Below are 142,579 nucleotides of genomic sequence, written 5' to 3'. Positions count from 1 at the left end.
CTGTGCCTCCTCTCTCCCTGCCACCTCCCCCACCCTATCAGACGTGTTCGGCCTTCCCACCCCCCCTCTCAGCCTGGGCACGGGGAGCAGCCGCTCGCCCTCCCCTCTCACCCTCATCCAGGCCGTCTCCAACAAGCCTTTTGCCACCAAGCCGGTTCTGATGTGGAGCAAACACGACGTGGCCGACTGGCTGGAGAGCCTAAACCTGGCTGAGCACAGAGACACCTTCATGGACAACGACATTGAGGGCAGCCACCTGCCTAGCCTGCAGAAGGACGACCTCATAGACCTAGGGGTGACCAGGGTCGGACATCGGATGAACATAGAGAGAGCTTTGAAACTTCTGATGGATAGATGAGAAGTGGAGAGGATGATGAGGTCTCTGAGTTTCCAACGCTACAACTTCACAACAGGCTTCTAAGTTCATTATGAATTATGTCCATAACAATCATTTTTATTTACGTTGACTTATTTAAACTATACTTACTAATTAATTGTTATGATGATGCTTGTTTTGTTGAAACTTAGGAATATCCTCATGTATCCTGAAGAAACTGCAACTTGAAACAACACTGCAGTTTTCTGAATAAGCAAGAAGGTCCCCCAGAGTGGGATAGAGCGGTCACAGGTGAGACAGAGCTGCTCTGTCAGTAGGATGGAAGGAAGGAAGTAGATACACAGGGACCTGGCTGTAATGTGGAAAATACTACACTATCAAACACAACAGCAGCCTAATCGCTATGGGATTTAAGGACTTCTGAAATCAACCTCATTTAAATGCAAAACCAGAACCAGCTTTGCAGGGGTTTCATTTTCTACTGTTTCTCATTTAGAAATTATGCGGTGAATATCTTTGTAGGAAAAAGGGGAAACATTTACAGTTTCGACTGTATCTGCACTTCTGCTTGTGAAATGAAGTTTTCTCTCTCGCCCTTTTCACTGGGTTGTAGGTTGATTTTAGAGACAGTACAGTGTATTCTCTGACACAGACATGTATACCCTGAAAGGAGATCACATCAGATGAATTTCTAAATTGGTACAGTAGCAAAGTTGTTGCCCTTAGTTTTCACTTGCCATGTATTCAATCTTATTTCAATAGCTGGCCTTGTTTACTTGAGGGTTTTAAACACAGTATTGAAAATGTAAATTCAATTGTTCATAAATCATTATACTGTCTTCCACAGGAAGCTGAACTGTGTGCCAACAGCTCCCCCTACTGTAGTCTCCTGAACATGACATGGCACAGTGCTTGGCACTGGCAGTCAGGGCTTTCCAATCGTCAACCATCATGCTTTCTTTCACAGTCTTCTATGTCCTCTGAGAGGAATAACACACATTATCACATTAGTTTATTACTGTATACCCTGAACTAATGTTTAGGGCTTTGGGGTTGAAGACATTCTATCAGGAATGAATGACCCAGAGTTACAGGGTTGGGGTCAATTCCATTTCAATTAAAGGTAGAGTCAGCGATATGACGTAGATGCACAAAGTAAACAGCATAGTGGGTCAATTTTACGCAACGACTTAGAGAGTTAGATTGCGACGCTCAGCTTCTCTGCTGTTTTGGTCCCGTGGCTACCATGTTGTAAGTGCGTGAAGTGAACCCGTGCACATGCACAGATACTGTGTGTGACTGTGTGAGAGTGAAGTCTTGAATCTTGCTCATTTCAATATCTGTGGTGCTGCTCGCTCAACGTCATTTTGCAGACTCTGTGGAAGTAAACTGAATTTCCAATTCTACATGTTTCGCAACGAGAAGCATTGAGTAAAATTGAAATGGAATTTCAATGTATTTCCTGGTTGAAAAGGAATTGACCCCAACACTGCATGTTGTTGAAGACAGATATCAGTCAAGTGTATGCACTATATGGGAAAAAGTAGGTGAACAAACACTAAACCTGGTATCAGAATGAGAAGAGTTCAACTTGTTTGGCAAGCAAAGAGAGACACAGATTCCACTAGGAATCAATTTGGTATGAATGTTTACTTTTTGTGTATGATAATTGAACTATTAGAGATGTATTTAATTTATGGTGGTGTTTTGATGTGTTTTGTTGAAGAGGAAGACATTTGTATGCATCCACAGAGCTAAAAACCCACTGGGCAAAAACTGGTCGAATCAACGTTGTTTCCACGTCATTTCAACCCCAAAATGAAATGTGATGTTGAATCAACGTAGAAATGTGATTTGATTTGAAAAAAGTAATCAACGTAAAGGAATTTAGTCTTTTTTTCACCCACCTTTTAACCTAAATCCAATGACATCGTGATATTTTTGGTTGATTTCACATTGGTTGACAACTCAACCAAATGTAAATCAAAACTTTGCATTTGGTTGAGTTGAGCATAATTTCCCTCCATGTTTTCAAGGCAGGGTCTCCTCGTACTTTCACCAGGAAGTCCAAAAAGGCAGAGATTCACGCATCATAATGTAGATGAGTTTAAAATGTAGTTTATTACTCTCTCCACTGAGTTTGTTTGAAACGGTCTGAAGTTGTATTTTCCACTCAGTTTGCTTTGGGATTATATTCCGGACTTTAACAGTTTAAACTTCTTGATATTTGAATTTCCCGAGTAAAAAAATTAGGGTGCTAGCTAAAATCCCAATGACAGTATTTATGAAAAGTTATTTTGGATCTACATCTCAGAGCACAACAAATGATATGTATGGGTGGATGTGCGTGTGATCTATTGATGTGACGGGGAAAACGGACCTTGATATGTCTGATGACTGTAGTATGACATCACAGCATTAAAGTTCTAGTCCATAAAAATAGACCACAGAAACCATAGAAATATAATTAATTATATTTCTATGGTAGTGACTACGATCGTCTTTGTCAGTATTCACTGTCGACTTGAGGGCACACTTTGAGATGAGATCTTATGTTAAGAACCACAGGAACAGGAAGGAACACCGTATTTTTGATGATGTAGAGCTATTTATCATGAGGGTATATTCCTATCCGTGTTGTCGCCATAACAACCCTGAGGTGTGGTTAAGAAGCAATATAATACACATTCTGTTTCAAATAGTTTTTATTTTTTATTTTCCAGGGGAATAATTATACATGTAACAGGATTTCAAGTCTCTATTGTGTTATAATCCATAGTCCTATAGAGCATATTTGAACTCTTTTAGCAATTGATAGTCACATGTTTTGACTAAGCCTCTGTAATTATTAATTATTAAATTATTAATTATTAAAAGCTGATATAAATTGTTATTTGCATAGTTTGTGCATTGTGTGTATACAATGAAGATACTCAGGCTGTACAGTGAGGGAAAAAAGTATTTGATCCCCTGCTGATTTTGTACGTTTGCCCACTGACAAAGAAATTATCAGTCTATCATTTTAATGGTAGGTTTATTTGAACAGTGAGAGACAGAATAACAACAAAAAAATCCAGAAAACCGCATGTGAAAAACGCGGGTCAAATACTTATATCCCTCATTAAAATGCAAATCAATTTATAACATTTTTGACATGCGTTTTTCTGGATTTTTGTTGTTGTTATTCTGTCTCTCACTGTTCAAATAAACCTACCATTAAAATTATAGACTGATCATGTCTTTGTCAGTGGGCAAACGTACAAAATCAGCAGGGGATCAAATACTTTTTTCCCTCACTGTACGTCTTCACTATTTGCTATAGGAAACGTTACATGACCAAGAGAAAAACACACCACTGAATGTGACTGCTGATGTACAGTAGAGTTGATGGCTGCACATTGCACTGAGGTCATTCACAGACCTATTATAGTGAAGCTGACTAGACCTATTATAGTGAAGCTGACCAGACCTATTATAGTGAAGCTGACCAGACCTATTATAGTGAAGCTGACCAGACCTATTATAGTGACGCTAACTAGACCTATTATATTGAAGCTGACTAGACCTATTATAGTGAAGCTGACTAGACCTATTATAGTGAAGCTGACTAGACCTATTATAGTGAAGCTGACTAGACCTATTATAGTGAAGCTGACCAGACCTATTATAGTGAAGCTGACTAGACCTATTATAGTGAAGCTGACCAGACCTATTATAGTGACGCTAACTAGACCTATTATATTGAAGCTGACTAGACCTATTATAGTGAAGCTGACCAGACCTATTATAGTGAAGCTGACTAGACCTATTATAGTGAAGCTGACTAGACCTATTATAGTGAAGCTGACCAGACCTATTATAGTGAAGCTGACCAGACCTATTATAGTGACGCTAACTAGACCTATTATATTGAAGCTGACTAGACCTATTATAGTGAAGCTGACTAGACCTATTATAGTGAAGCTGACTAGACCTATTATAGTGATGCTGACTAGACCTATTATAGTGAAGCTGACCAGACCTATTATAGTGAAGCTGACTAGACCTATTATAGTGAAGCTGACCAGACCTATTATAGTGACGCTAACTAGACCTATTATATTGAAGCTGACTAGACCTATTATAGTGAAGCTGACCAGACCTATTATAGTGAAGCTGACTAGACCTATTATAGTGAAGCTGACTAGACCTATTATAGTGAAGCCGACCAGACCTATTATAGTGAAGCTGACCAGACCTATTATAGTGACGCTAACTAGACCTAGTAGTGAAGCTGACTAGACCTATTATAGTGAAGCTGACTAGACCTATTATAGTGAAGCTGACTAGACCTATTATATTGAAGCTGACCAGACCTATTATAGTGAAGCTGACCAGACCTATTATAGTGAAGCTGACTAGACCTATTATAGTGAAGCTGACTAGACCTATTATACTGAAGCTGACTATACCTATTATAGTGAAGCTGACCAGACCCATTATAGTGAAGCTGACCAGACCTATTATAGTGAAGCTGACTAGACCTATTATAGTGAAGCTGACTAGACCTATTATATTGAAGCTGACTAGACCTATTATAGTGAAGCTGACCAGACATATTATAGTGAAGCTGACTAGACCTATTATATTGAAGCTGACCAGACCTATTATAGTGAAGCTGACCAGACCTATTATAGTGACGCTAACTAGACCTAGTAGTGAAGCTGACTAGACCTATATAGTGAAGCTGACTAGACCTATTATAGTGAAGCTGACTAGACCTATTCTAGTGAAGCTGACCAGACCTATTATAGTGAAGCTGACCAGACCTATTATAGTGAATTATTATTATTATAGTGAAGCTGACTAGACCTATTATAGTGAAGCTGACCAGACCTATTATAGTGAAACTGACTAGACCTATTATAGTGAAGCTGACCAGACCTATTATAGTGAAGTTGACTAGACCTAGTAATGAAGCTGACTAGACCTATTATAGTGAAGCTGACTAGACCTATTATAGTGAAGCTGACTAGACCTATTATAGTGAAGCTGACCAGACCTATTATAGTGAAGCTGACCAGACCTATTATAGTGACGCTAACTAGACCTAGTAGTGAAGCTGACTAGACCTATTATAGTGAAGCTGACCAGACCTATTATAGTGAAGATGACTAGACCTATTATAGTGAAGCTGACTAGACCTATTATATTGAAGCTGACTAGACCTATTATAGTGAAGCTGACCAGACCTATTATAGTGAAGCTAACTAGACCTATTATATTGAAGCTGACTAGACCTATTATAGTGAAGCTGACCAGACCTATTATAGTGAAGCTGACCAGACCTATTATAGTGACGCTAACTAGACCTAGTAGTGAAGCTGACTAGACCTATTATAGTGAAGCTGACCAGACCTATTATAGTGAAGCTGACTAGACCTATTATAGTGAAGCTGACTAGACCTATTATAGTGAAGCTGACTAGACCTAGTAGTGAAGCTGACTAGACCTATTATAGTGAAGCTGACTAGACCTATATACTAAGGCATCTGAAGTGCAGAGAGTTTGAAGGAAAGTTCATTCAGATTGGACTACGCTACTGTACCGTGGCCCCTAATGGGCAAAGTTTTAAAAGCTACTTTGCCCCGTAGGGCTCCAATGGAACATAGCCTACAAATCCTGGATGAATTCAACTCTATTTCAGGTTTCAGTGTGAAACAATAGTGAACTGTATTATGATGCAGTCTGGAATTCCAGTCTAAATGGGACATGCTAAGATGCAGGAAAGTCCAGTTAACAGGTGTCAGATCCAAACATTATGTCCTCTTGTTTTATTCTTCACAGATAAAGAATCACTCTCCCTTTTTTGTCAGCTTCCTTTTCATGCTTTCTATGTTGCTGTAATTTTGTGCTACGAATCATTTATTTACTTTAGAGGAAAATATTATTATTGAGATCACAGGAAGATAAGTATTTGTAAGTCCACAATACTTGTATGGAAAACAACATTTTATGCAGGTTAATAAATATAATATTACACAATATTTGATGACATTGATGTTGTATTGCCTTTTTGTCTTGTAAAGAGTTTTCCAATGGCGTTCTATGTTTCATTGACAGCTATTGCACCGGGTGTTGCCCAGAGTCCTATAGATGTGTTGAATGTGCCTGGTTCCAGATCTGTTTGTGTTGTCTTGCCAACCCCTACGCGACTCATATGGCCTCTTGCATCTCTCAATGTTTGGCTTGAAAATTATTATGGGAGTTGGCAAGAAAGCACAAACAGATCTGGGACCAGGCTAGTGGTTAATAATTGAGATCTATGGATGTGTCCAATAACGGAGTTCTAGGAATACCAATTATCCATGAATTGATGATGATGCAATCCGCAGGAGGTCTGGACATACGTCATCGTCTCCACTACCCTTACCGCTTGATCAAAGGTGCAACATACAGCACTGATCCAAAGTCCTGTGCCAATAAAGCTGTTCTGAGCTCAGACTGTTATAGCGAGGGCAAGCACCTCCTGGTATTGTTGAGGGTGTCGCAGGGTGGACATTTTACCAGAAGCAACAACCCTAGCAGCCAATGAAAAAGTGGATGCATTTGTAGCAAGGGTTCTGCCAGACAAGACTTTCTCTCCTTTTGAATTATCTCTGGATTACATTCTGAGGCAAACTTGAACTAGAGTTTGGCAGCAAGTGTGTGTGTGTGTGTGTGTGTGTGTTATCTGACATTGTTCAGCTGTAATATACATTTTGGTATATTATTGTGGCATTTGTTGATTTATAGTCATTTTCATTGAACGATAATTACTGTGTGTGAGCACCTGGACAACCATCTGTTGGCAGCCAACATTATAATTAATATCTGAATTCTGTCCTTCTACAATTTGAAGCCCTTCATTCGGAAAGTATTCAGACCCCTTGCCTTTTTCCACATTGTGTTACGTTCCAGCCTTATTCTAAAATTGATTAAATATTTTTTCCCCCTTATCAATCTACACACAATACCCCATAATGACAAAGTGAAAACAGGATTGTAGAGGTTTTTGCAAATGTATTAAAAACAAAAAACAGAAATACCTTATTTACAGAAGTATTCAGACCCTTTGCTATGAGACTTGAAATTGAGCTCAGGTGGATCCTGTTTCCTTTGATCATCCTTGAGATGTTTCTACAACTTGATTGGAGTCCACCTGTGATAAATTGAATTGATTGGACATGATTTGGAAAGGCACACACCTGTCTATATAAGGTCCCACAGTTGACAGTGCATGTCAGAGCAAAAACCACACCATGAGGTTGAAGGAATTGTCCATAGAGCTCCAAGACAGGATTGTGTCGAGGCACAGATCTGGGGAAGGGTACCAAAGCATTTCTGAAGCATTGAAGGGCCCCAAGAATACAGTGGCCTCCATCATTCTTAAATGGAGGAAGTTTGGAACCACCAACACTCTTCCGAGAGCTGGCCGCCCGGCAAAACTGAGCAATCGGGGGAGAAGGGCCTCGGTCAGGGAGGTGACCAAGAACCCGATGGTCCCTCTGACAGAGCTCCTTATTTTTAATAAATTTGCAGACATTTCTAAAAACCTGTTTTTGCTTTGTCATTATGGGCTATTGTGTGTAGATTGATGAGGGGAGAAGATAATGTAATCAATTTTAGAATAAGGCTGTAATGTAACAAAATGTGTAAAAAGTCAAGGGGTCTGAATTCTTTCCGAATGCTCTGTATATGGGGAATGCTGACCTCTAGTGGTTGTCATGTTTCTGAGCAACGGCTCTAAATGTCCTTTTTACATCATTCAATCTTTGCTCAAAATAGGAGAGATTAACTCACTCCTACCGGAAGGTGTCGCCAGTAAGCTACACTGAAGAATTGGAGAACGTATTTCCTCACAAGGTATTTACATAGAAAGTACAATCTAGTAAAATGGTAATTACACTGTTAATAACCTATGAATGTATTTTTGGTTTGAACATCTTTGGCCATTGGAGGGTTCCGAGAACGGTTCCGAGCAGGGTCCTGAGTGTCCTTGGTCAGTGGTGCTGCTGGCTGCAGGCTCCCTCCCTGTAGGCGAGGCAAACACAAACACACCCTACAGGTATCCCTCAGTGGTCCTCAGGCCTCTAAAGACTGCTGCACATCCAGCTGGGGTTCATTAAACTGGACGCCCATTGTGATATGGTGAGAAAGTGCCTTTACATACCCGATGGGTGCACACCCACACAAACACACTGCAGATGAGGAAAGGAAATCTATTAGCAAGGATAATCTGTAATGTGTTTGTACACAAGAGGAGGAAAAGCCCATTAGTGTGGATTGATGTAGGAATTATACTACAGGGTCAAACCTGCATCACACAGCAGTGGTCCAATTTGTGATTTAAAGGAAGCCACTGATGCAGTCTCCACTGGGTTTGAATTCAATAAAGACTGTTTTACTGGTATGTTGTACTCCATGAAAGCAAAGTCTGTTTGACTGTAGGATCCATAGACTGGACAAAAATAGCAGAAAGCATTCAGTTTGTTTTGGTGAGAGAGCTGTAGCCTATCATGTTCTTCGTCCCAAATGGCACCCTATTCCCTACATATGGCACCCTACATGGCACCCTATTCCACCCATAGAGCACTGGTCAAAAGTAGTGCACTATATAGGGAATAGGGTGCCATTTGGGACACAGCCCATGATGTGCGTGAGGAGGTGGTCGCAGAGTCATGCTAGCGTTGGTCATTCTCAGTGACCTTTGACCCTGAGGCTGGGCAGGCGGCCTCTGGAGGCTGGCTGAACTCTGCCAGATCACTCTGTGTGTTCCTGCATCCACATCCAGCTGCTTCAAAGGTCTATCTTCCTCACTAACTCATCCTCCCCAGAGGTCCCCTGGGGACAAGGACAGGAACATACAAGCCTTTAAAAGGCTGAAGGCTGTAAACAGGGAGTTCATTGAGATGTACACTACTTGAGGACTAATATGGCTACATTGATCCAGAAGTCAAAAAATGAATATTATCAGGAAAAGTAATGTGACTAGAGCAACTTCCTTATGATTCAATTTCCTGTTTCTCATATCAGCCCCCAAGACTCCCCCACCCCCACCCCCTTCACACATTCCCACCCACCAACAATAAAGTGTGTAGATATACGTTTGGAACAATCAACATTCGGTCTGTAAAATCAGATTCTGGTTTATTGAGTAAAATTGACAAACATTTAAATATATATTGAACAAAAATGTAAAGTATGAAAAATGTATGCACTCATTAACTGTAAGTCGCTCTGGATAAGAGTGTCTGCTAAATGACCAAAAATGTAAAATGTAAAGCGTTAGTCCCATGTTTCATGATCTGAAATAAAAGATCCCAGAAATTGTCCATACGCACAAAAAGCTTATTTGTCTCAAATTTGTATTTCTGTCTGTAATAAATCCCTTTTGTGAGGGAAAACTAATTCTGATTGTATGGACCTGGCTCCCCAGTGGGTGGGCCTGGCTCCCAAGTGGGTGGGCCTATGCCCTCCCAGGCCCACCCATGGCTGCACCCCTGCCCAGTCATGTGAAATCCATAGATTAGGGCCTAATTTATTTATTTCAATTGACTGATTTCCTTATATGAACTGTAACTCAGTAAAATCTTTTAAATTGTTCCATGTTGCGTTTAAATGTTTGTTCAGTATACTTTACATTGAAATATACATTGAAATATACGGCTCAATATATTCACCTAACTCTAAAACAAACATACTCTACCAGGGGTAAACGTGATCCCACGCCACAAGTTCAGACAACAGATGTTTTTTATTATCTGTAAAAAAGAAAAGGAGTAATTAGTCATTTATGTATAGCATCCTGTGTCTCTATTCCCAGGCAGTGAAATAAAGACTGGTGGTAAACAAACAGACAGGATAAATACTCAATCTTAATGCTCCGCTGATTCAGATGACTCATTCAGCCCTTTCCAGTCTACGTTTTTTCCCAGGAAACGATATTTATAACAATATTGTGAGGTGAATTGAGGAGTTATTCGGACAGATTAAGAAGAATAACGTGTTGGGTAGTATTTTGGTAAGGTGGTATACTTTATTTTGAAACCAGTCCAAAATACACTGCATGAAAAGAGGGCTGTGTGGTTCTTACACTGTTCTTCCTCAACTAAAAGATGAAGGATGATTATGATTAAAGAGAATAACTTCACACACAAGTGCCTGCCTGCTAGTCCCAGCTGGTCTAATTTCACAATTTCTTTAAACTTCAAAGACGAACCCAGCATATTTATTATGAAGCCTATAGTCTTACCAATAAATCATGTATCTAACTTTGACCACAATGATCCAATGATTGCCCTATTGTCTAATTTATTTTACACTACAAAAATGGACGCAGTGTATCTATCACGTAATTAAGTGCCATTCTTATCCATATATCATGTATCTAACTTCCTTACGGCCTTGACTACAATGATCCAATGAGGTGTTGTTGATTAGAAGCAGGAAATGGTCTACAGGCCAATAGGGTCCTTCTGGGAGCTGTTGCTGCTCTGTTGCATGGGGAGCTGTGGTTCTGAACAGCCACAGATATGGATGGGAAACCATCGCCCTGACACCACTTCCCACGATGTCATTCTCCCCTCAGCCTCTGGCCTAGCAGATGCCTTTCTCTCTGTCTCTCTCTGTCTCTCTCTCTCTCTCTCTCTCTCTCTCTCTCTCTCTCTCTCTCTCTCTCTCTCTCTCTCTCTCTCTCTCTCTCTCTCTCTCTCTCTCTCTCTCTCTCTCTCTCTCTCTCTCTCTCTCTCTCTCTCTCTCTCTCTCTCTCTCTCTCTCTCTGTCTCTCTGTGTGTGTCAGTGGCGGTCGGTGCCGTTTAAGATGAGGGAGGATGATAATTTTTTTTAGGAGCATGGCCTTATTTCTATTGCAGCATATTGGATGACTGTCATTCATATTCCATTCACCCAGCTCAATGTAACATCGATAGGTTTAGGCTACTACATGCATTTTTCCCTATACCCATCATGTTCGTCGAGAGACAAATTGGAGTAATCCAGGTGACAGACAGTGACACATTCAATACCACCTTGCACACTCTCTCCAAGCCAAACCTTCATACCATAACTGCTAACCCCGGGCGCCGATGACGTGGATATCGATTAAGGCAGCCCCCCGCACCTCTGATTCAAATGGGTTGGGTTAAATGTGGAAGACACATTTCAGTTGAATGCATTCAGTTGTACAACTGACTAGCTATGCCCCTTTCCCTTTCCCTAACCGCTACACACAGCCTACATCGTTGTCACCATATTAGCTAACGTCATAGTCAACATAGCTACTAGAACTACCGTGTTAGTAAACCCGACACATTCACGCAGTACAGTGTACAGCAAGCAGTTTAGCAGTTACACCAGCGGGCCCCGGTGGCAATAAATTAATGAAACCGAAAGCTTACCTTGACTTGGAAGAGTTCCAGTGTTGGATAGCTTTAACCAGCTAGATTACATAAAGAGCATTAATCTCTGTTTGAGCTGGGTGTTTGAGTAGGCTAAATTAGCTAGCTGCATTAGCTAGCTAAGTAAGTGAAAGTGAAAGTGGAAGAAAAAAAATTGGAAGAAATTATTTTGTTTGAAACTGTTCAACTATTGGCTTTCTCTCTATTTGAGTCAACTACCCACGACATTTTATGCACTGCAGTGCTAGCTAGCTGTAGCTTATGCTTTCAGTACTCCATTCATTCTCTGATCCTTTGATTGGGTGGACAACATGTCAGTTCATGCTGCAAGAGTTCTGATAGGTTGGAGGACGTCCTCCGGAAGTCGTCATAATTACTGTGTAAGTCTATGGAAGGGGCCTCCTAGGTTTTGTATTGAAGTCAATGTACCCAGAGGAGGATGGAAAATAGCTGTCGTTCGGCTAAACCATGGTGCTACCCCAGAAAGTGTTGTTGAGGCTACTGTAGACCTTCATTGTAACAGTGTGTTTTAATCAGTTATTTGGTGACGTGAATATATTTAGTATAGTTTCATCTAAAAAGGATAACTTTTTTAATGTTTCACTGTTTTTATTTTTCTGAAATTCACTGAGTAGGATGGTCATCTGAGGAGCTTCCACTGGTGTGTGTGTCTGTCATAACTCACTCATTAGGTTAAAAGAAGAATTAATGTCAAATAGAATGCTGGATGTGGATGAACTGATGTCATTGCTCTTACTTTCATCTGCTGTGAAACAATCCCCAACTGTGCGACGACTAATTGCGCCTTTTAGACCAATGTCAGTTTTTGCATGACAGAGATGTATCTCAAAGCTGTATTTTTTTACCTTTATTTAACTAGGCAAGTCAGTTAAGAACAAATTCTTATTTACAATGACGGCCTACACCGGCCAAACCCAGACGACGCTGGGCCAATTGTGCGCTGCCCTATGGGACTCCCAATCACGGCCGGTTGTGATACAGCCTGGAATCGAACCAGGAGGTCTGTAGTGACGCCTCAAGCACTGAGATGCAGTGCCTTAGACCGCTGCGCCACTCGGGACCCCATGAGTTACTATAATATTGCAAGACCGTAAATCATGCATCCTCAACATTTACTGAAAAGATCTGCCCTAATAGTTGTCTGTTGCTGGTTGTAGAATGTGTACCATCAAATATTAACCATTTTTCAAGGCCCTGCTATCTGTTTGTTTCCAGAGCAGACTTGGGTTTAAATACTATTTGAAATCATTTCAAATACTTTAGCTGTTCCTAACCGAGCGTACCTTCTCTATGGGACCAATAGAGATGTCCAAAAATATCCCAAAAGTGAAAACCCCATCCACCTGCCATTCCAGGTATGCTAACGCAAACACTCAAAGTATTTGAAAGATTCTAAATAGTATTTGAACACAGGTCTTCTCCGGTGATGTTATCTACAGTAGCACAAGATACTATTGTGTCTTCTGGTGGTTTTCCTGGCAGACAGACAGAGAGAGTCACAACCCCAGTGGATTGCTTCAGATATATCAATGCCATGACATGGACCTTTAAAGACTGTTAGTCTGATGTCCGTTGGCTTCAGTGGATGGACGGTTCATAATGTTTATAGGGGGTGAAAGTAACAGTAAATAACAGGCAATATCAGACTCTTGAACTAGCGTCGATCTTAAACTTTTTTGTTGCACAGAGGTGCATCATGGAGTCACAGGGGAGTCACATATGGGCTGTGTTTATCTCAATGAAACATACCAGTTCAAAAAAGGAAACCTATCTGGAAATCAACTCACAAGAAGCTAGATGGTTAGATAAACCAACCAACCAAACATGTTTTCTGTAATGGAATGAAATGCTCTAAATTCGAAGGCTCTATTGATTTGATAATCACTTATTTAATATTGCACCAAAGAACAAGTGGTCCTCTGTAGCTCAATTGGTAGAGCATGGCGCTTGTAATGCCAGGGTAGTGGGTTTGATCCCCGGGACCACCCATAGGTAAAAATGTATGCACACATGACTGTAAGTCGCTTTAGATAAAAGCGTCTGCTAAATGGCATATTATGTTATTATAAAAACAATGGGTTTGTTTCAGTCTCAAGTATTAAAGTTCCAGTATGGTCTTTAATAACATTGAAGTGGCATGGCCACTGAGTTCTGTTCTAACTGTTCTAATGGCTCACTTGGAATATGTTCTGGGATTCATCTGATAACATTGAGGAGTTTACCACAAGTTATTCGATGACGTCGTCCCAACAGTGACCTTCAAAGGTTTGGGGTCACTTAGAAATGTCCTTGTTTTCCAAAGAAAAGCATTTTTTTGTCCATTAAAATAACATAAAATTGATCAGAAATACAGTGTAGACATTGTTAATGTTGTAAATGGCTATGGTAGCTGGAAACGGCTGATTTTTTATGAAATATCTACATAGGCGTACAGAGGCCCATTATCAGCAACCATCAGTCCTGTGTTCCAATGGCACATTGTGTTTGCTAATCCAGGTTTATCATTTTAAAAGGCTAATTGATCATTAGGAAACCCTTTTGCAATTATGTTAGCACAGCTGAAAACTGTTGTGCTGATTAAAGAAGCAATAAAACTGGCCTTCTTGAGACTAGTTGAGGATCTGGAGCATCAGCAATTGCGGGTTTGATTACAGGATCAAAATGGCCAGAAACAAATAGCTTTCTTCTGAAACTCGTCAGTATATTCTTGTTCTGAGAAATGAAGGCTATTTCATGTGAGAAATTGCCAAGAAACTGAAGATCTCGTACAACGCTGTGTACTACTCCCCTCACAGAACAGCGCTAATTGGCTCTAACCAGAATAGAAAGAGGAGTGGGAGGCCCCGGTGCACAACTGAGCAAGAGGACAAATACATTAGAGTGTCTAGTTTGAGAAACAGACGCCTCTCAGGTCCTCAACTGGCAGCTTCAATAAATAGTACCCGCAAAACACCAGTTTCAACTTCAACAGTGAGGAGGCGACTCCGGGATGCTGACCTTCTAGGCAGAGTTGCAAAGAAAAAGCCATATCTCAGACTGGCCAATAAAAATAAAAGATTAAGATGGGCAGTCTGAGATATGGCTTTTTTTTTGCAACTCGGCCTAGAAGGTCAGCATCCTGGAGTCGCCTCTTCACTGTTGACGTTGAGATAATGGGCCTCTGTACGCCTATGTAGATATTCCATTAAAAATCAGCCGTTTCCAGCTACAATAGCCATTTACAACATTAACAATGTCTACACTGTATTTCTGATCAATTTTATATTATTTTAATGGACAAAAAAATTGCTTTTCTTTCAAAAACAAGGACATTTCTAAGTGACCCAAAACTTTTGAACGGTAGTGTACATACCCCAACCAGAAGCCATGGATTATAGGCAAACATCCGCACTGAGCTAAAGGCTAGAGCTACCACTTTCAAGGAAGGGGACACTTATCCGGATGCGTATAAGAAATACCGCTACGACCTCTGATGAGACATCAAATAGGCAAAGCGTCAATACAGGACTAAGATGGAATCCTACTTCGCCGGCTCTGACGCTCAACGGATATGGCATGCCTTGCAAAATCATGGATTACAAAGGGAAACCCAGCCACAAGCTGCCCAGCGACGTGAGCCTACCAGATGAGCTAAATGCCTTCTTTGCTCGCTTCGAGGCAAGCAACACTGAACCATGCATGAGAGCACCAGCTGTTCCGGACGAATGTGTGATCTCACACTCCATAGCCGATGCGAGTAACACCTTTAAACAGGTTAACATATTTTTTTTGGTGTTATTACATACAGTGGGGAGAACAAGTATTTGATACACTGCCGATTTTGCAGGTTTTCCTACTTACAAAGCATGTAGAGGTCTGTAATTATTATCATAGGTACACTACAACTGTGAGAGATGGCATCTAAAACAAAAATCCAGAAAATCACATTGTATGATTTTTAAGTAATTAATTTGCATTTCATTGCATGACATAAGTATTTGATACATCAGAAAAGCAGAACTTAATATTTGGTACAGAAACCTTTGTTTGCAATTACAGAGATCATACGTTTCCTGTAGGTCTTGACCAGGTTTTCACACACTGCAGCAGGGATTTTGGCCCACTCCTCCATACAGACCTTCTCCAGATCCTTCAGGTTTCGGGGCTGTCGCTGGGCAATACGGACTTTCAGCTCCCTCCAAAGATTTTCTATTGGGTTCAGGTCTGGAGACTGGCTAGGCCACTCCAGGACCTTGAGATGCTTCTTACTCCTTAGTTGCCCTGGCTGTGTGTTTCGGGTCGTTGTCATGCTGGAAGACCCAGCCACGACCCATCTTCAATGCTCTTACTGAGGGAAGGAGGTTGTTGGCCAAGATCTCGCGATACATGGCCCCATCCATCCTCCCCTCAATACGGTGCAGTCGTCCTGTCCCCTTTGCAGAAAAGCATCCCCAAAGAATGATGTTTCCACCTCCAAGCTTCACGATTGGGATGGTGTTCTTGGGGTTGTACTCATCCTTCTTCTTCCTCCAAACACGGCGAGTGGAGTTTAGACCAAAAAGCTCTATTTTTGTCTCATCAGACCACATGACCTTCTCCCATTCCTCCTCTGGATCATCCAGATGGTCATTGGCAAACTTCAGACGGGCCTGGACATGCGCTGGCTTGAGCAGGGGGACCTTGCGTGCGCTGCAGGATTTTAATCCATGATAGCGTAGTGTGTTACTAATGGTTTTCTTTGAGACTGTGGTCCCAGCTCTCTTCAGGTCATTGACCAGGTCCTGCCGTGTAGTTCTGGGCTGATCCCTTACCATCCTCATGATCATTGATGCCCCACGAGGTGAGATCTTGCATGGAGCCCCAAACCGAGGGTGATTGACCGTCATCTTGATTTTTTTCCATTTTCTAATAATTGCGCCAACAGTTGTTGCCTTCTCACCAAGCTGCTTGCCTATTGTCCAGTAGCCCATCCCAGCCTTGTGCAGGTCTACAATTTTATCCCTGATGTCCTTACACAGCTCTCTGGTCTTGGCCATTGTGGAGAGGTTGGAGTCTGTTTGATTGAGTGTGTGGACAGGTGTCTTTTATACAGGTAACGAGTTCAAACAGGTGCAGTTAATACAGGTAATGAGTGGAGAACAGGAGGGCTTCTTAAAGAAAAACTAACAGGTCTGTGAGAGCCGGAATTCTTACTGGTTGGTAGGTGATCAAATACTTTTGTCATGCAATAAAATGCAAATTCATTACTTAAAAATCATACAATGTGATTTTCTGGATTTTCAAATATACTTCTCCCATGGGCAAAGAAACTCAAAAGGGGTAATGATATTAATTAACAGTAATTCTCGATCCGAATGTGCAAATTGTCCAAACAGATCCGCAAGGTAGATGGATGATTTTAAATATGTTATTGAACCATAAACAGATATGGCTCATTAACCTTTACGGACCAAATAATGATGATCCACACTTCTTTGACAATATATATAATAAATTATCAACCCTGCAAACAATTCAAGACTCTATTATTATTGTGGGAGATTATAATACTGTTTTAAATAGCTCAATGGAGCGTAAAGGAAATCACACTACAAATTATCACCCTCATGCTCTTAAGGAAATCATGAATGTCATGGATACAGTAGATATATGGAGGCTTAAATATCCTGACCTAGTGAGATACACGTGGCAGAGACTCAATCAAGCTTCTTTCTTATGTCATTCTCGTTGGCACCAAAAGTCTAAAAAGTGTTGATAGGGGACAGAATGTGTTCGGACCATCATATAATTGGCATATACATTACTCTTACTGAATTTCCACGTGGGCGAGGATATTGGAAATGTAATCAAAGCCTATTGGATGATAACTTGTTTTTAACTAGGACAGAGGAATTTATAACTGTTTTTTTCCGACATAACATAGGTACAGCAAATCCCCTTATTGTAAGGGACACTTTTAAATGTGCCTTTAGAGCCCATGCAATTCAGTACTCATCTCGAAAAACAAATGCAATTTAGGTCAAAAGTTTACCAATAAAATGGTCTGATGGTGATGTGGATATACTCGGAATACATATCCCAAATGAAATAAATGATCTCACTCCAATACATTTTAATAGAAAGTTAGCAAAAATAGATAAGATCTTGCTTCCATGGAAAGGTAAATACATGTCTATTTGTGGAAATATCACCCTGATTAATCTTTAGTATTATTCCTGTTTACCTATTTGCTTACGGTCTTGCCTACGCCTAGCGAACAGTTTTTAAAAATTATATGAGAAAAACATATTCCATTTTATTTGGAACGGCAAGCCAGACAAAATTAAACAGGCCTATTTATATAATGAATATGAATTCGGAGGACAGAAATGATTAAATATGAAAGCATTAGACCTATCACTAAAAGCTTCTGTCACGATCGCTGGAGGAAGTGGACCAATGCGCAGCGTGATGAGTGAACATACTTTATTTTGATTCACCACACGAAACAAAACGATACGTGAAGTCCTAGGTAACAGACACAAACCATACACGGAACAAGATCCCACAAAACACTGTGGAAAACAGGCTGCCTAAGTATGGTTCCCAATCAGAGACAACAAGCAACAGCTGACACTCGTTGCCTCTGATTGAGAACCACCCCGGCCAACACAGAAACACATGAGCTAGATAATGAACCTAGAACACAAATACATAGAAACTACACACCCTGGCTCAACATAACAGAGTCCCAGAGCCAGGGCGTGACAGTACCCCCCCCAAAGGCGAGGACTGCAACCACGCCAAACATAAACCGAACAGGGGAGGGCCGGGTGGGCATTCCTCCTCGGAGGCGGTTCCGGCTCCGGGCTTGACCACCATCCTCCAACAATCCCCCCGTAGCGCCCCTGGTCCGGTCTGGCCCCGCTGGCCGGAGCTGGACTGGACATCGGTGGAGCGGATTGCTTAGGCTCCGATGTGGAGCAGCTGACCGGTACCTGACCAGGCACCGGTGACCCAGGCACGGGCTGTGCCGGACTGACGACGCGCACCACAGGCTTGGTGCGGGGAGCAGGAACGGGCCGGACCGGGCTGACGATGCGCACCACAGGCTTGGTGCGGGGAGCAGGAACAGGCCGGGCCGGGCTGGCGACGCGCACCAGTGGCTTGGTGCGGGGAGCAGGAACAGGCCAGGCCGGGCTGGCGACGCGCACCATTGCCTTGGTGCGGGGGGCAGGAACAGGCCGGGCCGGGCTGGCGACGCGCACCATTGGCTTGGTGCGAGGGGCAGGAACAGGCCGGACCGGGCTGGCGACGGGCATCACAGGCTTGGTGCGAGGGACAGGAACAGGCCGGACCGCACTGGGAACACACACCACTGGCCTTAACCGGGGATCAGGAACGGACCGGACCGGACTGGCAACACACCTCAGTACCTCTCGCCGTGCCTCTACATTTTCCTTCCCTCTACTCGCCAATGGCTCCCGTAACCCGGTGGCCTTCTCTCCTCGTCCACTAACTCGCCCCTTATCTGCCTCCAGCAGTCCCGTCGTCCACGGTGTGAGCCCCCCCCTAAAAATGTATTGGGTTCGTCTCTCCCCCGTGGCTATGGCCTCCATGGCTCTCGCCAGACTCTCCATCTTCTGCTCCCAAGTCCAACCTCTCTCCTCCTCACGCGGCTTGACCCAGTCGAGGTTGATATCCATTAGAGTCACCTCTGGCGTTGGCTCCTGGACACGCTGCTTGACCCAGTCGAGGTGGATATCCGCTAGAGTTACCTCTGGCGTTGGCTCCTGGACACGCTGCTTGGTCCAGTTTTGGTGGGATCTTCTGTCACGATCGCTGGAGGAAGTGGACCAATGCGCAGCGTGATGAGTGAACATACTTTATTTTGATTCACCACACGAAACAAAACGATACGTGAAGTCCTAGGTAACAGACACAAACCATACACGGAACAAGATCCCACAAAACACTGTGGAAAACAGGCTGCCTAAGTATGGTTCCCAATCAGAGACAACAAGCAACAGCTGACACTCGTTGCATCTGATTGAGAACCACCCCGGCCAACACAGAAAGACATGAGCTAGATAACGAACCTAGAACACAAATACATAGAAACTACACACCCTGGCTCAACATAACAGAGTCCCAGAGCCAGGGTGTGACAGCTTCAGTCATACAAAAGTTATAAGTTCAATCCAAACTGGTTCTCTAGCAAATTAGTAAGATTGTCTCACCCCATGTTCAAGAATGGCCTTTTTCCCTTTATTCAGATTACAACCTCTCACTTTCAATTATTTGAAAAGGAAATAATATCCCAAATATCACTATTTCTAAAACAAGCCATAGAATGTTGGTTGCAATTTCTATTTAATCCTCCAGAAACGACAGAACAAATAATGCAACAAATATTGTGGTTAAACTCAAATATACTAACTGAAAAAAAATATTTCTTTTTTTAATAAAAAAAAAAGGTATCATCTTCGTAAATGATATCATAGGTAGGACTGGTGGAGAGAGAGCTTTTGTGAAAGAGCACAGTTAGAAAGATATGGCATGTAGAGGCAGACCGGATGGACATCATGAAGATGATCGGAGGGGTTGAAGGTAGAGGAAGTTCACGAGTAAAAACAAACAAAATTGAATTATTGTAAAATGGACTGTGTCCATAAAATGTATATAGTATGTATAAGCTGGAAGTAGAGGCCTAAGCATTGTTGTTCACTAGTTTACTCCAATTAGGGAAGGGGTTGGAAAGTAATGAAGGGAAATATATATTTTTAAAGGATGTGTATGTATATGTATACATAGTGCCTTGCAAAAGTATTCATCCCCCTTGGCGTTTTTCCTATTTTGTTGCATTACAACCTGTCATTTAAATTGATTTTTATTTGGATTTCATGTAATGGACATACACAAAATAGTCCAAATTGGTGAAGTGAAATGAAAAAAATTACTTGTTTCAAAAAATTCAAAAAAATAAATTACAGAAAAGTGGTGCGTGCACATGTATTCACCCCCTTTGCTATGAAGCCCCTAAATAACATCTGGTGCAACCAATTACCTTCAGAAGTCACATAATTAGTTAAATAAAGTCCACCTGTGTGCAATCTTAGTGTCACATGATCTATCACATGATCTCATTATATATACACACCTGTTCTGTAAGGCCCCAGAGTCTGCAACACCGCTAAGCAAGGGGCACCACCAAGCAAGTGGCACCATGAAGACCAAGGAGCTCTCCAAACAGGTCAGTGACAAAGTTGTGGAGAAGTACAGATCAGGGTTGGGTTATAAAAACATATCTGAAACTTTGAACATCCCACAGACCACCATTACATCCATTATAAAAAAAATGGAAAGAATATGGCACCACAACAAACCTGCCAAGAGAGGGCCACCCACCAAAACTCACGGACCAGCCAAGGAGGGCATTCATCAGAGAGGCAACAAAGAGACCAAAGATAACCCTGAAGGACCTGCAAAGCTCCACAGCGGAGGTTGGAGTATCTGTCCATAGGACCACATCGGCAGGGACTGGGAAACGGATCAGAATTTAAGGAATGATGGATGGTGCTAAATACAGGGAAATTCTTGAGGGAAACCTGTTTCAGTCTTCCAGAGATTTGAGACTGGGATGGAGGTTCACATTCCAGCAGGACAATGACCCTAAGCATACTGCTAAAGCAACACTTGAGTGGTTTAAGGGGAAACATTTAAATGTCTTGGAATGGCCTAGTCAAAGCCCAGACCTCAATCCAATTGATAATCTGTAGTATGACTTAAAGATTGCTGTACACCAGCAGAACCCATCCAACTTGAAGGAGCTGGATCAGTTTTGCCTTGAAGAATGGGCAAAAATCCCAGTGGCTAGATGTGCCAAGCTTATATAGACATACCCCAAGAGACTTGCAGCTGTAATTGCTGCAAAAGGTGGCTCTACAAAGTATTGACTTTGGGGGGGGTGAATAGTTATGCATGCTCAAGTTTTCAGTTTTTTTGTCTTATTTCTTGTTTGTTTCACAATAAAATATATTTTGCATCTTCAAAGTGGTAGGCATGTTGTGTAAATCAAATGATACAAACCCCCCAAAAATCCATTTTAATTCCAGGTTGTAAGGCAACAAAATAGAAAAAATTCCAAGGGGGGTGAATACTTTCGTAAGCCACTGTATATGTATTTATATGTATGTATGTGTATATGTATGTATGTGTATGTAAATATATACAGTGGGGAGAACAAGTATTTGATACACTGCCGATTTTGCAGGTTTTCCTACTTACAAAGCATGTAGAGGTCTGTAATTTTTATCATAGGTACACTTCAACTGTGAGAGACGGAATCTAAAACAAAAATCCAGAAAATCACATTGTATGATTTTTAAGTAATTAATTTGCATTTTATTGCATGACAAAAGTATTTGATCACCTACCAACCAGGAAGAATTCCGGCTCTCACAGACCTGTTAGTTTTTCTTTAAGAAGCCCTCCTGTTCTCCATTCATTACCTGTATTAACTGCACCTGTTTGAACTCGTTACCTGTATAAAAGACACCTGTCCACACACTCAATCAAACAGACTCCAACCTCTCCACAATGGCCAAGACCAGAGAGCTGTGTAAGGACATCAGGGATAAAATTGTAGACCTGCACAAGGCTGGGATGGGCTACAGGACAATAGGCAAGCAGCTTGGTGAGAAGGCAACAACTGTTGGCGCAATTATTAGAAAATGGAAGAAGTTCAAGATGACGGTCAATCACCCTCGGTCTGGGGCTCCTTGCAAGATCTCACCTCGTGGGGCATCAATGATCATGAGGAAGGTGAGGGATCAGCCCAGAACTATACGGCAGGACCTGGTCAATGACCTGAAGAGAGCTGGGACCACAGTCTCAAAGAAAACCATTAGTAACACACTACGCCGTCATGGATTAAAATCCTACAGCGCACGCAAGGTCCCCCTGCTCAAGCCAGCGCATGTCCAGGCCCGTCTGAAGTTTGCCAATGACCATCTGGATGATCCAGAGGAGGAATGGGAGAAGGTCATGTGGTCTGATGAGACAAAAAATTGAGCTTTTTGGTCTAAACTCCACTCGCCGTGTTTGGAGGAAGAAGAAGGATGAGTACAACCCCAAGAACACCATCCCAACCGTGAAGCATGGAGGTGGAAACATAATTCTTTGGGGATGCTTTTCTGCAAAGGGGACAGGACAACTGCACCGTATTGAGGGGAGGATGGATGGGGCCATGTATCGCGAGATCTTGGCCAACAAGCTCCTTCCCTCAGTAAGAGCATTGAAGATGGGTCGTGGCTGGGTCTTCCAGCATGACAACGACCCGAAACACACAGCCAGGGCAACTAAGGAGTAAGAAGCATCTCAAGGTCCTGGAGTGGCCTAGCCAGTCTCCAGACCTGAACCCAATAGAACATCTTTGGAGAGAGCTGAAAGTCCGTATTGCCCAGCGACAGCCCCGAAACCTGAAGGATCTGGAGAAGGTCTGTATGGAGGAGTGGGCCAAAATCCCTGCTGCAGTGTGTGCAAACCTGGTCAAGACCTACAGGAAACGTATGATCTCTGTAATTGCAAACAAAGGTTTCTGTACCAAAATATTAAGTTCAGCTTTTCTGATGTATCAAATACTTAATACTAAATAAACTTCAGTTAGTGCTAAATACGGCTGCTAGAATCCTGACTAGAACCAAGAAATTTGATCATATTACTCCAGTGCTAGCTTCCCTACACTGGCTTCCTGTTAAGGCAAGGGCTGATTTCAAGGTTTTACTGTTAACCTATAAAGCGTTACATGGGCTTGCTCCTACCTATCTTTCCGAGTTGGTCCTGCCGTACATACCAATACGTACGCTACGGTCACAAGACGCAGGCCTCCTAATTGTCCCTAGAATTTCTAAGCAAACAGCGGGAGGCAGGGCTTTCTCCTATAGATCTCCATTTTTATGGAACAGTCTGCCTACCCATGTGAGAGACGCAGACTCGGTCTCAACCTTTAAGTCTTTACTGAAGACTTATCTCTTCAGTAGGTCATATGATTGAGTGTAGTCTGGCCCAGGAGTGTGAAGGTGAACGGAAAGGCTGGAGCAACGAACAGCCCTTGCTGTCTCTGCCGGGCCGGTTCCCCTCTCCACTGGGGTTCTCTGCCTCTAACCCTGTTGCAGGGGCTGAGTCACTGGCTTGCTGGTGCTCTTTCATGCCGTCCCTGGGAGGGGTGCGTCACTTGAGTGGGTTGAGTTACTGACGTGATCTTCCTGTCTGGGTTGGCGCCCCCCCTTGGTTTGTGCTGTGGTGGAGACCTCTGTGGGCTATACTCGGCCTTGTCTCAGGATTGTAAGTTGGTGGTTGGGGATATCCCTCTAGTGGTGCGGGGGCTGTGCTTTGGCGGAGTGGGTGGGGTTATATCCTTCCTGTTTGGCCCTGTCCGGGGGTTTCTTCGGATGGGGCCACAGTGTCTCCGGACCGCTCCTGTCTCAGCCTCCAGTATTTATGCTGCAGTAGTTTATGTGTCGGGGGGCTGGGGTTAGTTGGTTATACCTGGAGTACTTCTCCTGTCTTATCCAGTGTCCTGTGTGAATTTAAGTATGCTCTCTCTAATTCTCTCGTTCTCTCTTTCTCTCTGAGAACCTGAGCCCTAGGACCATACGTCAGGACTACCGGGCATGATGACACCTTGCTGTCCCCAGTCCGCCTGGCCTTGCTGCTATTCCAGTTTCAACTGTTCTGCCTGCGGCTACGAAACCCCTACCTGTCCCAGACCTGCTGTTTTCAACTCTTTAATGATCGGCTATGAAAAGCCAACTGAGAGACCTGAGCCCTAGGACCATACGTCGGGACTACCGGCCGTGGTGACTCCTTGCTGTCCCCAGTCCGCCTGGCCTTGCTGCTATTCCAGTTTCAACTGTTCTGCCTGCGGTTATGGAACCCCTACCTGTCCCAGACCTGCTGTTTTCAACTCTTAATGATCGGCTATGAAAAGCCAACTGAGATTTATTCCTGATTATTATTTGACAATGCTTGTCACTTATGAACATTTTTGAACATCTTGGCATGGTTCTGTTATAATCTCCACCCGGCACAGCCAGAAGAGGACTGGCCACCCCTCATAGCCTGGTTCCTCTCTAGGTTTCTTCCTAGGCTTTCGCCTTTCTAGGGAGTTTTTCCTAGCCACCGTGCTTCTACACCTGCATTACTAGCTGTTTGGGGTTTTAGGCTGGGTTTCTGTACAGCACTTCGAGATATTAGCTGATGTAAGAAGGGCTATATAAAATAAAATTGATTGATTGATTGACTTATGTCATGCAATAAAATGCAAATTAATTACTTAAAAATCATACAATGTGATTTTCTGGATTTTTGTTTTAGATGCCATCTCTCACAGTTGAAGTGTACCTATGATAAAAATTACAGACCTCTACATGCTTTTTAAGTAGGAAAATCGGCAAAATCGGCAGTGTATCAAATACTTGTTCTCCCCACTGTACATGCGAGAGAAAAAAAACATATGGGAGATTGGAAGTGATGCAGACAATTACATTGATGGAAGTTACAATCTATCTGCAATATTGAAGCTGATCTACCCACAAAGAAATATATATATACACTGCTCAAAAAAATAAAGGGAACACTTAAACAACACATCCTAGATCTGAATGAATGAAATAATCTTATTAAATACTTTTTTCTTTACATAGTTGAATGTGCTGACAACAAAATCACACAAAAATTATCAATGGAAATCAAATTTATCAACCCATGGAGGTCTGGATTTGGAGTCACCCTCAAAATTAAAGTAGAAAACCACACTGCAGGCTGATCCAACTTTGATGTAATGTCCTTAAAAAGGGTCAAAATGAGGCTCAGTAGTGTGTGTGGCCTCCATGTGCCTGTATGACCTCCCTACAACGCCTGGGCATGCTCCTGATGAGGTGGCGGATGGTCTCCTGAGGGATCTCCTCCCAGACCTGGACTAAAGCATCCGCCAACTCCTGGACAGTCTGTGGTGCAACGTGGCGTTGGTGGATGGAGCGAGACATGATGTCCCAGATGTGCTCAATTGGATTCAGGTCTGGGGAACGGGCGGGCCAGTCCATAGCATCAATGCCTTCCTTTTGCAGGAACTGCTGACACACTCCAGCCACATGAGGTCTAGCATTGTCTTGCATTAGGAGGAACCCAGGGCCAACCGCACCAGCATATGGTCTCACAAGGGGTCTGAGGATCTCATCTCGGTACCTAATGGCAGTCAGGCTACCTCTGGCGAGCACATGGAGGGCTGTGCGGCCCCCCAAAGAAATGCCACCCCACACCATGACTGACCCACCGCCAAAACCGGTCATGCTGGAGGATGTTGCAGGCAGCAGAACATTCTCCACGGCGTCTCCAGACTCTGTCACGTCTGTCACATGTGCTCAGTGTGAACCTGCTTTCATCTGTGAAGAGCACAGGGCGCCAGTGGCGAATTTGCCAATCTTGGTGTTCTCTGGCAAATGCCAAACGTCCTGCACGGTGTTGGGCTGTAAGCACAACCCCCACCTGTGGATGTCGGGCCCTCATACCACCCTCATGGAGTCTGTTTCTGACCGTTTGAGCAGACACATGCACATTTGTGGCCTGCTGGAGGTAATTTTGCAGGGCTCTGGCAGTGCTCCTCCTGCTCCTCCTTGCACAAAGGCGGAGGTAGCGGTCCTGCTGCTGGGTTGTTGCCCTCCTACGGCCTCCTCCACGTCTCCTGATGTACTGGCCTGTCTCCTGGTAGCGCCTCCATGCTCTGGACACTACGCTGACAGACACAGCAAACCTTCTTGCCACAGCTCGCATTGATGTGCCATCCTGGATGAGCTGCACTACCTGAGCCACTTGTGTGGGTTGTAGACTCCGTCTCATGCTACCACTAGAGTGAAAGCACCGCCAGCATTCAAAAGTGACCAAAACATAAGCCAGGAAGCATAGGAACTGAGAAGTGGTCTGTGGTCACCACCTGCAGAACCACTTTTTTATTGGGGGTGTCTTGCTAATTGCCTATAATTTCCACCTGTTGTCTATTCCATTTGCACAACAGCATGTGAAATGTATTGTCAATCAGTGTTGCTTCCTAAGTGGACAGTTTGATTTCACAGAAGTGTGATTGACTTGGAGTTACATTGTGTTGTTTAAGTGTTCCCTTTATTTTTTTGAGCAGTGTATAAAAAAAAAGAAGAATGCTGTTCATTGACTACAGCTCAGCATTCAACACCATAGTCCTCTCCAAGCTCATCACCAATCTCAGTACCCTGGGACTGAACACCTTCCTCTGAAACTGGATCCTGGACTTCCTGATGGGTCGCCCCCAGGTGGTGAAGGTAGGTAACAACACATTCGCCACGCTGAACATCAACACAGGGGCCCCTGAGGGGTGTGTGCTTAGTCCCCTCCTGTTCTCCCTGTTCACCCACGACTGCGTGGCAGTGCACGACTCCAACACCATCATCAAGTTTGCTGACGACGATGAGGTCGCCTATAGGGAGGAGGTCAGAGACTTGGCAGTGTGGTGCCAGGACAACAACCTCTCCCTCACCGTCAGCAAGACAAAGGAGCTGATCGTAGACTACAGAAAACGAAGGGGCGAGCGCATCCCCCATCCACATCGATGGGGCTGTAGTGGAGCAGGTTGAGAGCTTCAAGTTCCTCGGTGTCCAATTCACTAAGGAATTAACATGGTCAACACACACCCACACATTTGTGAAGAGGGCATGACAGCTCCTCATCCCCCTCAGGAGGCTGAAAGGATTTGGTATGGGCCCTCAGATCCTCAAAATGTTCTACAGCTGCACCATTGAGAGCACCTTGACTGGCTGCAATGCTGCTTGGTACGGCAACTGCAAGGTACCCGACAACAAGGCGCTACAGAGGGTGGTAAATACAGCACAGTATATCACTGCTGTCGAAAATTTTATAATTTTTTTTTGGTGATTTATCAGGAGGTGCTGCAGCACCCTCAGCACCCCTACTTCCTGCGGCTATGGGTATCAGTGCACCAAGTATGGAACCAACAGGACCCTGAACAGCTTCTACCCCCAAGCCATAAGATTGCTAAACAAGGCTGCTAAATAGCTAATGAAATGGCTACCCGGACTAAATACATTCACCCTTTTTTGAACTAGCTTTCTTGCACTGACTTTATGCACACACTGGACTCTACCCACACACACACACTCACACATACACTGACATCCCAACACACACATACACACACACACATAGCATGCGCACACATGCATACTGACGCCACAAACACACTCACACACACACACTTTCACACTCACCATATACGCTGCTGCTACTGCTGCTACAGCTCAGTCTATTATCTATCCTGTTGCCTAGTCACTTTACCCCTACCTACATGTACATAGCTACCTCAATTACCTCATATCCCTGAACATCGACTCAGCACTGGTACTTCCTGTATATAGCCATGTTATTTGTACTTGTTATTGTTATTCGTTATTTGTCTACTTATTCCTGTGTCACTATTTCTATTTTTTATTAGTTTTTTATCTTTAACTCTGCATTGTTTGAAAAGGACCTGTAAGGAAGCATTTCACTGTTAGTCTACACCTGTTGTATACGAAGCATGTGACAAATAAAATGTGATTTTATTTTATTTCACTTGTGACTTGAGTTTGTTGTTTGTCTGCTTGAACTGCGTATGTGATGGCAAATCCTATTATTCAATTGGCATCTAATTGTAAAAATGTTGGCCAACTCTTAAGCCTATAATGTCTTGTGATTCATTCACCTTTGGATGACCTTTTTTTTTAGGAAATCTCCCTTATTTTTCAGCTTGAAGTCATACGAGTTCAACAACAACTAAAATACTCAGGTAGAGTTTTACCTGGTCAGGTAAAGAAAAGCTCTAGCTTAGCATTTGATGTGAACTCACAGCAGTAAACAAGCGAGATTCTCTCCAAACAGGACAACCTTCAAGCCATAGCATTTGGTGATTAGGCTACCATCTGATTGTTATCATAATGCATGACTAAAAAGTGTTTTTGCAAGTAGTTGATTCTATCACAACAAAGGTTGAGGTATCAAAGCCAAAGGTGAGGGTTATGTCAGGGTTCTCTTGTAGGGTGCACCATATTTACTACAGACTAAGATATATTGTATATCTAAATACCACAGGCACTGCTCATATTTGCTTGCAGTGCACCTTTTAAAATGTTACATGGTGGAGTACCTAGCTATTAAGTGGATTGGTTAGGCTATCATAGTTAGTTGCGTTATTCGTGGAACAGATAATAATGCCCGCAAACAGAATCAAGTGAAGTAGGATGTCTCTTGCATATGGATCAAAACCTAGATGGGTTGGCAAATGTATTGGCAAAATCGAATTATTGAGTTGGGCTTGTTTGGCACCTTGATCATATTTGGTCTACACAATTAGAAATAGGGCTGAGACGTCAACGGCACAGGGACTGCCTCAGACATAGATATTCAGGCATACCTCTGCCTGAACACTTTCCGCGCGACTCGAGGAAGGAGGGCTCGTGCGCTTATGACACTGGTTGACAAGAGCGCAGTGCGCTGACTGTCCACGGAACAACGAGAGGATGGCTGCTTAGTCCTTGTGGATTTAAATTACCTGTAAGCAGTATCAGCAGGTTGGACAGGACATCCTTACACTATTTCATCCATTGCAGGTAAAAAGTTGCTGATACATCTCTATATTATGTTGTTCAGTGGACATATCTGTGGTTCGGTGGGGATGTTGAAGCAATGACTAGCCTTGTCACAGCAAACTATTATTTTGAATGTTTAAATGCATATTTCAAAATGATACATGCCATCTCAATTTCTCACGCAGGACAATAACATCCTTTAATATCTATGCGTAATAACGATGTAATAAACATACAACGAGATGTGTATCTATTTCTATAGTTTTGTGAATTAATACGTTTTAAATTAGGATTCTGATATAAAATGCTGTGAACTAGTTCATTACTTTGGTTTCTTGCTTCTTTAACTTAAACTGTAAAGAGAGCAGGTTTACCTGCTGCAGCGATGTGGACGGTCAGACTCGGCAAGATGAGAGGCAGAGAGTGCTGCTGATAACGTTATAGTTTTGAGTCTTGTCGAGCGTTAACAAAGTTTTGTTGTACTGTACAGACATGAAACTAGGCTACACAAATTGTTAAAGGGTTACTGTGAATTAGACAGTAGCTTAAGTTTACAGGCAGCTCGGTGGCAAGTACAATTATGTACACCTACTGTAATATAAATACGATATCAAAGCAAGTACTTTGTAATGACACAGTACAATACCGTTAAATGGACTGAATTATACTGTAATTACAAGGGATTGGTGCAAGCAGGTTGGCTGCTAGGTAAAGTGTTTACTCATTACAGTATATTAATGAATATTTGGTGTTTTATATCACTTGCACATCTAGAGGCCTTAACAAAGGGTTCCAAACTTGCAGCGACTACTGGGCAAAACAGACCAAAAGGACATGGCAAAATGCTCAACCATTAAGGTTTAAGACTTGTCCCTATACACTTTAAATTGACGGGCACTATAACCACATAGGAATGGAATTGGTACAGCATTCTCACTCACGGGTGCAACAAATACAGCCTCTTACAAGGCACGCCTCAAAACATTTATGAGCCAGAAACAACTCACTAATGGTCAAAAGGTTTTCGGCTTTCTAAAGATAGGTACTGTATTCTGTGGGATGGAATTACACAGTACCATTAGAAAGACAGGATTCTTTCCCTGCCCTTAACGTTTTCCCACAATGCACCATAAATGACAGTATTCTGCAGTAAAACGTTTCAGAGTATTTTACTGTTGATAATACCCCAAATTACTGTATAATTTACAGTTTTCCGTTACAGTGCAGCTGTACAAAATGTGAGTATATTATTTGGTCAACATCCCGTTGACAGTTTAAAATAGGGAGCTACAAAGGTCAGTTCTAAGTTACACTGACTGACTCAGAGCGCATTGTTTCCGGCCAAAGCAATGCCTGATAGCAGAGTGACCACAACGTCCCCTTTACTTTTCCTATTGTCTGGATATGATTTAGTAATGATAGCTGAGCTCGAGGAGGGGAACCCATTCTGATTCTAGGGTGTCAGGTGTGCTAATCCAGGAGTGAGAGAAGAGTTTTCCCTGTCGTGGAACCCTCACCTGTCCTTGTCAGTCAGGTCAGTGTGCACTTTGCAAGGCTGTCAGAAGGTCATCTTGTCAATGCTGCATGCATTGTGTGTTCGGTCATCACAGCCTATCAGGTTGTTATTGTAGGCCGAGGCTATCCACCCTGTAAGTGTGAGACTTGCGTAACTGATAAATGTATTTGGTTTATCTCATGACAAGAAGACCCCCTTTTGTGAACTGTTGTTTGATAGCATTTTGATTTGCATTTTGATTTGGTTTTACACTAATTCTTCTTGTTAAGGCAGGGGTTCGCAAGCTTTTTTGTCCCATGACCCCATTTTGATATCTGAAAATTATTGCGATGCCAACCATGTGAAAAATAATTATGTAATAACAGCCAATGTTTACTTTTTTTATTTGGGGCTATGGCAGTCAATTTAAAAACATTTTAACAGTATTTATGATTGTCTTCTCAACTCACCATCACATACTTTTAATGTGGGGCCATGCCAGTCAATTGCAAATTAGTCTGACATAATGTGTCTTAACGCACCACCACTAATGAGATGGGTGTGCTTGACGCATGTCGCGTCAGATGTTCTCAAAGTCAGGGGGCGTGGTCGACAGTGCGCACCTCATCTCTGCTGTCACATCCAACCTGCATCGATATTTGGTTTTAATGCAAATCAAATTTTATTGGTCACATACACGTGTTTAGCAGATGTTATTGCAGGTGTAGCAAAATGCTTGCGCTTCTAGCTCCGACAGTGCAGTAATATCTAACAAGTAATATCTAACAATTTCACAACATATACCCAATACACACAAATCTAAGTAAGGAATTAATTAAGAATGAATTAAGAATATATACATATATGGACGAGAGCACTGATGGTGCTTTCAAGACAACTGTGGACTCTGAAAAATACGAGGTCAAATCATGACGTCAGTGATTTTCAGGTCGCAAAGTCGGAAGCTCAAGAAAGAGGCCCAAGTTCCTGAGTTGGAATTCCGAGTTGGATGACCGTTAAAAAAAAGTCCCAGTCGGAGCTCATTTATTTCAGAGTTCCCAGTTGTCTTGAACGCACTGATGTTGGAAGTCGGAGATTTCCGAGTTCCCAGTTTCAAGTTCCCAGTTGTTTTGAACGCGGCATTAATGCTCAGAGGGAGACTGCAGGGTATTCCCTTTGAGTCAGGAACCAAAACTCCTCAGTAGTGACCCGTGAATGCATTCAGTCACATGACATCTGGATCAGCTGTTCGATTTCACTTACCGGCATGACAATTGAACCAGGGTCACAGTCAAACGGATTGGGAAGTAGGTCCCAAAGTGCTCTTCCAAGCGTTGAAGGTGATCAGTCATCGATCGTGTGGGACATTTACAGATGCTGTCTTCTGTTAGAAACATGCACAGCCAAGGGAAGCGGACATGGTTCGCTTTTGAAAGACTCCAATAAGAATTATTTCCTCTGAATCCACTGATTCGGTCACTCATCTGTAGAATGTTTTTCTATTTCTCCTGCATGCTTGTGTTCAGTTCGTTCAGTTTCCCAAATATGTCTGTTACATAGGCAAGGAGACATTTTATTTTCATTACACAGAAAGTCAACCAAGTTTGTTATTTTTACATCCATTGTGAATGACAACAATTCTTCTCTCAATGCGAAAAATCTTTCCAACACTCCCCCTCGATAACCACCAAACCTTGGTGTGAAATAGAGCATTGTCATGCTCTGATCCCATATCTCCACATAGTTTTGCGAACAGGCGTGCGCACAGTGGATGTGGTTTGATGTAGTTTACAATCAAAGTTACCTGCTGCAGTATATCTCTGAGTTCTGTGCTCAGCTCTTTTGCCGCCAGTTGCTCTCGGTGTATCATACAATGCGTCCATATGGCAGAGGGAGACACATTCATAACCAGAGTGCAGAGGCCTGCCCGCCATCCCACCATAGATGGAGCCCCATCTGTGCAAAAGCCCACTAGTCGATCCCATGGAATCTGTTTTTGGTCAATATAGCCACGCAGCACACTGAACATCCCCATGTGCAGTTGCATGCTCGGGAATCGTGAGACAGAACAATATGTCCTCGTGAATAGCATCCCCCGACATGTATAGCGGACAAAATTCAATGCATGGGCATCTCGGAACTCACAGCTAATGTCCATTTGGATAGCATAAGCTGGGGAGTTTTTTAATCGTTTAGTCAGAGTTTCCTTTTGATTGCTAGCAATAGCATACATTATTCGTTTAACAGTGTTATCTGACAAAGGTATTGATGTGAGTTTCTGTGCCTCTGCCTCCACACACATTGTTTTCATCATATCAATTGTGGCCGGTAATATCAAAGTCTCTGCAATAGTGTGTGGTTTCAAGGCTTAACGGGGCCTAACCATTCACCTTGGGAATGATTCAAGTGCAATGGTCAGGTGCAGCCTTTTACCATGATCTAAGGGCGCTCTCTGGTTGAATTGTATCTTTTAGATTTGAATCATTTTCATGTAGAATTTTAAGGTTAACCACATTACAATAATTTTGATACAACGACGATATTATAATATATATATATATCTTTGTATGTATATTTTTTCTCTCTCCGGATTTAGGTAATTCTTCCGGGACATTATTTTCGTATCAGACGACCCCACATGGGGCTGCGACCCTTGGTTTGTGACCACTGTGTTAATGTTCTGTCCAGTGAAAATCTCATTTTTAAAAGTTAATATTCTGTTAACTCATACCTAAATAATGTTGCTGACTCATCCTATACCTGTATTTGTGGCCAAAGCATAAATTGGAGAAAAAACACCTCAAAAACCCCTCCTAAAAGTTGTATCTTAAACAGACCGTTTCAAAAATGCTTGCTATTTCCTCATAGGGGATAATGTCATACTCATGAGGAGGATGAGCTGGCCAATTATCGGTCAACTCACATGAATTTTTTTAATGACCGTTATATTCCCACACCATTCTGTTGTTGGGGCATGCCCCCACACCATTCCAACACAGATAAAAGCTGCTTTTTAACACTTAAATAAAATGTTGGGAAGGAAAACTATTTCACTCATATTGTAAGTAATTATAGATCATATTTAATAGAAATCTTGAAACACTGGACAGTTACTTTAATAATTACTGTGCAGTTTGGCTAATACTGTATGTGCTCACACATTAGACATTTTCTAAAGCTCAAGGGCCTCCCTAAAATCTGAAGTGTCTCCTGAGTGGCGCAGTGCTAGCTGTGCCACTAGAGATCCTGGTTCGAATCCAGGCTCTGTCGTAGCCGGCCGTGACCAGGAGACCCATGGGGCGGCGCGCAATTGGCCCAGCGTCGTCCAGGGTAGGGGAGGCAGGGCCGGCAGGGAGGGAGCTCAGTTGATAGAGCATGGCGTTTGCAACGCCAGGGTTGTGGGTTCGATTCCCACAGGGGGTATGAAAATAAATAAATAATGTAAGTCGCTCTGGATAAGAGTGTCTGCTAAATGACGTAAATGTCATTAGGTCTGGGCCCTATAGGCATGTGCTGTCAACGTGCATTTTATATATTTTGATTGGTTACACTGCGTAAGTTCATTCAGATTCCTTAAGTCGAAATCTGCTATGGAATTGCTATGTGTTTACGCACATCACATACTAGTTTACCTGTAGGGCCCCTGAAATCTGCAATGTCATTAGCACAGGGTCCCTAGAAGGATTCACTGCTACACCACCCTTCCACTCCCTGCCTTGGGGGCCGTCATGTGGTAGATGCGTTTTGGGATGTAGGATGAAAGACAGTGTCCTTGTAGTGTCAACACACTGGGGTCACTTTCACTTGTAAGGTTGTCCTATGACCTATATGCTGTCCCATCGAGTCAATCAATCAAATTTATAAAACCCTTTTTCCATCAGCAGTTGTCACAAAGTGCTTTTACAGTAACGTAGACCCCAAATACTGTGCTTCCTAGAAGGAAGAAAACTTCTTAGAAGGAAGACACCTAGAGGAACCAGGTTTAGAATCACTTTATTCACCAAGTACATTTGCACATACCCGAAATGTGACTTAGTGAATGGGTGCTGCCAGCAATAGTTAATCACACAGACATCACACAGACAGAATACAGACACAAGGTCAACATACAGCATATACTATATAAATACTTTACCTCTACCCACATGTACATATTACCTCAATTACCTCGACTAACCTGTGCCCCCGCACATTGACTCTGTATCGGTACCCCCTGTATATAGCCTCGCTACTGTTATTTTACTGCTGCTCTTTAATTATTTGTTATCTTTCTATTTTTCTTCTTTTTAAATTTTTTACTTATCTATTTTTTACTTAACATTTATTTTTCTTAAAACTGCATTGTTGGTAAAGGGCTTGTAAGTAAGCATTTCACTGTAAGGTTGTATTCGGCGCATGTGGCAAATAACATTTGATTTGATTTGATTTTATAGGTGATTTAGTGATGGTGTACAATTGATCTATACATTAAGAGGAAGGGATGCTGCCATGACAAATACAGCATATACAGGTACAGTGTTGTACATAGTGTAAATGCAGTATAGTGCCGTTATTAGTATAAAATGTATCGGACAAGGTGCAGTGATAGGACAAGGTGCAGTGATAGGACAAGGTGCAGTGATCGGACAAGGTGCAGTGATAGGACAAGGTGCAGTGATAGGACAAGGTGCAGTGATCGGACAAGGTGCAGTGATCGGACAAGGTGCAGTGATCGGACAAGGTGCAGTGATCGGACAAGGTGCAGTGATCGGACAAGGTGCAGTGATCGGACAAGGTGCAGTGATCGGACAAGGTGCAGTGATAGGACAAGGTGCAGTGATAGGACAAGGTGCAGTGATCGGACAAGGTGCAGTGATCGGACAAGGTGCAGTGATAGGACAAGGTGCAGTGATCGGACAAGGTGCAGTGATCGGACAAGGTGCAGTGATCGGACAAGGTGCAGTGATCGGACAAGGTGCAGTGATAGGACAAGGTGCAGTGATAGGACAAGGTGCAGTGATAGGACAAGGTGCAGTGATCGGACAAGGTGCAGTGATAGGACAAGGTGCAGTGTGGTGGTCTATCAGATTCTGACTGTACTGGATAGAGGTTAACAGTACACTATATCTGACCATCACACATATTTGATGACCCTAAGGGCCGCTGAAATGTCATCTCTAGTCCAATGTAATTGTTCCTATCTCGCCTCCCCGATGTGGCCGGTAGCTAGTTTGGGTTGTGGGAGGAAAGACTTGACTCTGTCCACAAAGATTGTTGTGGTCCGTTGAGTTTGCAAGGTAGTTCTAATTGGATCTGGTCTTGGAGATCTAACACTGCACCTCTTTTGAGTGTAATACTGATTTCTGCTGAATAAGCATGTTTTGGGTTTTGAGCATTTTTTTTAACCTTATTTTATTTATTTTCATCCTTTTTTCTCTCTGAGTAAGTTAGAGTCAAACTTTTACAAAGCAGGTAAAACAGAAAACTGGTGTCCTTTTAGGACTGTGTGAGTTTTAGAACTTTACTTTAGAGTTGAGTAGTTTCAGTTAGAGTTGAAGAGATAGTTCTTAGAGTTCAGGAAGCACGGAATGGATGAGAATGGGACCGGGCACAACAACAAAATAAATAGTAAGAATTAATGATGACAATGAATTTACAAATTTTATTACGAAGAATATTTGTCAACGTAGTCTATTGCTTATGTAAAATCATGTTGAATATTTTTTAGATAACCTATAACATAATTATATTATCAGAACAACACCAACATTTAGCAATATTTAGCCATTTATTAAGTTTACTTGCATACAATGTATACGACAAGTACATTAGATGTGTGTGTGTGTTTGTGGACCCATTATATTTATCATTATATCTCCTTTATACTGATTTATAAATTCAATATTACATGTATTTTATTTTCATTAGGTTATTGAACATATATTGTGAATTCACACTACTTTGGTTTCTCTTTTATGCAACAGTTTAGTGGTATCCTGTGTAGATATATTGACCTATAGACCGTTTTGTAGGATCCTGTGTAGATATATTGACCTATAGACAGTTTTGTAGTATCCTGTGTCAATATATTGACCTATAGACAGTTTTGTTGGATCCTGTGTCGATATATTGACCTATATACAGTTTTGTTGGATCCTGTGTCGATATATTGACCTATAGACAGTTTTGTAGTATCCTGTGTCAATATATTGACCTATAGACAGTTTTGTAGTATCCTGTGTCGATATATTGACCTATAGACAGTTTTGTAGTATCCTGTGTCAATATATTGACCTATATACAGTTTTGTAGTATCCTGTGTCAATATATTGACCTATAGACAGTTTTGTAGTATCCTGTGTCAATATATTGACCTATAGACAGTTTTGTTGGATCCTGTGTCGATATATTGACCTATAGACCGTTTTGTAGTATCCTGTGTCAATATATTGACCTATATACAGTTTTGTAGTATCCTGTGTCGATATATTGACCTATAGACAGTTTTGTAGTATCCTGTGTAGATATATTGACCTATAGACAGTTTTGTAGTATCCTGTGTCGATATATTGACCTATATACAGTTTTGTAGTATCCTGTGTCGATATATTGACCTATAGACAGTTTTGTAGTATCCTGTGTCGATATATTGACCTATATACAGTTTTGTAGTATCCTGTGTAGATATATTGACCTATAGACCGTTTTGTAGTATCCTGTGTAGATATAGTGACCAACAGGCAACTTGATATGAATTGAAGTGTAGTGTGTCCAAATTCCACAGAGACCATTCTAATATTAGAACAAGAGGAAGTTCCTTTTTTTTCTTTTTTTATGATTCCCACGGAGACTCCTTCTAATCCTTGGGTCTGCTTATTTAAACTGCCAAACACACAACTGGATGGAATCCCGATGTTTTAAAGCTAACAGGGAATTCAAGTTGCACAGAAGTGAGCACCGAGTCAGAGATAGTCAGGGACTAGATGGAGACCAGCTGGACAGTAGCTTATGTTAGTGAAGATGCACGCACATTTTCCCTTTGAGTGGAGGATAAGCACCATCCGGGATAAGTTCAACAGAGTCCAAGGAGCAATTCACATAGTGCAGTATGTCTAAAAAATAAACAATTCTCAGTTGCAAACTCTCAGATGTCATCTCCTTATCTCCTTCAGTCCCTGGCCTGCCTGGGCAGCTAGCAGGGAGATCAAGAGGGATGATTTCACAGATATAAATGTTGCTTTTGGAAGCTTTAGTTGGATGACCATGGAAAACAAACACTTTACACTTTTAGATATTCTGTTCTTACATAGATGTGGATTACACAAGCGTAAGGGGGGATGAAAGACCTTTCTTAAAGGTGATGAATGTTTTTCCAGAATTTGTTCATTTATATTATTTTGCCAGTATATCATTATTTGATATTCATGCACATTCATGTACCAGATTATTTCTGTGATATGTTGGCTAAAGGTATTCTCCGACTCCCTCACACAGTAATAATTTAGGTCAACCTTAGCAAAATTATCAAGATCTACATTTTGTGTGATTTTGTATTAGAAATAAATACATTCATTATTTAATATTTTCATATAGGACTTTGCAGTCTGGGGGAAATGCATTATTTTCACATGGTACTTTGCAGTCTGTTCCATAGAAGGGAAATGTAACCACATGTATTACCAGGCATCAATGTTGATTTACTCACGTGAGCTATTTTGATCCATAAGGCCTGAAACCAGAAACTCATGATGGAGAACTTTCTGCAGTCCTTCTCATAGAGATAGCTAGAGGACTCTAGAGCCCAAAAGCCAATTTTAGCGCTTTAAACTTGGTGGGACTTCCTATGGGGAAGGATCACTTAATTCCATCCAGGTCACCAGAAGGGATCAGTCAATGAATTATACTTGTGAGCAAACATTCCACAACTGCAGGTGGCAGTAATTCGCCAACCTTGGCTTTATACCTGTTCAAACAAGACACTCCAGGTGGCAGTATGCACACTTCAGTTTGATTACCAAGTCATAGAAGTAATAGAATAACAAAATTGACTACTTAAAAATGGAGAAGGTCTCAATGGTGCTACCTGTGCTCTCACAGATGCTATAATGGAACAGAGACAATGATGCCATGTCTATCTAAGTCTATGGTCCTCCTAGATCCCCTATGCAAGCTGAGTGTGGGCTAATGGCTTATGTCGAGACGTGACTTTTATTAAAATGGTGACTGTTATTTATTGAATCAACTAACTACGTTTAATTGTCACTCGATTAAATTAATCATGTAACAAATAACTAATTAGGAATTTGGGGCACCACGGAAGAAGTTGTTTAACGAGTTACCATCTCCCGAATTAAACTCTTAGAAGATATATATTATATATCGATAACAGTCACTTATTAAATAATTATCTCTTATCAGTCTCATTCTGAACGTCGCATAATCCTTGAACCTGTAAGAACACTAACCTTATTGATGAATCAGCAATACACAAATTGGCTTAATTATTTATTTACTAGCTAACTAAATAATAACACAGAATACAAACACACACACACATAGGTTATTGATTACTAACGTAATACAATGAGAACAGGTCCCTAGTGGACTGGATGAACAATAGCATGCATGCTTGGGTAGAAGGAGGGTCAGGATGGAAGTGAGAGACAGAGATTCAAACTATTGTTGTTACTTTGTAAACTACACTCACAGAAATACAAATGCTTAGAACCCTAATCATTGCTCATTTGTATTAGAAATGCAACATGTATTTACTTGTAGCTGCCCTCGATAGTTGAGTTTGCCCACCAGAGATCCCAATGTCATTGGTAGAGTTTCTGGTCGTAGTGGTGGTTAGACTGGATACTTCAGCGTACCCTGTAGTTCGTAGAGTTGATCTGTTAGAATAGTACTTTTGTACCAACGGTTGTCTGAGAGGGATTGTCCTTCCCAACTCTTGTCTTTAGTGAAAGTTCTCTAGACGACTATACATGCCAGCTGCAGACTGAGATGATAAGGTCTAGTGCATTGTCTTCTTCTTCACCTCATGTAGAGATTGAGAGTTTCAGAGTTTCGCCATTTTGCCATATTCAGCTCGCGCTGCATGTCGGCTGGTCTGTAGAGTTTAACCATTTTGCCATATTAAGCTCGCGCTGCATGTCGGCTGGTCTGTAGAGTTTAACCATTTTGCCATATTCAGCTCGCGCTGCACGTCGGCTGGTCTGTAGAGTTTAACCATTTTGCCATATTTAGCTCGCGCTGCACGTCGGCTGGTCTGTAGAGTTTAACCATTTTGCCATATTCAGCTCGCGCTGCACGTCGGCTGGTCTGTAGAGTTTAACCATTTTGCCATATTCAGCTCGCGCTGCACATCGGCTGGTCTGTAGAGTTTAACCATTTTGCCATATTCAGCTCGCGCTGCACGTCGGCTGGTCTGTAGAGTTTAACCATTTTGCCATATTCAGCTCGCGCTGCACGTCGGCTGATCTGTAGAGTTTAACCATTTTGCCATATTCAGCTCGCGCTGCATGTCGGCTGGTCTGTAGAGTTTAACCATTTTGCCATATTCAGCTCGCGCTGCATGTCGGCTGGTCTGTAGAGTTTAACCATTTTGCCATATTCAGCTTGCGCTGCATGTCGGCTGGTCTGTAGAGTTTAACAATTTTGCCATATTCAGCTCGCGCTGCATCTCTGCTGGTCTGTAGAGTGTCATCCATTTTAAGCCGTGTAGCTTCAGCTTCACGCTTCCTGGTCTAATAGAAATTCAACCATTTGCAACATCCGGCTTATACCATAATCTGCTTGGTCTGAGGTAAATTTCGTCACGAGGGTTTTATACTTCAGTAGGAAAAGGGGGCATTTCATCATGTTTGTGCTCATCTGGGCGTGGCCACTGACTGAGAACAAGTCAATATGGAAAACGATCATCTCATCTAGAATGCTAAAATCACATTGTTATTAAGTATTATTATACTTAATCATTCATTTAATGCAACAATTAGATGCAAACCTCATAACTGGGAAGTGTACACCCCTAGAGATACAGTTATGTTGTTCCACAGTCTTTAATGACATCACAACATAGTAACGAATTCGACGTGATTGTTCTTTAAGTCCCCACCGACCATTTCCCACATTCTTTGTGGTAGAAATATTGTTTCATTATTCACTTTTGGATGTTGGAGTTTTGGCGGGAAGAATCTCTGTGTTGAATCTCTGTGTTAACAAAGGTGTCCTGTCTCCAAATACTTCATGGCAAGGAAGAGAAAGTCTGCACGGTATTTACGACCGGTCATAAAATTGGCCCCCAGGACAGGGGGTGTTCAAACCTTTGCCTAGCCAGCATCTTTGATCCTCAGCCCATGAGGGCAAGTCATGACACTTAGAACAGTGGTATTCAAAGTCAGGGTCATGACCCCAAGTGCGGTGGCGGGGAAATTGAAGTGGGGTTGCCCAAATTCTTATAATTTTTATTGGGGAACAAGTACAGATTATTTTATGGGGCAATATACAAACGTTTTTGAGAAAGATAATTTGAAAAGTTGAGTAAATGTATTTATTGATTCTCATAATTTTGTTAAGAGAGATGAAAAAATGTAAGGTTATTTGTTGATGTTAAAATCTAAATTTACCCATTTTAAGGTTGTGTGGGGTGGGGTCGCCAGAATTTCTGAAGAAAATAATTAGGTTCTGGCGGAAAAATGGGGTCCCCGCTGAAATAGTTTGAATACCACTGGTTTAAATTTACCACAGTCACAACAGGTTTAAGATATACAATATACAATGTATAAAAGATATGCACTGGAAACATTTACATATATTATATGTACCTATACATTTGAACTCATATAGGCCTATTTTATAGCCTACGGAATAGCTTTTTCATCATCTATGGTACTTTTCAACCAACCCAGAATGGATGTGTTGAGACTTGAGAGGTGCACCTTGCTGTTTGTCTTCCCAGGTAGAGCCCACCTGACCCAGGACCTAAACCCATCGGAAGACCCTCTCCGAGAGCCTGGTCAGCAGTCTGGAGAAGCCATGGAGAGGAATGAGAGGTCCACACCCGTCCCTGGCAAAGAGAAAGAGGTGGATATCATCAATATCAAGGGCATCGAGGACATAGGCTATGTCCAGCCGGATTCCATAGTAAGTCGGTCACCTTTAGTTTTCAGCAACTGGCAAATCAAAGTCCATAGCACATAGCATACTGTAGCAGCATGCAAAACATGTGATTCCTGGAAAGAAAGTAGCAGTACAGTAAAGCCAGTGTTGACAGTGGAAAATACCCTCGGTGGTCCTCTGTAGTTGAGTTGGTAGAGCATGGCGCTGGCAGTGGCAACATCAGCATAGTGGGTTTGATTCCCAGGACAACCCATAAGTAAAAAATGTATGCACGCTTGGCCTCCCGAGTGGCGCAGCGGTCATGGCAGTGTTGCAGCGTCACTACAGCCTGGGGTTTGATCCGGCCGTGACCGGGAGTCCCATAGGGCAGCGCACAATTGGCCCAGCGTCGTCCGGGTTAGGGAAGGGTTTTACTTGGCTCATCGCACTCTAGCGACTCCTTGTGGCAGGCCGGGTGCCTGCAGGCTGACTTCGGTCGTCAGTTGAACGGTGTTTCCTCCAACACATTGGTGCAGCTGGCTTCCGGGTTAAGCGAGCGGGTATAAGAAGCGCGGTTTGGCGGGTCATGTTTCGGGGGATGCATGACTCGACCTACGCCTCTCCTGAGCATGTTGCGGTGATGAGACAAGATCGTAATCCCAAATTTGAAAAAGAAAATAAAGGGTAAAAATATATAAAAATAAATGGCATATATTATATATTATAATTGATTAGTGTGCCCAATCTCAAATTTAGATCACAGTGAGGATACCTCATTGTTTGTTTGCTTTTGTTCTGGGGCCGTATGTATCAAGCATCTCAGAGTAGGAGTGCTGATCTAGGAAATACATTCTGTCTCAGCTGTCTTAGCTATAATCTACATATTTCTCTACTCTGTCTGCATACGTACCACTCTTAACTGACTGATATAACGTGAAACGATGTCTGCTAGGTGTTGGATATTTTGGGTTGATGTAGACATGGAACAGTTCCGTAACAAGCCATTTGGGAAATGCTGGCTGAAGTTAATTAGTTGTTTGGCCTACAGGTAGTTTGGTAGACTTTTTATGGTCATCATTGAGAAAATGTATTGGCAGGGTTGGGGAGTAACCGATTACATGTAATCAGTTACATGTCATCAGATTATAAAAAACTGTAATCAGTTACGTTACCAGCTAAAATATTGTAATCATATTATGTCCTATGCTAGCTGTATACAGTAATGTCTTAGGCTAGCTGTATACAGTAATGTAATACATTTACATTTACATTTTAGTCATTTAGCAGACGCTCTTTTCCAGAGCGACTTACATGAGCAATTAGGGTTAAGTGCCTTGCTTAAGGGCACATCGACAGATTTTTCACCTAGTCAGCTCTGGGATTAGAACCAGCGACCTTTCGGTTACTGGCACAACGCTCTTACCCACTAAGCTACCTGCCGCCCCATTACTGTATACAGTAATGTCCTAGTCTATCAGTATACAGTAATGTCCTAGTCTAGCTGTATACAGTAATGTAATAGTCTAGCTGTATACAGTAATGTAATAGTCTAGCTGTATACAGTAATGTCCTAGGCTAGCAGTATACAGTAATGTCCTAGGCTAGCAGTATACAGTAATGTCCTAGGCTAGCTGTATACAGTAATGTCCTAGGTTAGCAGTATACAGTAATGTCCTAGTCTAGCTGTATACAGTAATGTCCTAGGCTAGCTGTATACAGTAATGTCCTAGGCTAGCAGTATACAGTAATGTCCTAGGCTAGCAGTATACAGTAATGTCCTAGGCTAGCAGTATACAGTAATGTCCTAGTCTAGCAGTATACAGTAATGTCCTAGTCTAGCAGTATACAGTAATGTCATAGGCTAGCAGTATACAGTAATGTCCTAGGCTAGCAGTATACAGTAATGTCCTAGGCTAGCAGTATACAGTAATGTCCTAGGCTAGCAGTATACAGTAATGTCCTAGGCTAGCAGTATACAGTAATGTCCTAGGCTAGCAGTATACAGTAATGTCCTAGGCTAGCAGTATACAGTAATGTCCTAGGCTAGCAGTATACAGTAATGTCCTAGTCTAGCAGTATACAGTAATGTCCTAGGCTAGCAGTATACAGTAATGTCCTAGTCTAGCAGTATACAGTAATGTCCTAGTCTAGCAGTATACAGTAATGTCCTAGTCTAGCAGTATACAGTAATGTCCTAGGCTAGCAGTATACAGTAATGTCCTAGTCTAGCAGTATACAGTAATGTAATAGTCTAGCTGTATACAGTAATGTCCTAGGCTAGCAGTATACAGTAATGTCCTAGGCTAGCAGTATACAGTAATGTCCTAGGCTAGCTGTAAGGACTTTCCTAGCTGTATACAGCACTCAGCTTGGAGTAATGGGGAGTGTCCTGGGATAGCTGTATACAGTAACACTAAACATTGGGGTGATCTGACCACATCCTTATGTTCCCTAGACCTGTGAGAAGTGAACTTTGCCTCAGCTTCCTGCGTGGAGCAGACTGAGACATGTTTTCCTCTGGGACCACTCGCTGGTTTACAAGGCTGCTCTTGTTATGTTTATTAGTTAGCTGTGTATTTGTTTCACGTTTTTAGTAGCTAAAAATAAATCGTCCCTGGATGCTATTTTTCTGAGTTATGCAATGTCACAACATTTTAACATTCAGTCCAGATTTTTTGTTGTTGTTGTGGCTATTAACTAGTAGTTGACAAATATAGTTTTACTTTTGTTGGCTATCTTCTATTACTAACCTTAATTTGTTTTTGTAATAACAAGGCTCATCTGTAAAAGAGACCTTGGTCTCAGCATGACTCCCTGTCAAAATAAAGGTTAAATTAGAAACAAAAAATATATGTTTTAAGTGCGAAGTGGGCGTTGGTCTGAAACTGAAAAATAAAGGACATTCACCAGCACCACAGTGCCTACTTCACCCATGCTCTACCAAGGTTTTCCAGCACACAGCTTTGACCTATTGCAGTAGCTGTGTTGGTCTATTGTATATCCCCCCTCAAGCCGATACCACGACGGCCCTCAAGGAACTTCACTGGACTTTATGCAAACAGGAAACCATATATCCTGAGGCTGCATTTGTTGTAGCTGGGGATTGTAACAAAGCACATTTGAGAAAAAGGCTACCTAAATTCTGTCAGCATATTGACTGTAGCACTCGCGCTGGAAAAACACTAGATCACTGCTACACTAATTTCCACTATGCATACAAGGCCCTTCCCCAACCTCCTTTCGGCAAATCTGACCACGACTACATTTGTTCCTCCCTTCCTATAGGCAGAAACTCAAACAGGAAGCACCCATGCTAAGGACTATTCAATGCTGGTCTGACAAATCGGAATCCACACAAGATTGATTTGATCACACGGACTGGGATATGTTCCGGGTAGCCTCTGAGAATAATATAGACGTATACGCTGATTCAGTGAGTGGGTTTATAAGGAAGTGTATAGGAGATGTCGTACCCACTGTGACTATTAAACCCTACCCTAACCAGAAACTGTGGACAGATGGCAGCCTTCGGGAAAAACTGAAAGCACAAACCACCGCATTTAACCATGGCAAGGTGACGGGGAATATGGCAGAATTCAAATAGAGTGGTCGCCCCTTCGCAAGGCAATCAAACAGGCAAAACGTCAATATCGAGACAAAGTGGAGTTGCAATTCAATGGCTCAGATATGAGACGTATTTGGCAGGGTTTACAAACAATCACGGACTACATTAGGAAAACAAGCCACGTTGCGGTCATCGACGTCTTGCTGTCAGACAAGCTAAACAAGTTCTTTACCCGCTTTGAGGATAACACAGTGCCACCGACGTGGCCAGCTACCAAGAACTGTGGGCTCTCCTTCTCCGTGGCTGACGTGATTAAGACATTTAAACGTGTTAACCCTTGCAAGGCTGCCGGCCCAGGCGGCATTCCTAGCCGCGTCCTCAGAGCATGCGCAGACCAGCTGGCTGGTTTGTTTACGGACATATTCAATCTCTCCCTATCCCAGTCTGCTGTCCCCACATGCTTCAAGATGGCCACCATTGTTCCTGTACCCAAGAATGCAAAGGTAACTGAACTAATGACTATCGCCCCATAGCACTCACTTCTGTCATCATGAAGTGCTTTGAGAGACTAGTCAAGGATCATTTCAGCTCCACCTTACCTGTCACCCTAGACCCAGTTCAATTTGCTTACCGCCCCAATAGGTCCACAGACGATGCAATCGCCATCACACTGCACACTGCCCTATCCCATCTGGACAAGAGGAATACCTATGTAAGAATGCTGTTCATTGACTATAGCTCAGCATTCAACACCATAGTACCATCCAAGCTCATCATTAAGCTTGAGGCCCTGGGTTTCAATCCCGCCCTGTGCAATTGGGTCTTGGACTTCCTGACGGGCCGCCCCCAGGTGGTGAAGGTAGGAAACAACATCTCCACTTCACTGATCCTCAACACTGGGGCCCCACAAGGGTTTGTCCTCAGCCCCCTCCTGTACTCCCTGTTCACCCATGACTGCGTAGCCATGCACGCCTCCAACTCAATCATCAAGTTTGCAGACGACACAACAGTAGTAGGCTTGATTACCAACAAAAATGAGACAGCCTACAGGGAGGAGGTGAGGGCTCTCGGAGTGTGGTGTCAGGAAAATAACCTCTCACTCAACGTCAACAAAACAAAGGAGATGATCGTGGACTTCAGGAAACAGCAGAGGGAGTACCCCCCTATCCACATCGATGGGACAGCAGCGGAGAAGGTGGAAAGTTTTAAGTTCCTCGGCGTACATATCACTGACAAACTGAAATGGTCCACCCACACAGACAGTGTGGTGAAGAAGGCGCAACAGTGTCTCTTCAACCTCAGGAGGCTGAAGAAATTTAGCCTGTCACCTAAAACCCTCACAAACTTTTACAGGTGCGCAATTGAGAGCATCCTGTCGGGCTGTATCACCGCCTGGTACAGCAACTGCACCGCCCACAACCGCAGGGCTCTCCAGAGGGTGGTGCGGTCTGCCCTCCAGGACACCTACAGCACCCGATGTCACAGGAAGGCCAAAAAGATAATCAAGGAAAACTACCACCCGAGCCACTGCCTGTTCACTCCGCTATCATCCAGAAGGCGAGGACAGTACAGGTGGATCAAAGCTGGGACCAAGAGACTGAAAACCAGCTTCTATCTCAAGGCCATCAGACTGTTAAACAGCCATCACTAGCACAGAGGCGCTGCTGCCTACATACAGACTTGAAAATCACTGGCCACTTTAATAAATGGAACACTAGTCACTTTAATAATGCCACTTTAATAATGTTTACATATCTTGCATTACTCGTCTCATATGTATATATTGTATTCTATACTATCGTAATAATGTTTACATATCTTTCATTACCCGTCTGATATGTATATACTGTATTCTATACTATCGTAAAAATGTTTACATATCTTACATTACCCGTCTCATATGTATATACTGTATTCTATACTATCGTAATAATGTTTACATATCTTGCATTACCCGTCTCATATGTATATACTGTATTCTATACTATCTATTGCATCTTAGACTATGCCCCGCTGACAATGACATTGCTCATCCATTTATTTATATATTCTTATTCCATTCCTTTACTTAGATTTGTGTGTATTAGATGTCGTGGAACTGTTAGATATTACTTGCTAGATATTACTGCACTGTCGGAACTAGAAGCACAAGCATTTCGCTACACTCGCAATAACATCTGCTAAGCATGTGTATGTGACCAATACATTTGATTGGATTTGATTTGAGGCAGGTTGCTTAGGATTCAAACCTCCTCAAACAGCCTAATTCATACTCTTCAGAGCAGTGTCGGTCGGTGCCATTTAAAGATGAGGGAGGACAATTTTATTTGAATGAGCATGGCCTTATTTCTATTACAGCATATTGGATGACTGTCATTCATATTCCATTCACCCAGTTCAATGTAACAGCGATAGATTTAGGCTACTACATTATACTCAAATTTTCCCTATAACCATCATGAGATTGCTCCAACCTAGCCTATGAAGGAAAGTTTACAACGTAGGTGCAAACAGGTCTACATTAACATTTGAGGCAACAGACAGTGACATATGGACAGACAGTGACATATGGACAGACAGTGACATATGGACAGACAGTGACATATGGACAGACAGTGACATATGGACAGACAGTGACATATGGACAGACAGTGACACATTCAAAACCGCCTTGCACACTCTTGCCTGCATCTAGCTGATCTTGGGTGTAATCATTAGTCCAACAGTTGCAAACGAGAGTTTCTATTGGACAAATTCAGGTATGTTTATCCCCGTTTCGTTCCGTTTGCTTCCGTTTAATCAACTTTTTTTCAACAGAATCGGCGGAATAAATACACCCCTGATCTTGAAATACAGAAATATCTAATTGACATAAGTATTCACACCCCTGAGTCAATACATGTTAGAATCACCTTCGGCAGAGATTACAGCTGAGAGTCTTTCTGGGTAAGTCTCTAAGAGCTATGCACAACTGGATTGTACAATATTTGCACATTATTTAACTCCTTCAAGCTCTGTCAAATTCGTTGTTGATCATTGCTAGACAACCATTTTCAAGTCTTGCAAAGACATAACACTTTGTATTCAGGACATACAGTTGAAGTCGGAAGTTTACATACACTTAGGTTGGAGTCATTAAAACTCGTTTTTCAACCACTCCACAAATTTCTTGTTAACAAACTATAGTTTTGTCAAGTCGGTTAGGACATCTACTTTGTGCATGACACAAGTAATTTTTCCAACAATTCTTTACAGACAGATTATTTCACTTATAATTCACTGTATCACAATTCCAGTGGGTCAGATGTTTACATACACTAAGTTGACTGTGCCTTTAAACAGCTTGGAAAATTCCAGAAAATTATGTCATGGCTTTAGAAGCTTCTGATAGGCTAATTGACATCATTTGAGTCAATTGGAGGTGTACCTGTGGATGTATTTCAAGGCCTACCTTCAAACTCAGTGCCTCTTTGCTTGACATCATGGTAAAATCAAAAGAAATCAGCCAAGACCTCAGAAAACAAATTGTAGACCTCCACAAGTCTGGTTCATCCTTGGGAGCTATTTCCAAATGCCTGGAGGTACCACGTTCATCTGTACAAACAATAGTATGCAAGTATAAACACCATGGGACCACGCAGCCGTCATACGCTCAGGAAGGAGACGCGTTCAGTCTCCTAGAGATGAACGTACTTTGGTGCAAAAAGTGCAATTCAATCTCAGAACAACAGCAAAGGACCTTGTGAAGATGCTGGAGGAAACAGGTACAACATTTTCTATATCCACAGTAAAACGAGTCCTATATCGACATAACCTGAAAGGCCTCTCAGCAAGGAAGAAGCCACTGCTCCAAAACCACCATAAAAAAGCCAGACTACGGTTTGCAACTGCACATGGGGACAAACATTGTACTTTTTGGAGAAATGTCCTCTGGTCTGATGAAACAAAAATAGAACTGTTTGGCCATAATGACCGTCATTATGTTTGGAGGAAAAAGGGGGACGCTTGCCAGCCGAAGAACACCATCCCAACCGTGAAGCACCGGGGTGGCAGCATCATGCTGTGGGGGTGCTTTGCTGCAGGAGGGACTTGTGCACTTCACTAAATAGATGGCATCATGAGGAAGGAAAATTATGTGGATATATTGAAGCAACATCTCAAGACATCAGTCAGGAAGTTAAAGCTTGGTCACAAATTGGTCTTCCAAATGGACAATGACCCCAAGCATACTTCCAAAGTTGTGGCAAAATGGCTTAAGGACAACAAAGTCAAGGTATGGGAGTGGCCATCACAAAGCCCTGACCTCAATCCTATAGAAAATGTGTGGGCAGAACTGAAAAAGCGTGTGCGAGCAAGGAGGCCTACAAACCTGACTCAGTTACACCAGCTCTGTCAGGAGGAATGGGCCAAAATTCACACAAATTATTGTGGGAAGCTTGTGGAAGGCAACCCGAAACGTTTGACCCAAGTTAAACAATTTAAAGGCAATGCTACCAAATACTAATTGAGTGTATGTAAACTTCTGACCCACTGGGAATGTGATGAAAGAAATAAAAAGCTGAAATAAATCATTGACATTTCACATTCTTAAAATAAAGTGGTGATCCTAACTGACCTAAGACAGGGAATTTTTACTAGGATTAAAAGTCAGGAATTGTGAAAAACTGAGTTTAAATGTATTTGGCTAAGGTGTATGTAAACTTCCGACTTCAACTGTACAGCTGATTTTTTTGCCACATTGTTTTGCAGTTTTACTTTATTGCTTTATTGCAAATAGGATGCATGTTTTGGAATATTTTTAGTATGTACAGGCTTCCTTCTTTTCACTCTGTCATTTAGGTTAGTATTGTGGAGTAACTACAATGTTGTTGATCCATCCTCAGTTTTCTCCTATCACAGCCATTAAACTCTGTAACTGTTTTAAAGTCACTATTGGCCTCATGGTGAAATCCCTGAGTGGTTTCCTTCCTCTCCGGCAACTGAGATAGGAAGGATGCCTGTATCTTAATAGTGACTGGGTGTATTCATACACCATCCAAAGTGTAATTAATAACTTCACCATGTTCAAAGGGATTTTAAGTCTGATACAAAAAAAACATTAATCTACCAATAGGTGCCCTTCTTTGCGAGGCATTGGAAAACCTCCCTGGTCTTTGTGGTTGAATCTGTGTTTGAAATTCCCTGCTTGACTGAGAGACCTTACAGATAATTGATCTGTATGTGTGGGGTACAGAGATGAGGTAGTCATTCAAAAATCATGTTAAACACTATTATTGCACACAGAGTCAGTCTATGCAACTTATTATGTGACTTGTTAAGCACATTTTTACTCCTGAACTTATTTAGGCTTACCATAACAAAGGGGTCGAATACTTATTGACTCAAGATTTTTCAGCTTTTCATTTTTTATTAATTTGTTAACATTTCTAAAAACATTGTAGTGGCTGAAAACCCTTGGGATAAGACAAAATGTATTGGGTTCCCTTGGGTTCTCTAGAACAAGCCTACTACTATCTGGCTACCAGTTGCGCAGCAACCCAAGTACTTTGGACCGTGTTTTAAAACTTGTAGATTAGGCAGAAAAAGATGTTAGCATTGTCAGAAATGCTACAAAAAAGTAGTGCAACGGTGATTCTCTATTGGCACGTGAGAGCGATAAATTATACATTTAATCAAAACTGTTGCACCTACAAACGTATTCATTCCAACAAATGTTAAGTCCGATGGTCACCGTATGGATGCTATAGTCTCGTTTTAATCAGACGTCAAGAATTTGAGCTAGGTGGTCACAATACATTTTATTTTTTCCTAATGCTAACGACCCTGACATAAAATCTGGTATGTGGTTCTCGGTAATGGCTGAACGGATCATGACGAGAGGCGGGGAGTGTGTTGTGTAACTCCAATAAAGGTCATTTGCAAAGTTTAATCGACATTGGTGTCATGTTGGCTTAGATGTGATGGTAGAAAAATTAGAATTTAACATTGAGCATCAATCAATCCCTACTTATTGTGGGGTTGTTGCCCCCACCTGTTGGAATTTACTTAAAATTTCACTTGAAAACACAATAACTAATTGACATCGTTAATCACTGTAATATTTTGTGTAGATGTTTCTATTACTCCAACTGATCTTATGAATATGCATTAGAAGTGTTTAATCCCCCCTTGTTCAATACCGCTTATCCAGTGCCACATCTGAAGTGGTGCACCATCTCTGTGTTGCGATGACACATTCTCTCGCTGAGGACCCTCTCAGGGGAATGTTTGTATTGGTTGGACCAATGTTTACGTTCTAATGAAATGAAACGCAGCTTAACCTTGACCTCTGAATGACTAGCAGACCCTGAAAAAGATGGGAATATCTGCTATAGCTTTGATATGTAATGAGAGATTGGGAAATGAGAGGGCACCTTGTCGCGTTCAGATCAAGTCTAATATTAGCTACTTGGCATCTCAGACTCTTCTCGAGTAACAAGTACTAGGTCTTGTAGCAGCAAGACCTTGGGCTTGGTTCAACCCTGTGGACGGTGACAGAGAGAGCGGGAGAGAGAAAGAGAGACAGGAAAAGCCAGAGAGAGAGAGAGCTCTATTTAATAGCAGTAGTATGTGGCAGCGTTCGCCTAGTGATGGGAAGATGGCAGGAGAAACACCAGAGAGTTCAGGGACTTCACTGCTTCATGACGCAGCAGCTACAGCTAGCAAGCACAGGCACTTCTTAAAGGATGTGATTTTTCACGGCAAATTTCAGGTGAGTGGAATGACGAAGATACAGTATGTATGGATTTATATAATGGGTTTACATACTAGGAGACTGAGACTAAATATCTCAGGGGGAAAGCTTCATCACATAACAGTTTGTTTTTATAGTAAAGATAAGTTTGGCAGTTATTTCACTTGCTTTTAAAGTTTGATTTGTTGGAAAATAATAGGTGGAAGTATGTTTGTTGAGTGTAAATGTAGTTTAAAAACCTACTTACACATCAAGTTGGTTAAGTAATAGCCTGAATACATATATTCTGCCTTTTGTTAATCCATCCTTTATAACTTTTTTGCCAGGTTTTTATCTCAATATAGTTGAGAAATGGCTTGACCTGGTTTGGCAGTTTGTAGAGAGATAATTATCATGTAGGCTAAAAACAGAACAAGTATCTGCTGTAGACGTCTGACACGTTTTACTGTCTTGTTCCAAGGCGCGGAGTTAGTCTCAGCACAGAGGGGGCGGGGTGTTCTCGAGGGGCCCGTCTGACCAAATCATTTACAAAAATGAATAGCTGATATGGCCTATCATAAATGCAAATTGCAAATTAGGCTGTTAGGCAGTCAGCCGCTGAAAATAAATGTGACCAGTCATGATTATCAGTCTATAGGGAATTAAATTGGCTCGTGTGTATTTTCATACAGAGCCTAGTTTGAGCAGAATATCACCTGTTGCGCAGCGAGAGATCACAATCACAGCTCATCAAATCACATTTTATTTGTCACATTGAGGGAGAGGTTGTTGTCCTGGCACCACACTGCCAGGTCTCTGACCTCCTCCCTATAGGATGTCACATTGTTGTCGGTGATCAGGCCTACCACTGTTGTGTCGTCAGCAAACTTAATGATGGTGTTGGAGTCGTGCTTGGCCACGCGGTCGTGGGTGAACAGGGAGTACAGGAGGGGACTAAGCACGCACCCCTGAGGGGTCCCCGTGTTGAGGATCAAACATGTGTTCTTATACGCCCACTCATTGCGCAATATTTCTACATGCAACAGAGTTTTGATGTCCACTGTTAAAAAGAGGAAGATCCTAGTTTTCCATTGCTACTGTAGGCTAATTATTTCTCAACTCTTGATATTAAGCAACAACCAATCGAGTGCAGGCATATGGTAGGCTATCATCAGCAACCTTGCAATCTGAGCTGGAGGCAGTCTGCATGTTGAAAACATATACTGTAGGTAACAAACTAATTTATGACGTGCGGCCCCACCCCACTTCCGGCTAGCTAGCTGCCACAGAGAACTTAACTAATTGATAATAAAAGCAGCGATAGAGGAGAGTGGGGTAATTTAAGTTGAGCCCCGCTTGTTTCTAGGAAACCATACACAAAATCTATTATTTTACCAAATATTTAGGTAGAGGTCATCATTTCATTAAGTACTGTATGTGAAGGAAGATCCACATGAAAAAGGTGGTTTTTTATTTATTTATTTTATTTAACCTTTATTTAACCAGGTAAGCCAGTTGAGAACAAGTTCTCATTTACAACTGGGACCTGGCCAAGATAACGCAAAGCAGTGCGGTAAAAACAACAACAACACAGAGTTACATATGGAATAAACAAAATGTACAGTCAAAAACACAATAGAAAATCTATATACAGTGTGTGCAAATGTAGTAAGTTATGGAGGTAAGGCAATAAATAGGCCATAGTGCAAAATAATTACAATTATAATTTAGTATTAACACTGGAGTGATATATGTGCAGAAGATGATGTGCAAATAGAGATACTGGGGTGCAAATGAGCAAAATAAATAACAATGTAAATAACAATATGGGGATGAGGTAGTTGGGTGGGCTAATTACAGATGGGCTGTGTACAGGTGCAGTGATCGGAAAGCTGCTCTGACAACTGATGCTTAAAAATAGTGAGGGAGTAAAGTGTCTCCAGCTTCAGAGATTTTTGCAGTTCGTTCCAGTCATTGGCAGCAGAGAACTGGAAGGAATGGCGACCAAAGGAGGTGTTGGCTTTGGGGATGACCAGTGAGATATACCTGCTGGAACGCATACTACGGGTGGGTGTTGCTATGGTGACCAATGAGCTAAGATAAGGTGCGGATTTGCCTAGAAGTGATTTATAGATGACCTGGAGCCAGTGGGTTTGGCGACGAATATGTAGTGAGGGCCAGCCAACGAGAGCGTACAGGTCACAATGGTGGGCAGTATATGGGGCTTTGGTGACAAAACGGATGGCACTGTGATAGACTACATCCAATTTTGCTGAGTTGTAAGCAAGTTAGGTCCAAAAAAATGATTTTCACCAAGTCAAATGAATGTATTGTGTTAGAGGTTTCATGATGCTTGTATCTAAACCAAAGTAGACAATTTTAAGATTGTTCTATACTTCCGCTGGAGTCTCTATAACCTTCAATATGAGGTCCTAAACCTAGCATGAATGTGTATCGTTGTAGCTGTGTGGGCTAATATAGTCAAAATGTGTGCCTTTGGGTAAGTTGAGCCAATGGTTGAGCCAATGTCAAGTTGAGCAAATTGAAGTGTTTTCTTCCCAGGCATAATGCAAGGCGTTATCTCTGGGGTATGAGGTAACAACAGGGCCTGGCCTATGTTAAAAGTGTTTTAAAAAGTACAAGTGTTTGTTGGGTGTTAAGCCTCTGTTAAAAGATGCTTAAAATTATTAAAAGACAAAAAAGCGATTGTGATTGTCTTGAATTGTGTTTGGGAAATAAAGATAGACATGGTTTTAAAAAGTTAGTGGTAATATTTCATGCAGTACAGAAATGTGAAGGCAGCTTAACTTTCCCTGTCCTGTGGCTCAACTTACCCCATACCCGGGGTATGTTCTGCCAAGAGACCACTTTTTTTGGACAGCTATGTTTTCAAAACTATAAAGTTTACATGAATTCTGATTATTTCCATGGATACACAACATCCTTAAATATACACTGAGTGTACAAAACATTAGGAACACCTGCTCTGTCCATGACATAGACTGACCAGGTGAATCCAGGTGAAAGCTATGATACCTTATTGATGTCACTTGTTAAATCCACTTCAATCAGTGTAGATGAAGGGGAGGAGACAGGTTAAAGAAGGATTTTTAAGCCTTGAGACAATTGAGACATGGATTGTGTATGTGTACCATTCAGAGGGTGAATGGGCAAGACAAAATATTAAAGTGCCTTTGAACGGGGTATGGTAGTAGGTGCCAGGCACACCGGTTTGAGTGTGTCAAGAACTGCAACACTGCTGGGTTTTTCATGCTCAGTAGTTTCCGTGTGTATCAAGAATGGTCCACCACCTAAAAGACATCCAGCCAACTTGAAACAGTGGGAGGCATTGGAGTCAACATGGGCCAGCATCCCTGTGGAATGCTTTCGACACCTTGTGGAGTCCATGCCCCGACGAATTGAGGCTGTTCTGAGGGCAAAAGGGGGTGCAACTCAACTTGAGGAAGGTGTTCCTAATATTTTCTACTCTCAGTGTATGTACAGTGGGGAAAAAAAGTATTTAGTCAGCCACCAATTGTGCAAGTTCTCCCACTTAAAAAGATGAGAGAGGCCTGTAATTTTCATCATAGGTACACGTCAACTATGACAGACAAAATGAGAAGAAAAAAATCCAGAAAATCACATTGTAGGATTTGTAATGAATTTATTTGCAAATTATGGTGGAAAATAAGTATTTGGTCAATAACAAAAGTTTCTCAATACTTTGTTATATACCCTTTGTTGGCAATGACACAGGTCAAACGTTTTCTGTAAGTCTTCACAAGGTTTTCACACACTGTTGCTGGTATTTTGGCCCATTCCTCCATGTAGATCTCCTCTTGAGCATTGATGTTTTGGGGCTGTCGCTGGGCAACACGGACTTTCAACTCCCTCCAAAGATTTTCTATGGGGTTGAGATCTGGAGACTGGCTAGGCCACTCCAGGACCTTGAAATGCTTCTTACGAAGCCACTCCTTCGTTGCCCGGGCGGTGTGTTTGGGATCATTGTCATGCTGAAAGACCCAGCCACGTTTCATCTTCAATGCCCTTGCTGATGGAAGGAGGTTTTCACTCAAAATCTCACGATACATGGCCCCATTCATTCTTTCCTTTACACGGATCAGTTGTCCTGGTCCCTTTGCAGAAAAACTGCCCCAAAGCATGATGTTTCCACCCCCATGCTTCACAGTAGGTATGGTGTTCTTTGGATGCAACTCAGCATTCTTTGTCCTCCAAACACGACGAGTTGAGTTTTTACCAAAAAGTTCTATTTTGGTTTCATCTGACCATATGACATTCTCCCAATCCTCTTCTGGATCATCCAAATGCACTCTAGCAAACTTCAGACGGGCCTGGACATGTACTGGCTTAAGTAGGGGGACACGTCTGGCACTGCAGGATTTGAGTCTCTGGCGGCGTAGTGTGTTACTGATGGTAGGCTTTGTAACTTTGGTCCCAGCTTTCTGCAGGTTATTCACTAGGTCCCCCCGTGTGGTTCTGGGATTTTTGCTCACCGTTCTTGTGATCATTTTGACCCCACGGGGTGAGATCTTGTGTGGAGCCCCAGATCGAGGGAGATTATCAGTGGTCTTGTATGTCTTCCATTTCCTAAAAATTGCTCCCACAGTTGATTTCTTCAAACCAAGCTGCTTACCTATTGCAGATTCAGTCTTCCCAGCCTGGTGCAGGTCTACAATTTTGTTTCTGGTGTCCTTTGACAGCTCTTTGGTCTTGGCCATAGTGGAGTTTGGAGTGTGACTGTTTGAGGTTGTGGACAGGTGTCTTTTATACTGATAACAAGTTCGAACAGGTGCCATTAATACAGGTAACGAGTGGAGGACAGAGGAGCCTCTTAAAGAAGAAGTTACAGGTCTGTGAGAGCCAGAAATCTTGCTCTCTTGTTTGTAGGTGACCAAATACTTATTTTCCACCATAATTTGCAAATAAATTAATTAAAAATCCTACAATGTGATTTTCTGGATTAGTTTTTCTCAATTTGACGTGTACCTATGATGAAAATTACAGGCCTCTCTCATCTTTTTAAGTGGGAGAACTTGCACAATTGGTGGCTGACTAAATACTTGTTTTCCCCACTGTAGATGTCTTTGTTAGAAAGAATACTATATTTCCCTTGACGGAGTGATGCTGAATGTAAAACATGTCTTAACTTACTCCACTCTCCCCATAACCTCACATAACCCACATTAGTAGTGAGTGCCTCCTAAAATCATCCCAGTCAGTGGTACAAATGGAACAGTGTCTTAGATTTACATAATGTGAGGTAGAGTATGGAATTGGGTGGAATTGTCAAATTAGGTCATTGTATTAAGTGATTGTATTAATGTGGGGCGGGCCACAATCCACTTCTTACATATTGTGATTAAAAATAGAAAACCAGTTGGGTCAGTCAGTGCTATCAAAATAGTCTGCAGGAATATTGGACAATATTATTACAACTGATAAGTCATAAGACCAACCCAGACCGCTAAAGATCACAGTTAGTCAGCTGTGCTCACCCAAACACAAGAAATGCCCGCATGTCAGCACACACACAAACAATCATCAATCATTTTGGCACTCTTACCTGAAATAAGCTACTGTAGCTCAGGAAGGCTTTGACAGTTCTCCATGTAACTGCCATTTGGGTAAATAATACTATATGTTGATAGTGGCACATAGCATTATGTGCAGTTCTTCATCAGCCTACAACACATGAGATCAAATTATTTTTTTCTGTCATTTCGTAGATGATGTTCCAGAGATGAGACTGTTGGATGTATCTAATGATAATACCGACTATTGCTACAATATTAGACCACCAGGTCAGGAATAAGCAAAGAGTGTTGGTCATTCAAACATGAATGGTCAAACAAGCTTGGATTTCAGCATATGTTATATCCCTCTGAAAACTTGCCATATACTGTAAATATCCAACTGAAACCGGATCAACCATGAATATGTCATACATTTTGTTATAATCATGACACACATATCCAAGTGAATATAGCAAACTTAGAAAGAGATACAAAAAATCACAGGAATTTTGATTATTCATATAAACAAATCTAAATGTTATAATGGCCATATAAGACGCCTTCTTTTAAACAGGCCACAGTATAAGGTTGCAATTCTTTGTGAAGAACAGCTTTCTCTCAATGGTTTAATCTTTTCTGGTTTGCAGGGATACAGTAGATGAGAAATCAGGCATATTACATTATTGTCAAAATCCTAAATTTATTTTTTCGATATTTTATTCTCCATTTGTTCTATGATTTGTATGATTATAAACTGTATTTCCACCTTCTCTGTTGTGATATATGTTCAGCAAAGCCTATAGATTTTTTTTTACAATAATAGATTATAACATTATACCTATAGGAAGCAAGCAAGTTTATTTATATAGCACAATTCATACATCGAAGCAATTCAAATTAGCTTTACAAAGATGTTTAGCAAAAATAATGAAAACATAATAATAATAATAAAAATACAATAAAAAAAACATATAAAGATTAAAAATTAAAAATGGGATAAAAACATAGGAAGCTATAAGGCTAAACAGTGTGATTAAGTTTAAGTGCTCAGTCGTAGGCACGTGAAAAGAGAAGTGTTTTTAACCTGGATTTAAAAATGGATACGTTTGGGGCACATCTAAGATCTTCTGGTAGTTTATTCCAGTTGTGTACAGCATCAGTGCTAAACGCAGCTTCTCCATGTTTAGTTTGGGCTCTGGGCTCTACTAGCTGACCTGTGTTCATGGATCTAAGAGCCCTGCTCGGTTTATATTCTTCAAACATATCAGACATGTACTCGGGTCCTAAACCATTCAAAGATTTATAAACTAAAAGCACCACTTTGAAATCAATTCTGTAACTGACTGGAAGCCAATGTAAAGATTTAAGAACCGGAGTGATGTGCTCCGTTCTCTTGGTCCTGGTTAACATTCTAGCAGCTGCATTCTGAATGAGTTGCAGCTTTTTTACAGTCTTTTTCGGGAGTCCTGTTAAGAGGCCATTATAGTATTCAACCCTACTAGAGATAAAAGCATGGATGAGCTTCTCTTGATCTTTTTGGGACACCAAGCCTTTGATTCTGGCTATATTTTTTAGATGATAGAATGCTGTTTTGGTGACCGCTTTGATATGACTGTTAAATGTGAGGTCTGAGTCTATCAGAACACCAAGATTACGCACTTGATCGCTGGTTTTAAGGACCAGAGAATCCAGCTCTATAGACACTATTCATATAAATGAATGATTTATCATAAAATATAGCACCAGGAATATTTGGTTAATCGTTTGTACACATACAGAGTAGCAACACAAGCCTTTTGTTGGATATAAAAATGTAAAATACATGTTTTTAAATAAATAGTTGACCAAATAATTATCAATACTGCTTGCATTGCGAATCAGCATTCGGGTTCAAAGTCACTGAGAGTGATCACTTCGCCAAGGGGAACTCAATTCCTCAGGAGCCCCATTGGGACTAGGGGACTATCCCACCTTGACCCCTGTAGACTGACTGACTCATTAACCCTGCAGTGCCTCTCACGACGAATGGCAAAAGCTGCACAGCACACACACATACACACATGCACATGATTCAGCTAGGCAGCTAGCCCAAGCAGCCCTCTCTAATGCACAGCCCTCCCCTCTCTCCTCAGCTCCTGAACTGCCTGACACCTGAGGAGAACACAGGATGCCAGCACGGTCTGTACTTCCAGGACGGAGAGAGGCGGGTTGACTACATCCTCACCTACCACATCAAAAAGCCCAGCAGCTCCCGCTCCAACCGACAATCCTCCCGCTTCACTGACAATGCCTTCACGCGGAGCCTCCGCCGTGGGACGGCCAGGCTTGGACGTGCGCCACCCCCTCAGCCCAGAGGTGACCCGGAGGTGGCCTCCCAAGACCACAGCATGGACTACCACGAGGACGACAAGCGCCTCCGCCGGGAGGAGTTTGAGGGTAACCTCAGGGATATGGGCCTGGAGCTGGAGAAGGATGAGGATGTGAGTTGCTTGTCTACGGCTTCTCTGTTCTGTTCTTTTTGACCAAACCCACTCAATATTATCAGCAATATCCAGCCAGATCTAGCGTTAGCTAGCGTTAGCTGTGCGTTAGCTTAGTGCAGAGAGGGGAGAGCATTCCACACAACACAACATCGCTGCACCTCTACAGTCTTTGTTTTCCAGCTGGCTGGTGGATCAGGGGTATTTTTGTCTTTGGGCTTACGTCAGCCAGTTTGCCTGGAGCCCCCACCAATAACAGTACACAAAAGATACATTGTACTTTGGTACAGCACCAGCAGAAACTGGCCTATAGAGGGCTAGCAGCAGGGGGATGGGTAACCAGGGTAACCGGGGTAACCAGGGTAACCTTTTAATCTGCCTGGCTACTGTCATTGGTTTGTTTGTTGGATTTATTTTGAAACTGCATTACAGAACCAACCGCATCATTAGTCTGTTATCTGAAGAGGGTTGTGTTTCTCACACCTCACAATTTTGGGGTTTCCTTGAAAATGCCATGATAGGCTTCAATTGAGTCTTTTTAATTAATTAGCGGATTTGGTTGATTTTGTGGTCTCAAACCAGTAGGCTTACTAACATTCTTCATCAAGAATATGGGCAAAATGGATTATTGACAATGGAGAAGGTGGAAATGTTGTTCCCTTGTCATATAAATTGCACATTTACTATCACTATAGCATAAAATAAGCTTTCCAGTTGGCTTTTTTGTTTGTTTTATGATGCGAATATTGGGTTACAACTGAGACAACCTGGTCCAATTTGGGTTCCGAGGCAAAACCAGTTGAGTTTTGACTGGTTTTGACTCAGAGCCTACCCTGCTTACCCCTTCAAAGTAGGAAGATACATATGCAAATGAAAATAGAAGATGACTGGTCATTGGTTACAATAATCAGATCAGATTGTAATGTCATGATCTGGCCCAAAAACTCCATCCCACCTGAACAGGCTGGAATTCCAGGATTTTTTTTTCAAACAGCTCTTACACAAAAAGGGCATCATCCAAATGTTCACAATTACAGAGTGTCATTTCGACCTCATAGTGTGAAAATATCATAAACAAATAGGAAAATCTAGTTTTTAACTGCACTGCCCCTTTAAACATTACATAAGTAATAGCAGTGTTATGCTTTATTTTTCTTATTCAAAGCCTATGCATTTAGAATTCAAAATCACTAATCAGGATCAAAAGATGAATCTCTCGTGAAGAAAAGTTGGGCAGCCATTGAATCAACTTGTTGGATTAGATGTCATGAGAGTGAATGAAAAAGGGAAACCCCTGTGTAGTTCTAGTGGTAGTCTTGTGGTGCGTTGACCAACAGTAATCTGTCATAGACAGGACCTGAGGATGTCATGAGGGTGAAGTCCAGTAATATGAGACTAAGTCAGTCCAAGTGCTGAGGATGGCAAGATGACAGCTGCCATGGTGGCTCTCTTTACCCAGACAGGGACAGACAGGGCAGGGCATGGATGGCTCTGTGGAAGGATCACACCATGCACATACACACACACACACACGTGCGCGCGCACACACACACGCGCCGCACACACACACACACACACACACACACACACACACACAGCACCAGGCAAGCAGCGCACACTCTCACACAATCTCACACATACAAAAGGCATGTTTTCAATGAATGTATGAGAAAGAGAGACATATGTCAAGTGTTTTTGGGGACTTTGTGACAGACAGGGTACACGCAAGATTTGGTTCTGGGTGCCAACACCCACTGTGTTATAAATCACTGGTTATAATTTCCACTTTGTCCCCAAATTTCATTCAAGCCACCATTCTATTAACAAAGTGTTTCCCTTGTGGTTATTGTGTCAGACTGTTCACCGTGGGGGGGAAATATAGAGAATAATCTCTGTCTTATGATTTTAGTAGAGAGGGGAGTAATGTTTAGGTATTTTATAATTTATTGTCATCGCCCGTCCTTTGTGGAGTTAGTTGATTAAAACAGCCGCCCTAAGTATTATAGATCATTAAAGTGCTGTTGGCTATACTAATCTGTCTATAGAGGACACTTAGTGGGACTAATTCACATCTGTATCTAATAGAGGGAGGGACACTGGGATGGGACTGAAGTGGGAAGGAAGGAAGCAGAGGTGGTGATGGGATGTGGAGGAGTGTGAATGTTTGGGATTCAAACAATGATGGGATTCATGGGAACTTTCGCTAGGAAACCCATATTAACTAATCTTGACCTATGTTTCTATAACATTCTAGTTGTCTCTGATTCTCAAACAAGAATGCAATGTCATGTCTGACAGTGCGAGACTACATTATAGTTGACTGGATGTCTTTTAGATCTGCAGGCCTACATTCAATACTTGTTGCAGCATCACTTGTTATTAAGGTGTGTTGGGCCAAAGAAAACTAGTACAAATGAAGTAGGACCTGCACACACGGTTGCTCCACCACATACCTTTATAATAATAATAATAATAATAATATGCCATTTAGCAGACGCTTTTATCCAAAGCGACTTACAGTCATGCGTGCATACATTTTTTTTGTGTATGGGTGGTCCCGGGGATCGAACCCACTACCTTGGCGTTACAAGCGCCGTGCTCTACCAGCTGAGCTGGTTACACAACCACATTTTAATCCAAGACTGGCTCTATCAAAACCTCTAACTGTGTCCATGAGTGGTCTGTGTGTTTTACAATGTGATGGTGGGAACAGGATACATGATCCAGTCTCACAAACGCTGTCGCATTCCTAAATCACTTCTGATTAAATGCTGCTCTGAGTACTCAAACTGATTCAGCCTATAGATACCACTGACGCCGCCACGTCTTGAGCTGTTGAAAATGTCACTCCTCTAATGTTTCAGACATGGTGACATTTGTCGCTTGACATACAGTACACAGTACAGAGGCATGTCAAGTCCGAGGTACTTTGATAAGATGTTATGCAAAGACTGATGATCTGTATCAAAAACAAACATGATGCTGGCTCTGAAAGAGACACACAGAGGCTCTATATTGAAGGAGATATTGAAGATGAGAGATAGTGACAAAGGCTGTTAAGACAGTCGGTTGTTCCAGGGAGATCAAAGTTAGAGACTGTGTTTTGTTTAAGATTCTGCGTCCCCTGTTACTAATGATGCTTGTCTTAGCTCTATTGGAGACAATATAAACTGAGAAAGCCTGTAACAGTTGGTTGTTTAGAATTTGAGATAAAAGTTAGAGGCCATCCCCTGCTAGTGATGCTTGTCTTCTCACAGGAGGAGCTGCACATTGGAACAGATGTTCTGTGCTATACCATCTCAGTGGGGGAATGAGCATCTCAGTAACCACTGATTCCATGTAAACAAACAAACTAACTAACCATGATATCCTGGGGGTCATAACTGGGTAACTGGGTGACAGCAGCATCAAAACCTTCACAGTGAATCCCTCCTGTGTTGATGTTGTTCAACGCACATACAGTATTGTGAAATAATATTTGTGTTGGTACTAGTTTGAACTTTCTTTTGTCATTGTCCTAGATTCAAATATTTACATTATCAAGAGACTTGTTTGTATTGATGAGGATGTGTTTCTATAGAACGGTAGCAGATTTCTCTCATGATTTCCCATGGTGTCTCTTTGTCTCTGTGCCATAAGTAGCCTTCAGTTCCCAGACATTGTTTTGATTGAACTGACTATAGAAGAGGGATTTGTTTGGAGAGACTCCATTGTTTACCCAACTGTCATCCAGATGAATGTATTGCTTTCCTTAATGACGAGATAAACGCATGCATTTCTTTCATTCTTTCAGTTTGTTGCCTTTATACATACCTCTAATGTTTATGCCTTCATGTCATGTACTGTTGTTGGTCTAGCATAGAAAGGGACATATTTGTAACAAACCTTAAACTTCCATTTTATGAAAGTTTATTTTATGAAATTAATCTGTTCTGTGTTTATTTCAGACTAAAACTCCAGGTGTGGGCTTTGTGAAGATTCATGCTCCATGGCATGTGCTCTGTCGAGAGGCAGAGTTTATGAAACTCAAGATGCCCACGAAAAAAGTAAGTTAACTGTCGAATGACGTGTAAAGCTTACTAGCTTCTCCAAGGAGCTTTGAGAGGGAGGCAAGGAACCAGAGGAAACAAGGACGTAGGAAGCAGGGTTTTGACAGCTAGTAACCTTTTCAGACACAGACCTAATGCTAGCCATTCTCATTCTCTCTGACCTGTTTGTGCTCTGGTTAACCTCCTGGTGGTTTTCCAGTACTGTATGTATAAGACCTGAATATATATATCTATATATTGTAGGTACACTATATATACAAAAGTATGAGGACACCCCTTCAAATTAGTGGATTCGGCTATTTCAGCCACACCCGTTGCTGACAGGTGTATAAAATCGAGCACAAAGCCATGCAATCTCCATAGACAAACATTGGCAGTAGAATGGCCTTACTGAAGAGCTCAGTGACTTTCAACGTGGCACCGTCATAGGATGCCACCTTTCCAACAAGTCAGTTCGTCAAAGTTCTGCCCTGCTAGAGCTGCCCCAGTCAAACATCTAGGAGCAACAACGGCTCAGCCGCGAAGTGGTAGGCCACACCAGCTCACAGAAAGGAACCGCGAGTGCTGGAAGCAACATCAGCACAATAACTATTCGTCGGGAGTTTCATGAAATGGGTTTCCATGGCTAAGCAGCCGCACACAAGCCTAAGATCACCATGCGCAATGCCAAGCATTGGCTGGAGTGGTGTAAAGCTTGCTGCCATTGAACTCTGGAGCAGTGGAAACGCGTTCTCTGGAGTGATGAATCACTCTTCACCATCTGGCAGTCCGACGGACGAATCTGGGTTTGGTGGATGCCAGGAGAATGCTACCTGCCCGAATGCATAGTGCCAACTGTAAAGTTTGGTGGAGGTGGGATAATGGTCTGGGGCTGTTTTTCATGGTTCGGGCTAGGTCCCTTAGTTCCAGTGAAGGGAAATCTTAACGCTTCAGCATACAATTACATTCTAGATGATTCTGTGCTTCCTACTTTGTGGCAACAGTTTAGGGAAGGCCCTTTCCTGTTTCAGCATGACAATGCCCCCGTGCACAAAGCGAGGTCCATACAGAAATGGTTTGTCGAGATCGGTGCGGAAGAACTTCACTGGCCTGCACGGAGCCCTGACCTCAACCCCATTGAACACCTTTGGCATGAATTGGAACGCCGACTGCGAGCCAGGCCTAATCGCCCAACATCAGTGCCCGACCTCATTAATGCTCTTGTGGCTGAATGGAATCAAGTCCCTGCAGCAATGTTCCAACATCTAGTGGAAAGCCTTCTCAGAAGAGTGGAGGCTGTTATAGCAGCAAGGGGGGGGACCAACTCCATATTTATGCCCATGATTTTGGAATAAGATGTTCGACAAGCAGGTGTCCACATACTTTTAGTCATGTAGTGTATATCTATATATTGTAGGTATATGAACTGAAAGTACATCTTTATATTGTAGATATACGAACTGAAGGTATATCTATATATTGTAGGTATATGAACTGAAGGTATATCTATATATTGTAGGTATATGAACTGAAGGTATATCTATATATTGTAGGTATATGAACTGAAGGTATATCTATATATTGTAGGGATATGAACTGAAGGTATATCTATATATTGTAGGTATATGAAGTGAAGCAGAGTACGGGTGTTGGGGCGAAGATCAACACATTGGTAAACAAAGCGACAGAACCACTCCATCCCAACGTGGAGGATAACAGGACACAAAACGTTAAGCATCTCTCCTACATGTTCTCCAGAGAAAAACAACACTTGTGAGTAAATACTGTATGATAATATAGGGTATACAGGACTGTATAGACTGTATACATGTACGGTGACATATGGACTTCAATTTCTGCTCCAATCCATCTTGGAATCAAGGACATTTAATGCACTTTAAATGTATATGTCTAGTGGCATACGGCATGGCATGTGGTGGCATATGCCTGTTGGCACACATTGAGGACAGGCAAGAAAAATAGCTGAAGGCATATACGTAATTCTGAAGGCTTGTATACATGACTATATACAGTATGTCTTCCAATTACATATACAAAAATGGTCTCTAAAATTCCATTCCTGCTCCTATCCATCTTTGTTTAGGGGCATTTAATGCACAAAATCTAATTGACAACTGTAGTGGCGTACGGTATAGGATGTGGCATACCCATTGACACCCACTGAAGACAGAACAGAACAATAGCTGAAGGTTTGAGGGTCTGACGGCTTGTACAACGACAGAACATCAATAATAACTGTGAAACAGTTTAGGGGATGTAAACCATTTCCTGGAAATACAGAGGGCCGAGCTGAACCCGTAATCGCGTAAAGCTTCCTGCAGAGACTTACCGGGAAAGACAAACATACCAGCTCACACTGCATGATCGAGCCCAGAAGCAGAAGTCAAATAATCATGATGTTGATGTTGTGTTTAATGTTAAAAAAGAAAGGGCCTATCAGCTTTGAATCTTACTCAAACAACGTATCTGTAAGGGCATGAGCTATAAACAGGGTTATTTCTGCAACAATTTGTTTTGTTGGTTTATTTGGTGTAGAGATTGGATGGCTGTCTATTCTGAGCTATTGGCCTAACACTGGAGGCTATGGTATTCCATCCCTGCTATCTATTAATCTGGTCTGCTGTAACTATGCTTACCATAACAATCCCCCATGGGTTATCTATGACAGGTCTGTAAGACCTTTAAAGACCTTTAGGCCCTCTGGTCTCTGGGCGGGTTAGCCTTTTGTCCCAGATCTGTTTGTGCTGTCTTGCCAACTCCACAGTGACCAGCAGGAACTGATCTGGGACCAGGCTTTGTCCGGGCTGCCTAACCACTGACATCCTCTCTATAATGGGTTTCATTACACCTCTGTGTGTTAAGCAGGAAGGTGTTTATTGTATGCTGATACTTCACTAACAAAGAGTGTCTGTTTATAATGTGGTTAGATGGCTGCAAAGACAGCCTGCCCTTATGTACCCAGTTAATGCTACCGTCTCTCTCTCTCTCTCTCTCTCTCTCTCTCTCTCTCTCTCTCTCTCTCTCTCTCTCTCTCTCTCTCTCTCTCTCTCTCTCTCACTCTATCAATTCAATTTCAATTCAATTTAAGGGGCTTTATTGGCATGGGAAACATATGTTTACATTGCCAAAGCAAGTGAAATAGATGATAAACAAAAATTAATTAAACAATACAAATATGAACAGTAAACATTACACTCACAAAAGTTCCAAAAGAATAAAGACATTTCAAATGTCATATTATGTCTATATACAGTGTTGTAATGATGTGCAAATAGGTAAAGTACAAGAAGGAAAATAAATAAACATAAATATAGGTTGTATTTACAATGGTGTTTGTTCTTCACTGGTTGTGCTTTTCTTGTGGCAACAGGTCACAAATCTTGCTGCTGTGATTGCACACTGTTGTATTTCACCCAGTAGATATGGGAGTTTATCAAAATTGGATTTGTTTTAGAATTCTTTGTGGGTCTGTGTAATATGAGGGAAATATGTGTCTCTAATATGGTCATACATTTGGCAGGAAGTTAGGAAGTACAGCTCAGTTTCCACCTCATTGTGTGGGCAGTGTGCACATAGCCTGTCTTCTCTTGAGAGCCAGGTCTGCCTATGGCGGCCTTTCTTAGTAGCAAGGCTATGCTCACTCACTCTCTCTCTCTCTCTCTCCGTGTCTGTGTGTGTGTGAGTGTGTGTTTCTTCATAACAGGTTCGATTTATCAGACAGAGACTCCTTCTTTGACAGTAAAACAAGAGCTTCAATAGTAAGTGTCATTGTGTCATCCAAATCCCCCATGACAGTAGACTGTAGACTGCTATCATTGCAACCATTAGTCACAGTAGATCATCTCAGTTTATTCATGGGAACCGTAATAGGAATGTACTGTTCTGTATGTACGATTTGTTCAAATGTTTTCTTATTCTTCCCTTATCAGGTTTTTGAAGTATTGAAACGTACAAAATGCACAAAGGCTAAGTATAGTATGGGTAAGTTATAAGAGTCTGCTTTGTTTTATATACTCAGTGTCCAAGAGGGCTTTTCCCTTCTGTGTAGCTTAAGCCTTATGCACTACATGCAGGATGTGTCTTGCAACTAGACTGTGGAACGGTATGCAGTGTGTGTTTTAGTGTGTCTGTATTTTATAACCTATATGCCTGTAAAATGTGTGCTTGTTTGTGTGAAATGTTACAGTAACACAGGAATAGTCACGTAGCCTAAACTCAGATTCTCAAATGTACCTTTAGACTTTTAAAATGGTACCTCTGGGTTGACGCTAGTACCACTGGTACCAACCATAAGTTGATGTACTTTGATGTGCCAAAAGCAGTGACTAAAGACCAACAGAATTACTAGGTATTTCATTTGGATTTAAAACACGGTACAACTTCCCCATGTCTCTGCCTCTAGGGCTCACCAGCCTGCTAGGGAGTGGAGTATACACTGATGCTTATCCACTACATGATGTGAGTACTCATTGCAATCTGCGTAATTGTGTTTACAATAAAATACATCTTTATTGAACAATTTGCATCAGAAATGTATATTTTTGCTGTCTTGTGTTATTCCCAACCCCCTGGACACCACACATACTTCTGTTTGACAACATATGAGACATGGGAGTCAATTCCACTGCTGAGTGCTGACTATACAATACAGTTAACTGCCAACTTGACTGTATATGATTAGTAGACGTTTTAATAGGCATCGTTGAGTCCAGTCGAATAGGTCATGACGAGTCACATTGAGTAGGCATGTTGAAAACTAATCTGGACAAATCACAAGATCTCTGTTTTATTTGTTTTGCAGGGAGATGTGGATGGTGAAAACGTGGAGCCCAATGATAGGAAGGTGAGTGACATGAATATGGGCATTGAACTTATTTATTCCTAAGGAGACTACACTGATGTTAGACTACACTGATGTTAACAGACTACACTGATGTTAGACTACACTGATGTTAACAGACCACAGCGTGATATGCATACATGTTTATTTAAACTTAATAAACACTCGACAAAACAATAAACAAAACAAAACGTGAAATCCAAGGTAGACACAAACAACATACCTTACACGGAACAAGATCTCACAACTCAATAGTGCCCATAGGCTGCCTAAGTATGGTCCCCAATCAGAGACAACAAGCGAGAGCTGCCTCTGATTGGGAACCACACCGGCCAACATAGAAATAGACATACTAGATCTAAACATTGAAAATACAACATAGAAAATCACAACAAGGAATATACACACCCTGACTCAACATATAAGCGTCCTCTGAGTCAGGGCGTGACATGTTAACAGACCACACTGATGTTAACAGACCACACTGATGTTAACAGACCACACTGATGTTAGACTACACTGATGTTAACAGACCACACTGATGTTAACAGACCACACTGATGTTAACAGACCACACTGATGTTAACAGATTACACTTATGTTAACAGACCACACTGATGTTAACAGACCACACTGATGTTAACATATCACACTGATGTTAACAGACTACACTGATGTTAACAGATTACACTGATGTTAACAGACCACACTGATATTAACAGACCACACTGATGTTAACAGACCACACTGATGTTAACAGACCACACTGATGTTAACAGACCACACTGATGTTAACAGACAACACTGATGTTAACAGACCACACTGATGTTAACAGACCACACTGATGTTAACAGACCACACTGATGTTAACAGATGACGCTGATGTTAGATTACACTGATGTTAACAGACCACACTCATGTTAACAGACTACACTGATGTAAACAGACCACACTGATGTTAACAGACCACACTGATGTTAACAGACCACACTGATGTTAACAGACCACACTGATGTTAACAGACCACACTGATGTTAACAGACCACACTGATATTAACAGACCACACTGATGTTAACAGATTACACTGATGTTAACAGACCACACTGATGTTAACAGACCACACTGATGTTAACAGACTACACTGATGTTAACAGACCACACTGATGTTAACAGACCACACTGATGTTAACAGACCACACTGATATTAACATACCACACTGATATTAACAGCCGTGTTTCTGGAGCTGGGTTAATGGATGCGTGCACAGCTGCTTGGTGTGTGAGCAGGGCAGACCCCTCTCCAAGACGATGGGCTGTGCCCTGGGGAGTGTTATTGCTGAGGATGACAGCTAAACAATCTTATCAGCTGACTCTGCTGCGTTGGCACAGGGACCTGTTTGTACTGGAGGTCTCTTCAGGGCTCCTCTGCTCTGCCTGCTGGAGAGCTGTGGGTGTGTGCGCTGTGCGTGTGTGTGCGACCATGCACATGTGTGTGTACGTGTGTGTGTGTGTGTGTACATGTGTGTCTGTATGACTGGATAAGTGTGTACCTCTCCCCGTTGAGCCTGAAAGACAGTAGTGACTGTAGTAACTGTATCTGCCACTAGTTTAGAGCAGAATGTAGGTTTGTTTGGCTTTTCAACAGACATTCCTGTTTGCTAGCTTCTTCAGATGCTCTGGTGCTCAGTTCTTAATGGGCTGTTTCCTTCAATTTACACCTCAAATACTGCATGGAATGGAGGTCTGGTGTGTATGCTGTGATGGCTAGTCAGGAATAGTGCTTTGTCTTCACCGACCCAATAGTGTCCTGTAGTTTAGCATTTGTGCATAGTACTGTTCCTTTTTAAGATCATTCCTGAACATCTAGTAAACTGCATTTTTGGTGCCCTAAAACATAAGAAAGCGAAATATATAATTTAGCATATGCTTCATAGAGTTGAATGGAGTTCAGACAACAAGTAGAAAATACCCAGTATCTTCCTTGTTGTGTAGCTGTGTAGCTGGCTGTTGTGTGTTAATGGTGGTGTGGTACTGTCCGGACCATCTGTTGAGCATTAGAAGGATCCTATTGGCATCCCTATCATTGAAACAGAATAATGGCATGTAATTGAGGAATTCTCTCTGAACGGGGACGTGTCCAAGTGTCTTATCTTCCTCCCCCTGGGAATGATCACAATAAGCTCAGCTTGGCAACAGATGGAATCTACATAGCGCCTGTGTGTGTGTGTGTGTGTGTGTGTGTGTCACGTCCTCACAACAAATTAGTTTTGTTAAATTATCGAACAGTTTACATTCTTATAGCTAGCGTAATCCTGTTGATAAGATCAATGCAAGCATACTATAGTTTAACAAAAAATAAGTGTCTCATAAAGAGGGGAGGTGGGGAAGAGGATGGGAGGAGGAGGAGAGGAGGAGGAGGGGAGGAGGAGGGTATCTTTGGGTGGTGACACAACAGGAGAAGAAGCTGCCTGTCTGTAGCCTGTTGGTTAGCTATGCTTTGTGGAGAGAGAGAGAGAGAGAGAGAGCGAGAGAGAGAGAGAGAGAGAGAGCGAGCGAGCGAGCGAGCGAGAGAGAGAGAGAGAGAGAGAGAGAGAGAGAGAGAGAGAGAGAGAGAGAGAGAGAGAGAGAGAGAGAGAGAGAGAGAGAGAGAGAGAGAGAAAGAGTCTCTGTGACTAGTGTGTTATTTTGATATGACCTCTGCCTGTTGGGGTTGGAGGGGAGAGAGAGAGAGAGAGAGAGAGAGACCGTGCCGGTAGAGGGGAGGGAGGGAGAGAGAGAGAGAGACCATGCCGGGAGAGGGGAGGGAGGGAGAGAGAGAGAGAGACCGTGCCGGTAAAGGGGAGGAAGGGAGAGTGAGAGAGAGACCGTGCCGGGAGAGGGGAGGGAGGGAGAGAGAGAGAGCTTCACCACCCCCTCTGTTGACTGTATGGTATAGTTGTGTCTCTGGCAGGGCATCAGAGGAGGTCTGTTCCAACACTCTGAACCTGCTGACGGAGCCCCGGACCAGCCAACCCCAGCCAACCCCAGCCAACCTGGAAGAGAGAGAGAGAGAGAGAGAGAGAGAGAGAGAGAGAGAGAGAGAGAGAGAGAGAGAGAGAGAGAGAGAGAGAGAGAGAGAGAGAGAGAGAGAGAGAGAGAGAGAGAGAGAGAGAGAGAGAGAGAGAGAGAGAGAGAGAGAGAGAGAGAGAGAGAGAGAGAGAGAGAGAGAGAAAGAGAGACAGAGAGAGGTGACTTTTGTCTTTCTTTAATGATACATTCTCATTTCATTAAAACCTTCTCCAAACATCCACTAGGTCAAACGGATTAAATGATGTCCCTTAACACCCCCACTGAGCCTGTATGAGGCTCCTTCCCATTTCTGTCCTTCATAAAATCCATCAGTTTTGTTTTTACAGTTCCATTCCCCGCCGACCACCAGCGTCTCCTCAGGCGCTACCTGTGAGAGTTCCTGTCTAAGACACCCAAACAGACGCCCCCTCTCTCCCTCTATGTTAGGCACATACACATTTATAAGGACAAACCCCTGTTGTTAATTTCTGCTTTTACTATGAGCAGTCTACCCCTACACACCTCCTTTGAGGAGCACATTTTTACGGCCAGACCCGGTGCAAAAAGGATTGCCACCCCTGCACTAACATTTATTCCATGGCTCAGCACACTTGCCCCTTTCCACTAGAGCCCCCAATCAACTTCATTCATCACATCGCAATGCGTCTCCTGCAGAAACAACAACTGTACTTTTCTGTTTTACATATTCACCCAACAGACTCTTCTTTCCCGCATCTCTGACGCCATTTATATTAAATGATCCTACCTGTAGAGTCTCCATAAGAAGTGGGAGAAAAGCCAGCAAAGAAAGAGACCAATAGCAAAGCTCAAAAAGCTATTAATCTAAACGCACGGTTGTGACCCACTTCCTCAACCTAAAATGTTTCCTGAGTGAGAGGACACCATGCCCCTCATTTTTCATAGCGTGTTGGACTGATCTTACAAACTTCCCCGGATCGCAAAAAAAAGATTAACCTTTTTCCCTTTAGTCTCATTCAAGAACCTTGACAGTTCCCTCATGTTTTTAGTTTTTTTTGTTTTTTGGGGTGGGGTAAGGGGGGATAGAAGGATTACTTTATCCTATCCCAGGTATTCCTTAAAGAGGTGGGGTTTCAAGTGTCTCCGGAAGGTGGTGAGTGACTCCGCTGTCATGGCGTCGTGAGGGAACTTGTTCCACCATTGGGGTGCCAGAGCAGTGAACAGTTTTGACTGGGCTGAGCGGGAACTGTGCTTCCGCAGAGGTAGGGGAGCCAGCAGGCCAGAGGTGGATGAACGTAGTGCCCTCGTTTGGGTGTAGGGACAGATCAGAGCCTGAAGGTACAGAGGTGCCGTTCCCCTCACAGCTCCGTAGGCAAGCACCATGGTCTTGTAGCAGATGCAAGCTTCAACTGGAAGCCAGTGGAGTGTGCGGAGGAGCGGGGTGACTTGAGAGAACTTGGGAAGGTCGAACACCAGACGGGCTGCGGCGTTCTGGATGAGTTGTAGGGGTTTAATGGCACAGGCAGGGAGCCCAGCCAACAACGAGTTGTAGTAATCCAGATGGGAGATGACAAGTGCCTGGATTAGGATCTGTGCCGCTTCCTGTGTAAGGCAGGGTCGTACTCTGCGAATGTTGTAGAGCATGAACCTACAGGATCGGGTCACCGCCTTGATGTTAGCGGAGAACGACAGGGTGTTGTCCAGGGTCACGCCAAGGCTCTTTGCACTCTGGGAGGAGGACACAACGGAGTTGTCAACCGTGATGGCGAGATCATGGAACGGGCAGTCCTTCCCCGGGAGGAAGAGCAGCTCCGTCTTGCCGAGGTTCAGCTTGAGGTGGTGATCCGTCATCCACACTGATATGTCTGCCAGACATGCCGAGATGCGATTCGCCACCTGGTTATCAGAAGGGGGAAAGGAGAAGATGAATTGTGTGTTGTCTGCGTAGCAATGATAGGAAAGGCCATGTGAGGATATGACAGAGCCAAGTGACTTGTTGTATAGCGAGAATAGGAGAGGGCCTAGAACTGAGCCCTGGGGGACACCAGTGGTGAGAGCACGTGGTGCGGAGACAGATTCTCGCCACGTTGCTGGTAGGAGCGACCTGTCAGGTAGGACGCAATCCAAGAGTGAGCCGCGCCGGAGATGCCCAACTCGGAGAGGGTGGAGAGGAGGATCTGATGGTTCACAGTATCAAAGGCAGCAGATAGGTCTAGAAGGACGAGAGCAGAGGAGAGAGAGTTAGCTTTAGCAGTGCGGAGAGCCTCCGTGACACAGAGAAGAGCAGTCTTGAAACCTGACTGGTTTGGATCAAGAAGGTCATTCTGAGAGAGATAGCAGGGGAGTTGGCTAAAGATGGCACGCTCAAGAGTTTTGGAGAGAAAAGAAAGAAGGGATACTGGTCTGTAGTTGTTGACATCGGAGGGATCGAGTGTAGGTTTTTTGAGAAGGGGTGCAACTCTCGCTCTGTTGAAGACGGAAGGGACATAGCCAGTGGTCAAGGATGAGTTGATGAGCGAGGTGAGGTAAGGGAGAAGGTCTCCGGAAAGGCAGGGCAGGTTGTTGGGCAGCCGGCCGTCACAAGTCACAAGATTTCATCTGGAGAGAGAGGGGAGAAAGAAGTAAAAGCATAGGGTAGGGCAGTGTGAGCAGGACCAGCGGTGTCATTTGACTTAACGAACGAGGATCGGATTCAGCAGGGAGGAGAAGGTGGCAAAGAGCTTCCTAGGGTTAGAGGCAGATGCTTGGAATTTAGAGTGGTAGAAAGTGGCTTTAGCAGCAGAAACAGAGGAAGAAAATGTAGAGAGGAGGGAGTGAAAAGATGCCAGGTCCGCAGGGAGTCTAGTTTTCCTCCATTTCCGCTCGGCTGCCCGGAGCCCTGTTCTGTGAGCTCGCAATGAGTCGTCAAGCCACGGAGCAGGAGGGGAGGACCGAGCCGGCCGGGAGGATAGGGGACATAGAGAGTCAAAGGATGCAGAAAGGGAGGAGAGGAGGGTTGAGGAGGCAGAATCAGGAGATTGGAGGGAGAAGGATTGAGCAGAGGGAAGAGATGATAGGATGGAAGAGGAGAGAGTAGCGGGAGAGAGAGAGCGAAGGTTGCGACGGAGCATTACCATCTGAGTAGGGGCAGAGTGAGTAGTGTTGGAGGAGAGCGAGAGAGAAAAGGATACAAAGTAGTGGTCGGAGACTTGGAGGGGAGTTGCAGTGAGATTAGTAGAAGAACAGCATCTAGTAAAGATGAGGTCAAGCGTATTGCCTGCCTTGTGAGTAGGGGGGGACAGTGAGAGGGTGAGGTCAAAAGAGGAGAGGAGTGGAAAGAAGGAGGCAGAGAGAAATGAGTCAAAGGTAGACGTAGGGAGGTGAAAGTCCCCAGAACTGTGAGGGGTGAGCCATCCTCAGGAAAGGAACTTATCAAGGCGTCAAGCTCATTGATGAACTCTCCAAGGGAACCTGCCCTTTCTCTCTAGTGGTGGCCTCCCCCCCAGCACCAAGCAAAGGTTCCTTGGTGCCTTTGACCACACCATCCTCTCCACTCCCACCTCCTTTTTTCTCCCCCTTGTTCCTCTTCCGCCTGTCCCCCCTCCTCCACCCCCCTAGTCACTTACCCTTCCCCACTATACTCTCCTCATCCACTAGCATAACCTGACTAGGCCCGGCCTCATCTACACCACCATCCATGACATGACTAGACCCAGTCTCAGCTACACCACCATCCATAACATGACTAGACCCAGTCTCATCTACACCTTCCTCTATAGCATGACTAGATCCAGCCTCATCAACACCACCATCTATAGCATGACTAGGCCCAGCCTCATCTAACCCACCATCTGTAGCATGACTAGACCCAGCCTCATCTACACCACCATCTATAGCATGACTAGGCCCAGCTTCTGCTGGCTGCGTCTCATGGCCCCCTGCACACTGACCTCGATTTCCCCCACTGGCGCTTGTACCCCCACCTTGTCTACGGCCTTTATGTGGGCACGCAAAGCTCTTATGCCCCAAATCCCCACACTCAAAGCACCGTAGACTATCTGTGCTGGCAAACCCTGCACATTTAACTGTTGCTCATTGTTATTCAGAAACATGAACACTTGCCTCTGGAATAAAACAACGTGCTTAACGGCATCTGCCTGAAAACCTGCCGACAGTACACGACAACCCCTAGCAAACTTACCAGAACGACTCAGCTCTTTCCGGATTTGATCATCCGTAATAAACGGATGCAGATTTGCAACTACCACCCGAGTCGAAGGAGTCGAAAGAGGAGAAATCGGTACCAACACATCCCTTACAAATATTCCACTATCATTGAGCCTACCCACCAAATTTGCAATTTTTATGAACACAACCACAGCTTTGTTCATTCTGGATGCGGAATGTATAAATTCAGCTCCTACCTGTTCGCCGACCGCGAGCAGAACCTCCTCCACCTTAACTCCATTCTCAGGAACACACCTGAATCCATGCCGTAACAACAGTGTCTCCTCCGCGATAGGCTGCGAAGCCATCACGCACACCACACCGTTCAAACCCCAGGAAACTAAAACTCCTTCCTCTTCCTCTCTAACTTTGAAAAAAAATAAGTGGGTACCGCTAAACTACCAGTGCATTAAGCCCTCCACCATAGAAAATAACAATTGAAAGAAAAGACCAAGTAAAGAATCAAGAAAATAAGTAAGGATAGAGCCCTCCACACGCCCTCTCAACTACAAAACACTCCCAGTATGCACTGAGAGAGAGAGAGAGAGAGAGAGAGAGAGAGAGAGAGAGAGAGAGAGAGAGAGAGAGAGAGAGAGAGAGAGAGAGAGAGAGAGAGAGAGAGAGAGAGAGACAGACAGAGACAGAGACAGAGACAGAGACAGAGACAGAGACAGAGAGAGTAATGAGGGAGCACTGTCCTCAGATGGCCTTCTGTGATCACAGGCTTGTAGGTGAAACAGTGCTGAGACTCTCCCTCCATATTGTTTTGCTCATTACTTGAATTATCTCTACAGGTACTGTCTGCAGCAACAGGAAATGGGAATTATTATGTGGATTATAATGAATGATCATTTTTGTAGTGGTTGAAACATTTTTTGTTAGGGCAAATCAAGTCTTAAATATTAAAGTGGAAATTGCAAACTTTAGAAGCTTTTTAAAACCTTTAATACACTGATATTTGCATTTCCTGTAACGCAGGAAAATTCTCTGCGACAACAGAATGATCAAATTAATATAAATCAAATACATTTTTATTTATCACATGCGCCAAATACAACAGGTGTAGACCTTACAGTGAAATGCTTACTTACAAGCCCTTAACCAACAATGCAGTTTTAAGAAAAATAAGTGTTAAGTTAAAATTAAAAAATTTAAGAGCAGCAGTAAAATAACAGTAGCGAGGCTATATACAGAGGGTACCGGTACAGAGTCGATGTGCGGGGGCGCAGGTTAGTCGAGGTAATTGAGGTAATATGTACATGTAGATAGAGTTAAAGTGACTATGCATAGATAATAAACAGAGAGTAGCAGCAGCGTTAAAGAGGGGGTGGGAAGGGTTCTACATGGAACCCAAAAGGGTTCTAACTAGAACCAAAATGGTTATACCTGGAACCAGGGGCGCAACTTTCACTGGGGACGGGGGTCCCCCCCAGTTTAATCATTGGAATGTGATACAAAACGAGACAACGGCTTTAGGACCATGCGGACGCCTCCGAGTGGTCGGGTAGGCTGTTTGGAGTGTTTATCCGACTGGATAAAAAAGTATATATATATATATATATATATATATATATATATATATATATATATATATATATATATATATATATATATATTATGTCCCCCCACTTCTAAAACCAAAGTTGGGCCACTCCCTGGAACCACATAGGGTTCTTCATAGGGTTCTCCCATGGGGACAGCCGAAGAACCCTTTTAGGTTCTAGATAGCACCTTTTTTTCAAAGAGTGTGGTCTTGTACCAGTGTTGAGGATAGGAGGGTTAGAAGGAATGTGCCTGTGTGTTCTGAGACTGGAGAGCCCGGCCTCAAGCACACAGATCACCTTACTGCTGTCTGCATGGCTGGGAGATACACTATGTTACCCACCCAGTGACAACCCAATGCCAGTGGGCCTCATCCATGAGGGCATGTACAGTATGTTACAGTATGTACAGCCAGTGCACATGTGTACATATATGTTACTGGATGTGTGAATGGTCCTTCAATGGAATTTCCACACTGCAAATGATCTATCATGTTCCAAATGTAGAGCGAGAGAGGGGAGCGAGAGCGAGAGAGGGGAGCGAGAGCGAGAGAGGGGAGCGAGAGAGAGAGAGAGAGAGAGAGAGAGAGAGAGAGAGAGAGAGAGAGAGAGAGAGAGAGAGAGAGAGAGAGAGAGAGAGAGAGAGAGAGAGAGAGCTCTTCTGGGGACAGCATGTGTTCTTTACTCTGAAGACAGCCCCTCAGATGAACTTCAATGGAACAAGAGAACCATGTTTTTTGTGTTGAGAAATGATCAAGGATACATAAGAGGCTAGATGAAAGTATGAATGAGACAAGAACGATAAAAAAACAAATCTGTCTTTCAATAAAAGATAATGATATTGTTGTGCAATAATGTTCAGCTTCACAGTTGTACTTTATCAGTGTTTGATAAAAGCAGTCACCCAGTGGAACAACAGCATGAAGGGTGTTGATCAGACATAACGGCGGACGGATAGATAGATAGATAGATAGATAGATAGATAGATAGATAGATAGATAGATAGACAGACAGACAGACAGACAGACAGACAGACAGACAGACAGACAGACAGACAGACAGACAGACAGACAGACAGACAGACAGACAGACAGACAGACAGACAGACAGACAGACAGACAGACAGACAGACAGACAGACAGACAATGACATAACAGTACAGGATTGAAGGAACACACAGCTGTGTCCCCAAACCCCAATACTGTACACTGTGTTCTCCCTCCACCAGTCACAACCTTCGCCTCCCTTCCCCCGTCTGTCTCCCCCCTTACACCTCCCCCTGTCTGTCTCCCCCCTGTTCCTCACCCCCTTACTCCTCCCCCTGTCTGTCTCCCCCCTGTTCCTCACCCCCTTACTCCTCCCCCTGTCTGTCTCCCCACCTGCTCCTCACCCCCTTACTCCTCCCCCTGTCTGTCTCCCCCACCTGCTCCTCAACCATTCCCCCTCCCTCTCCCCCCTCCCCCTTCTCCTCCCCCCTCCCCCCTCCCCCGATCTCCTCCCCTCTCCTCTTCACACCTCCCGTCCTGTCATTAACCACGGTAGCACACTCTCTCTCTACGTTCAACCTGACATCTGTCATCAGATGAGGGAAGAAAAGAGAGCTGGCTTCAAATGTCTCTGACCTTCTCTGACCCTCTCTCACCCTCTGGCCCTCATTCACCCTCCGGCCCTCGGTCTTCAACTACAGCTCATATCAGCTTTCAGAGGTCAAAATACCCATTCACAGCTCTTACACTCTCTCCAGCAATAGTGTTTACAGGAGCTTGACTAAGAGCTGAGATGGATATACTTGTCAGTGAAAGTCATAGGAAAGACGTGCTGAAAGATTGACGTGAATGCATGCTGGTTTGAAAGCAATAACACTGACGGTGGCCCATCAGCCGAAACATTTGCTCTGTCTTGTTGCCTCTTCAATGAATAGATAAAGCAAAATATGACTTTTAAACTCTCCTTTTTTTAGTGTGGACCCTGTAATGCCTGTTATGTTTTGAAAGTAATACATTGTGTTGTTCTGTGTTTCAGCTCTTGTATGAGGAGTGGGCGAGTTACAGTGTATTTTACAAATACCAGCCTATCGGGCTAGTAAGGTGAGTGAAGGTTTCCTATTCTGAAACTGAACGTCTGTGGTTGTGTCTGAGATTGCTCTGTTCTTCCTCAATTGCTATCTGGTGAAGGTCTGTTTAGATCACAATGTCACATTATGTTTTAATGTTTATGTCAAATAAACCTACTTTTTTTTTATAATGGAGAAAGTGTTGCGCCTAACCTTCTGATGCAATATATTCTTCCTAATGCAGGAAATACTTTATACATATTCTATTTTATTTGATTATATTTATTCTATTATTTTATATTCTATTATTTTATATTCTATTCTATTTGAAAGATGAGATTGCTGTGTTGTTTCCTATGCAGGAAGTACTTTGGGGAGAAGATAGGGCTGTACTTTGCGTGGCTGGGGTTGTACACCCAAATGCTGATCCCTGCTTCTCTAGTGGGAGTCATCGTGTTCCTGTACGGCTGTGCCACCGTAGACGACAACATTCCCAGGTTAGCAACATAAGGCCCCATACACAGCCAAGGAAATAATCATTGGTTCTAGCCGGCAGAATCATAGGGCATGTCTGCCTGAGGTTACAATTCATACAATTAAGTAACTGTGTGGAAGGTGCCTAAGACGATTGAAATTATTGAAAAACACCGAATGGAAATCCGGAGACATAGCTCAAGTAGAGGTATGACCTCATCCTGTTCAGACATCCAATAGTGAAATATTGTAACAGACAGCTTTAGGCTGTAGAGTGGTTTACAGTAGGATATTGTGACAGCTTTAGGCTGTAGAGTAGTTTACAGTAGAATATTGTAACAGCTTTAGGCTGTCGAGTAGTTTACAGTAGGATATTGTGACAGCTTTAGGCTGTAGAGTAGTTTACAGTAGGATATTGTAACAGCTTTAGGCTGTCGAGTAGTTTACAGTAGGATATTGTAACAGCTTTAGGCTGTGGAGTGGTTTACAGTAGGATATTGTAACAGCTTTAGGCTGTGGAGTGGTTTACAGTAGGATATTGTAACAGCTTTAGGCTGTGGAGTGGTTTACAGTAGGATATTGTAACAGCTTTAGGCTGTAGAGTGGTTTACAGTGGGATATTGTAACAGCTTTAGGCTGTGGAGTGGTTTACAGTGGGATAAGAACACACAATATAGAGAACTGTGCCATGGTAACTAACAAGGTCAAAACTTGCCGCAAGGCCAAAACTAGAACAAGCAGACATTTAAACGGTTTATATTCAATACTTATTAAGACCATTTATGTCTAATACAGTATTTAATATAGCCATCAACTTGTTCCCAGTTCAGAATACCTGCCTCGCGCTGTACCTCTGTCCTGTCCCTACTCTCTGGCTCGTGACTAACGTCTTAAATCATCTTCACTTCCTGCCAGCATAAATAATGCAGTTTAATAAAGTATTTATAAGGTAGACCAGGTCACTTTCCTGCTGCCTGATGTCTGAAGCTCTGCCTGGCTTGGCTTGGCAGTCCACAACTATAAAAAGGAAACGTGTTCCTATACGGAGACAGAAGAGGGACAGAAGAGGTGATTTGTGATGTCCAACATCTGGTTGATGTAGATGACAAGAGGAAATTAAACTCCCCCCTGGCTAACATCTCTTATCTCCGTCAGGATAGTTTGACACACTCTGCTGTTTGTGTCCTGATCCTCTGCCACTGGAGCGCCGCTCCCAATCCTCCACAGACATTAGATCTTATTACAGTTAGCCTGACTCACCGGTTATAAAAAAACAAGAATGGAATATACTTTTAAGATCTGACTTAGCCTCGAGCTCCAGCGGTCTACTTTGTGGAGCTTCTGATTCGTGAGACTAGACCTAACTAAACTACATAATCCAGATTATTGTATAAATATGATCATGAATAGTATTTTAAGCAAACGTAGAGATTTATTTGAAAAAACTTTTACTGCATGCGACCCTAAATTGGCACTTGAAAATAGTGAGGACCCCACTTGAAAATAGATTATACTCCCTAGTTAACGCTGTGTGTTCATATTCACAACATTGTTGGTCCTTCAGGTGGTCTCAGCTCATTATAATGAGATGAAAGCTAATTCTAATACTGTAAAAAGTCATTAGTTCACACTAAAAGGTTGTATTCTATTCCCATTTAAAGATATAAAAGTTATTAATTTGTTTCATACAATATCAGATTTTCATAGGGGAAATTTCAATTTCAGGGGACCCCACATGGGGTGCCGACCCCAAGTTTGGGTGCCACTGCTCTAGCTTGACAGGCTGGCATAATAACACCCACTGGAGGTAATCAAATCAAACCAAGCTTTATTTATACAGCACATTTCAGACATGGAATGCAATGCAATGTGCTTCACAGGAAATAACTAAATAAAAAACTATGAAAATAAAATATGAAATATTTAATACATAACAAACATAAGATACAAAAAAAAGAATGGCACAGACTGAACAACTAAAAAACACCCTGAGGAAAAGCAAAGCTAAAAAGATGTGTTTTAAGATCTCTTTTAAACATGTCCACAGTTTCAGCCCTCCTCAGGTTCTCTGGCAGGCTATTCCAGAGGCTGGGGGCATAATAACTAAAGGCTGCCTCTCCATGCCTCTTGTTCCTAGGCTTTGGGATAGTGAAAAGGCCAGTGCCAGAGGACCTGAGGGACATACTGGGTACATAACTTAAAAGCATGTCTGACATGTATTGGGGTGCACAATCGTGGATTGATTTAAAAACCAATATAGAAGAATCTTAAAATTAATTCTAAAACTCACAGGCAGCCAGTGCAGAGACCTTAAAACCGGTGTAATATGTGGTCTCCGTCTGGTCTTGGTCAGTACCCATGCTGCAGCATTCTGTATGTTTTGCAGTTGACCAATGGCTTTCTTGGGTAGACCAGACAGGAGAGCATTACAGTAGTCAAGACTTCTTGTATCTCTGTATCAGCCTGAGATAGAAACGGCCGCACCTTGGCAATGTTCCTCAGGTGGTAAAAAGCTATTTCGGTCACATTCCTAATGTGTGATTCGAAATTTAGTTCAGAATCTAAAATAACACCTAGATTTTTACCCAGTGTTTTATCTTTATTGCCCGCTAATTAAAATGTGCGGCCAGATTCTCTCTCTGTGCTTTGGCTCCAACAATAAGTACCTCAATCTTGATTTAGCTGGAGGAATTTGTGAGCCATCCAAGTATTTAAATCAGTAATACAGTCTAACAATTTATCCGAGGAACTAAAATGAAATAAAGAGGGCTGACTGTTGTATCCCCCCCTTCTCTACAGCATGGAGATCTGCCACCCCAAGAACACCATCACCATGTGCCCGCTGTGTGACAGAGCATGTAGCTACTGGAAACTGAAGGAAGCCTGCGGGACGGCTCGGGCCAGCCACCTCTTTGACAACCCTGCCACCGTCTTCTTCTCCATCTTCATGGCCCTCTGGGGTAAGAGGTTGAGGCTTGTCTACACAACAGAACAGAACAACTTTATTTATTTGTATCATTTATTTAACAGGGACAGTACTCAATAATCAACCACCTAGATGATACGGTAAGGCCCTGCGATAGACTCACGTCCTGTCCAGGGGGTGTACTTGTACATCAAGCTACCTCACATTGCAATGCTTAAAGGTCAGATCAATGCCAGTGGGCTGGACAGACCACAATATTGTGACCATAACCATGAACACCAAGGCTCCAAAGAAACCCTCAATGATTGTGGTCAAGAGAAAACAAATACACATTTAATCATGAGCAATTTCAAAATGATTTTGCTGCTGTACCCTGGGAATTTATTTATCTAGAGAATGAAAGAGTACAGTTAGGGATCGTCAATCTCCATGGATTGATAATGAACTGGGTGAGGTGTTTTCTCAAATAAATAGGGCAAAAGTCTTAGCAGCCAAATCTAAACTAGAAATTGATTAACAGAATTATAGAACACTACGAAATGACTACGAAAAATAACTTTATTTTACAAAAATGCTTTCATTGATTGTAAAAAATGATTCAAAAAAGGTATGGAATACAGTTAAGGGCTTACGTGGGACATCTATCTCATTTACATTATTAATTTTTTGTCATTTAGCAGACGCTCTTATCCAGAGTGACTTACAGTTAGTGAGTGCATACATTATTATTATTATAATTATTTTATTTTATTTCATACTGTGGGAATCCACACCAGGATCTCTAGTGGCACAGCTAGCGCTGCAATGCAGTGCTTTAGACCACTGCGCCACTTGGGAGCCACTCTCATCATGCCCATCTAGTGTGGAGGTTGACGGGAGAACAACATAAAAACCAGCTGACTTTGCCAATCATTTTGCTGATTGTTTTTCACAAAGAAAACACATTTACTGAGAGATAATGTAAACACCCAGTCTTCCAAACAAGCTATTGTCCAATAGATTGATGATCATATTATTATTATTATTATATTATTATTATTATTATTAAAAACAGATATTTTAGTCTACTGCTGGTGTCAGTAGATGAGGTGTTAAACCTATTGAAGTCATTACCCAATGGTAAATCTACAGGTTATGATTTTATGGACAATTTTTTACTTCGCTACGTGGCTCCCCAGATTGCAGCTCCACTGACATACATAATGAATTGGTCACTGGAAAAGGGGCAATATCTTAATGTATGGAGGCATGTTAAACTGTGTCCAATCCCGAAAGACATCAAAGAACCCCTTACTCCTGCCAATAGTCGACCAGTCAGTCTACTCCCTTCAATAAGTAAGATATTGGAGGGTATTGTGAGTAAACAAATATGGGAGTACATGGAAAATCATGATCTGATCACAGCCAATTAGCATGCTTATCGCAAAAACCATTCCACTACCACGGTATTGGTTGACATGACTGACCAGTGGCTCAGTGCTATGGATAATGGATAATGGATCATGGATAATGGATCATGGATCATGGATAATGGATAATGGATCATGGATCATGGATCATGGATCATGGATCATGGCAAGTTATTTTTTTTCTGTTCTTTTCTTCTTTCTTTTATTTTTAACCCATCCACAACCCCCCCTCATCGGAGGACACATACAGTGGGGAGAACAAGTATTTGATACACTGCCGATTTTGCAGGTTTTCCTACTTACAAAGCATGTAGAGGTCTGTAATTTTTATCATAGGTACACTTCAACTATGAGAGACAGAATCTATAAAAAAAATCCAGAAAATCACATTGTATGATTTTTAAGTAATTAATTAGCATTTTATTGCATGACATAAGTATTTGATCACCTACCAACCAGTATGAATTCCGGCACTCACAGACCTGTTAGTTTTTCTTTAAGAAGCCCTCCTATTCTCCACTCATTACCTGTATTAACTGCACCTGTTTGAACTCGTTACCTGTATAAAAGACACCTGTCCACACACTCAATCAAACAGACTCCAACCTCTCCACAATGGCCAAGACCAGAGAGCTGTGTAAGGACATCAGGGATAAAATTGTAGACCTGCACAAGGCTGGGATGGGCTACAGGACAATAGGCAAGCAGCTTGGTGAGAAGGCAACAACTGTTGGCGCAATTATTAGAAAATGGAAGAAGTTCAAGATGACGGTCAATCACCCTCGGTCTGGGGCTCCATGCAAGATATCACCTCGTGGGGCATCAATGATCATGAGGAAGGTGAGGGATCAGCCCAGAACTACATGGCAGGACCTGGTCAATGACCTGAAGAGAGCTGGGACCACAGTCTCAAAGAAAACCATTAGTAACACACTACGCCGTCATGGATTAAAATCCTGCAGCGCACGCAAGGTCCCCCTGCTCAAGCCAGCGCATGTCCAGGCCCGTCTGAAGTTTGCCAATGACCATCTGGATGATCCAGAGGACGAATGGGAGAAGGTCATATGGTCTGATGAGACAAAAATAGAGCTTTTTGGTCTAAACTCCACTCGCCGTGTTTGGAGGAAGAAGAAGGATGAGTACAACCCCAAGAACACCATCCCAACCGTGAAGCATGGAGGTGGAAACATCATTCTTTGGGGATGCTTTTCTGCAAAGGGGACAGGACAACTGCACCGTATTGAGGGGAGGATGGATGGGGCCATGTATCGCGAGATCTTGGCCAACAACCTCCTTCCCTCATTAAGGGCATTGAAGATGGGTCGTGGCTGGGTCTTCCATTATGACAACGACCCAAAACACACAGCCAGGGCAACTAAGGAGTGGCTCCGTAAGAAGCATCTCAAGGTCCTGGAGTGGCCTAGCCAGTCTCCAGACCCGAACCCAATAGCAAATATTTGGAGGGAGCTGAAAGTCCGTATTGCCCAGCGACAGCCCCGAAACCTGAAGGATCTGGAGAAGGTCTGTATGGAGGAGTGGGCCAAAATCCCTGCTGCAGTGTGTGCAAACCTGGTCAAGACCTACAGGAAATGTATGATCTCTGTAATTGCAAACAAAGGTTTCTGTACCAAATATTAAGTTCTGCTTTTCTGATGTATCAAATACTTATGACACGCAATAAAATGCAAATTAATTACTTAAAAATCATACAATGTGATTTTCTGGATTTTTGTTTTAGATTCTGTCTCTCACAGTTGAAGTGTACCTATGATAAAAATTAAAGACCTCTACATGCTTTGTAAGTAGGAAAACCTGCAAAATCGGCAGTGTATCAAATACTTGTTCTCCCCACTGTATATATATATATATATATATATATATATATATATATATATATATATATATATATATATATATATATATATATATATATTTTTTTACAGCTTTTCTGCTACATACATTTTACATATACATTTTACATGTACATTTTACATACACATTTTGCATACACATTTTACATACATGTACTTTTATATACAGCAATCACATAACAATAATACATTACTGAACATAAGTTCTTCAAACCCACTCCTCAGCCACTCTCAGCCCATCCCACCTATCACCATAGACCACACTCGTTTGGTTTCCATGAAAATGTATGCACTCACTAACTGTAAGTCGCTCTGGATAAGAGCGTCTGCTAAATGACAAAATGTAAAAATGTCAAATATATTTTTCAATTGTGCTGTGATGTTTTAAATACATTTTGAACCTTTCTAATTGTATAGTATCCACAGATTTTGAGCTAAAGATTATAACCTTTCCTACGAGTATTATTATATTATTTATTGACTGACTGACTACGGCTTTCCAAATCGCCCACAATAGCAAGTTTGTGGATATACTATTTCTAGATTTTAGTGCAGCATTTGATTTAGTGGATCATGAAATACTTTTAACAAAATTACTGCATTATGGGTTTAAGGAGGCAGCATTGAATTGGGTCCAGTCACATCTAACTGACAGGAAACAGTCCACCTATATCGATGGGTCGTTTTCTTCCCCTCATGCCCTAGACTGTGGAATACCGCAGGGCAGCTGCCTTGGGCCACTTCTTTACTTAATATATACCAACGGGGCCTCCCGAGTGGCGCAGCGGTCAAAGGCACTGCATCGCAGTGTTAGAGGCATCACTACAGACCCAGGTTCGATCCCAGGCTGTATCACAACCGGACGTGATCGGGAGTCCCATAGGGCAGCGTACAATTGGCCCAGTGTCATCTGGGTTAGGGGAGGGCTTCGCAGGGGGGTCTTTACTTGGCTCATCGCGCTCTAGTGACTCCTTGTGGTGGGCCAGGCACCTGCAGGCTGACCTGAGTCGTCAGTTGAACGGTGCTTCCTTCGACACATTGGTGCAGCTGGCTTCCGGGTTAAGCAGGCTGGTGTTAAGAAGCGCGGTTTGGCGGGTCATGTTTCGGAGGATGCATGACTTGACCTTCGTCTCCCGTGCCCATTGGGGAGATGCAGCGATGAGACAAGATCGAAATTGGGGAGAAAAAGGGGGTAAAATACAATATATATATATACATATATACAGTACCAGTCAAAAGTTTGGACACACCTACTCATTCCAGGGTTTTTCTTTATTTTTACTATTTTCTATATTGTAGAATAATAGTGAAGACAAAACTATGAAATAACACATATGGAATCATGTAGTAAACAAAAAAGTGTTAAACATATCAAAATATATTTTATATTTGAGATTTTTCAAAGTAGCCACCCATTGCCTTGATGACAGCTTTGCACACTCTTGGCATTCTCTCATCCAGCTTCATGAGGTAATCACCTGGAATGTATTTCAATTAACAGGTGTGCCTTGTTAAAAGTTAATTTGTGGAATTTCTTTCCTTAACGCGTTTGAGCCAATCAGTTGTGTTGTGACAAGGTAGGGGTGGTATACAGAAGGTAGCCCTATTTGGTAAAAGACCAAGTCCATATTATGGCAAGAACAGCTCAAATAAGCAAAGAGAAACGACAGTCCATCATTGCTTTAAGACATGAAAGGTCAGTCAATCCGGAAAATGTCTAGAACTTTGAACGTTTCTTCAAGTGCAGTCACAAAAACCATCAAGCGCTATGATGAAACTGGCTCTCATGAGGACCGGCACAGGAAAGGAAGACCCAGAGTTACCTCTGCTGCAGAGGATAAGTTCATTAGAGTTAACTGCACCTCAGATTGCAGCCCAAATACATGCTTCACAGAGTTCAAGTAAAAGACACATCTCTGTTCAACAGGTACAGGAAGACAAATCTGTTCAACAGGTACAGCAAGACAAATCTGTTCAACAGGTACAGCAAGCTCTACAAGTAGATCTGGAAAATACCAGGGAGTGGGTCTGCTGGAACAAACTTGTTTTGAACGCTAAGAAAATCAAGGTTATGTTGGTCTGTTCCACCACGAAAAGGCCAACACAACATGGGAAGCGATTAAGCATGGGGGGACTACAAATTGAGGAAGTGGCAGAAACCAAACTACTAGGATTGCAGCTAGATAACTGCTTATCATGGTCATCTCAAATAACTAATCTATGTAAGAAAATAAATAAAACTGCATGCATGGTCAGAAGGATAACTAAATATTTAGCGGGAAAGATTCTTAAAGGTGCAGAAATCGCTCAGCCATTTCCTGGTTGCTAAAATTCTAATTGTTCGCCTAATTTCAGTTTATGTGACAAAACAAGCAAGTATGGTATAGAGAATCATTGTTCCATCTAAACCGCTGTGAAATAATTTTCCATAACCAAAAATATTGTATTTTCAGCTGTTTGAAGCTGGTGTACAAAACCGAAAGTAAAAGATGCAAAAACTAAACTTAAGAACGGGAAGCATAGAATTAGTGCACATAGAACAGATCTACCGCTTCTTAGACTTGCTTTCAATGAGAAGACCTATAACTCACATTTCTATGTGAATTTGGTCGGGTCGCCCAAAAAGTTACATATTGCAGCTTTAAGCAAACAACCCAAGCATTAATTGGGAGTCAGGTGAACTACTGTTCTGTGGTCTGGGGAAACCCATCAGCGAGGGAGATTAGGAGGCTGCAGATTGCACCGAACAAAGCAGCAAGGATTGTACTAAAGTGGAGATATGATTTTTCTGTTGTAGTCATGCACAATGCTCTTGGGTGGTCATCAATCAACACAATTATTGAAAGAAACATGCTTATTTTATTTCACAATGTACACCATTTAAAATGGCCAAACTCCATTCAAAAGAGGATTCAATTTGTAAGAGACAGACATTCAGTCAATACTAGGAATAGATTGTCCACCGTCTATGTGTTATTCCAGACAGAGAAGAGAAAAAGACAAAAGAACATTTTGATTCAGAGCATTAAAGAAAGTGAATAATTTATCTGCGCAAACCAGAAACATTTCAATATACATTATAAATTTAAACAATACATTAGAACCATTTAAACAAGCTAAATCGGAAGGTTGTGCAGGACTATGGTAGATGAAGGAACCAATCTATCTTTTCAGACTGTCAGAGTATTTATCTGGTCAATATGGCAGTGTATTATGTCTGCTGTTTGTAACGGTATGTTATACTGTATGTGAACATTTGATTGTATTATAAATTGTATTTTAACTCTTGGAAGATTAGTCTGAATGAGGACTAAAAGAGATCCTAATAAAATAAAATAAAATCACAGTACAGAAACAGGAAATAGGCTTCCACCCAATGGGCCGTTCTAACTTGGACAAGGCTTATTTCAGATGATACTCTCAATTGTAACAATGCCGGATTTAGCTAGACAGCTAATTTTCATAGTCTACCCAACAGAACTGCACAACCATCTCAACTTTTGTAATAGTAAGGATATATGCCACTTAGCAGATGCGTTTATCCAAAGTCTAAGGAGTTCGAGTTAAGTTCCTATGGCACAGAAGCCATCTTCTCTATACACATCCCACCTGACAGGCCATCGTCTCTATACACATCCCACCTGACAGGCCATCTCCTCTATACACATCCCACCTGACAGGCCATCGTCTCTATACACATCCCACCTGACAGTCCATCGTCTCTATACACATCCCACCTGACAGGCCATCGTCTCTATACCCATCCCACCTGACAGGCCATCGTCTCTATACCCATCCCACCTGACAGGCCATCGTCTCTATACCCATCCCACCTGACAGGCCATCGTCTCTATACACATCCCACCTGACAGGCCATCGTCTCTATACACATCCCACCTGACAGGCCATCTCCTCTATACCCATCCCACCTGACAGGCCATCGTCTCTATACCCATCCCACCTGACAGGCCATCGTCTCTATACACATCCCACCTGACAGGCCATCGTCTCTATACCCATCCCACCTGACAGGCCATCGTCTCTATACACATCCCACCTGACAGGCCATCTCCTCTATACCCATCCCACCTGACAGGCCATCGTCTCTATACACATCCCACCTGACAGGCCATCTCCTCTATACCCATCCCACCTGACAGGCCATCGTCTCTATACCCATCCCACCTGACAGGCCATCTCCTCTATACACATCCCACCTGACAGGCCATCGTCTCTATACACATCCCACCTGACAGGCCATCGTCTCTATACCCATCCCACCTGACAGGCCATCGTCTCTATACACATCCCACCTGACAGGCCATCTCCTCTATACACATCCCACCTGACAGGCCATCGTCTCTATACCCATCCCACCTGACAGGCCATCGTCTCTATACACATCCCACCTGACAGGCCATCTCCTCTATACACATCCCACCTGACAGGCCATCGTCTCTATACCCATCCCACCTGACAGGCCATCGTCTCTATACACATCCCACCTGACAGGCCATCGTCTCTATACACATCCCACCTGACAGGCCATCGTCTCTATACCCATCCCACCTGACAGGCCATCTCCTCTATACCCATCCCACCTGACAGGCCATCTCCTCTATACCCATCCCACCTGACAGGCCATCTCCTCTATACCCATCCCACCTGACAGGCCATCGTCTCTATACCCATCCCACCTGACAGGCCATCTCCTCTATACCCATCCCACCTGACAGGCCATCTCCTCTATACCCATCCCACCTGACAGGCCATCGTCTCTATACACATCCCACCTGACAGGCCATCGTCTCTATACACATCCCACCTGACAGGCCATCTCCTCTATACCCATCCCACCTGCGGCCTACAGTAGAGCGAGGGCGTGTGTATGTATGTGATCCCGGGAAATGCAGGAAATGAACCCTGAACCTCGGCCCATCTAGAACCACACTCTTACCAACAGAGCCACCGAGGACTTCTCTAAACAATAGGACTCTTCTCACTCTCTGCTCTTCCTCACTTTCACCTGTTTTGTTCGTCCAGTTGTCCTCTTTCTTTGTTTCCTTTGTTAATTCCTGCGTCCACTATTATTTTGTTCTTTCTCTCTTTCCGGCTCTTTCTCTCTTTCCGTCTCTCTCTCCTCTATGACTGTTTCAACGGACCACTCAGCCCTGTAGACTAGACTGTACAGAGTCTTACTATGTGGATTAAACCATGCATGCTTTCCCTTAAAAAATGGGCTCTTTGCTGGTGCGTTCCTGTTCTGTTCATTGTCACAGTGAGGCTGGGCCTGTGAGGCCTGAGGCTGAAGGCAGACTGAAGGCAGGAGGCAATAGACTGGAGCATTGTATGAGGGCACGGGTTCAGCCCCGGGATTTATTTGCAGTTTAATTTGCCTACTGTGTGTGTGTGATATGATAGGTTTGGATGAGACACTACCGTGTACAGTACTGCACCAGTTCAAGTGTTACAGTATGTTGTGTCTTTGTTATGTAACTAGTGAAAGAATGATGCAACTGTCGTCCCTCACCGTTGGAGGTAGGAAGTAGTGTTTTACTGGATCTCAACTGGGATACAAGATGTTATTCTCAGAGGACATGGCAATTCCTTAACAATTAGCCAAAACATTTCTTTCAAATACATTTATACAGCATCCTCAGGCATTTAATTAATCTACTGGGTCACATTCAAGTCTGATGATGACTTTTTGCTAACTCACAAAAAACTCCCCATTTAGTTTTAGTAGAACAACTTAGTGTGTGAAATATAGAGAATTAAAAGGCCTTTCCATTAGAAAAGGCATTTTCAGACCAACTGGAGTAAATAAATTAGATATATTTTTTGATAATTGTCTCTGCCCTCCCTGTCTCTCCTGTCAGAGTCAATATTATGACCAGAATGTTGTTTTTGTTATCCACAGATGTATATACCAGCATACATGTTGTCATACTAAAATGTTTACTCCACATGAGTGTTCTCTTTCATTTAATCACTCAATGTTGAGGAGACTAAACTGCTTGGTGTAACCCTAGATTGTAAACGGACATGGTCAAAACTGACAAGTAACTCAAGAGAGCAGTAAAATCTGATTTAAAAAATCTAAATCAAAAATACATCTCACGGCACAACGCGCCTGTGAAGAGACACACACACACAAATACACACATGCACCACACACACTCTAACACACACACACACACACACATTGTAATGTTGTGGTATTGTGGATTTTATATTGTACATTTGTAATATTAGAGTAATGATGTAATAATGTCTTGTTTGATGTAACGTTTTCTTTATGATGTAGGCTGTTGTTGTGTTTTGTTGTGATGTAACTGTTTTAACCTTGTTTGGACCCAAAGAAGAATAGTAATGGGTATCCTACTAAATATCCCCAAAATACTAAATGTCACCACTATCTCCCATATCCCAAAGTGGTGACAACGTCTCATTCAGAGAACCAAGGTTACTCATTGAGTGGTTTATTTTTCACAGCTGCTTGTGGAGCGCCCATAGTCTGGCGAGAGAGACTATTCTTCGAGTAACCGAGACGCTTTGGTGGATGAACATTATATGGATAAAATGTAGAACATTTGATTGCCCCAGGTGCCCGTCTGCATATCCCTGCCACCATCCCTGCTGTCCCACAAGACTAGAACATACCTGGAATCCAATTAATGTAATCTCTACAAATTTAGCTCCTCATCCCTCACACGTGGCAATTGATCATTTTTGCTCATTATACATTTAATAATTGATCGCTGCAATCCTAATTTTAGCACATTTATTACGCCACACGCACATAATCATCCTGGTCGGGGAACCATAATTGGACTGCCAGGGTAACTGATCGAGATAAATAACTTTCTACATAATCTGCCCAATGTTGAAATTTAAACAACTGAATAAAAAAAATTATGCTTTATGGAGGTAGATTTAATGTAAATCGTTACCAAACTTTAATATCTTTAAAGCTACAGTCTTTGTTTTGAAAAACAACAAAACAGCAGCTCCATCATTTGTTTTGGTATACAGCTGAGGGATGAGGCTTTGGAAATGTAACCCCTCTCAAATTCATAGAAGGCACTCTAGATCAAAGGACTGACAATCTTGTTGATATTGTGGATTATGTTCTTCATGCGTTCATGGGGCTCTCAACAGAACTCTTAACCGTGTTGTGTTTCTGCAGCTGCCATGTTCATGGAGCACTGGAAGAGAAGACAGATGCGTCTCAACTATGAATGGGATCTGACAGGCTTCGAGGAGGAAGAGGTGAGTGCTCTCCGGTTAGTGTCTTACATTCCACCACTATTTGTTTGTAAACGGGAGGACCATACTGTGGACTGTCCCAAATAATGCTGAGAGATGATGAGTTCATGTTTCAAAATGCTGTTCTTACTGCCCACTAACATTTCCTCCACATAATAGTTTATTATTCATAATTCCATCACTAGCCATGGGACTCTGAATAGGAGAGAAATTGTGTATAACTAGATTTCAGTTCTCGTCAGTGTTGTCTTGTTTGGAGACACAACAATAACTGGCACAGTAGACGGAAATAAATATTATATTTTTTCTTCAAGACCATTTTCCCAAAAATATTTAAAGGTTGAGATATTTTTGTAACTATCTTGTCCTCCTCTTTCTCCCGTGGGTATCTACAGGAAGAGCTGAAGGTTTGGAACATTTCATTTTACACAAAATATGTATATTTTTTCCCCTCAATCACCGTCTGGCTTTGCTACCCCCGCACTGGCTCTTCTTCCTCAGACTGTCCACGGACACCTCCTTGCCCTCCTAAAGCACCCACAAAACACCACTACCCATTGAACCACCACTCTTTTTATGAATGCCCACTAGCGTTGCACAATTCTGCAACTTCCAACTGGGATTGCTGGAAAACCTAGGAATTTTGCAACCCTAATGCCCACTGCTTCTGGCCTGCTCACAGCACCTGTACCGTCCTGTCTCCTGTGAGTCGGATGTCAGGTTCAGCTCACCCGCCCACAATATCCTGGCCTAGCCAGCCCTCTCGCTGTCTCTTTCTGTCTCCCTGACCTGTCTCTTCTGCAAAGATTCATGCTGCAGGAAACCAGTAGCCACTGCAGCCTTCTAACCATCTCAGTAGAAATAGGGAACCAGTGATTGTAGTCAACTGTGGTCTTTGAAAATATTCTACCTACTCTGTACTGTAGAACTTGACTGGGCTATATAACCTTCTCACCTCCCCACCAAGTGTGTTGTCACAAGGAATCTCCAATTGGGAACAGTGACAGCCGTATTAAACCCTGCACCTGATGGGAGTATTTTATGAGTGTCCCAGTCAATGTCCATACATTTTTAAGTGCCTCTGTCTCTATTCCTTCCTCAGGACCACCCACGAGCTGAGTACGAGCTCCGAGTCATGCAGAAGTCCCTGAAGAAAGAACACAAGACACAGAAGGTACTGGTTGGTTATTCCAGATTTTTACTGTAGCTAGCCATTTAGATTTTATGTTGCTGGTTTAGTTTTTGTGATTTGATTTGCAGTCTCTTCTTTAGTCCGGATGTTTGGAAAAGTGTGTGTCTCTTACAAAACGATGAATCCTCTACAGTGGTAGATTGATACGTGTACAGTATGATATGGGTCTTAGACTAAAGACTACAGTCTGATAACAGTCTTTTACATGACTAGCGTGTGTTTCCTCTTCTTTTCATATTTTTGTCTTGTGGTTCTTCTGGGTTGCTGTGTTTATGTCTTCTGACTGTCAGAAGCCTACAGAGATAGCAGAAGAAACCACAAACAAATGGAAGCAAACAGTTCAATCTGCCATGGCTGGGCTAAAACTGGTACTTTCAGTGTCCTCACCTCCCATCCACACCTATCCCACACACACTGCACTATGGAAGTCTGCCAAGACAAGCCCTAATCCTCCTACTCACCCCGTCGGGTCTAATTTAATGAACGGAGAAGACTCTTTTATCTGCGAAGCACATGATTGATTTTGCACACAACGTTTTGGCAAATACAGTATTTTGGATTAAGCCTGGGACTTGACACGTCAGTCCATTTCACATACTGTAGATAGCGCTCTCACTGAGATCCAGCCACACTCACACACGCCTCTGCTCGCCGTCACGTTTTACAGAGCTGCTGTTAGAACCTCTTCCTTTTCTTCTTGACAGTTGTTTGATTGGTTGTTTTTTCTTTCTGAGATTGGATTCTTTAGATCTGATTTCTCCATAGTGGTAGTGCTTGGTGCATGTTGTAATGTTCTGGTAGTGAGATTGAGCCAGTGTGGTTTGTTTTTTTGTAGTTCCATAGACATGGGGTCTTCAACCTTTTCTAGCCCAGGGACCCCTTCCTGGAAGAGGAAGTGTAAACTCTAACCTTTTCACTAAGAGCAGCTGTTTAGCTGGTTAAACAAAGGTTAGCCATGTAAAAAAGAATGTCCAAGTCAAGAAAGCTTACCAGTAGCCAATGGCACTTGCCGCGACTGGTACTCGCGGGTGCTTTTTCAAAACCTATGTGAGATACTCGAGTGAGTGTAAATGACTGTAGAGAACATTAGGAGTTGACATCATCAGAAAAAATATTTTCTCCTCTTTGCTACATTGAAATGCTACATTTAAATACCCCCTGCATTACCTCCATGGACCCCTAGGGGTCTGCGGACCAAGGTTGAATACCCCTGCCATAGACAGCATGTTCGCCTGTTCTGTTCCAAATGGCTGCTGGAAGGTTATTGACATGGCTGTGTCAACAATGACACCGTATTCCCTATATAGTGCACTAGTTTTGACCAGGTTCACTATTTAGGGAATAGGGTGCCATTTCAGACGCAGCCATGTTCTGACTGAGATTTGCTGCATAAAGAATGATGAGAATGACTTAATAAATGCCTGAAATATAGTGAATGAACTGTGAGAACACCGTACAACCCTTTGACTGTCAGTGTTGAATAATTATGTATGTAATGTTTATTTCTGTGTTGTGGTTGTGTCAGCATCAAAACACCAGCTTTTCCACTCTCCATCCATCGCTCTTTGGATTATTCTGCTCACTGGTCATGTTAATTTTCACATACAAACAGTTACAGTACACTTGGCTGTAACTCGACAGGTCTGAATATTTGAACCCCTCTTTTAGACAGAAAAAGAAAAGCTGACGTGCAGAGACCGGTTACCAGCGTACATGACCAACGTAGTCATGATGCTTTTGATGGTGAGTCCAACACATAGTAAGATGTAAGCTGCTCAGAGGTATTTTAGATACTTTTATTAAACTGGATTTTAAAGGTGTAGCTTAAACGATCAGTATAATATGTACTGTAGCCAGACTTTTGGCTATAATGCTGTATATAGAAAAAGCCCTTCTCTGTCAATGCCTCAGATTGAACACTGGAAATGAATAAATGGTGAGAAAGCTCCTAAAGAGTGTTACATGCTGACCAGACCGCTCGCGTGTGCGTCCGCGTGCCCCATCGTGTGCATGTTGATTTTGTCCACCCACACCAGATGCAATCAGGACACGCAGGTTGAAATAGCAAAACGAACTCTGAACCAACTATATTAATTTGGGGACAAGTCGAAAAGCATGAAACATTTATGGCATTTTAGCTAGCTAGCTTGCTGTTGCTAGCTAATTCGTCCTGGGATATAAACATTGGGTTGTTATTTTACCTGAAATGCACAAGGTCCTCTACTCCAACAATTAATCCACAGATAAAAGGGTAAACCGAGTGAGTTTCTAGTAATCTCTCCTCCTTCAGGCTTCTTCTTCTTCTTTTGACTTTATATGACTGTTGGCAACCAACTTTAAGGTGCGTTACCACCACCAACTGGACTGGAGTGTGGACCTCAGTTCATCTTTCAATCACCCACGTGGGTATATGCTCCTAAAAACCAATGAGGAGATGGGAGAGGCAGGACTTGCAGCGCGTCAAGCATCACAAATAGAATCAAGTTCTATTTTAGCGCCTGGCTACGCAGACGCTTGTTGACGCGCGCAAGCAGTGTGGATGCAATTATTGAATAACATGTATGTGTACATTTATTTTGCAATGCTCGCACACGCGACGTGAGCGGTGTGGTCAGGATGTTACAGATGATTCCTGAGCAAATTAAGTGACCTTGAAAAAGGACTCCAACCCAAATAAATCAATGGTGACCTTACCATTGCTTCCTGTCTCTCCGTTCAGATCGGGGTAACGTTTGCCATAGTGTTCGGAGTCATCCTTTACCGGATCTCCACCAAGGCAGCGCTGCACATGAGCAACAACCCCACCACACGGTCCAACGTCCGTCTGACGGTCAAAACCACCGCTGCCATCATCAACCTGGTGGTCATTTTGATCCTGGATGAGGTGTACGGAGCTGTCGCCCGCTGGCTCACTGTCCTCGGTACGTTAGTCTGACAACAGCACACACACACCGACACGCACACACACACACACACACACACACACACACACACACACACACACACACACACACACACACACACACACAGTCTGAGAACTTAACACACACAGACACAGACACAGTCTGACAACTTAACAGACACAGACACACATACACACAGACAGACACACCACACACACGCACAAATACACCCACACACATGGAACTGTCTCCCACTGGCTCACCGTCCTAGGTATGTGCAACAACCTAATTTAATCTAATGTGATAATAATGCTATAGCACTTTTAAAGACTGTTCCTACCTGTAGCTATCAGCAAGGCTTTTTGTGTTCCTTTTATCACTGGCCTAGATCACTCTGACAACTTGACAACAGCATCCAAAGACCCATTTACAGAACTTAGAAAAAGTAGAGCATCTTTAAGTGCATCTTGCATTGACAGTGTGCCAACTTCCCTATTAGCTGTAAGTTACCACTAGAAAGGCTTTTTGGGTGCTATTTCTAACAATATGCCAATGTACTGTCTCATCGTGCTACCTACCTTTCAAACTGAAGATAGATCCAAAATTGATTTCCTTCTAGAACTGACATTTGGTGTATTGAATGCAGTGCAACATTCTAACTCCCCTTGCTGTAGAAGGATTCCACTATTCTCTTTAAAGTCCAGTCTCAAGCAGCAATGGCCTTACGAGTTATTTAATAACGTCTGAACATCTACTGTCTGTTTTCTCAGAGGTTCCAAAGACAGACAAGAGCTTTGAGGAGAGGTTGATATTCAAAACGTTCATCCTGAAGTTTGTGAACGCCTTTACACCCATCATATACATAGCATTTTTCAGAGGCAGGTGAGTCCCCACAGTCTTAGTCTTTCTCCAACCACTCTCTAATGATCTGTATGAGCTTGTTATAAATATAAATATAAATGTTATGTTATGCTATGTTATGCTATTCTATGTTATACTATGCTATGCTATGCTATGTTATGTTGTTATGCTATGTAATGCTATGTTATGTTATATTATATTATGTTAATATGTTATGGTATGCTATTTTATGCTATGTTATGTTATGTTATGCTGTGTGATGCTATGTTATGTTAGATTATATTATGTTAATATGTTATGCTATGCTATGTTATGCTATGCTATGCTATGTTATGCTATGTTAAATGATATTATATTATTATACTATGTTATGCTATGTTATGCTATGCTATGTTATGCTATGTGATGTTACAGTGCCTTGCAAAAGAGTCACTCACCACCTTCCGGAGACATTTGAAACCCCACCTCTTTAAGGAATACCTGGGATAGGATAAAGTAATCCTTCTACCCCCCCCAAATTTTTTTTTGTAAAGTGGTTATCCCACTGCCTATAGGGTGAATGCACCAATTTGTGAGTCGCTCTGTTTAAGAGCGTCTGCTAAATGACGTAAATGTGCCCTTGAGCAAGGCACTTAACCCTAATTGCTCCTGTAAGTCGCTCTGGATAAGAGCGTCTGCTAAATGACTAAAATGTAAATGTAAATGTAAAAGTATTCATCCCCCTTGGCGTTTTTCCTATTTTGTTGCATTACAACCTGTAATTTAAATTGATTTTTATTTGGATTTCATGTAATAGACATACACAAAATAGTCCAAATTGGTTAAGTGAAATGAAAAAAATAACTTGTTTCAAAAAATTCTAAAAAATTAATAACGGAAAAGTGGTGCGTGCATATGTATTCACCCCCTTTGCTATGAAGCCCCTAAATAAGATCTGGTGCAACCAATTACCTTCAGAAGTCACATAATGAGTTAAATAAAGTCCACCTGTGTGCAATCTAAGTGCCACATGATCTGTCACATATATACACCTGTTCTGAAAGGCCCCAGAGTCTGCAACAACACTAAGCAAGGGGCACCACCAAGCAAGCGGCACCATGAATACCAAGGAGCTCTCCAAACAGGTCAGGGACAAAGTTGTGGAGAAGTACAGATCAGGGTTGGGTTATAAAGAAATATCAGAAACTTTGAACATCCCACGGACCACCATTAAATCCATTATTAAAAAACGGAAAGAACGGAAAAACGGAAACGGAAAGAACGAAAAAAAAAAAAAAAACATGGCACCACAACAAACCTGCCAAGAGAGGGCCGCCCACCAAAACTCACGGACCAGGCAAGGAGGGCATTAATCAGAGAGGCAACAAAGAGACCAAAGATAACCCTCAAAGGAGCTGCAAAGCTCCACAATGGAGATTGGAGTATCTGTCCATAGGACCACTTTAAGCCGTACACTCCACAGAGCTGGGCTTTACGGAAGAGTGGCCAGAAAAAAGCCATTGCTTAAACAAAAAAATAAGCAAACACGTTTGGTGTTCGCCAAAAGGCATGTGGGAGACTCTCCAAACATATGGAAGAAGGTACTCTGATCAGATGAGACTAAAATTGAGCTTTTTGGCCATCAAGGAAAACGCTATGTCTGGCGCAAACCCAACACCTCTCATCACCCCGAGAACACCATCCCCACAGTGAAGCATGGTGGTGGCAGCATCATGCTGTGGGGATGTTGTTCTTTGGCAGGGACTGGGAAACTGGTCAGAATTGAAGGAATGATGGATGGCGCTAAATACAGGGAAATTCTTGAGGGAAACCTGTTTCAGTCTTCCAGAGATTTGAGACTGGGATGGATGTTCACCTTTCAGCAGGACAATGACCCTAAGTATACTGCTAAAGCAACACTATGTTATGCTGTGCTGTGCTATGCTATGCTATGTTATGCTATGTTAGATTATATTATATTATTATGTTATGTTATGTTATGCTATGTTATGCTATGTTATGCTATGTTAGAGTATATTATATTATTATGCTATGTTATGCTATACTATGCTATGTTACATTATGCTATGTTATGCTATGTTAGATTATATTATATTATTATGTTATGTTATGTTATGCTATGTTATGCTATGTTATGCTATGTTAGAGTATATTATATTATTATGCTATGTTATGCTATACTATGCTATGTTACATTATGCTATGTTATGCTATGTTAATCACACAATCTATGTTAGTGAGACATAGTAGAGTTTTCCTTGGGTATTGCCTCTACTAACCCTTCATTTTCTTCCTGTGCTCCTACAGGCTTGTTGGTCGACCGGGAAGTTATCTTTATGTGTTTGAGTCGTACCGAATGGAAGAGGTAAAAATAAAACGTTATACTCTAAATCCTCCTCTTAATCTCTGAGATAGAAGTCTGCATCATGAACAGTCATTTGGAGATGTATTAAATATTAGTCATCTGACTGTAAAGGAAGAAAAACAATAAGGAATAATTTGTAATTGTATACATGTTCAATTTTCATTAATTTCATCATTGCCTAATGAACACAATCTTTATAAATGTTGAAGTGCAGATGGCTATGAATTAAGCAATGTTAGTTAACCTAGAAACATACATTAGGAGTTCACATACAGTGGGGCAAAAAAGTATTTAGTCAGCCACCAATTGTGCAAGTTCTCCCACTTAAAAAGATGAGAGAGGCCTGTAATGTTCATCATAGGTACACGTCAACTATGACAGACAAATTGAGATTTTTTTTCTCCAGAAAATCACATTGTAGGATTTTTAATGAATTTATTTGCAAATTATGGTGGAAAATATGTATTTGGTCACCTACAAACAAGCAAGATTTCTGGCTCTCACAGACCTGTAACTTCTTCTTTAAGAGGCTCCTCTGTCCTCCACTCGTTACCTGCATTAATGGCACCTGTTTGAGCTTGTTATCAGTATAAAAGACACCTGTCCACAACCTCAAACAGTCACACTCCAAACTCCACTATGGCCAAGACCAAAGAGCTGTCAAAGGACACCAGAAACAAAATTGTAGACCTGCACCAGGCTGGGAAGACTGAATCTGCAATAGGTAAGCAGCTTGGTTTGAACAAATCAACTGTGGGAGCAATTATTAGGAAATGGAAGACATACAAGACCACTGATAATCTCCCTCGATCTGGGGCTCCACGCAAGATCTCACCCCGTGGGGTCAAAATGATCACAAGAACGGTGAGCAAAAATCCCAGAACCACACGGGGGGACCTAGTGAATGACCTGCAGAGAGCTGGGACCAAAGTAACAAAGCCTACCATCAGTAACACACTACGCCGCCAGGGACTCAAATCCTGCAGTGCCAGACGTGTCCCCCTGCTTAAGCCAGTACATGTCCAGGCCCGTCTGACGATTGCTAGAGTGCATGTGGATGATCCAGAAGAGGATTGGGAGAATGTCATATGGTGAGATGAAACCAAAATATAACTTTTTGGTAAAAACTCAACTCATCGTGTTTGGAGGACAAAGAATGCTGAGTTGCATCCAAAGAACACCATACCTACTGTGAAGCATGGCGGTGGAAACATCATGCTTTGGGGCTGTTTTTCTGCAAAGGGACCAGGACGACTGATCCGTGTAAAGGAAAGAATGAATGGGGCCATGTATCGTGAGATTTTGAGTGAAAACCTCCTTCCATCAGCAAGGGCATTGAAGATGAAACGTGGCTGGGTCTTTCAGCATGACAATGATCCCAAACACACCGCCCGGGCAACGAAGGAGTGGCTTCGTAAGAAGCATTTCAAGGTCCTGGAGTGGCCTAGCCAGTCTCCAGATCTCAACCCCATAGAAAATCTTTGGAGGGAGTTGAAAGTCCGTGTTGCCCAGCGACAGCCCCAAAACATCACTGCTCTAGAGGAGATCTGCATGGAGGAATGGGCCAAAATACCAGCAACAGTGTGTGAAAACCTTGTGAAGACTTACAGAAAATGTTTGACCTGTGTCATTGCCAACAAAGGGTATATAACAAAGTATTGAGAAACTTTTGTTATTGACCAAATACTTATTTTCCTCCATAATTAGCAAATAAATTCATTAAAAATCCTACAATGTGATTTTCTGGATTTTTTTTTCTCATTTTGTCTGTCATAGTTGACGTGTACCTATGATGAAAATTACAGGCCTCTCTCATCTTTTTAAGTGGGAGAACTTGCACAATTGGTGGCTGACTAAATACTTTTTTTCCCCACTGTATTCAAAATACATCTGTAGTCAAGTCCTGCAATTTTTTAAAAAAACACAGAAAAACAACCTATGCACTACGATGGACTTTTAAAGGAGATGTCTCTCTTGAGCTAATGACCAACGTTTACAGTGAACTTGGATCTCTGTGAACGTCAGGGAAATTGCCTTTAAAAGTCTATTGCTGTGAGGAAGTCTGGGTTGGATTAAATCCCTTCCTTAGTGTGTCTTTTGTTATGTCAGTCTGTCTATAATGGAAGTGTGATACAGTACAGAAGGCCTATAACTACTGTTTTTCCCCTGCAGTGTGCTCATGGAGGATGTCTGATGGAGTTGTGTATTCAGCTCAGTATCACCATGTTGGGAAAGCAACTCATCCAGAACAATCTATTTGAGATCGGCATCCCGTGAGTACACACACACGCGCACGCACACACACACACACACACACACACGCACCAATAGTGTGTGTATATCAAGGATTCACAGAATCCCGTAAGATCCACAGACCAATCAATCAATCAATCAATTTTATTTTATATAGCCCTTCTTACATCAGCTAATATCTCGAAGTGCTGTACAGAAACCCAGCCTAAAACCCCAAACAGCTAGTAATGCAGGTGTAGAAGCACGGTGGCTAGGAAAAACTCCCTAGAAAGGCGAAAGCCTAGGAAGAAACCTAGAGAGGAACCAGGCTATGAGGGGTGGCCAGTCCTCTTCTGGCTGTGCCGGGTGGAGATTATAACAGAACCATGCCAAGATGTTCAAAAATGTTCATAAGTGACAAGCATGGTCAAATAATAATCAGGAATAAATCTCAGTTGGCTTTTCATAGCCGATCATTAAGAGTTGAAAACAGCAGGTCTGGGACAGGTAGGGGTTCCATAACCGCAGGCAGAACAGTTGAAACTGGAATAGCAGCAAGGCCAGGCGGACTGGGGACAGCAAGGTGTCATCATGCCCGGTAGTCCTGACGTATGGTCCTAGGGCTCAGGTTCTCAGAGAGAAAGAGAGAACGAGAGAATTAGAGAGAGCATACTTAAATTCACACAGGACACTGGATAAGACAGGAGAAGTACTCCAGGTATAACCAACTAACCCCAGCCTCCCGACACATAAACTACTGCAGCATAAATACTGGAGGCTGAGACAGGAGCGGTCCGGAGACACTGTGGCCCCATCCGAAGAAACCCCCGCTTCTCTGTGGTTCTTATCCCTGTCCGACTGTGCCATTGCTTCTGACTATCTCCCTGTGCCTACAGGAAGCTGAAGAAGCTGATAAGGTACATCAAGTCCAAGAGAAGGTCCTTCCAGGAAGAGGAGAGAGAGAAGAAGTTACAGCGCTATGAGACAGACCACTTCCTTGAGCCCTTCGCAGGCCTCACGCCAGAGTACATGGAGATGAGTGAGTCTGTGTCTGTGTCTGTGTGTGTGTGTGTATGTGTGTGTGTGTATGTGTGTGTGTATGTGTGTGTGTGTGTGTCTGTGTGTGTGTGTGTGTGTGTGTGTGTGTGTGTGTATGTGTGTGTATGTGTGTGTCTGTGTGTGTGTGTGTGTGTGTGTGTGTGTGTGTGTGTGTGTGTGTGTGTGTGTGTGTGTGTGTGTGTGTGTGTGTGTGTGTGTGTGTGTGTGTGTGTGTGTCTGTGTCTGTGTGTGTGTGTGTCTGTGTCTGTGTCTGTGTGTGTGTGTGTATGTGTGTGTGTGTATGTGTGTGTGTATGTGTGTGTGTGTGTGTGTGTGTGTGTGTGTGTGTGTGTGTGTGTGTGTGTGTGTGTGTGTGTGTGTGTGTGTGTGTGTGTGTGTGTGTGTGTCTGTGTGTGTGTGTGTGTGTGTGTGTGTGTGTGTGTGTGTGTCTGTGTGTGTGTGTGTGTGTGTGTGTGTGTGTGTCTGTGTCTGTGTGTGTGTGTGTGTGTGTGTGTGTGTGTGTGTGTGTGTGTGTGTCTGTGTCTGTGTCTGTGTCTGTGTCTGTGTCTGTGTCTGTGTCTGTGTCTGTGTCTGTGTCTGTGTCTGTGTCTGTGTGTGTGTGTGTGTGTGTGTGTGTGTGTGTGTGTGTGTGTGTGTGTGTGTGTGTGTGTGTATGACGCTGCTACAGCTCCCTGTGAGACCTTTGGTGTACAGCATTCCCCCAGGACCAATCAGTCAGACAGACCCTTCTCTCAGAGACTATGTCACTGTCCAAAAGTCAATACCATGTAAACCTTCATCTGAATATGCATGTCCAGTCCACATTGTCCAGTTGATTTTAAAATCATCTTTCTCTGCTTTGTATGTTCAGCTTGCACCTTGGTTTGACAGCGAAATAGCAAAAGCATTTATTTTAATCTTGTACTTTCCCATTAACATGTGTGGTGAGCAGTGGAGGCTCCTCAGAGGAGGAAGGGGAGGACCATCCTCCTCAGTGAATTTCATAAAAAATTATAAAAGGTAAAACATTACAAAAGTTATCCTTTTTAGATATAACTATACGGATTATATTCACGTCACCAAATAATTTATTAAAACACACTGTTTTGTAATGAAGGTCTACAGTAGCCTCAACAGCACTCTGTAGGGTAGCACTATGGTGTAGCCGGAGGACAGCTAGCTTCAGTCCTCCTCTGGGTACCTTGACTTCAATACAAAACCTAGGAGGCTAATGGTTCTCAACCCCTTCCATAGACTTACACAGTAATTATGACAACTTCCGGAGGACATCCTCCAACCTATCAGAGCTCTTGCAGCAGGAACTGACATGTTGTCCACCCAATCAAAGGATCAGATAATTAATCTAGTACTGAAAGTATAAGCTACAGCTAGCTAGCACTGCAGTGCATAAAATGTGGTGAGTAGTTGACTTAAAGAGAGAGAAAGACAATAGTTGAACAGTTTTGAACATATTCATTTCTTAAAAAATTAAGGAGAAGCAAGAGAGAGATTTCTTCATTTTTTTTCACTTTCAGTTTCACTTACTTAGCTAGCAAATGCAGCTAGCTAGTTTAGCCTACTCAAACACCCTGCTCAAACAGAGATTTGTTATGTTAGCTAGCTGGCTATGACTATCCAACACAACACTGGAACTCTTCCAAGTCAAGGTAAGCTTTTGGTTTTACTAATTTATTGCCACTGGGGCCAACTGGGGTAACTGCTAAACTGCTAACTGACTATACATTGTAAAGTTACTGCATGATTGTAGCGGGTTTACTAACGCGTTAGTTCTATTAGCTACATTGACTATGACGTAACTTTAGCTAATATGGTGACAACGATTTAGGCTGTGTGTAGCAGTTATGATATGGTTTGGCTTGGAAAGCTTTTTTCGCCTGGTCACATACAGCTGATGTGTTGTACATTGAAGTCCACCAACGAAGGGAAAAGGTGAGAGGAGGAGAGCGCATAGATGAGAGAAGGAATACCACCTGGCTGCTATAAATGTGAACTGTGTTTACCCATGACCAGGGGTGTATTCATTCCGCCGATTCTGTTTTAAAAAACGTCTCTTAAACGGAAACAAACGGAACGAAACAGGGATAAACATACTTGAATTTGTCCAATTGAAACTCTCGTTTGCAACTGTTGGACTAATGACTACACCATAGATCAGCTAGATGCAGGCAAGAGTGTGCAAGGCGGTATTGAATGTGTCGCTGTCTGTCCATGTGTCACTGTCTGTCACCTCAACATTTTCTCTCGACCTGTGTGCACCTATGTTGTAATCTTTCATTCATAGGCTAGGTTGTAGCAATCTCATTATGGATATAGGGAAAATTAAAGTATCAGGTAGTAGCCTAAACCTATCGATGTTAAATTGAACTGGGTGAATGGAATATGAATGACAGTCATCCAATATGCTGTAATAGAAATAAGGCCATGCTCATGAAGAAAAAAATAATCATCCTCCCTCATCTTAAATATCACTGACCACCACTGGTGGTGACGGTTGCCTGACTTGCCTCTAGGTGTGAGTAAACCAACCCGTCTGTTGCTGTACAGTGACCCGCCCCATGTTTTTAGTATGGCAGCTACACGCCTCTTCCATGGCAACTCCAATGGGTATTGGTCAGATTTAGCTGTCTGCCACCAGTGTGACATATATGATTTTTCATACATGCGCTTGCTTGTTCCCCACACTCAGAATCAAGTTTCATGTTGAATTTTATCATGCACTAGTGGTTGGAAAATATCACTGTGATGTTTTGAGATATTATATATCCTCAAAGGTGCAAATATGTAAAGTTGGTCCACCTTCGTTCAAAGACACGTGTCATAACAGATGTCTGTCATTTCGTTTCAAGGTAAACAGAGTATTATGGTTGTGTCCTGATTCTCCACCCATCTCCCAAAGAGTGTGAACTTGGACAATCCTTCATGGATTTAAAATAATTGGATTGGTGTAGGCCTAAGCATTGGCTTGAGGGAGTTAAGACAATTATTTACCATGTCTGCTTGTCCGGGACAAGACACATTTTGTCTGACAAGAAGAATATAGATTTGCATTGTCCGGATGGTCAAGTAAAAAAAAAACACACAAAAATCACAATATCAAGCAATTACTCTGAACAGGCAGGGCGGTCTTTCAATCCTCCCCGGTTGCGAGATATGCTATTGAGATCAAAGAGCAGATCCGTATGTAGCCGCATGTGCACATTTGTTAATATTCCTGGCTAATTAGTGAGTTATTTCAAAGTTATAGCACATTTTTGGTCAGCAAATAGGCTTTTTACGGTCATGAAAATCCTGGAAAATTCATGCTTTGCGCATCAGCTGCATGTGTGCCAGTGTGAGTGGGCCAGAGGAGCGAGAGGGAAACACAACAGACTAACTAGATAGCCAATTCAAACCATATTGTGTACCCTGACAAGTTATCTCGCTAGTTAACTATTTAGCTATTATCATGTCTTAATGTAATTGTCATGTCCTATGTCCTAAAAACGCAGCAGAAAGTTCAGCGTACCCCAAATCCAGAGGTTGTGAGTTCAGATCCCAGGTGGGGTCATATTGAAATGTCAGTACTAAGTGATCATGTCAAATGTAATCATATTGTCATTGATGAAAGATTTGTACACTATTTTAGCTGAACAGCGTATCACTTACCTTAAAACCCCCATACCATTTAATTACTTCCCTTACGAAAAACCATGTGAAATTTGCAGTTTCACATTTGAAAACCACATTTTCACCTGAAATCGCATTTTCACATGTGAAAGAACTGTTCACATGTTGAGCTGAAATTTTCACCTGTGAAAACAAAAGAGACAAGTGAGGTCAGTTGTTCACATGTGAAACCATATGTTCACATGTATTCAATATAGGGTTCTCATGTTAATTAATACCACCTTTTCAGATGTGAGGAGAATAACATGTTTTCACCTCACATGTGAATTGCAGATTCACATGTGGAATTTGTAGTTTCACATGTGAAAATCTAATTTGCATTTTCACATGTGAAAACCTAACTCTCACATGTGGAATTGTATTTTCACATGTGAAAAACTTTCTGATGTTGTCACGTGTAGTTGCATGGTATCACAACAGTGGTGAACCAGCTTTACATGTTTGCACCTTTGAGGATATATAATATCTCAATGCATCACAGTGATATTTTCCGACCACTAGTGCGTGATACAATTCAACATGAAATTTGATTCTAAGTGCTTGGGAACAAGGAAGTGATGTAATGACATTTTGCATCCCCATGTTGTCACATTTATTTCACATAAGATCCTGTTTTCACGTTCTCAAATTTTTTCATATGTGTAGTTTCATGTTATCACATTCACTCTGACGTAAGTGAACCTCTGTCGTGAGAGAATTCTGATAGGCCTTCATGTTGGTTGAGAAACTAGAGTCAATCAATTGCATCAAACAAGAAAAGGTTTTTAGACTGTCACTGTACTGGTTTTTGGCCTCGGCTTCAAACCTACAAATGTGATTAGATTGATTGAAGGATTAGATAGAGATGGCTTTTATTTTGTATTGACTTTAATCTTGATGAAACCTCAGGTGGCTGGCTTTAGCAAATGTCAGAGATAGAAGTCATTAATGGATGTGTGCGAGCCAAAGGCCATTTTCCTCAGCTAGCTAATTGGAACCCATGTCTTTTGATGACCTAGTAGAAGGTATTAATGATTCCTGAAATATTTAACAGGGTATTGAATAGTGTTTCAAAGGCTGTATGGAGGAAAAAAATATTTGGGGGTAAGAACTCAAGTTTTTCAATTATGATAATTTAGTTAGGTGTATCACTATTGTAAAGCAACATTGATTGAGTAGAATGTAGCTTACTGCCATTTCCGTCTTGGACAGATTCATGCTGTTGAAGGGTAAAACGAATGGCACTCTTCATGTGATTCATGTACTCAGCTAATATTTTTTATAGAGGGAAACAAAACTTACACTGAGTGTACAAAACATTAATATTATATTGTTAATATGAATATTGTAATATTGAGTTACACCCCATTTTGCCCTCAGAACAGCCTCAATTTGTCGGGGCATGGACTCTACAAGGTGTCGAAAGTATTCCACACGGATCCTGGCCCATGTTTACTCCAATGCTTCCCACAGTTATGTCAAGTTGGCTGGATGTCCTTTGGTTGGTGGACCATTCTTGATACACAAGGGAAACTGTTGAGTGTGAAAAACCCATTAGCGTTGCAGTTCTTGACACACTCACACCGGTGCGCCTGGTACCTACTACCATACCCTGTTCAAAGGCACTTAAATATTTTGTCTTGCCCATTCACCATCTGAATGACACACATACACAATCCATGTCTCAATTGTCTCGAGGCTTAAAAAATACTTATTTAATTAACTTGTCTCCTACCGTTCATCTACACTGATTGAAGTGGATTTAACATCAGTAAGGGATCATAGCTTTCACCTGGATTCACCTGGTCAGTCTATGTCATGGAAAGAGCAGGTGTTCCTAATATTTTGTACACTCAGTGTACTTCCTCCCTGTGTGGGAGTTGGCTGGAAATCATCTTAGAATTATTCCGGGAACCAGTTACCATTTTTTACTTGAATAGCTCCCTAAGCCAAGCACAATGAGAAGGGGATGTAGCTAATTGAATGAATGACTTCCTTCCTTCCTCCGTACCAAACGTACACCCTGGGCCTTCTTCACGACATACAGCAGTGTTTTTACTCAGCAGATCCTCCTGTTGGCACACACCTGTGCCAGATTCTCCATCAGGCTCTATTTACTTTAACTTGCTGTTTGGGCCATGGCCCACATCTCTCTTTTCCTGCTTTCTTCTTCTTCTTCTTCTTCTTCTTCTTCTTCTTCTTCTTCTTCTTCTTCTTCTTCTTCTTCTTCTTCTTCTTCTTCTTCTTCTTCTTCTTCTTCTTCTTCTTCTTCTTCTTCTTCTTCTTCTTCTTCTTCTTCTTCTTCTTCTTCTTCTTCTTCTTCTTCTTCTTCTTCTTCTTCTTCTTCTTCTTCTTCTCTCCCTACATCCACCCATTTCTGGAGCTGGCATTTGCAAGCATATACCTCAAGTCAAGTGAAAAGAGCATCAGTGTTTTCATCTATTTCATCAGGAGACTTCTAAACTACTTGTACTTAGCTTACCATATATTTGCAGTGTAAGAGGACTGTTAAGACGGCTCTAAAGAAAGACATTGTTTGTTCTCTGTCTGAACACTGTACTCTTGAGAAAGTCTTAAACAACAGTAGAGTCCAGTTACAGGGCTTTTAACTTACTTCACTCTCTCAAGAGGCAGTGTCTCTCAGTTCATGCCAGGTAAGTAGGCCTATTCTCAGGATACAGATAGTTTTAGACTTAACTTAATGTTCATGGCATGGCAAAGATAGGCTAATTTGATGCTACCGCATTATGGTATCATGGATATTATGGTATTATTAAAGGAATGTTCTTATCCAATGTTTCCAATGGACTATTAGTCGAAACCTTCACCAGTCACACCCAAGATCCACATATTTATTATAGCAGTTGTAAATTTTTACAGAATTCTGCACCTTGCAGTGGTGTTGGATTTCCCCTAGAGTGGCTTTTGAAGAGCACCTGCTTCTCGAACACAACTGAGCAATGTGTGTGGATGTGTTTGTGTTGAGAGAGAGAGAGAGAGAGAGAGAGAGAGAGAGAGAGAGAGAGAGAGAGAGAGAGAGAGAGAGAGAGAGAGAGAGAGAGAGAGAGAGAGAGAGAGAGAGAGAGAGAGAGAGAGAGAGAGAGAGAGAGAGAGAGAGAGAGAGAGAGAGAGAGAGAGAGAGAGAGAGAGAGAGAGAGAGAGAGACCCCCTGTGCCCCCTCTACAGGCATCTGCATAATAGGTTTGGTTTGCTCCTAGCAGAACTCGGCTAGGCATAGTGAACGTCTGTGCCTCGCACACTCCCTTAAAATGTTGTTGCTTGAAAAACTAGAAAAAAGTGCCAATAGTACTGTTTGCCTTAGACCCCCTCCCGTTCTCTGTCCCTCACAGTCTCTTCCCCTTCGTAACCAACATAGTCATGTTCCTGTGCCTCCCTGCCCCCACCCTCTCCACCTAGCCCCCTGTCATGTCCATACCCCCTCCCTCAGTATCCTCTCCCTGCAAGACACTTAAAGAGCCCCCTTCTGTTCTCTCTAGTTTGGTCCACTCCCACTCAATTGCCTTATCAGCTGCATCAATAAATTAATTGTGTTGATTTGAATGACCTAAAAGTCAAAGTTGTTATTTAACAAATATATATACACTACCAGCCAAAAGTTTGGACACCTACTCATTCAAGGGTTTTTCTTTATTTTTACTATTTTTTACATTGTAGAAAAATAGTGAAGACATCAAATCTATGAAATAACACATATGGAATCATGCAGTAACCAAAAAAGAGTTAAACAAATCAAAATATATTTTATATTATATAGCCACCCTTTGCCTTGATGACAGCTTTGCACACTGTATATATATTATTTAATACATATACAAGGGTCATTCAAGGGTTTCTTGTTATCCTACATGCGATGAGCACATGGGCATGTTTTAGAGCTAGCTACAGTAAGTGATGTGAGGTTCAGATCATCTCTCCTGATTGATTTGTTTAGTCTTGTCGAGTGATCAGGGCCTGTATTCATGAAGCATCAGAGTAGGAGTGCTGATCTAGGATCAGGTTGCCCCTGTCCATTTAATCATGTTCATTATGATCTAAAAGGCAAAACTGATCCTATATCAATACTCCTGCTATGAGAGGCTCTTTGTGAATACAGCAGGCCCTGGTGAATAGACAGATCAGGCTGAAAGACATACTGTAGGCCTACGTGTATACAGTGAGATGTTCATGTAAAGCTGATGAATGTCTCTCTATCTCTGTGTCCTTGCAGTAATCCAGTTTGGGTTTGTGACCCTGTTCGTGGCATCGTTCCCGCTGGCCCCACTTTTCGCCCTCCTCAACAACATCATCGAGATACGCCTGGATGCCAAGAAGTTTGTGGCCGAGCTCAGGAGGCCGGTCGCAGCAAGGGCAAAAGACATTGGTGGGTTCAAAGTTCACTCTTTAAGCCCACAGGTTATTTTTGTTTATATTGATTCCTTTCACAATAATAAACCTTATATTGAATTCACTCCAATATAAGTGATTTACAGAGAGAAAAAAACATTATGGTTATCTCTGATGTCATTCTTGGGCCCTGAGTTCTATGTGACCATGTGACCAGATGACCAGGAAGTCTCTTTTGCATAATATATTTTATCTCATCAAGATGAACCTGTATGTATACACTGAGTATACCAAACATTAGGAACACCTTCTAAATATTGAGTTGCACCCCCTTCCCCTTTTGGCCTCAGAACAGCCTCAATTCGTCGGGGGGTGGATTCTACAAGGTGTCGAAAGCATTCCACAGGGATGCTGGCCCTTGTTGACTCCACTGCTTCCCACAGTTTTGTCAAGTTGCCTGGATGTCCTTTGGGTGGTGGACCATTCTTGATACACATGGGAAACTGTTGAGTGTGAAAAACCCAGCAGTATTGCAGTTCTTGACACAAACCGGTGCGCCTGGCACCTTCTACCATACCCCATTCAAAGGCACTTAAATCTTTTGTCTTGCCCATTCACCCTCTGAATGGCACACATACACAATTCATGTCTCAATTGTCTCCAGGCTTAAAAATCATTCTTTAACCTGTCTCCTCCCCTTCATCTATATTGATTGAAGTGGATTTAACAAGTGACATCAATAAGGGATCGTAGCTTTCACCTGGATTCACCTGGTCAGTCTATGTCATGGAAGGAGCAGGTGTTCTTAATGTTATGTACACTCAGTGAATATAAAGGTTAATTGAAAATGGACTCATGTGGTCAGGTAAAGATTCAGGAATGTAAATGTAATCTAGTGGTTGAATCTGCAGAATGGTGTCTCTATTGTTTCTACATACAAACTTACAAACATAACTAGAGGGGGGAATTTGTCCTACTGATTTATTACAGGCATTGTTATGCTTGTGCTTTTGTACTATTTTGCACCTCTGTGTTCTTAACTAAACGTCAGATTGACATAGATCCAGGCAAAAAAACTCATACCATCCCACAACAATATTGCAGAGGCATTAACCTTCTCTCTTCTCTGATTCTAGGAATATGGTACAACCTTCTCCGAGCTGTGGCTAAGGTGGCCGTCATCATAAACGTAAGTCATTCCGGTAATCCCAGTCAAATAGAATAGTGGAAGTTGACCAAATGATGAAAAAACAACAACAATTCTCTCACTTTAACATATGCTGTTTTGATTTAGATAAGGGAGTCACTGAAATGTTCTGCGAAAGTTACATTCATTCCCCAACCCCCTCAACAATAACAAGTCTGCACTTAAAACTAGAACGTCTTTCATTGAAGCTCAGCCCGGTCCACATTAAAGAGCCAGTCCTTTACTGTGAATTTATGTCAACACTCTTGGGGGATTACTTGTAAAACCTCATAATTAGGCTTTTAAGAGGTTTCACCTCTAAAACGACTGCCCCTCGGTGCAGAGAAGACCCTACTTGGTCAGAAGGAGAGTTAACGTGGTCATAAATCCTGCAGACTCTCACTTCACTTCCAAAGGGATCACCATCGTCATGGCGATGTTGAAGTGAGATCCAGATCTGGGTTATTTATGACAACGGAGGCTTTCGATCAAAATGGAAAGGAGGGAATCCTTCACCTCCATCCTCCTCTTATTGAGAGTGTTTCCGATGGAACAGGATATCAATGTGTCTTCACTTTAAGGCCTTGGATACCCTCTACGTTTATGTGCTGGCAAATCTCTGAACCCAGAATGAAATCTCGCATGGGCACTGGCCAGCTTCTCGGGTTAGGGTTAGGGCTAACATTAACGTTAACAGTCAGTCACGAGAGACTATATGCTGATTGACAGATAGTTGCCGATGTAGAGGGTATACAGCACATTGAAGCCAGAGCTCCTTTTGCTGAAGTTGACCATTATATTCAACCTATATAGCATTAGGGCTGGTTTCCACCTGGTATTACCATGTGACTTTCGTTAACCGATCAAGATGATCCAATCACTATCTATTGACAGGGCATTTGTTAATGCCAGGTGTAAACACAGTCTTAAGTGTCTTCAGGTGCTTTCTCAGTGATCACTGTCTGTCTCTCTCCAGGCGTTTGTGATCTCCTTCACGTCAGACTTCATCCCGAGGCTGGTCTATCAGTACATGTACAGCCTAGACGGCTCCATGCACGGCTTCGTCAACCACACCCTGTCCTACTTCAACGTGAGCGACTTCCAGAACGGTAAAGAACCTATGGACGCTCTGCATCTGGGCTACCAGGTGGAGATGTGTAGGTGAGTTCACACACAATGCTGACTGACTGTGTGAAGTGTTTTTGTGATACAAATTTTATTGATTGTTATAAACAGGGTGGTTCAAGCCCTGAATGTTGATTGGCTGACAGCTGTGATATATCAGACCGTATAACACAGGTATGACAAAACATTTATTTTTACTGCTCTAATTACGTTAATAACCAGTTTATAATAGCAATAAGGCACCTCAGGGGTTTGTGGTATATGGCCAATATACCACGGCTAAGGGCTGTATCAGTCATACAAAAGTTATACTTAAATCTGAACTGGTTCTCTAGCAAATTAGTAAGATTGTCTCAACCAATGTTCAAGAATGGCCTTTTTCCCTTTATTCAGAGTACAACCTCTCACTTTCAGTTATTTGAAATGGAAATCATCTCCCAAATATCACTATTTCTAAAACAAGCCATTGAAAGTTGGTTGCAATTTCAATTTAATCCTCCAGAAAGGACAGAACAAATAATGCAACAAATATTGTGGTTAAACTCAAATATACTAATTGATAAAAAAAATATTATTCTTTGAAAAAAAAAAAAAAAGAAGTATAATCTTGGTAAATGACATCACCGGTAGGACTGGTGGAGTTATGTCCCACATGCAGCTAACAAAAACATATGGAAATGTCTGCTCTACCCAAAATTACAACCAAATAATTGCAGCATTACCGCAAAAATGGAAGAGGAAAGTGGAAGGGGGAAAAAGTAAGGAACTTGTCTGTCGGCCCTGCATTAAAGAACATAATTGGTTAAAGAAAATTGTGATAAATAAAAAAGCATACCAGTTTCATTTAAGGACCAAAGGATTGACAGCCGTCCCATATAGATTGCAAAATAGTTGGGAAGAGATTTTTGACGTACCGATTCCATGGCACTGTGTTTATGAACTAATACGCAAAACGACGCCGGATTCAAAACTTATAATTTTTCAATGTAAATTATTATACAAAATTCTTCCTACCAATATAATGTTATTTATATGGAGGATACAATCTTCCCAGCTCTGCAGATTTTGCTGCGAAGAGACAGAATCATTAGATCATTTGTTTTGGTACTGTCTATTTGTAGCTTGTTTTTGGTCACAGGTCCAGGAATGGTTAAAGGATTGCAATATTTACCTGGAGCTAACCCTGCAGATAGCACTACTGGGTGATCTGAAAAGTCATAGTCAATCGATCAATAATATAATAATACTTTTAGCAAAAATGTTTATTTTCAATTTACAATCTGTAGAAACAATGAGAATAGAAGGGTTCAGAACTTTTGTAAAACATCACAGTACAGTTGAAAAATATATGGCAAATAGAAATCCAATATGGATGGTGTTAAGAGATAGATGGGAGGTGTTGAATGGAGTTGAAGGATGGGACTAATAACAACTAACAACAACTAATAACAACAAGATAACTAATGTAAAGCATACTGTGTCCATAATAAGTATATAGGTTATAGGTTGAGAGCGAGGTTTGTGAAAGAGCACAGTTAGAAAGATATGGCATATAGAAGCAAACCGGATGGACATCATGAAAATGATAGAGGAGAGGGTAGAGGAAGATATGTGTATATATGTATGTATATTTATTTATATGTACACTACCGTTCAAAAGTTTGGGGTCACTTAGAAATGTCCTTGTTTTTTAAAGAAAAGCAATTTTTTTGTCCATTAAAATAACATCAAATTGATCAGAAATACAGTGTAGACATTGTTAATGTTGTAAATGTCTATCGTAGCTGGAAACGGCTGATTTTTAATGGAATATCTACATAGGCGTACAGAGGCCCATTATCAGCAACCATCAGTCCTGTGTTCCAATGGCTCGTTGTGTTTGCTAATCCAAGTTGATCATTTTAAAAGGCTAATTGGTCATTAGAAAACCCTTTTGCAATTATGTTAGCACAGCTGAAAACGGTTGTGCTGATTGATGAAGCAATAAAACTGGCCTTCTTGAGACTAGTTGAGTATCTGGAGCATCTGTAATTGTGGGTTCGATTACAGAATCAAAATGGCCAGAAACAAAGAACTTTCTTCTGAAACTCGTCAGTCTATTCTTGTTCTGAGAAATGAAGGCTATTCCATGCGAGAAATTGCCAAGAAACTGAAGATCTCGTACAACGCTGTGTACTACTCCCTTCACAGAACAGCACTAACTGGCTCTAACCAGAATAGAAAGAGGAGTGGGAGGCCCCGGTGCACAACTGAGCAAGAGGACAAATACATTAGAGTATCTAGTTTGAGAAACAGACGCCTCACAGGTCCTCAACTGGCAGCTTCATTAAATAGTACCCGCAAAACACCAGTCTCAACATCAACAGTGAAGAGGCGACTCCGGGATGCTGACCTTCTAGGCAGAGTTGCAAAGAAAAAGCCATATCTCAGACTGGCCAATAAAAATAAAAGATGGGCAAAAGAACACAGACACTGGACAGAGGAAGATTTGAAAAAAGTGTTATGGAAAGACAAATCAAAGTTTGAGGTGTTCGGATCACAAAGAAGAACATTTGTGAGACGCAGACCAAATGAAAAGATGTTGGAGGAGTGCTTGATGCCATCCGTCAAGCATGGTGGAGGCAATGTGATGGTCTGGGGGTGCTTTGGTGGTGGTAAAGTGGGAGATGATTTGTACAGGGTAAAAGGGATCTTGAAGTAGGAAGGCTATCACTCCATTTTGCAATGCCATGCCATACCCTGTGGACGGCGCTTGATTGGAGCCAATTTCCTCCTACAACAGGACATTGACCCAAAGTACAGCTTTAAACTATGCAATAACTATTTAGGGAAGAAGCAGTCAGCTGGTATTCTGTCTATAATGGAGTGGTCAGCACATTCACCGGATCTCAACCCTATTGGACCGTATGGTACATAAGAAGTGCCCATCAAGCCAATCCAACTTGTGGGAGGTGCTTCAGGAAGCATGGGGTGAAATCTCTTCAGATTACCTCAACAAATTGACAACTAGAATGCCAAAGGTCTACAAGGCTATAATTGCTGCAAATGGAGGATTCTTTGACGAAAGCAAAGTTTGAAGGACACAATTATTATTTCTATTAAAAATCATTATTTCTAACCTTGTCAATGACTACATTTCCTATGCATTTTGCTATATTTCCTATTCAAACTCATTTCATGTATGTTTTCATGGAAAACAAGGACATTTCTAAGTGACCCCAAACTTTTGAACGGTAGTGTATATAAGTGTATATGTATGTATGTATGTATGTATGTATGTAGATGTGTGTATGTATATATATATTTGCGAGAAGAAAAAAAAAACATATGGGGGATTGGAAGTGATGGAAGTTGATGGAAGTTACAATCTATCTGCAGTATTAAAGCTGATCTACCCTTCCTTAAAAAAAGGGCTGTATCCAGGCTCTCCGTGCTGCATCGTGCATAAGAACAGCCTTTAGCCGTGGTATATTGGCCATATACCACACCCCCTCAGGCCTTATTGCTTAAATATAGAAGAAGCCTATAGCCTGCCGTGGTGCATTATCTGGTTATATTGGACGAGGCTATCCCTAACCCTAACTGAGGAGCCAGAATACAGCCTCTGCCACCTCATAGAAAGACTGTGTGTGTGTGTGTGTGTGTGTGTGTGTGTGTGTGTGTGTGTTATTGCTTAATTGTACATACTGTTACAAAAAAATATAATGTGCAAGAAATATTATAGCCATACTTAAAGGAACTGTAGCGTTTATGTACTGTACCTTTACCTTTAAGTACTGAAATATTATAACCATACTTAAAGGTACTGTAGCATTCATTTACTGTACCTTTACCTTTAAGTACTGAAATATGATAGCCATACTTAAAGGTACTGTAGCATTTATTTACAGTACTTTAAGTACTGTAGTGGGTGTTCCATGGGATTTTGCTATCTGTTTTAACGCTTTCTGGTTTAGTCACTGTAATCAGATTACTCTTGGGTCCAGGTATAAAGACTACAGGGAGCCTCCATGGTCCAACACACCGTACGTCATCTCTAAAGAGTTCTGGGCGGTCCTGGCTGCCAGACTGGCCTTCGTCATAGTCTTCCAGGTGAGACTGATTTTGCCGAAGAGGATTTTTAGTATGGGCCTATGTTCCTCCAGGAAATGAAAAGGGTTCAACATAAACAAACAGCTGTAGTTCTTTTTTTCTTTTTTTGTTGTTGTATTTTACCCCCTTTTTCTCTCCAATTTTGTGATATCCAATTGCGATCTTGTCTAATCGCTGCAACTCCCCAACGGGCTCGGGAGAGGCGAAGGTCGAGTCATGCGTCCTCCGAAACATGACCCGCCAAACCGTGCTTTTTAACACCCACCTGCTTAACCCGGAAGCCAGCCGCACCAATGTGTCGGAGGAAACACCGTTCAACTGACGACCGAAGTCAGCCTGCAGGCGCATGGCCCGCCACAAAGACTTGCTAGAGCGTGATGAGCCAAGTAAAGCCCCCCCGGCCAAACCCTCCCCTAACCCGGACGACGCTGGGCCAATTGTGCGCCGCCCTATGCGACTCCCGGTCACGGCCGGTTGTGACACAGCCTGGGATCGAACCCGATGCAGTGCCTTAGACCGCTGCACCACTCGGGAGGCAAACTGTAGTTCTATTGTACAGTTAATCTTTCATGCCAGACTTCAGGTAATATGCAATATTCTGAGAAACACTCGCTTGGCTCTGCAAGATACGTTTACTGTAGACTTTGTGTTTCCTGCTGGTTGACCATGCTGTCGCTCACTTTCCTGTTTATGTGCGTGCCTGTTTCCTGCTGTTACCCTTCCCTGTAGAACGTGGTGATGCTGATGAGTGACATCGTGGACTGGCTGATCCCAGACATCCCTAAAGACATCAGCCTTCAGATCCACAAGGAGAAGATCCTGATGGTGGAGCTCTTCATGAAGGAGGAACAGGGCAAGATGCAGTTCATAGACAGCATGACACCTTGTGGCGGCAAGGAGAACCGCAACAACCACGCCCCTATAGCCCGCTCGCGCTCCATCCCACACACACACAGTCACACACACGCCAACAACATCTAGCAGCTACTGTAAGGTGTAGCCTAGCTAGCTAAGCCAAGGGTTACTACTGTCTGTGTCCTTATCCTTGTCCAGACATTCCATAGAAAGGGAGAGGTGCTCCCTACAAGATGTTGTTGAGGCCCAACGAGGAGAAACAGAAACTGTCCCAGTGCTCAATGCCTATCTGTCAAACCTCTCAGTGAATAACTAGCTAACTAGCTAACTGCCAACCAGTTAACTAACTGCCAACCAGTGGGGTCATGGGCTTTAAGGTCGCAAATATGCCATTTAGCTAACACTTTTATCCAATGCGACTTACAGTAGTGCAGATTATGGCGGACCATGTTCAATGAGAGAGAAAAGTTGTTTTTTAATTTTCCTTTGCATAATGCTTTCAAGAAAACATATTTTGTAACATGCTTTACAGTACAGTATGTCTGGCATCCAAGGTATTTCTATGTTTGCCTCTTTTTAAACAGGATGTAGATTATACGTTATCCTTTACTGTTATGACTCAACCATGTTCACGGTGCAAACAATCACTCTCGGAAATGCTAAATGTTTTATTCAATTACTACAGATGTTTTTTTCCTTCATGTACTTTGTTCTCAAAATATTTTTTTATTTACACATTTTATTGATTTTCATCTATTAAAATTTTTTAAAATAATTGGACATTATGAAATGTATGTGTGTAGAGCAAAGAATATAATCTTATTCTTAAATGGGTGACAGGTTTGTTATGTCTTTGATACAAAGATCTCAAATGTTATTAGCTACCAAGCTCATTATTAGTTACCAAGCACATTATTAGTTACCGAGCTCACAGTTGAGGGCTGGTTGTGGTCTCCCATGCTACTATAGAGTAAAAGCAGTTATTACGTGGATTGTATTATAGCTTAAGAGTCAAAAGGCACTGTATAACAGATACTGCTAAACACAGTAAAATTGTTTGAGTGACTTTACTTCAGAACATAATAAACTCAGCAGTGTTATAAAAATCCCCTGTTATAACATGTACAGTTCAGACTAATCTATCACTGCCATAATACAGACTGATACTCTGGCTTCTTCTATGCTTCAAAGCCAGCCAGGATATTATTTTGGAACTTTTAAACTGTACTTAATACTGTATATTGTTTACACGTACTTCTGTCTACTGGATATACTAAGAAATATAATATTTCTTATTCTTTACTTGCCTTTCTTCAGAAGACAAGGACACTTTGATCCTTTTATATGTCAAACTAATGTATTCATACAAAGTGAGCATCATTTCATAGCAGCATATTTTACTATATTGATACCGACTATGTTGTAAATGTTTAGGAGATCTGCCTATTCTTTTTTGATGTGACGTTAAATAAATAATGCATAAAATTGAATGTAAACAATAAATATATGTTGATGTGGGTATTGAGTGCCTTCGTTTTCTTAGGGAAGGAGGAGCAACGTACACGAAACAGGATTGGGGCCTTTGCAGTAACTTAGAATTTAAAAATAGCATATCCGTATCAAATTCAGTAGAATCTCTTAGAACCTAGTTTGTTTACAGTCAGATAACATGTTTCCATTCAGATGTTTAGTACAATGAATTGTTAATGTTAAACATTCATTCAACATTGAAAGGCCTACAATAGCATTTTGAATTTCAAAAGAATGTTGTACTTTATTTTGATAACATCACCCAAAACAATGTTTACCAAGTCCTATAACTTCCTATCCTCACTTTGCAGTGATCTGGAACCTGTGTTATTTGAGATAGGCCAGACCTGACCCAGGACAGACAGTTTTAACTTCAGGAGATGGAACTAACTCAGAGGAAGCGCTTCATGTAAATAAAGAGAAATGTTCCGTCTCTGCTGACAACCCAACTTCCTCTCCTTGATAGCACTTATGACATTTTTTAAGACGGGACAAAAGAAGCAACTTTTACTGGAAATCGTGCCTAATGATAAAAAATTTACCCTGAAGGTTTTATTTTTACAATGTGAAGACATTCATCTTTTTTATTTAGTCTATATAGATCTGTGTATATATTTTATGAGAGGAAAATAGCACATTTCCACTGAAATAAAGCAAACTCATGGAATTCTGGATCTTACCCAGAAAACGATTTTTTTTCAATCACTAGCTAGGTTTCCAATCCAATTGGCAACAGATTTTCATGCAAATATTCTCAAATCCGCATAAAGAAAATATGTGCATTTTCACACCAGTGGTGTTTCCACCAAACTGACTTGTTGCGGATAAAGATCAGTGTGTGATGACATAGTGCACACACAATGTACTTTTTCACTTAAGTTTTGGAATAGATATCTCATGTTTCATGTGTTTCTATTCGCATTTTCAAAAATATTGATAGTTTTGTCACAAAAACTGTTGCATTAAACAGCTCGCAGATACAGGTAGGCTCTGCTGGTAGGTTAGCCTACATGATGTGATTATGGATAAGAGTGAGAATATTTGTAATTGTCAAATGGCAGCATCTATCATCATGTCACCAGAATAAGACCCTCGACATTTATTGGAAAGGAGTATCAAGCTCATACCATGCACTTTCACCAGTCTGTGAAGTTCTTCATAACTTATTTAATCTGTAGCCTAATAAACTAGTGAAAGTCCTAGTGGGAGGACCACACACCATGTCATCACGACTCCAAGTTTACTTCGATATGATGATGATTAAATAAATATTTGCACCACCATTTCTCGCATAATACATTTTAGCGACACAAAAGGATCCCACCGTGTCTAACAAAAAATTATCCGTTGCATTTATAAAATTGTAGCCGAAACTTCCTGTTTCCATCACAGCTGTCTTGATTTTTTTTAAATAAGGTATGACTTTACTCTCATAAAAACTGTGGATGGAAACGTGGTTATTAATACTATTTTAGCTCCAAAATATTCATGCTCTCAAATGTTTTGCCAAAACCTAATGCTCTGCCTTATGGCATAGTAAAAGTAATCTATGAATTAAAGTAAACACTCGCTGGCTTTTTTGCTTGTGTATGTGTATTTGATTCTTTCAATATTCCTACCCATCATGTGGTATATTAGTGTGGCTTTTCTATCTCACTATGGCCAAGTGTATGGATGTTACGCTACCTGTTCTCAGGTAAGTATTACCAGTGGTGTAGTGGTGTCTGGAAAAGTGGGTATAGTCAAATTTTGCAAAACATTTCCCAAAGGAAAGGCGCCCTGTGTTAAAAATTCTATGAGAAACAGTGACAAACACTCTGAATGACCTAAAATTATAAATACTTATTGGTCTTTCACAGTCAGGCCAATTCAAGCTGTACTGTGGAAGTAGGCCAATAGTAGTCCTACTATTGAAACAGATAAATGAGGCTGTCAACTGAGTCAGAAATTCACAGGTTTCTGATTTTTTAAAACATGTTTTATTTTTACAAAATAAAAAAATGGATGTTCAAAGTCCATAACAATACTTAAACCACATCAGGAGACCACTTTTGAGGTCTGGGAAAAATCTAAGACATTTAGATTTTTGAGTGTAGTTACCCTTTAATTCAAGTGCCCAGGCACCTAGCAATGTTGTTTGGTTAGCTGTGTTTCTGTAGCACATGAGATGGAGTTTGCGAAACAAATGGCCACTGGATTGATGCAAATAATCATGATATTATTCTGCCAGGTAGGCATAGGCTACTTTGTAGCTAGTTAACATTTAAGGTTTTTGGGAAAGCCTTTCCATCTACTAGAAGATGGTTAGGCCTATAATTAGCATGTCTATATTTTCCCTGTTCCTTCATTGTTTGAAACCTGGACATTTTACTTCATATTATGAGGCATGTCTTCCCTTATTTCAAAGCAGCCTATAGCCAAAATAAATGTAGAGGCAATAATTTTATAAAGACTTCCTCATATGCGTTCTGTTCTATTGGTTTTCTTTAAACGTTCTTTAATTGTTTAGAAGCCAAAGTCATTATCCTAGTCATACTAGCAACCCACGATAGCTGTTGCATCTTTAGATCTCCCCTCTTTCTAAATTGCATTTTGGAACATTCACACATAGGTGCACATTGCTGTACCTAAAATGTGAAGAAAAAATAGTTTATCAACATTTTAAGATAAACATTCTGATCTGTTCCATTAGCCTTATTAATTGATACGGCGTACACCTCCACTACACTACTTTGATACGCATCATGGGGATTAAGAAGTAGCACAATGCATATACTGTACCTTGTATGTACCTCTTTATTCTTTATAACCACTAGATGGTAGCAGTGATTGGTGTACAGTACTCTCTTCATCAGTGCCAGTGGGTTGGGACCTGTATTTATTTATTTTTATTTTTTATTTTTATTTAACCTTTATTTAACTATATGGCTATGTGTTGGAATCTGAGCCATAGTTTTACATACTGAACAGGCCTATGTATATCTGTAGTTCTGGTGAGGATTCAAACATAATTTACTACTAAAATACTTTCTTAGAAACACCCCACACCACCTGTTCCCAATACTTCATCCAGCATCCACAGAGAGAGAAGGCCCTTCTAAAGATAGTCCAGTGGGGGCTGGCATGGTGGGGAGACCCCCAGCCAGTGCTCTTCGCTGGCCTCCTGAGTGGTCATCTGCATCTCATTGTGAGGCGCACCCCTTGCCTCTGCCTCCGCTCTGTTGAGGACACAGAGAGCGTCCTGATAAAGAGCCCATAGGGAGACGTGTGCATGACAACATAGGAATCCCCTGTGTGAGCATGTAGTGTCCTGTGTATAAGCATGTAGGGAGTCCTAAGACTGAGCACGTAGGTAGGGAGCCCTTTGTATGACAAGGAAGGAGTCCCCTGTGTGAGCATGTAGGGTTGTCCTCAGAAAGGGAGTCCTTTGACTGAGCATGTAGGGAGTATAGAGCATAGCAAGTAGGCAGGGAGTCCTGTTGTGGACCACATAGGAAGTCCTCAGTGAAAGCACGTAGGAGTCCACTTAGGTAGGGAGTCTTTCTGGTGAAGACCTAGGGAGTCCTGAGACTGAGCATATAGGGAGTTCTCTGTGTGATCATGTAGGGAGTCCTGTGTATAACAACGTAGCAGTCCTGCCTAAGTAGGACAACTTACTGGAGAAGACCTTGGAGTCCTGTGTGGGAAAACGTAGGCCAGGGTGTCTAGGGAGTTATTGGAGGCTTGCGTTCATTTCCCACCACTGCCACCAATTGTTGTAAGTAGGCATGTGGGGTAGTGGGGTAGTGTTGGATCTGGTCAGGCCAGTTTTGCATTCAGGAGTTATTCATAGATTTCCTCTGTGCCAATGGGAAGTAATGTGAATAGCATGAGTGCTTTCAATCCATTGAGTGCAGTGTGTTTACCCAAAGCATTGGCATCCTCTGTTCATGATGTCCAAAGACACCAATATTCCACATGAGGGCGGTATAGAAGCCATGGAACATTTTCTTCTGCAACATGACCCGAAGAACTACCCTCCAGTGCATACATTATAACATTGGTTGAAATAGTACTCACACACAACTACTTCATGTTTCTAAATGATTTCTTTATTCAGATGAAGGGTACTGCTATGGGATCCCCTATGGCTCCTAACTATGCTAATTTGTATGTGGGTTACATTGAGAAACAGTCAATTTTCAATCCTCTCAAAAACGTTTTCTTGCCCAACATTATTATTTGGAAACGGTACATTGATATTTTTGTTTTCTGGAGGGGTAATGCAAATTATCTCCAGGCCTTCCATGCTTTTCTGAACTCTTGTTCTGAGCACCTGAGATTCACTATGCAATCTGACACACCTCAAATCAGTTTCTTTGATCTTTTGATTTTGTGTGAGGATAATGTTCTATACACTGATCTTTACAGGAAACCCACTGATTGTTTGTTGAGGGCTGAAAGCTGTCACATGCTTCCCTTGAAAAACAGTTTGCCCTACAGCCAATTCTGTCGAATCAAAAGAATTTGCAAAAAACAATCAGATTTAATAGAAACATGTCTGAGATGGAAAGAAAATTCAAGAAAATGATGACAGTATCTGTAACGTGTTTTCGGACCCTCCCTTGGTCGTATTCTCGCGGGGCAGAAATCTCAGAGATCAATTGGTAAACTCTGATTTACTACCCCCAAAAATAAAATTATGTATTTATTTTATTTTTATTTTGTTATAAATTCATGCTTTTTTAGATGTTCTATTTATATCTGTAAATCAACCAATGAAATCAAGCCACACCCGACCGTGATTACAGACACCTGTATGTCCTTTCAAACTATATAAACTTGTGACCCACAGTGTTTGTCATTATACCCTGGTGAAGATAGCTTGTCTGTTGAGCTCCTAGAGTGTGAGACTCTCCTTTTTTTTCTGAAGTAACAGCTTGGTACAAATTAATGATGAGTACCACTACAACTCTTGCTTTCATTCTTCCTATGTAATCAGGGACCGGTTTAGACCTGGGATACCAGGTGAGTGCAATGAACTACCAAGTATAGAAAATGAAAGTGTTGCAGGCCTCCAGGACCATCATTGAATAGCCCTACTATACTGTTTAAACAATATCAATATCTAAAACGTAGCATCTTAATCCTCCTCAACTATTTTCAGTTCTTTGAAACCTGTTGACTGTGTGTGACTAACTCTGTCCTTAACACGGGGCCCCTGGCTGTATTGAGTCCGTTCGAGCTAACGTATTTCCACCAACAAATTGAGTCAGACATATAAATATATGCACCAGGAGGAGGGAGAGGCTGATTTTCCCAGACACGGGCTGCGTCAGAGAGGGGTGAAAAGCAGCGGTAGGTCCTCACATCTCACTGGGACTTCCAGGCTGAGGCTGACATGGGAGGCCTGGTCCTCCTGAGTGGGTCGACGGCATCAGGATGGGAACTTTGCTATGACATCAAACAAATCAGGCCTTCACTGTAAATAAGAATGTGTTCAGGCCCAGTGCAGTCAAACACGTGATTTTCCTGTGTTTTATATATACTGAACAAAATATAAACGCAAACATTTTTGGCACAAATTTGTTTACATCCCTGTTAGTGAGCATTTTCTCCTTTGCCAAGATAATCCATCCACCTGACAGGTGTGGCATATCAAGAAGCTGATTAAACAGCATGATCATTATACAAGTGCACCTTGTGCTGGGGACAATAAAAGGCCACTCTAAAATGTGCAGTTTTGTCACACAACACAGTGCCACAGATGTCTCAAGTGTTGAGGGAGAGTGCAATTGGCATGCTGACTGCAGGAATGTCCACCAGAGTTGTTGCCAGAGAATTGAATGTTAATTTCTCCACCAACGTAGTTTTAGTGAATTTGGCAGTACGTCCAACCGGCCTCACAACAGCAGACCATGTGTAACCATGCCAGCCTAGGACCTCCACATCCAGCTTCTTCACCTGCGGGATTGTCTGAGACCAGCCACCTGGGCAGTTGATGAAACTGAGGAGTATTTCTGTCTGTAATAAAGCCCTTTTGTGGAGAAAAACTCATTCTGATTGGCTGGTGCTGGCTCCCCAGTGAGTGGGCCTGGCTCCCAAGGGGGTGGGCCTATGACCTCCCAGGCCCACCCATGGCTGCACCCCTGCCCAGTCATGAGAAATCCATAGATTAGGGCCTAATTAATTATTTCAATTGACTGATTTCCTTATATGTACTGTAACTCAGTCAAATAATTTAAATTGTTCCATGTTGTGTTTATATTTTTGTTCATTATATATTTCCACACTATGAGGTTGGAATAATACTGTGAAATTGTGAAAATTATGATAATGCCTTTTAGTGTAAGAGCTGTTTGAAAAGACCACCTGGAATTTCAGCCTGTTTTGGTGGGATGGAGTTTTGGCCTGCCTTGTGACATCACCAGGTGGTAAATTAGTTAATAGACCAATAAGAAAACCTCTCTGCCAATAACAGCTAGTTTTCAGTTTCCCCTTCCCCACTCAGACCAATCTCAGACAGTCCTATCAAAATTATTGCTTGAGAAATTGCTTTTTGCTAAGAAGCTAGTTTTATTTCTTTTTGAAAATTTTAATTGAAACAACCACAGTAGCTAGGTTTCCATCCAACATATTTTCATGCGAATATTCTGAGACTGAGACTGAGGATGTCCTAATATGGACACCGTAGAATGGTTCTGGTGATGAAGCTGCTAGGCCTTTTATTACAAACACTTTCACCCTACAGACTCACATCACACCAAGGTAAACAAAGCCACTGGTCTTACCTAACAGGTCACCATGTTGCACTCACTGACTAACCATCCGGACACTTAACCCGCATATTAATAATAATAATAACTTATTTAACTTTTATAGCGCCTTCATTACAATCTCAAAGCGCTTTAAGTGAGGAGAAAAAAGTCATGCAAATTTGAAAAACAAAATCAAAACGTTTCAATAGGTATAAAAAAATATATACTTAAATATTTGTTTGCATAAAAGCACACAACAGCACATGCCATTGAAATATGAATATACTTAGATTGTCTTAGTACAGGGGGAGAGACATTATTTAATCTCACACTCATTATTTACTATCACATTCTAAAACGTACTTCTCTACATTCACACAAAGTTTGCTCATACACACACGCACTTACTAAAGTGTTGACACAGTCACAGTAGCCAGACTATCTGGGCACATTGGGCACATTGGGCACATGTTCAGAGCACATGGAGGGTGACTAATGCATTGATGAGTCACTTTTCCCACAGCACAGCTTTACGTTGTCCTCTCCTCACATAGTAGCTACACCACGGCAGCACAGCCACCGTCAGCCACCCCTGGTGCACTGACCTATACAAAATGGTGGTAGACCAGAGCGTCTTGGCCAACCGACCAGTCCTAATGCCAGAGTGGACATGGAGCGCCCTGAGGCTCTCTGTACCCCACTGAGGTCACTTCCTCCCTGGCTGACTCCAGTGTAGCGCTGCAGCCTCAGCTGCCCAGGGTTCCAGACATGGGTTCAAAAGTAGTATTTTGTATTCTTTCAAATACTTTCCTGGAGCCAGATTGCACTTTTGGGACTATTCCGTTTGTTCAATTGTGTCATGCAAGCTAAATGAAGCGCAACTGAAGGGTTTGAAAGAAAACGCATACTATTGAACCAAGGTCTGCAGGGTTCACTCCCTTTTCACATCTTTCCCCCAGGTGACACCGGCTCATACTGAGACAGGGCTAAAGGTGTTAAAATGATTCATTGCTGACATTTCAAAAATATCAGTGACCAAATTGATGTGCCGCAACATTCTCATCAGACTGATTTTAAATTGTGTCTGATGTCATGCGATTTGTGAAGCTCGCACTCGTCCAACCAGCACATTCTGTATAATGACACTTTGTAAAAGGACTACGCATCGCCAAAATGTAAACAACTGCAGTGAAAGGTAAGGTGCCACAATACCAGGTTGTCATTGTAAATAAGAACTTTTATTTTTTATTTATTTATTTCACCTTTATTTAACCAGGTAAACCAGTTGAGAACAAGTTCTCATTTACAACTGCGACCTGGCCAAGATAAAGCATAGCAGTGCGATAAAAACAACAACACAGAGTTACATATGGGGTAAAACAAAACAAAAATCAAAAAAAATACAACAGAAATACAATTAATATACAGTGTGCAAATTTAGCAAGTTATGGAGGTAAGGCAATAAAATAGGCTATAGTGCAAAATAATTACAATTTAGTATTAACACTGGAATGATGTGCAAGAGATGATGTGCAAATAGAGATACTGGGGTACAGATGAGCAAAATAAATAACAATATAGGGATGAGGTAGTTGGGCGGGCTAATTTCAGATGGGCTGTGTACAGGTGCAGTGATCGGTAAGGTGCTCTGACAACTGATGCCTAAAGTTAGTGAGGGAGATAAGCGTCTCCAGCAACTTAACTGACTTGCCTGGCTAAATAAAGGTTAAATAAATAAATAAAATGAAATTAGGTCCACTTTAAGACACATATGGCCAACGGCTCATGACTCATAAGCGCTTCATCTTTAGACTGCATTGACCAATTACGTTACATGAGAGGGGATGTGTTAGAAAAACATTATTCCCTCTACTTGCAAACTGCATCACAAACTGCATAAAGACTTCAAACTAACATAAAACTGGACATTCAGTTTCATATATAGCATTTGTTACAGTCACATGTTTATGTTTCATAAACATACCACATATAAAGCAGTTCATAATGGTGTAACAAAGGGATTACTCTTGTATGTCAGTAGTCCTTAGGAGGGTAATGGGAACAAAACGACATTGTGAGGTAATCAAAACCTCCACACTAGATGGCAGTGTTTTTACTTTTCACTTTCACTTGTGTGACTATCAGCAAAGATGTTGAATGGATTGTTGTAGTGTGAGTTTCACTTGCTTGTAAAGACAGCTGTATATGTTTTTAACATCCATCTTGGAACTTGAATGACAAAACCAAAGCAGTGGATTGACTTCTTGCGTTTGCAAATTGATCTAGCAAGCGCATAATAACTTGCAGCTGTTGATTTTAGAGAGGGGTAAAGATCATTATTTTGGCTCGGGTGCCAGGCAGGTATACACACCGCCGATATGAAAAGATTAGGAGAGAAAGAGAACTGCTGCACATCAGGAGAACAGATTGCCTAGAGTGTAGCCTGTGTGTCAGTTAGCCATAGGAGAGAATGGATAAGACACACCGACATTAACACAAGTCACAGCACAGGGGGGTACACCAACCACTACTACCTCATACAATAGTAACAGCAAGAGCACCTACAGTATGTGAAAAATCTGTCGGTGTGCCCTTGAGCAAGGCACTTAACCCTAAGTGCTCCTGTAAGTCGCTCTGTATAAGAGCGTGTGCTAAATTACTATAATGTCAAATGTAAACTTAATTGAGGCAACAGACTATAAAGAACCCAGTCATCAACATAGGATGATTAAGCAATAAGGCCCTAGGGAGTGTGGAATATGGCCAATATACCACGGCTAAGGGCTGTTCTTATGCACGACGCAACGCGGCTTACCTGGATACAGTCCTTAGCCGCGGTATATTGGCAATATACCACAAACCCCAGAGGTGCCTTATTGCTATTATAAACTGGTTACCAATGTAATTAGAGCAGTAAAAATAAATGTTTTGTACCTGTGGTATACAGTCTGATATACCACGGCTTTCAGCCAATCAGCATTCAGGGCTCGAACCACCCAGTTTATAATTTAGAATAATCTGCATTCATTCCCAGAGTGAGAAGTGAGTGGGTGCATAAATGTCTGTTTTCAGTCCAAAACAAAAGAGGCCTTTATAAGTCTTTAAAGCTAGTCCCACAATAAAGGATGATAGTAAACAATAAGAAAGGGCTATAATTATCCAGCTAATGCTTTAACACACTTAGAGATGCTGGTGGACATTAACCATGTGAGACCAAAGCATAAAAATGAGGAACAAATACTTGTAATAGGCCTCTGATTATGAAAATAATCTGTTTTTGAATTTCAAGTCTGTAGATCATTTTTCATGTAAATGTTGCAAAAATGTAACATTGGACTTCAATGCAAAAATGTGTGTTAAGACAACTGTGAAATTATATTAAAATCACATCAAAATGGATCAAAAGCATTTACACGTGATGTAAAATATTGTCTAATGGTACAGAGGCTTCAGAAAATATTCATACCCCTTGACTTAGTCCACATTTTGCTGTGTTACAGCCTGAATTCAAAATGGATGAAACACATAGTTTTTATCACCTATCTACACACAATACCCCATAATGACAAAGTGAAAACATTTTTTTTACCAATAGGTGCCCTTTGCGAGGCATTGGAAAACCTCCCTGGTCTTTGTGGTTGAACCTGTGTTTGAAATTCACTGCTCGACTGATGGACCTTACAGATAATTGTATGTGCTGGGTACATAGATGAATTAGTCATTCAAAAATCATGTTCATTACTATTAGTGTACATAGAGTGAGTCCATCCAACTTATTATATGACTTATTATGGCACATTTTTACTTGCCATAACAAAGGGGTTGAATACTTAACGACTCAAGACATTTCAGCTTTTAATTTGTAATTTATTTGTAAACATTTTGAAAAACATAATTCCACTTTGACATTATGGAGTATTGTGTGTAGGGAAGTGACAAAAAATCTAGATTTAATGCATTTTAAATTCAGGCTGTAACACAACAAAATGTGGAAAAAGTAAAGGGGTGTGAATACATTCGGAAACTATTCAAACCCCTTGAATTTTACAACATTTTGTTACGTTACAGCCTTATTCTAAAATGAATTTAAAAAATATCAATCTACACACAATACCCCATAATGACAAAGCGAAAACCAGTTTTTAGATTTTTTTGCAAATGTATTACAAGTAAAAAACAGAAATACCTTATTTACATAAGTATTCACACCCTTTGCTTTGAGACTCGAAATTGAGCTCATGTGCATCCTGTTTCCATTGATCATCCTTGAGATGTTTCTACAACTTGATTTGGAAAGGCACACACAGAGCAAAAACCAAGCCATGAGTTTGAAAGTATGAAAAATGTATGCACTCACTAACTGCAAGTCGCTCTGGATAAGAGTGTCTGCTAAATGACTAAATTTTTTTTTTTATGTAAAAATGTTGAAGGAATTGTCCATAGAGCTCCAAGACAGGATTGTGTCGAGGCACAGATCTGGGGAAGGGTACCAAAACATTTCTGCAGCATTGCAGGGCCCCAAGAACACAGTGGCCTCCATCATTCTTAAATGGAAGAAGTTTGGAACCACCAAGACTTCCTAGAGCTGGCCGCCCGGCCAAACTGAGCAATCGGGGGAGAAGGGCCTTGGTCAAGGAGGTGACCAAGAACCCGATGGTCATTCTGACAGAGCTCCAGAGTTCCTCTGTGGAGATGGGAGAAACTTCCAGAAGGACAACCATCTCTGCAGCACTCCACCAATCAGGCCTTTATGGTAGAGTGACCAAACGGAAGCCACTCCTCAGTAAAAGGCACATGACAACCCGCTTGGAGTTTGCCAAAAGGCACCTAAAGGACTCAGACCATGAGAAACAAGATTCTCCGGTCTGATGAAACCAAGATTTAACTCTTTGGCCTGAATGCCAAGCGTCACGTTTAGAGGAAACCTGGCACCATCCCTATGGTGAAGCATGTTGGTGGCAGCACCATGCTGTGGGGATGTTTTTCAGCTGCAGGGACTGGGAGACTAGTCAGGATCGAGGGAAAGATGAACAGAGCAAAGTACAGAGAGATCCTTGATGAAAACCTGCTCCAGAGTGCTCAGGACCTCAGACGGGGGCAAAGGTTCTCCTTCCAACAGGACAACGACTCTAAGCACACAGCCAAGACAACGCAGGAGTGGCTTCGGGACAAGCCTCTGAATGTCTTTGAGTGGCCCAGCCAGAGCCCGGACTTGAACCCGATCGAACATCTCTGGAGAGATCTGAAAATAGCTGTGCTGCGACGCTCCCCATCCAACCTGACAGAGCTTGAGAGGATCTGCAGAGAAGAATGGGAGAAACTCACCAAATACAGGTCTGCCAAGTTTGTAGCTTCATACCCAAGAAGACTCAAGGCTGTAATCACTGCCGAAGGTGCTTCAACAAAGTACTGAGTAAAGGGTCTGAATACTTATGTAGATGTGATATTTCAGTTTTTTTTTTTTATAAATTTGCTAACATTTCTAAAAACCTGTTTTTGCTTTGTCATTATGGGGTATTGTGTGTGTAGATTGATGGGGGACAAAAAACAATTTAATCAATTTTAGAATAAAGCTGTAACGTAACAAAATGTGGAAAAATTCAAGGGGTCTGAATACTTTCCAAATGCACTGTACATTTGAAATGTCATAATATTTTGACATTTCAAAATATTGATAAACTTGATCAATCCAAATTGTAGTATTTTGATATTATAAACATATATTTTTTAAGGATAAACTATTTTGTGGATGTTCTATGTATAGAGAACATCTTACTTATTTGTAGTAATATTTGGTTGTCCCTTCTGGCTTAATTTGGAGAGGTAACCTTCTATCTTACTTCTTTACCATAAAATGAATGGAAAGGTAAAGGGGATACCTAGTCATTTGCACAACTGAATGCATTCAACAGAAATGTGTCTTCCGCATTTAACCCAACCCCAATTGTAGTATTCTGAACTCATAAACCACACATAAAAAAAAATACAAATAATAGTGTGTAGAGAGGGCATCAAAGTTACCCTTGAAGTATTTGGTTGTCCATATTTGCAGAATTTAAAAGAGAAACAACCGCACTAACTTGTCTATGAATGTATGAATGTGGCCCTATGTCTCCGTTTGGCAACCCTTTAAGCCCAATGTTGTGTTTTTGCAACACTTACAAAACTACCTCTAGCTCTGACTCACAATGTTTGTTTCTTGATTTCAAGTCATGTACTTGAATGGATGGCATACAACATATGCTTGTGTAGGGGACCAGTGTGGTGCCAGATGAGTGGACAGCTTTCTAACGTTTCAGAAGCTGCTGATGCCACAATAATCAGACTGACACAACAATACTACTAAGAGATACATTTGGGTCTAAGGACATGTACTATGTAGTGTTTTACATAATTTTTTTGTTTAGGACCTGTAAAGGATGCAATTTAGGAAACATATTTTTTGCAACGTTGGGTCTCACAGGGTTAACATGACTCTGTGAGTGTGGAATGAGATCAAGATGTGAAAATAAGACAACAGTCTGACTACAGGACATGGAGGGAAGCCATACGTTCATTCAAACACAGCAAGGGTCTGGCTCTCCCACTCCCAAAGCCCAGGGCAAGGCTGCACTAGGACAGGGCTGCACCAGGGCAAGGCAGCACCAGGACAAGGCTACACCAGGACAGGGCTGCACTAGGACAGGGCTGCACCAGGGAAAGGCAGCATCAGGGCAAGGCAGCACCAGGGCAAGGCTGCACAAGGACAGGGCTTCACCAGGACAGGGCTGCACCAGGACAGGGCTGCACCAGGACTTCACCAGGACAGGGCTGCACCAGGTCAGGGCTGCATAAGGACAGGGCTGCACCAGGGAAATGCAGCATCAGGACAGGGCTTCACCAGGACAGGGCAACATCAGGGCAAGGCAGCATCAGGACAGGGCTATATCAGGACAGGGCTACATCAGGACAGGGCTACATCAGGGTAGGGCTACATCAGGAAAGGGCTACATTGGAACAGGGCTACATCAGGGCAGGGCTTCACCAGGACAGGGCTACATCAGGGCAAGGCAGCATCAGGACAGGGCTATATCAGGACAGGGCTACATCAGGACAGGGCTACATCAGGACAGGGCTACATCAGGACAGGGCTACATTAGGACAGGGCTACATCAGGACAGGGCTACATCAGGACAGGGCTAAATTAGGACAGCGCTACATCAGGACAGGGCTACATCAGGGCAAGGCAGCATCAGGACAGGGCTACATCAGGACAGGGCTACATCAGGACATCGCTACATCAGGACAGGGCTACATCAGGGCAGGGCTAAATCAGGACAGGGCTACATCAGGACAGGGCTACATCAGGGCAAGGCAGCATCAGGACAGGGCTACATCAGGACATGGCTACATCAGGACAGGGCTACATCAGGGCAGCGCTACATCAGGGCAAGGCAGCATCAGGACAGGGCTACATCAGGATGTAGCCCTGTCCTGATTTAGCCCTGCCCTGATGTAGCCCTGTCCTGATGTACCGCTATCCTGAGGACAAGGCTACATCAGGACAGCGCTACATCAGGACAGGGCTACATCAGGACAGGGCTACATCAGGACAGGGCTAAATCAGGACAGGGCTACATAAGGACAGGGCTACATCTGGACAGTGCTACATCAGGGCAGGGCTAAATCAGGACAGGGATACATCAGGACAGCGCTACATCAGGACAAGGCTACATCAGGGCAAGGCAGCATCAGGACAGGGCTACATCAGGACAGCGCTACATCAGGACAGCGCTACATCAGGACAGGGCTACATCAGGACAGGGCTACATCAGGGCAGGGCTACATCAGGACAGTGCTACATCAGAACAGGGCTACATCAAGACAGGGCTACATCAGGACAGGGCTAAATCAGGACAGGGCTAAATCAGGACAGGGCTACATCAGGACAGGGCTACATCAGGACAGCGCTACATCAGGACAGGGCTACATCAGGAAACAGCTACATCAGGACACGGCTACATCAGGACACAGCAACATCAGGACAGGGCTACATCAGGACAGCGCTACATCAGGACAGGGCTACATCAGGGCAAGGCAGCATCAGGACAGCGCTACATCAGGACAGGGCTACATCAGGGCAAGGCAGCATCAGAACAGGGCTACATCAGGGCAGGGCTAAATCAGGACAGCGCTACTGTAGGACAGGGCTACATCAGGGCAAGGCAGCATCAGGACAGGGCTACATCAGGACAGGGCTACATCAGGACAGCGCTACATCAGGACAGGGCTACATCAGGGCAAGGCAGCATCAGGACAGGGCTACATCAGGACAGCGCTACATCAGGACAGGGCTACATCAGGACAAGGCAGCATCAGGACAGGGCTACATCAGTACAGGGCTACATCAGGACAGGGCTACATCAGGACAGCGCTACATCAGGACAGGGCTACATCAGGACAGGGCTACATCAGGACAGGTCTACATCAGGGCAGGGCTACATCAGGACAGTGCTACATCAGAACAGGGCTACATCAGGACAGGGCTACATGAGGACATGGCTACATCAGGACAGCGCTACAGCAGGACAGGTCTACATCAGGACAGGGCTACATCAGGACAGGGCTACATCAGGACAGGGCTACATTAGGGCAAGGCAGCATCAGGGCAGGGCTACATCAGGACAGGGCTATATCAGGACAGGGCTACATCAGGACAGGGCTACATCAGGACAGCGCTACATAAGGAAACGGCTACATCAGGACAGGGCTACATCAGGACAGGGCTACATCAGGTCATGGCTGCATCAGGACAGGGCTACATCAGGGCAGGGCTACGTCAGGACAGGGATACATCAGGAAAGGGCTACATGAGGACACGGCTACATCAGGACAGCGCCACATCAGGACAGCGCAACATCAGGGCAGAGCTACATCAGGGCAGGGCTACATCAGGACATGGCTACATCAGGACAGGGCTACATCAGGACAGGGCTACATCAGGACAGGGCTACATCAGGACACGGCTACATCAGGACAGGGCTACATCAGGACAGGGCTACATCAGGGCAAGGTAGCATCAGGACAGGGCTATATCAGGACAGGGCTACATCAGGATAGGGCTACATCAGGGCAGGGCTACATCAGAACAGGGCTACATCAGGGCAGGGCTTCACCAGGACAGGGCTACATCAGGGCAAGGCAGCATCAGGACAGGGCTATATCAGGACAGGGCTACATCAAGACAGGGCTACATCAGGACAGGGCTACATCAGGGCAGGGCTACATTAGGACAGGGCTACATCAGGACACAGCTACATCAGGACAGGGCTACATCAGGACAGGGCTACATCAGGGCAGCGCTACATCAGGGCAAAGCAGCATCAGGACACGGCTACATCAGGACAGGGCTACATCAGGACAGGGCTACATCAGGACAGTGCTACATCTGGGCAACGCTACATCAGGGCAAGGCAGCATCAGGACAGGGCTACATCAGGACAGGGCTACATCAGGACAGGGCTACATCAGGACAGGACTACATCAGAACAACACTATCAGACCTTAATAAAGACCAGACCTTGGTTCAAATACTATTCAAAATCTTTAAAATACCTTGAGTATTTGCTTGAGTCTGCCTGGAGTGCCAATTGAATGGGGTTTACAGTTTTAGGACGTTTCTATTACTTCATTAAGCCAATTTTTTCAAGCATTTCAATTATTTTATATAGTTATTTGAAACCATGTCTGCACTGGGACAAGGATGAAAGCTTTTGCCTCCTTTTCTGGTTTACACATGATGCATCAGCTTGACAAATATTACAATGTTAATAGGTATACAAAATAAATAGTCCCTTAGATGTGAATTATATATCATATAGTAATACATTTAATAAAAACACTGCCTCTGAAGACCAACTGATTATCCCTATGAAAATATCCAGTACAGCTTAGATGGTGTTCTTCATAGGAAGTTTCACAGTATTGCAATAGCATTGAAGGATGTCCTTGTTGTGAGGCATTTCAAATGTGTGCGTTGTTGGTGTAATGAGTAATAAATAACACCAGTGGATAAACATCTGTCAGTGGATACAGGGAGCCTGGGGCTTCCTGCAAACTCTATCACACACAGACACACACAGAGAGAGAGAGGCAGAGAGAGAGAGAGAGAGAGAGAGAGAGAGAGAGAGAGAGAGAGAGAGAGAGAGAGAGAGAGAGAGAGAGAGAGAGAGGGGAGAGAGAGAGAGAGAGAGAGGGGGGGTTTGTCTGCCTCTGAAGATGTGGCTTAGAATCAAATCAATAACACATTAAGACTGTGCTTACAGGGACGTCTCTGTCTGTCTGTCTGTCTGTCTCTCCCTCCCTCCTGCCCGCCCACCGGCCCTCCCTCCCTCCCTCCCTCCCTCCCTCCCTCCCTCTCTGTCTCTCTCTCTTTCTCTCTCTCTCTCTCTCTCTCTCTCTCTCTCTCTCTCTCTCTCTCTCTCTCTCTCTCTCTCTCCATAGTAATGACAGAAACTGGGCAGCAGTTCTACAATACTTGTGATTCTATTGGTGTTAAAAGGGATAGCTCACACAATGTATAAACGTGCCTCGTCTTGTGAATACCTAGAAAGTAGTCTTCCCGACGACTCAGCAATCCAACATTTAATTTTTTTGTTGTTGCTAAGCCTCATGTTAGCATGATAATAATTTAATGCAAATCAATGGAAGTAGTGAAATCCCTTTTTAATACACACCAAATATCAAGCCTAAATTCAGATTGAATTGAGCAGCTGGGAGAATCTAGGGTCATTGAATTGAAACCACACAACAAGTAATGAGGTCCAAGAGCAAACATGGTGATAGAGCATAAGCTGCAGTCGTACAATATGTCTGTGAGAATGAAGCAGCATGTTGAATATGGAATCTGCCGTCTCAAAACAGAGTATTTACATTTTAGTGGTTTAGCAGACGCTCTTATCCAGAGCGACTTAATGTAGTGAGTGCTTACGTACATTTTTCATACTTTTTCGTACTGGTCCCCTCGGGAACCGAACCCACAACCCTGCAAGCGCCATGCTCTTTTACCCATGTCAGATGCTTCAGAAAAGCTGGATACATACCATCCAAGACTGGTAGGCCTATTGAGGGACCCTCTTGTCGACTATAATGTTAACTAAACATTGTAAAACTATTACATTGCATACAAGCTCATATTGCCCTGTTTATGTTCTGTCTTTTAGTGGTGGTTGAGTTTTACAAAGAGCTATATTTTATAGGTCTCTGAGTTCTAGATGATTCAGGCTAGAAAGAATACTGTCTTTATTAGCGTGACAGGAGAGGGCACAGGTCCAACAGACTCCCTACGTTGTTGTTGACATTTTCAAAAGAGGATCCGTATTATTCTCTATTGTTGGTTATGTTCGTTTTCGGTGACAACCATTTGTGGAATCAAAGGCAGAGTGAAATAAAACACTAAATACTTTAAACCACAGAATGGTGGACCTTAGTGCACTCTTGCGAAATGTGGTTTCCTTTGAAAGCTAAGCACACTTTATGGCATGCGTACTTGTATTCAACCTCCTCTTCTTTCAGTGCAGCCAAGAGGGGCATTCTCTCTCTCGCAGCTTCTGAAGCAGACAGACTGTATGAGACGTATTGACCAAATGATGAAAATGTAACGATCCCGGCAGTCTGAGTCGGGTCCTGTCTGGTGACTAGTTTTTCCTGTTCGTGATCTCCAGTTTCCCGAGGGTTCGGGAACGCTCCGGGGAGCTCTCTTGTTTTCCGCACCTGCATCCCATCAGCAATCTGCACACCTGGTCCTGATCATCACCTTTCTTAGGCTCTGGCCAAACATCCAGTTCCTGCCGGATCGTTAGCCATGAACAGTAGGTTTATCTGAGTATCAGTCCTAGAGCTTCTAGCGTTAGTTTTGTTGTTTTGTACCTTGTTGGTTTATTGTTGACTTACCTCCGTTTTTGTTCCATCTCCAGTCACTCGTCCGGAACCCTCACCCTACCTCTGCCTGATGGTCGGCGGCTGCCGAGCCATCATTGGACCAACAACTGCACCCTCAACAACTCATCCACGCCGCCCGCTCTGTTCCCTGGATTATCCTGCACCTTTTTGAATCTGTAATAAACCCTCACCTTCGTTCAACTCTCCTTGTCCTGGTCTGCTTCTGGGTTCTGTCTGAGGGAACCGTGACAGAACGATCCGGCCAGTAATGAACCCAGCGGACCTGGACTCTGTTCGCCATGCCATTACCCATCAGGAGAAGATGTTGGGCCATCATAGCACGGTACTACAGGAGATCGCGTTGTCAGTTCGGAACCTTTCTACCGGTCTGACGGAGGTCCAGAACCAACGCAAGTTTCCGGTGGAGGATCCACTACCGGTTTCACCCATCTCGCCTGCCGCTTCTGGAGCTGTGTCCTTCCGTGAGCCCGAGGTTCCGACGCCGGATAGATATGAGGGGGAGCTGGGAAGATGCCGTTCCTTCCTTATGCAGTGTGGATTAGTGTTCGATCTACAGCCCTACTCTTATGCCACAGACAAGGCTAGGATAGCCTTTGTGATTGCGTTGCTGCGTGGTCGAGCGCTGGAGTGGGCTTCAGCCGTTTGGGAACGACAAGACCCCTGCATGGATTCATACCAGGGGTTCACGGCCGAGATGAGGAAGCTCTTCGACCATTCCGTCCGAGGGAGGGACGCAGCTAGGCGCCTGTTTTCGCTTCACCAAGGAACTCGCAGCGTGGCCGACTTCGTGATCGAGTTCAAGACGTTGGCGGTGGAGAGTGGGTGGAACGAGGAGTCTCTGCAAGCGGCCTTTTACCAGGGTCTGTCGGAGCAGCTCAAGGATGAGTTGATCTCCTATCCGGAGCCTAGTGACCTGGACAGCTTGGTAGCCTTGTCTATTCGGGTGGATAATCGAGTCCGAGAGCGAAGGAGGGAGAAGCAATGGGGTCCGTCCAATCGATCAGCTTCTCAGTTCCCAGTCGGGTCGGGTGGTGGACCAGAACACGTCGATCATTCTCCACCACAATGGATTAGTGGAGAGGTCCTCTCTCCCGATTCTGAACCCATGCAAGTGGGGCGGCACGGGTTAACCAAGGAGGAGCGTCAACATAGACGTAAGACCAACTGCTGCCTCTACTGTGGTAGCTCGGGACATTACATCTCCACTTGTTCCCGGCGGTCGTCAAACTGCCCGGCTCGCTAAAGTTGGGAGGACTTTTAGCGAGCCAGTTTCAACCTCTCAGTACCTCTGTCAGACCCCGTTTCCCGGCTACCCTTGTGAACAGGAATCAGAGCTTAGCGCTTAACGCGTTTATCGATTCAGGTGCCGATGGAAGCTTTCTTGATGCCGAGTTGGTGGAACAGCTGGGGCTTTCCAAGGAGCAATTGCCGGAAGCCATTGAAGCGACCACTCTGAACGGCAGTAGTCTGGCACGTATCACGATGAGGACTGAACCGGTTAAGATGCGGTTGTCGGGGAATCATTCTGAGATGATTTCATTCTTCATTCTGCCGTCTTCCCATGTTCCTCTGGTCCTTGGATACCCCTGGCTGAAGGAACACAATCCCACGTTCGATTGGGTGACGGGCAAGGTAACGAGTTGGAGCCTTGATTGTCATGCTAACTGTCTCAGGACTGCCTGCCCCCATTCGGTTCCCAGTCAGGTGATTGAGGCTAAACCCCCCAGATTTGTCCCTGGTTCCCGAGACATATCACGATTTGGGGGAAGTTTTCAGTAAGCAGAAGGCTCTGTCACTCCCTCCCCACCGACCATATGATTGTGCCATCAACCTGGTTCCTGGAGCTGTCTACCCCAAGGGAAGGTTATACAGTATCTCCCGACCTGAACGTGAGGCGTTGGAGACCTACATCAAGGAGTCCCTAGCTGCTGGTCTCGTTCGTCCCTCGTCATCACCCCTGGGGGCAGGATTCTTCTTTGTGGGTAAGAAGGATGGCTCTCTTCGACCGTGTATTGATTATCGGGGGTTGAATGACATCACGGTCAAGAACAAGTATCCCCTGCCCTTGATGAGTTCTGCCTTCGACTCCTTACAGGGTGCTACGGTGTTCACCAAGCTAGACCTACGCAATGCGTATCACCTGGTCCGGATCAGAGAGGGGGACGAGTGGTTGACGGGTTTCAATACACCGATGGGTCACTTCGAGTATCAGGTGATGCCGTTTGGACTGACCAATGCTCCAGCGGTATTCCAGAGTATGGTGAACGACGTCCTGAGAGATATGATCGGTCTCTTTGTGTTTGTTTACCTGGATGACATTCTGATCTTCTCGAAGGAACCTTCCGACCACGTCCAGCATGTCCGGCAGGTTCTGCAGCGATTGTTGGAGAATCGCCTGTTCGTGAAGGCCGAGAAGTGCGAGTTTCACGCCCACACGACATCCTTTCTCGGGTACATCATCTCCAGGGGAGAGATTAGGATGGACCAGGAGAAGGTTAGAGCGGTTCTGGAATGGGCCCAGCCCGGTACGAGATTGCAGCTCCAGAGATTTTTGGGGTTTGCGAATTTCTACCGCA

At 42.5% G+C, this 142,579-nt stretch overlaps 2 protein-coding genes across 7 annotated transcripts in view; both read left to right on the top strand.

Annotated features, from left to right (window-relative positions):
- The window catches only part of LOC121531646 (SH3 and multiple ankyrin repeat domains protein 2), a 140,952-nt gene extending 138,788 nt beyond the window's left edge, over positions 1-2,164 (top strand). Inside the window, exon 21 of the mRNA XM_041836997.2 lies at positions 1-2,164. This exon is cut by the window's left edge and continues 171 nt beyond it. Coding sequence (XP_041692931.2) covers positions 1-358 — 358 coding nt within the window. The 3' untranslated portion in view covers positions 359-2,164.
- Positions 2,165-29,279: 27,115 nt separating this feature from the next.
- Positions 29,280-121,315, top strand: LOC121531645 (anoctamin-1). Of its 6 annotated transcripts, XM_041836994.2 has the most exons (27): positions 29,280-29,426; positions 41,840-42,024; positions 59,923-60,270; positions 64,218-64,316; positions 65,920-66,071; positions 68,023-68,077; positions 68,249-68,300; positions 68,722-68,777; positions 69,121-69,162; positions 79,958-80,022; positions 80,351-80,485; positions 83,262-83,422; positions 93,858-93,940; positions 94,333-94,344; positions 95,040-95,111; positions 95,420-95,497; positions 96,798-96,872; positions 97,849-98,050; positions 98,803-98,914; positions 101,201-101,258; positions 103,431-103,531; positions 104,387-104,529; positions 112,423-112,575; positions 113,675-113,727; positions 114,701-114,885; positions 118,836-118,941; positions 119,671-121,315. In XM_041836994.2, exons 2-27 carry the CDS (start codon positions 41,917-41,919, stop codon positions 119,920-119,922), a joined length of 2,958 nt encoding a protein of 985 aa, XP_041692928.1. In that variant the 5' UTR covers positions 29,280-29,426; positions 41,840-41,916; the 3' UTR covers positions 119,923-121,315. The 6 variants fall into 6 exon arrangements, with proteins under 6 accessions (XP_041692928.1, XP_045083037.1, XP_041692926.1 ...); XM_045227102.1 differs by lacking the exons at positions 29,280-29,426; positions 41,840-42,024 and adding an exon at positions 52,094-52,295 and having other exon boundaries at positions 95,423-95,497; XM_041836992.2 differs by lacking the exons at positions 29,280-29,426; positions 41,840-42,024 and adding an exon at positions 52,094-52,295.
- Positions 121,316-142,579: the final 21,264 nt, after the last annotated feature.

Source organism: Coregonus clupeaformis, chromosome 19 (assembly GCF_020615455.1).
Source record: "Coregonus clupeaformis isolate EN_2021a chromosome 19, ASM2061545v1, whole genome shotgun sequence".
In the NCBI taxonomy this organism is placed as follows: domain Eukaryota; kingdom Metazoa; phylum Chordata; class Actinopteri; order Salmoniformes; family Salmonidae; genus Coregonus; species Coregonus clupeaformis.
The sequence above is the reverse complement of the archived record's forward strand: the minus strand, read 5'-3'. Positions and strand labels throughout refer to the sequence as shown.

Coding starts and splice junctions, on each gene's coding strand:
- LOC121531645 (XM_041836992.2), top strand. CDS start 52,152: ATGTGGCAGCGTTCGCCTAGTGATGGGAAGATGGCAGGAGAAACACCA. Junction 69,163..79,957: donor TGGAGCCCAATGATAGGAAG/GTGAGTGACATG, acceptor TCTGTGTTTCAG/CTCTTGTATGAGGAGTGGGC. Junction 104,530..112,422: donor GCCAGAGTACATGGAGATGA/GTGAGTCTGTGT, acceptor GTGTCCTTGCAG/TAATCCAGTTTGGGTTTGTG.